At 40.0% G+C, this 144,179-nt stretch overlaps 1 protein-coding gene across 1 annotated transcript; it reads left to right on the top strand.

The window, feature by feature from the left end:
• Positions 1-71,452: 71,452 nt before the first annotated feature.
• On the top strand, positions 71,453-136,163 carry LOC142097692 (BOS complex subunit NOMO3-like). The gene is made up of 31 exons (XM_075179752.1): positions 71,453-71,729; positions 72,746-72,835; positions 75,539-75,584; positions 77,163-77,263; positions 79,503-79,609; positions 82,396-82,468; positions 84,692-84,844; positions 86,263-86,400; positions 92,761-92,850; positions 102,184-102,289; positions 102,876-103,026; positions 103,118-103,295; positions 106,102-106,243; positions 107,197-107,328; positions 108,223-108,359; positions 109,140-109,227; positions 109,357-109,420; positions 113,992-114,087; positions 114,952-115,161; positions 115,910-115,992; positions 116,395-116,554; positions 117,048-117,174; positions 117,383-117,496; positions 117,688-117,815; positions 121,395-121,536; positions 121,945-122,028; positions 126,035-126,145; positions 129,372-129,473; positions 131,718-131,837; positions 132,543-132,635; positions 135,658-136,163. Exons 1-31 carry the CDS (start codon positions 71,460-71,462, stop codon positions 135,787-135,789), a joined length of 3,768 nt encoding a protein of 1,255 aa, XP_075035853.1. The 5' UTR covers positions 71,453-71,459; the 3' UTR covers positions 135,790-136,163.
• The last annotated feature ends 8,016 nt before the right edge of the window (positions 136,164-144,179 follow it).

The following is a 144,179-nucleotide window of genomic DNA, read 5'->3' as shown; positions in this document are numbered from 1 at the left end:
GAGGTAATTCTTTGGGGTTGTGACTTTTTATATCTTCACATTTCAAAGATCTGTGGTCAAATCATGTGCAAGATTAGTCAAGGGTAGATTATCTAAGGTATGGTAATTCAAAATGGGAATATGAATAGACATGGCCTGGTGTGATAGTGAAATGTTTAATATGTGTAATAATAGGGGAAAAACCATGGCAACCTGTATTTTACCTTTACAATGTGTGTAGAAAGTATAGCTTCATGCCTCTAAGTTTAGCCTCAATATCTTTTGCTAAATGCACGTTAATGGGGTAGATTTAATCTACAGCCTAATGTGGCAACATAATTGACGTTAGGTTTTCTACAGTTTAAACAGTCCAGACTTTGCACACTTGATGCTTGTATTAGCTGAGGCACCAAAGGTGCTAATGGTCTAGTATGTATATGTCCCCTAGTGTCAAAATGGCGTGCCGGAATAGTTCTAGCGAAAATGTACCCTAACTCTGCTCATTTAGCCATGTGAGGTTTATAGTTTATTGATCAGCACATATAGTGTTGACAAGTGCTCATTTCTCACACTTTTTATTTGTTTTTCTTATATCTACAGCCTTTAGATTACACTTGGCCTGCAGTGCTGGCCTTTCTGCCATTGCACTTTCCTTTGGAGTTGGTGGATGTTGCCATGGTGAAGGGTGTTGACAAATGTAAGTAGTATAGTGTTATCAGCACTAAAATCTGACTGTCCAGTGAGTGTGCTCCATACAATAATGTCGTTACTAAGCCTGCAATGTGTGGTTGCGCAAACAAAACATATGGGCAGATGCTAGCTATGTTACATATGGGTTTGGTGTTTGTAATTATGTCAAATAGTGCATTCAGAATCCAAGATATAGTCCAAACACACAAGCCATTATTATACACTATTGTGTAGAATATTACCGGCTTTTTTACACATGCCAATACAGTGGTCAACCTCTTGATTAACAAGTCATCAACTAGATATCAAAATTCAAGTTATGTGTAAGCTAATATTGCCATATTAAATTGTTGATTCTCATTCAACAGGGTGCGTTGGCGTGGATTTTGGAGTTGTGCAATTCGTGTCTCACTACATGTTGAAGTATTTCTCCAGAGCTCCAAGCCTGCATATATCTCTCTTCAGTCTGGCCAGATTGTCATCTCTTCATCCAAGGAACTTTGACAGACACAGACCATTAACTTTTTTGCTTTGTTTTTGTTAGCATGTTTGGATACATATATGTAATAAATCTAGCCTATGCTGCAAATGTCTCAGCAATCAGTTGTCATGCCATTTTGTACCATTACTATAGTGCAGTGATTCATCTTTTAATACACATAAATCCATGTGTAGTGCTTTCCAAACTATTGTGGAACAGGTGTATTTTGAAAATATATTAAATCTATGTGTGGTTCTTTTGTCCTTAGCCACAAATACACCATAGCCTACAAACACGCTCAACGGGGTTAATGTTCAGTTTTTGAAAATGTGCGGTGTGTGGAGGTTTGTATGTGTGTTTGGTTGCTTAGTAGTAAATTTATTGGACACTTTCAGCTTTTAGAGGGAACATGGGATGTGCCTAGCAATATAGGCATTCCATTACAGGTAAACGTATAGAAATAATGCAAAAATGTTAGCAGTGTCAGGTCAAACACTACCAACTTTTGGCCCTTGCCCAAACAGGATAACAATCTTCTTCTCTTGTGCTAGTGGAACTTTGTTTCAAAGTGGTCCAACACCCACATGGCAGACACAAACCCCACACTAACAATCATGGGGAATGCGTTAGGGCACTAAGCTAGTGGAGTCTTGCTACAAGGCCATAATAACAATATGTGTTAGCCACTTTTGGTGTAGCAAATATTCCAGTCTCCACCCTTTTCTTGGTGTTTTTACAATGTTTAATTGCTGGGTTATGTAATACCTCACCTAGTTTGCTAATTGGTTGAGCCATCTATATTTGAACTTACAGCCAACACAGATACTCCACATGAGCACTAGTTACATTAGTCTGATTACACACATTGTTAGGCAGCAGTCACTTGACATGTTTGCTGAACCTGACAATGTAGGTCTCCAATGTTATTGTGGTGTATAAATGTGTAATTGTTTGTCAATACCATTTTCAGGTTGATTTCCCTCTGAAAGTGGAAAGTAGTGACCAAAGTCACATTCCAGCTTGGTTTCTCTTTAAATCGTGTGTGTGTGTGTGTGTGTGTGTGTGAAAAGAGTAAATTGTGTTAGTTTGCGCCCTAATACCACCTATGTCTGTTTAAACATGCTAGTCAATGTTAACACTAAATTTCTGCTCTTGCATTTGCCCATGCCTTGGCCAAGGGAAGAACAAATCCTTAATGTACAGATATCCTGCCTTTAGGATGATGGGTCCATGTTCAAATTCCTTTAACAACACCATCTAATCCAAGAGTGTTGGCCCGAGCACACAAGTCATTTGAGGGTTTAATGTCTGGTAGATATTGTTGATGTTTAAATTGTTAGGTGAGGCATCCACTTTATTTGGCTTATAGATGGTGAATGTGTGCAATGGGTACCTGTGTCTGTATTGCCAAGAAATCACAACATACCAAGCTTCCAATTATAATATGTTGGCCAATATATAAAATAGCTTGGCCTTGCTTAAATGTTTTCCAAAACTGTAAGGGAGCAAAATCCGAGTGACGTGGCCACTCTAACAATGAATGAATCACAGTGTACATAACGTAAGAAACTCTAAGGTTAGTTTGTTTTAATAATGTATTCATTATTATTAATTCATATTAATCGCAAAAACATGTCTACACATATATATTTGCTGCTAACCATTTACTGACCTAAATGTTTTTGTGTGACAATTCTCACCATTAAGGGTGGTTTTTGAAATCAGGCATTCTAACTCTTGACCCGAGTGCTGTGACTTGCTGGTCTAACCTTAAAAACATTTTGGAGTGGCAGATGTGTGGTCATTATTGGGCCAAGATTTAAAAGGCAGGTTTCAAATACCAAACACCTTAGTGTTTGAACACATTTTTTTCAAGCTCCCATAAGATGCAAACAGATTACAGAGTGTACTAGATATAGCTAATCAATCATTATTTAACTGCCTATTTAGACTATTTTAGACTGTGAGGTAGTCCCAAACAAAGGGTGATTTCCAAAGTATACTCAACATTCAAAGATTTGGAGCTCCATCCACTAATTCTGTGGTCCTGTAAAGAGAGAACTAATTGACATCATTACCAGGGCCATGGGAGTTTGCAGACTTAAATTCACCGACATGAAAAAACATACTACGGGCAAATTTGTACAAAACAAAATTAGGCGGCCAGTAGTATGTTTGGGGAGTGTGGTAGACAACACATGCAAATATGGAGCAAGCCTCCAAACTCCACACATATGAAACAATAATCAGGGAGTTGAACTCCTGACCCCAGTGCTGTGAGAGCAAAGTGCTGACCACTAGGCCACTGCGATATTCCACATCTCTATGTAAAATGCCAAAAATTGTGCCAGGTCATCATCATCATTTAATTATATAGTGCCACTAATTCCACAGCACTGTACAGAGAACTCATTCACATCAGTCCCTGCCCCATTGGAGCTTACAGTCTAAATTGCCTAATATAGACACACACTCACATACAGACATAGACAGAGAGGGAGAGACTAGGGTCAATTTTGATAGCAGCCAATTAACGTACCAGTATGTTTTTGGAGTGTGGGAGGAAACCGGAGCACCCGGAGGAAACCCAAGCAAACACAGGGAGAACATACAAACTCCACACAGATAAGGCCATGGTCGGGAATCGAACTCATGACCCCAGTGCTGTGAGGCAGACGTGCTAACCACTAGGCCGGCCCGACAAGTCATGTGAAATGCTTTGTGTTCATCATGTTTAGCTTCTTGCATTGTTAGTAGCTACTATTTCTGGCTGCTGACAATGTAAAGTTTATTAAATTTGTATGATCACCTGATTGTCATAATACTATCAGTTTTTTCAAATGGCGATTGTGTTAACATGTCCTTTTGCTTATATTTCCTTTTTTCAAACAGGCTGGGAACGCCGCCGGGCAGTGGTGGAGGCGCAGGCAGCGGAGGAGGAGGAGGAGGAGCAGCAGCCAGTGGCGGTGGCACTGTCATCGGAGGAGGAGGAGCCAGTGGTGGTGGCAGTGGCACTGTCATCGGAGGAGGAGGTGGCCCAGCCGGTGCCAGTGGCAGCGGTGGAGGAGGTGGTGGGCCAGCCGGTGCCAGTGGCAGAGGTGGTGGGCCAGCCGGTGGGAGTGCAGGAGGAGGCTGACCCGGAGGACCAACATTTGGAGGAGGCAGCATCGGGCAGCCAAGAGGCAGTGGCCTTTGATGTTAGTAAGTATTTGCCAAAAGTGATGGACCTAATTTGATAAGATTGCGATGTCCATTATACTTGTACATAATCCCTGCTGTGACACATGATGTTGATTAAATGGTGACATAAATGCCACCGGTTTAACACATAATATCTGGCTATAATTTTGATATACATGAAACACTCAAACCACAGCCAGAGCCATCTTAACACATGGGCACGCAGGGCAGGGCCCTAAAAAATGTGTCCGCTAGCCTGGTCAACTTGCCAGTATATTAATGACTTGATTTTAAATTCAAACATCAACTAAATTCTTTTTAATTCCTGTGAGTGATTGTGTAGGTAGTGGGCCATGGTAGTGCTTTGCCCTGGGCCCTATAATGCTGGATAAGACATCCCTGTCCATGGCCCTCTCCCCGTGGCTCACCAGAATGTAGTACATTGATCCAAATGCATTATCAACGTCTAATGTGCGTCCAAATGGTTTGGTTGCCAGAAGCCTAACATTTTAAAGTAATGTAACACTACACATCTCTAATAAATTCTGTCTGTTTGATCAAATAGGTATACATGTTTGTAATGTTTATTTTCTGTTTTTTTGCAGCACACATGGAGGAAGCCGACCATTGGCCTACCCCCCCCCCCCCCCCCACCAACCTTGTCAGAGATGCGGGCCGAAATTGCTGCATCTTTTGGCAAAATCGAGCAGCTCCAAAAGGAGCAGGACAAAATAATACAGGAGCTGGAGCAGAAAATGGTCTATTGGGAGACCTTGTATGAATAGTTTTGTTTTTTTATCTTAAGTTTATATGTAAATAGTTTGACTCATTCCTGTAATTGTTATTTTTTTTGTTATTATATGCGAATTTATATACATTTTAGAAAAAACAACCTTGGTGTGTGTGTGTGTCTTTATTCATCTAATTCTCCTACATGTGGGTTTAAGGACAAAAGAAATTCTATATAAGAATACAAAAAGATTAACATTTAAATAAGATGGTTTGTTTTGAAGTCCATCATGATTTAGCTAGCAGAAAAGATAGTGATTTGCTCTTTGCATGTAATCGAAAATAAAAACATGTGCCCTCCACAAACAAGCCACCCCTATAAGAGGTATTGCATCTGTAGGCCCTGTGTGCAAGAAACATTCCAAAAAGGTCAAACGCCCTAGCTAGTTACCAATTCCCCCAAATACATATGTCATTGTAGTGATAGTCCAAGGTAACGTTCAAGTATCAGAGCAAAGCCAGTCACACATTGAAGAGAACCTTGAAAGTGTACCCAGAAGTGGCGTCAATGGTGTAAGGCAGAAGTGCAAGCGAGGCAAAGGACCATGGTACTGGAGTGTGGAGAGCGGCCTGTTTGGATAAAGCTGAGTACATGACATAACGTGTACGCCGTGGACCCAGATGAAAGTCTATTTGCTGACAATGTTGCATTTAACTCCAAGGAAGCTGTCCCCTACAACCCCCCCCCCCCCCCTCTTAGTCCATTCTGAATAATCAATGTCAGCATGCACCGAATAATGTGCATGTGAAGTGTAGGCCGTGAGGCTTCTCGGATTTTCCCTCCAAATAAAGATTTACTTTCAAAACAGGAAAAATCAGAGGGCATATTTTATTATGGTTGAGCGTGTATAACAAATCCAAAATAAAAAATTAAACCACTGTGACACATTCCTGTTTGCTCTTGTTAGGATAATGATTCCAGTCCACACATTAGTTATGGGTATGCTTGGTATTTGAACTCATGTCTGCTGTGTTGTGAGTCCAAAGTGCTAACCAGTGAGCTACCTGTGAGATTGATATTTTGTGAGTAATTTGTGTGAATAATGAGGAGTAGTATTAAGTGTGAGTTGCCTGTGTAGCACGCATGCTGTATTGTTAGTGCTGTCTGTGTATTTTCATGTCTCAGGTTGGGGTAGTGGGTAGCTGTCCCACTTTGCGTACAGTCATTCCCGAGTTCTAATCCAGACAGAAACCCTTCCTCTATGTGGAGGTTGTATACACTCTTGGGTGTATCCTTTATGGAAGAGTATGCTATGCATTTTGCTTAAAAGGCAAAAGATGTATTTACAGCACATACATTTTGATACATTCGTTATTCATGTGTTTTTAATGTAGCCATGTCCATGCATTTTTGCGTACTATACGGCGACTTGAAATCCTCTAAACACAGAAAGATTGTGAAGAATGTGTTTGTTAACTATGTATTACGCTAATTAGAAGCAAAGAAAAAACAACGTTGAGCGTGTTCCACATCATTGTTATTTGTCAGTGATTAATGAGTAAGAGCTATCTCGTAAAAATAAGCCCCAGGCATTTATGTTGTGTGTAAACAAACTGTTGGTCCCTCCCACAGTGGGCGTGAGGTTTGCATTGCTTGCCGTCAATCAGTTGATTGCCGTCGCTTGTGCTTGTAGCATGTTTAAAGATCCGCAGGTGGGTGTGTTTTCTAACGTTTGCGCTGCTTATTTCCGTCCTTTAAGTGTAGTGTACCACAAAAGGGTGTGTTTTTGCTGTTTGAGGTGCTTATTTCACTCGCGTACGTGTTTGCGTCACTCAAAGTATGGATAGCAGATGCGTATGCGTTTTGCGAACTTTGATGAATCGGGCCCAAGGTGTCTAGTTGTTTAAACCATGGCGTGATGAGTCAGAATTGTTAAATAATTTTTCAAATTATGAGGAAAGTTTTAATGCATCAATTGATACAATAAATTGCAGTGCATTTGAACAATACAAATATTTGTTAGAGAAAGAGTCTGCTATGTTGTGCCGTGTGGAAAATTAAGTTGCTCAGGATTCCAAGGAAATTGTTCTTTCAGCTGAAAATGATCCATTGTTAGGCCAAGTTAAAGAAGTTACTTCAGCTGATTTCAATACTGAAGACATTTGTAATATATTGAATATACAATTTGAAGAAAAAATTAAATTCTGAGGATCTTAGAAATAAATTGAACTCTGATCAACTTGTTGTGTATGATGAAGTTACTAAAGTAGTTCAACATAGTTTGGTCCATGACTATTAATTGTTCATGTGAAAATAAACAGTTATTAATGTTTGTTAATGGCTCTGCTGGTACTGGAAAGAGTTTAATTTTTAATGCAATACGTACATTTGTATTGGAGATAACTGGTGAACCTGGTTCATGTTGTGTTGCTGCTCCTACTGGTTTAGCAGCATATAACGTGGGTGGAGTTACTCTACATCGTCCTCTTCTTTTACCTGTAGAACATGGGAACCAATTAGAGTATCATGATCTTGGTGATCAAACTGTGGAGGGTTTGAGAAAGATCCTTAAACCTTTGGTTCTTCTAATTGTTGATGAAATTAGCATGGTATCTAATTTGATGATTTCCTTTATTCATTTAAGATTACAACAGATTATGAAAAGTTCTGACGATTGTTTATGTGGAGGCAAACACATTTTGTTATTTGGAGATTTGTTGCAGTTAACACCTGTCAAGGGTCGTCCTGTGTTTGAGAATTTGAGACATTCCGATGCTCGAAAAATCTATTGGTTGTATTGGACATGTTAATCTTTGGAGATTTTTTCAAAATATACTGAACTTCAAATTAATATGCGACAAGCTGATGATGAATGTTACGCTAGTTTGCTAAATCGTCTTCAGGTTGGTTCATTGTCAAATGAAGTCAAGAATCTTTTACACTGTAGACTATTGTCTATTGATGATGGAATATTTGAAAGTGCTTCAAAAGTATGTTTGATGGAAGAGGAATGCTTTCCAGCTCGTCTTATGCCTACTTTAAAGCCACATACACGCATCATTCGGGGTTCAAACTCATTACCTTGTTGTTGCAAGCTCATTTCTTTATTCACTGAGGTATACTTCACATTGAAACACCAACACCAAACTGCACATTAACTATTTTGCCCAGCTGAATGACTGTCTTAGCCCTGATAAATCGGTCAATTTGCAATTAATATGAACAGCATGACGGATAACGTGCTATTAAAATATTAACCCTAATCAAGGCTTTCTGGACCCGGGTATGGAGGTTTGCAACTACAGACTTAATTAACTATTTGCCATTCACTCCTGATTGGGCAATACTGGGTATTTTACCTTCTGATACGCGAACATCTACAGGAGGCAGAAAGTTGCATATGGCAATATCTGCTGCGGCTAGGAAATCGATTCTCCATATGTGGATCCAGAACTCCCCTCCAACACTTGAGCTATTTAAAGAAAAAATGTACTTTCTCCTGAGAATGGATTGGCTGGAAGCTTCTTTTCAGAAAAGTACCCTAACTCGCAAATCTTTTGAGACTTGGGAAAGCTATATTAATACCCTACCCTCCCAATTACGCAACCAACTATATGAATGCTTTCACCAGACACTGTGGTATGAAACAAGAGTATTCCTTCAAGACCCCCCAATTTTCGTAGGGGATGATGGGGCGGGCCTGTCATCTTCCTCTGGTCCCTTCGCACCCTGATGGTGGATAGGGGGAGGGGAAATTGTAATGTCATGTCTGCTCTTTTTATTGAGATATGATGGCGTATTTATTTTCACCACTAATGTTACCATTACTGCAATTTTGCTTTGTCTTATATTTCAAAGCGATAATATATTAATATCGGACACACATATTTTAGAATGTTTGTATTATGGTCATCAAACCTCCTCAAGTGTTATCCAAGGAAAAAATGTAATAATACCCATGTACATTTATATTGACTGTATTTACAATGGAATGTTTCTCTTCTTTTGTGAAATGAACAGCATTACATAATTGATGTCTGAATGTCTTCAATAAAAATGTTTTGGAAAAAAAAATAAAAAAAATATTAACCCTAGATAAACACACACATAAATTAAAAACACTGTTTTACTAAAGCAGCAGGAGCTGCAAAAACTTCACCAAAAAGCAAGGAATGAGCGCGTTTGCGAATATTACGCTAAATACAAGCCTTTGCATATTGATTTTTACTTTTAGGAGTATGCTTAATAATGTAGTCTACTAACTCACTTGGTGCTTAGGGTTGACCTGGGGCCTTGAACTTCTGCACTTAGTATTGGTGGGTGGAATACCTAGCCACTACACTATCGTGCCACATATAAATTTACCACATGCAAATGATTCGTACGCCATATAATTGTACTTAAAACTATTTTACCCATATTATTGCCACAACACTAACAGCTTAGCTCATTAATGACATCTGTAATAATCGTTAGAATCTCTACTTACCCTACAGAAAATAAAATTTGCTAACATGTCAGGTCACTTTTAGACAAAAACACACTTGGTTAATTAGAACGCACCTGGGTGCTCCTAATGACGTGTCCGGCATACTCTCCGGCCTACTCACCTGCATTTAATTCACTAATTACAGTGCTAGTTAAGAATACCTTGCTTGCACTTCTGTGTTGTTGGGAAACAGTTCTGGGTAAGTAAGCCTTAATGGTGAAATGTTTCATAATCTCTGCTGTTTATTGCTGTACCTTGCTCAACACTCATGTTTATTTATTGTCAAGGTATTGGTGAGCTAGAGATAGAAAATGATGCTGAAAGGTCTTAATGCTAGTGGATTTTATGTTGAAGGTTAGTGGGAAAGTCTTTCATTAGCTGCAGAGTTTGAATATTGAGGCAACTGTGTAGACTTGGGATGCGCCTCTGCATAGAGACCTCTCGAATTTAGTGACAGAAATAAATATTATCCATCTATATTTATTTATTTGTTACCTGTTTACCCTCCCCCCACAGATCTTGGTCCTGGATTGTGTTTTTTGGGTGTCTAGAGATTGCTTTTTGACATTCCACATTTGTCTGTGTGTGTGGCAAGTAGAAACCAGATATTGTTTATTACATAACCCTTGTTAAAACACTTTGCAGTAAGAATGTCCATGCTGTTCTATTTTTTTGGGTTGTTTTTTTTGTTGGTTCTAATCACTTTGTTTGAAGTGTTGTTTTTTGGACCCTACCTTAAAGACACATTAACACTCTGGGCCTGAGTCATTAAGGAGAGCAAAGCATCAAAAAGAAGTAAATGTTCTAGTGGACAAACCATGTTACAATGTAAGGGGTGCACATTTGTTACTTTTTTTTGCACACAAGATAAATACTGCCTGCTTCTTCATGTAGCACACACTTACTTGTTAGCTTTAGTTTTACCCTGACATTTAAAGATGATCTAGAGCATGTCCTACCCCAACTATAAATCTGTCCCCACATTTAACATTTACCTCCCCCTCCAATGCAACATGGTTTTGCCCAGGTGCAGAGTTACTCCTTCTTTATGCTTTGCTCTCGCTAATCACTCAGGCCGTCTGTATTTAGTGTTTAACTACCTTCACATTCTTATGCCACAACAATTGTAATACAAGTAATGTGAATTTTGAAAGGGTATATGGCGATGGTGAGTATCATGTTTGCAAGCACTTTGGTGGTGGTTCTATATGAATAGATGGTGTTTGGACAAAGAAGAGGTTTATTTTTCCTAGTTTTAGTTTTTAATATGTCTTTTTTTTTTCTCTTTATATCCCACCTTCCACATTACTTCCATCTACTTATGGACTGTCCTTTTACACCAAAAAGCGAGACGATGAATTACGACTACTTTGTAAGTATTGGTTGTGTCATTTGTGGCAAAGTCAGACAATGCCAAGTGTCCACGTTTCACCTAAGTGCTGGTTTGTAATCTTTTCCTTTTGAAACACATACAGGCACTCCTTCTGTTTCACGAGGGGCCTGCTCCTCGGCCCCATCCGAACCAGCAACTACAACAACGTCGCCGCCTGAGGGAGCGCATCTTCAGGCCACGTGTCAGCTTCTTTGGGATGCCAGATGCGGAGGTTGTCCGTCGCTATCTGCTTCCTCCACATCTGATCTTGGACACCCTGCAAATGTGGAGCTTGACCTTGAGCCAAGGCGCATCATCCCGACAGCAGTACCGCCTTTGACCAAACTTGTGGCGGTACTGCACTTCTGTGCCACTGGTTCATTCCAGTGCACAGTCGGGGTCGCGGCAGGTATGTCCCAGGCGACCTTCAGCTGTGTGCTGGAGGTTGTCCTGAGGGCGTTTATGTCGCGGCTCCGGCAATTTATCCATCTGCCACTCGATGAGGAGTCTCTTGTGCGGATCAAGCAGCAGTTTGCCACCATAGCTGGCTTTCCACATGTCATAGGGGCTGTAAATGGGACGCATGTGGCCCTGGTACCAGTGAGTGGAAATGCTTCGGTTTTGATGAACTGGAAGCATTTCCACTCAATAAATGTACAGGCCATATGTGACCAGTCTCTCCCGTTTCGAAACCTGGTTGCGAAATGGGGTGGGAGTACCCATGACTCCTACGCCTTTCGTAACTCAGAGTTGTGGCCTAGATTGCAACAGAGGCAAGGGGGTGTCAGGCCACACGGAGATGCGTGGCTTCTTGGTAATTATGTGCAAATAATGGTTCTGCCAACTCTAAGTTGTTAATAATATTGTATGAGAAACCTAGAGTTGTAAAATATAATATTGGACTTGAGATGTTACTGTTACCCAATGTGTTATATAGTGCATGTGCCTTGTATTTTTAGTTCCCGCTACTATAGAGTGATTGAATCAATGTTTACAATAGTGAGATATATAATGGTAATGTAGGCCTATTTTTGAAACACACCTAGTAGCAAAGGGTATGCGTCCTGTGATTAGTGGACGCCGCCTGGTGTGTAATTATTAGTTTGGTGTACATTGACAATCTCCAATGTGGATTGAGCTTTGTTTAGCAGCCATTAATAGACGTAGCTAGTTTGCATTGGATGCTAATTATACAGTATTATGACTTTGTAACCTTACTATTTAGGCTATAATGTAGTTTCAGCTCATATATTAGAATGTTTCAATTTCATTTCTTGCAGGTATAGTTGTACTCTTAAATGGTGTTAATCTTGCTTTGTCTTTCCTCTCTTCCTACATAGGAGGCAATGCGTATCCCTTCTGCCCTTGGCTCCTCACTCCTATATTGAACCCACACACAGAGCGGGAGGAGGCCTATAACTCGGCTCATAGGGCCACCAGATCAGTCATTGAAAGAGCCTTTGGCGTTTTGAGGGCTCGTTTTAGATGTCTTGACCGGTCTGGTGGCGCCCTCATGTATGAGCCGAGGAAGGTGTGTAAGATCATTGCTCTGTGTGTGGTGTTTCATAATATTGCCATCAGGAGTGGGGCACCAGGGGTCCTGGACGAGGTTGCTGGGGTGGACGAGGCGGAGGAAGATCTTGGAGACCCCCCTCGTGAAGCAGTGCGTGGCTCCAACTTCAGGAGCTATGTTGTGGAGACATATTTTTGAGGTAATTCTTTGGGGTTGTGACTTTTTATATCTTCACATTTCACAGATCTGTGGTCAAATCATGTGCAAGATTAGTCAAGGGTAGATTATCTAAGGTATGGTAATTCAAAATGGGAATATGAATAGACATTGCCTGGTGTGATAGTGAAATGTTTAATATGTGTAATAATAGGGGAAAAACCATGGCAACCTGTATTTTACTTTACCTTTACAATGTGTGTAGAAAGTATAGCTTCATGCCTCTAAGTTTAGCCTCAATATCTTTTGCTAAATGCACGTTAATGGGGTAGATTTAATCTACAGCCTAATGTGGCAACATAATTGACGTTAGGTTTTCTACAGTTTAAACAGTCCAGACTTTGCACACTTGATGCTTGTATTAGCTGAGGCACCAAAGGTGCTAATGGTCTAGTATGTATATGTCCCCTAGTGTCAAAATGGCGTGCCGAAATAGTTCTAGCGAAAATGTACCCTAACTCTGCTCATTTAGCCATGTGAGGTTTATAGTTTATTGATCAGCACATATAGTGTTGACAAGTGCTCATTTCTCACACTTTTTATTTGTTTTTCTTATATCTACAGCCTTTAGATTACACTTGGCCTGCAGTGCTGGCCTTTCTGCCATTGCACTTTCCTTTGGAGTTGGTGGATGTTGCCATGGTGAAGGGTGTTGACAAATGTAAGTAGTAAAGTGTTATCAGCACTAAAATGTGACTGTCCAGTGAGTGTGCTCCATACAATAATGTTGAAACTAAGCCTGCAATGTGTGGTTGCGCAAACAAAACATATGGGCAGATGCTAGCTATGTTACATATGGGTTTGGTGTTTGTAATTATGTCAAATAGTGCATTCAGAATCCAAGATATTGTCCAAACACACAGGCCATTATTATACACTATTGTGTAGAATATTACCGGCTTTTTACACATGCCAATACAGTGGTCAACTTCTTGATTAACAAGTCATCAACTAGATATCAAAATGCAAGTTATGTGTAAGCTAATATTGCCATATTAAATTGTTGATTCTCATTCAACAGGGTGCGTTGGCGTGGATTTTGGAGTTGTGCAATTCGTGTCTCACTACATGTTGAAGTATTTCTCCAGAGCTCCAAGCCTGCATATGTCTCTCTTCAGTCTGGCCAGATTGTCATCTCTTCATCCAAGGAACTTTGACACACACAGACCATTAACTTGTTTGCTTTGTTTTTGTTAGCACGTTTGGATACATATATGTAATAAATCTAGCCTATGCTGCAAATGTCTCAGCAATCAGTTGTCATGCCATTTTGTACCATTACTATAGTGCAGTGATTCATCTTTAATACACATAAATCCATGTGTAGTGCTTTCCAAACTATTGTGGAACAGGTGTATTTTGAAAATATATTAAATCTATGTGTGGTTCTTTTGTCCTTTGCCACAAATACACCATAGCCTACAAACACGCTCAATGGGGTTAATGTTCAGTTTTTGAAAATGTGCATAGTGTGGAGGTTTGTATGTTTGTTTGGTTGCTTAGTAGTAAATTTATTGGACACTTTCAGCTTTTAGAGGGAACAGGGGATGTGCCTAGCAATATAGGCATTCCATTACAGGTAAACGTATAGAAATAATGCAAAAATGTTAGCAGTGTCAGGTCAAACACTACCAACTTTTGGCCCTTGCCCAAACAGGATAACAATCTTCTTCTCTTGTGCTAGTGGCACTTTGTTTCAAAGTGGTCCAACACCCACATGGCAGACACAAACCCCACACTAACAATCATGGGGAATGCGTTAGGGCACTAAGCTAGTGGAGTCTTGCTACAAGGCCATAATAACAATATGTGTTAGCCACCTTTGGTGTAGCAAATATTCCAGTCTCCACCCTTTTCTTGGTGTTTTTACAATGTTTAATTGCTGGGTTATGTAATACCTCACCTAGTTTGCTAATTGGTCGAGCCACCTATATTTGAACTTACAGCCAACACAGATACTCCACATGAGCACTAGTTACATTAGTCTGATTACACACATTGCTAGGCAGCATTCACTTGACTTGTTTGCTGAACCTGACAATGTAGGTCTCCAATGTTATTGTGGTGTATAAATGTGTAATTGTTTGTCAATACCATTTTCAGGTTGATTGCCCTCTGAAAGTGGAAAGTAGTGACCAAAGTCACATTCCAGCTTGGTTTCTCTTTAAATCGTGTGTGTGTGTGTGTGTGTGTGTGTGTGTGTGTGTGTGTGTGTGTGTGTGTGTGTGTGTGTAAAGAGTAAATTGTGTTAGTTTGCGCCCTAATACCACCTATGTCTGTTTAAACATGCTAGTCAATGTTAACACTAAATTTCTGCTCTTGCATTTGCCCATGCCTTGGCCAAGGGAAGTACAAATCCTTAATGTACAGATATCCTGCCTTTAGGATGATGGGTCCCTGTTCAAATTCCTTTAACACCATCTAATCCAAGAGTGTTGGCCCGAGCACACAAGTCATTTGAGGGTTTAATGTCTGGTAGATATTGTTGATGTTTATCACAACATACCAAGCTTCCAATTATAATACATTGGCCGTTATATAAAATAGCTTGGCCTTGCTTAAAATGTTTTCCAAAACTGTAAGGGAGCAAAATCCGAGTGGCGTGGCCACTCTAACAATGAATGAATCACAGTGTACATAACGTAAGAAACTCTGGTCAGTTTGTTTTAATAATGTATTCATTATTATTAATTCATATTAATCGCAAAAACATGTCTACACATATATATTTGCTGCTAACCATTTACTGACCTAAATGTTTTTGTGTGACAATTCTCACCATTAAGGGTGGTTTTTGAAATCAGGCATTCTAACTCTTAACCCGAGTGCTGTAACTTGCTGGTCTAACCTTAAAAACATTTTAGAGTGGCAGATGTGTTGTCATTATTGGGCCAAGATTTAAAAAGGCTGGTTTCAAATACCAAACACCTTAGTGTTTAGACACATTTTTTTCAAGCTCCCATAAGATGCAAACAGATTACAGAGTGTACTAGATATAGCTAATCAATCATTATTTAACTGCCTATTTAGACTATTTTAGACTGTGAGGTAGTCCCAACAAAGGGTGATTTCTAAAGTATACTCAACATTCAAAGATTTGGAGCTCCATCCACTAATTCTGTGGTCCTGTAAAGAGAGAACTAATTGACATAACTAATTGACATCATTACCAGGGCTATGGGAGTTTGCAGACCGACCTGAAAAAAAAAAACAAACATACTACGGGCAAATTTGTACAAAACCAAATTAGACGGCCAGTAGTATGTTTGGGGAGTGTACACATGCAAATATGGCGCAAGCCTCCAAACTCCACACATATGAAACAATAATCAGGGAGTTGAACTCCTGACCCCAGTGCTGTGAGAGCAAAGTGCTGACCACTAGGCCACTGAGATATTCCACATCTCTATGTAAAATGCCAAAAATTGTGCCAGGTCATCATTATTTAATTATATAGCGCCACTAATTCTGCAGCACTGTACAGAGAACTCATTCACATCAGTCCCTGCCCCATTGGAGCTTACAGTCTAAATTGCCTAATATAGACACACACTCACATACAGACAGGGAGAGACTAGGGTCAATTTTGATAGCAGCCAATTAACGTACCAGTATGTTTTTGGAGTGTGAGAGGAAACTGGAGCACCCGGAGGAAACCCATACAAACTCCACACAGATAAAGCCATGGTTGGGAATCAAACTCATGACCCCAGTGCTGTGAGGCAGACGTGCTAACCACTAGGCCGGCCCGACAAGTCATGTGAAATGCTTTGTGTTCATCATGTTTAGCTCCTTGTATTGTTAGTAGCTAATATTTCTGGCTGCTGACAATGTAAAGTTTATTAAATATGTATGATCACCTGATTGTCATAATACGATCAGTTTTTTCAAATGGTGATTTTGTTAACATGTCCTTTTGTTTACATTTCCTTTTTTCAAACAGGCTGGGAACGCCGGCAACGCCGCCGGGCAGTGGTGGATGTGCAGGCAACGGAGGAGGAGGAGCAGCAGCCAGTGGCGGTGGCACTGTCATCGGAGGAGGAGCCAGTGGTGGTGGCAGTGGCACTGTCATCAGAGGAGGTGGCCCAGCCGGTGCCAGTGGCAGAGGTGGAGGAGGAGGAGGTGGCCCAGCCGGTGCCAGTGGCAGCGGTGGAGGAGGAGGTGGTGGGCCAGCCGTTGGGAGTGCAAGATGAGGCTGACCCGGAGGACCAACATTTGGAGGAGGCAGCATCGGGCAGCCAAGAGGCAGTGGCCTTTGATGATAGTAAGTATTTGCCAAAAGTGATGGACCTAATTGATAAGATTGCGATGTCCATTATACTTGTACATAATCCCTGCTGTGACACATGATGTTGATTAAATGGTGACATAAATGCCACCGGTTTAACACATAATATCTGGCTATAATTTTGATATACATGAAACACTCAAACCACAGCCAGAGCCATCTTAACACATGGGCACTCAGGGCAGGGCCCTAAAAAATGTGTCCGCTAGCCTGGTCAACTTGCCAGTATATTAATGACTTGATTTTAAATTCAAACATCAACCAAATTCTTTTTAATTCCTGTGAGTGATTGTATAGGTAGTGGGCCATGGTAGTGCTTTGCCCTGGGCCCTATAATGCTGGATAAGACAACCCTGTCCATGGCCCTCTCCCCGTGGCTCACCAGAATGTAGTACATTGATCCAAATGCATTATCAACGTCTAATGTGCGTCCAAATGGTTTGGTTGCCAGAAGCCTTACATTTTAAAGTAATGTAACACTACACATCTCTAATAAATTCTGTCTGTTTGATCAAATAGGTATACATGTTTGTAATGTTTATTTTCTGGTTTTTTGCAGCACACATGGAGGAAGCTGACCATTGGCCTACCCCCCCCCCCCCCCCACCAACCTCTACGATGCGGGCCGAAATTGCTGCATCTTTTGGCAAAATTGAGCAGCTCCAAAAGGAGCAGGACAAAATAATACAGGAGCTGGAGCAGAAAATGGTCTATTGGGAGACCTTGTATGAATAGTTTTGTTTTTTTATCTTAAGTTTATATGTAAGTAGTTTGACTCATTCCTGTAATTGTTATTTTTTTTGTTATTATAAGCGAATTTTTATACATTTTAGAAAAAAACAACCTTGGTGTGTGTGTGTGTCTTTATTCATCTAATTCTCCTACATGTGGGTTTAAGGACAAAAGAAATTCTATATAAGAATACAAAAAGATTAACATTTAAATAAGATGGTTTGTTTTGAAGTCCATCATGATTTAGCTAGCAGAAAAGATAGTGATTTGCTCTTTGCATGTAATCGAAAATAAAAACAACATGTGCCCTCCACAAACAAGCCACCCCTATAAGAGGTATTGCATCTGTAGGCCCTGTGTGCAAGAAACATTCCAAAAAGGTCAAACGCCCTAGCTAGTTACCAATTCCCCCAAATACATGTCATTGTAGTGATAGTCCAAGGTAACGTTCAAGTATCAGAGCAAAGCCAGTCACACATTGAAGAGAACCTCGAAAGTGTACCCAGAAGTGGCGTCAATGGTGTAAGGCAGAAGTGCAAGCGAGGCAAAGGACCATGGTACTGGAGTGTGGAGAGCGGCCTGTTTGGATAAAGCTGAGTACATGACATAACGTGTACGCCGTGGACCAGGATGAAAGTCTATTTGCTGACAATGTTGCATTTAACTCCAAGGAAGCTGTCCCCTACAACCCCCCCCCAACCCCCCTCTTAGTCCATTCTGAATAATCAATGTCAGCATGCACTGAATAATGTGCATGTGAAGTGTAGGCCGTGAGTCTTCTCGGATTTTCCCTCCAAATATTTACTTTCAAAACAGGAAAAATCAGAGGGCATATTTTACAATATGGTTGTGCGTGTATAACAAATCCAAAATAAAAAATTAAACCATTGTGACACATTCCTGTTTGCTCTTGTTAGGATAATGATTCCAGTCCAAACATTAGTTATGGGTATGCTTGGTATTTGAACTTATGTCTGCTGTGTTGTGAGTCCAAAGTGCTAACCAGTGAGCTACCTGTGAGATTGGTATTTTGTGAGTAATTTGTGTGAATAATGAAGAGTAGTATTAAGTGTGAGTTGCCTGTGTAGCACGCATGCTGTATTGTTAGTGCTGTCTGTGTATTTTCATGTCTCAGGTTGGGGTAGTGGGTAGCTGTCCCAATTTGCGTACAGTCATTCCCAAGTTCTAATCCAGACAGAAACCCTTCCTCTATGTGGAGGTTGTATACACTCTTGGGTGTATCCTTTATGGAAGAGTATGCTATGCATTTTGCTTAAAAGGCAAAAGATGTATTTACAGCACATACATTTTGATACATTCGTTATTCATGTGTTTTTAATGTAGCCATGTCCATGCATTTTTGCGTACTATACGGCGTCATGAAATCCTCTAAACACAGAAAGATTGTGAAGAATGTGTTTGTTAACTGTGTATTACGCTAATTAGAAGCAAAGGAAAAACAACGTTGAGAGTGTTCCACATCATTGTTATTTGTCAGTGATTAATGAGTAAGAGCTATCTCGTAAAAATAAGCCCCAGGCATTTATGTTGTGTGTAAACAAACTGTTGGTCCCTCCCACAGTGGGCGTGAGGTTTGCATTGCTTGCCGTCAATCAGTTGAGTGCCGTCGCTTGTGCTTGTAGCATGTTTAAAGATCCGCAGGTGGGTGTGTTTTCTAACGTTTGCGCTGCTTATTTCCGTCCCTTAAGTGTAGTGTACCACAAAAGGGTGTGTTTTTGCTGTTTGAGGTGCTTATTTCACTCGCGTACGTGTTTGCGTCACTCAAAGTATGGATAGCAGATGCGTATGCGTTTTGCGAACTTTGATGAGGTGTCTAGTTGTTTAAACCATGGCGTGATGAGTCAGAATTGTTAAATAATTTTTCAAATTATGAGGAAAGTTTTAATGCATCAATTGATACAATAAATTGCAGTGCATTTGAACAATACAAATATTTGTTAGAGAAAGAGTCTGCTATGTTGTGCCGTGTGGAAAATGAAGTTGCTCAGGATTCCAAGGAAATTGTTCTTTCAGCTGAAAATGATCCATTGTTAGGCCAAGTTAAAGAAGTTACTTCAGCTGATTTCAATACTGAAGACATTTGTAATATATTGAATATACAATTTGAAGAAAAAATTAAATTCTGAGGATCTTAGAAATAAATTGAACTCTGATCAACTTGTGTATGATGAAGTTACTAAAGTAGTTCAACATAGTTTGGTCCATGACTATTAATTGTTCATGTGAAAATAAACAGTTATTAATGTTTGTTAATGGCTCTGCTGGTACTGGAAAGAGTTTAATTATTAATGCAATACGTACATTTGTATTGGAGATAACTGGTGAACCTGGTTCATGTTGTGTTGCTGCTCCTACTGGTTTAGCAGCATATAACGTGGGTGGAGTTACTCTACATCGTCCTCTTCTTTTACCTGTAGAACATGGGAACCAATTAGAGTATCATGATCTTGGTGATCAAACTGTGGAGGGTTTGAGAAAGATCTTTAAACCTTTGGTTCTTCTAATTGTTGATGAAATTAGCATGGTATCTAATTTGATGATTTCCTTTATTCATTTAAGATTACAACAGATTATGAAAAGTTCTGACGATTGATTATTTGGAGGCAAACACATTTTGGTATTTGGAGATTTGTTGCAGTTAACACCTGTCAAGGGTCGTCCTGTGTTTGAGAATTTGAGACATTCCGATGCTCGAAAAATCTATTGGTTGTATTGGACATGTTAATCTTTGCAGATTTTTTCAAAATATACTGAACTTCAAATTAATATGCGACAAGCTGATGATGAATGTTACGCTAGTTTGCTAAATCGTCTTCAGGTTGGTTCATTGTCAAATGAAGACAAGAATCTTTTACACTGTAGACTATTGTCTAATGATGATGGAATATTTGAAAGTGCTTCAAAAGTATGTTTGATGGAAGAGGAATGCTTTCCAGTTCGTCTTATGCCTACTTTAAAGCCACATACACGCATCATTCAGGGTTCAAACTCATTACCTTGTTGTTGCAAGCTCATTTCTTTATTCACTGAGGTATACTTCACATTGAAACACCAACACCAAACTACACATTAACTATTTTGCCCAGCTGAATGACTGTCTTAGCCCTGATAAATCGGTCAATTTGCAATTAATATGAACAGCATGACGGATAACGTGCTATTAAAATATTAACCCTAATCAAGGCTTTCTGGACCCGGGTATGGAGGTTTGCAACTACAGACTTAATTAACTATTTGCCATTCACTCCTGATTGGGCAATACTGGGTATTTTACCTTCTGATACGCGAACATCTACAGGAGGCAGAAAGTTGCATATGGCAATATCTGCTGCGGCTAGGAAATCGATTCTCCATATGTGGATCCAGAACTCCCCTCCAACACTTGAGCTAGTTAAAGAAAAAAATGTACTTTCTCCTGAGAATGGATTGGCTGGAAGCTTCTCTTCAGAAAAGTACCCTAACTCGCAAATCTTTTGAGACTTGGGAAAGCTATATTAATACCCTACCCTCCCAATTACGCAACCAACTATATGAATGCTTTCACCAGACACTGTGGTATGAAACAAGAGTATTCCTTCAAGACCCCCCAATTTTCGTAGGGGATGATGGGGCGGGCCTGTCATCTTCCTCTGGTCCCTTCGCACCCTGATGGTGGATTAGGGGAGGGGAAATTGTAATGTCATGTCTGCTCCTTTTATTGAGATATGATGGCGTATTTATTTTCACCACTAATGTTACCATTACTGCAATTTTGCTTTGTCTTATATTTCAAAGCGATACGAATATTTGCAACAGGGACAATTTTAGGGTTAAGAAAGTCAACTAATAACACTTCGACGCTGTCTGTCTTTATAAACACTACACTTGGAAGTTGGAGGAGGTATTGTGGCCCCGGCACCAAATTTACTACCGGGGCCACTCCACTGTGCAGTCCATATTTAGGTGTATCAGATATTAAACAACGGTGACAGTTGATGCCCAATTTTTTAATTATATTGTGGCCTCGGTACCAAATTGTGTACCGGGGCCACCACACTACGCAGTCAAGATAGATAGATGCGTATCATAGATAAAGTACATTCAGTGGTGTGGGGCAAATTGAAAAATATTCAAAATGCACTGACATTATCAAAAACAAGAGGTTTTCACACGCTGAAACTCCAACATGTATATGATGGAAAGGATGGAGGAGCAGCCGTATGTGCAGTGTAATGCAGACCTGTTGAAGGTTTTTTATATATTTTATTGTGGTGCCCAGTGCCCACTACTCTACGCAGTCCAGATACTATTTTTGGGTGTAATTCTGACCTGTTGAAGGTTTTCTATATATTATATTGTGGTGGCCAGTGGCCAGTCCTCTATGCAGTCCAGATACTATTTTTGGGTGTAATTCTGACCTGTTGAAGGTTTTCTATATATTTTTTATTGTGGTGCCCAGTGCCCACTACTCTACGCAGTCCAGGTACATTTATTGGTGCGAATCATACAAGTTCAGGGTTTTTAATATATATTGTGGTGACCCACTCCTCTCTGACTCCAGGTACATTTATTGGTGCGAATCATACAAGTTGATGGTTTTCTTATTATATATATTGTGGTGACCCACTCCTCTACGCAGTCCAGGTACATTTATTGCTGCGAATCATACAAGTTGATGGTTTTCTTATTATATATATTGTGGTGACCCACTCATCTACGCAGTCCAGATACATTTATTGGTGCGAATCATACAAGTTCAGGGTTTTTAATATATATTGTGGTGACCCACTCCTCTACGCAGTCCAGGTACATTTATTGGTGCGAATCATACAAGTTCAGGGTTTTTAATATATATTGTGGTGACCCACTCCACTACGCAGTCCAGGTACATTTATTGGTGCGAATCATACAAGTTGATGGTTTTCTTATTATATATATTGTGGTGACCCACTCATCTACGCAGTCCAGATACATTTATTGGTGCGAATCATACAAGTTCAGGGTTTTTAATATATATTGTGGTGACCCACTCCTCTACGCAGTCCAGGTACATTTATTGGTGCGAATCATACAAGTTCAGGGTTTTTAATATATATTGTGGTGACCCACTCCTCTACGCAGTCCAGGTACATTTATTGGTGCGAATCATACAAGTTCAGGGTTTTTAATATATATTGTGGTGACCCACTCCTCTACGCACTCCAGGTACATTTATTGGTGCGAATCATACAAGTTGATGGTTTTCTTATTATATATATTGTGGTGACCCACTCCTCTACGCAGTCCAGGAAGATACCTCGTTGCAACGTTTTGGACTAATAACTATATTGTGAGGTGTTCAGAATACACTGTAAATTAGTGGAAATGCTTGTTTTTGAATGTTATTGAGGTTAATAATAGCGTAGGAGTGAAAATAAGCTTAAAAACTTGATTTTTAAAATTTTTATGTTTTTTTCAAAAAAAATCCGAATCCAAAACCTTAAATCCGAACCGAGACCTTTCGTCAAGTGTTTTGCGAGACAAATCCGAACCCCAAAAATAATGAAAATCCGGATCCAAAACACAAAACACGAGACCTCAAAAGTCGCCGGTGCACATCCCTATAAAATACTCCCCAGGGATTTGCAGGATCCAGAATCATCGATGGAACAAGCACAATGATGAAAAGTAATTAATTAATAACCTCAATGTGTTTCATTTCCCCACAGAAACCTTATCGGGGGGGAAAGAGATTAGCCCTGTGTAGAGGTAAAGAGTAAATAGTGTGCACCGCCATCCTGTGCATGCGCATTGGGAAACTCAGGATCTGCACGTGCGCAATGGGAAACTCAGGATCTGTTCATGTGCACATCTCTGTGCAGTGTCCTGGTTCTGATATGCGTACATCTAAATGTAGATCTATGAAGCTGGAATTGACTCACTTACTGAACGTACATCCCACATATTAGAATATGTAGATTTTCTTTAAGAAAATGTGAATAATTTATCATCTTACCTTAAGAATACGACTAATGTTTAACAAATATTTATAAACTTTAAATGGGAGCCAACATATATATGGGTCACAATTGATGTACAATCTTTGTACACATCCATCCAATAAGGAAAAGGGATTGAAGTATGTAAACAATATTTAGATCCTGACCTGACTCTTAGTGAACAACATAAAATTTTTATCTTTGATCTTATCCTTTATATTCTCACATATAACTATTTTAGATTTTTAGATGGGTTTTATCTTCAGATGTGCGAGAAACAGACGGGTACGATTTTTGCACAAATTTATTTTTAGGAAGTTGGGAGAATTGTTACACTTATGATCCCAGACCTTTTTCTGAGAATATAATAATATATAAGAGATAAAGAAAACGATATTATAATGTGTGGAAAGGTGGTGGTATTGATGCTCTTTACCAGTTCCTTATTTACATTGATGTTAATGATTATAACCTCAACATTTTTCACAAAGTCTGCTGCCTCAGTTTTTATGATGGCAATTTGCATATACTCCAGAGTGATCAGATGAATTGCAATGAACATATTTCTAACATTACTCCTGTTCCAACCCAAGATAAAAAACTATTCATGGAGACTTAATGAACTTCTTACAAAATCCCTATTGTAGGGCTGAAATTGAAAAGACTCTAGACGACTATATAGAATTCAACTTCACTTCGGAGATCTCGACAATGTCACTATGGAAAGCGCATAAGTGTGTGATTCGTGGTAAATTAATTCAACTAGGTTCTTATATGAAAAAGCAAAAAGAGACCCTTATAAACCAGCTCCTTCAAAAAAATCACAGATCTTGAATCTAAACATAAAACCACTCTGGCCTCCGAGGTATTAGCAGAACTTACAGAAACGAAATCAACCCTAAATAAACTAAACTAATGTACGACAGAATAAAATTAGATTACCGTAGATGCCGTAATCGATACTTTCAGTGGGGTAATAAACCCGACTCGATGCTTAGCATAGGCCCTACGGTCCCAAAGAGCCAAATCATTCATAGCAATGATTAAAAATGACAACGGGATAGACTGCCAGCTTACGTCGGACATAGCAGGGTCATTCCACTCTTACTATTCTATTCCCGTCTCTACAACATTTCAGGAAAAACTCCTTGGCCGACTCTAGAAAACTCTATTTACAAAAGGAAAAAGACCGCACCAGGTAATCCATAAATTTCCTTGCAAATGTATATGTCAATCTCGCTTTAATGGCATAAAGTATACATTCCAAGGACAGGTGCACCCAATCATTAAATTACCATAGAACAAAGTGAAGAAAAGAGAAAAGGAATGATCCTATGGGGCACTCATATGGATAAATAGATTTGAAGAATAATTGTATCCTATAAAATTAATCTTTATTGAATTACATCATTAAAATATTCTAGTAGCGAAATATAAAAAGGTGCATATTGAATTGAAACATGGGATGAAAATAAACTGATAAAGTAGACAATTATTAATTGTCTAACTGCGATATTGCTCAGATTAGCTTACTATACATATATTAGACAAATGTCATAATTGTTGGCTATAATTATGATAATTGATTTCCTTCTGGTTAATATCATTAGCCTTCGATCAGACCCATTGACTTCATAATGATAGGGTGAAACATGTATCACTGCACATTAGGAAAACAGAGCTAGTTATGAGCTGTAAATTTCCAAAGATAATCTATTGATATTGTCATCAACTTTCCAGTATGACTTAGAGCGTGTAATAGTTAGAATATTAAATATGCCCTCTAACAAATACGAAAATTAAAAAGGAGCTAAAACTCCTTTCATTCACTAGGGATTATTGTGGTAAAACCCTTAGGTGATGTGAGTATATTAATCTCACTATGCATGCCGGAGATCATGCTAATTTGACATATTTTATCCTGAATGCAAACGTAATTGTCCCCTCCTACCAACTCCCATGCATATGGTTTTAAATATAATGAGCTTAAATACTTCAAAGAGGACCTTGGTTTATAATGATTTCATTCCCCTTATAAGCATAAGTTGTAAATAGACTCCGTTAAGGTTGTAAATAGACTCCGTTAAGGTTGTTAACCCCATTTCAGCTCCCATAATATAATTTAACCACCTACGGGTCTTGTAAGAGGCGTCTGTGAGTGGAGCAGGGCTCACTGAAAACCGTCAAGAGCGTGCTCACTATCTACTATGGATTCTCTAGAGATAAAAAATAGAATTATCGGCAATAGTTTAAGTAAAATATCAAAAAGACCCCTCTAAAGAATACAATAATCATATAGGGCTATAATTCCTAATATTCACTAAGTATGATAGTTATTAGCTTCTAGGTGATGTAAGTATATTATTCTTGCTGTACATGACAAGGATCCTGCTGGTTAACAAACACTGTTCTTCATTGCAGCGTGATTGAACCCTCCTGTATCGCTCCAATCCACATAATTCTAAATGTATAGGGCTTGAGAACGTCAAAGCGAGCCTTATAACACAATTATATTTATTCCCCTTATGAGCGTGAGCTATTAATAGATTTTGTAGAGGGTTGTTAATCCTATTACAGCATTATTCAGCCTGTAAAGGATCTAATAAACAGAGTCTGTGAGCGAGTTTGATCACTTTGGCTATCTAATATAGTCCATTGTTTTGAGGCTATCTAAAGTATTAATTACCAGAGGAATTACTTCAAAAGAACTGAGCAATACACACGGCGTCCGCCGACGCATTTCGCTAATAGCTTTAACTAGGCAAGCCAACGATAAGATTAGATAGGCTATTTAAAAGTGGAAAGCCCTCTCTTAATCTGACGTCATCCTTAACGACGTTGTAACAATGGTTGCTCTAGCAACCTCCGGACATAGTGGGGAGAGTAAACAAATGACTCGAAGTGAATAATTTTACTTCTAATAACATGATTAAGTCTGCATGATCTGGAAACAGAAAATCACGCTATTCCTTATCTTGACAAAAGGGAAAATGTAATATATACATATACCATACCTCATTCTATACATGAAGATAATTCCTAATTGAGGCAAGTATAAAATAAAGAAATATAAACCATTCTTTGGACATATGGGTAAAGTATAATATTATCTAAATGTAAAGCTGACCCAATTATTAAGAAACTTCATTTTAAAGACTGTGGTATAAACTGTACACTGTTGTAAAAAAAAGTGTGCAGTATCAGGGCATATACAAATTCAATTTTAGTCATAATATAAGATATCCTGACTACTAAACAGATGACTCCAAGTAATTGATTTTTCTTGTAATAACTTGATTAAATCTGCATAATCTCAAAAAGGAGATAAATCATACTGTTGCTTTTCTTGATATAAACCATTCCTTTGGACACATGGGTAAGTATAGTATCATTCTCCAAATGGCAACTGTAATTAACCTTTTCACCTTTTGCTGCACGGTTTTTTGTCGGTCATTCACATTTGTCTCATATTATTTTCACTTCTTTTAATTTTGATCGGTCATTTTTGACCATCTTACATTGGATTTTCTCATCATTTTCACATTGGTATTTTACTTAATCACCTATTTGGTATTATTTCACAAACCAGTTTATTTATGTCACTTAAGTTAGTACCTGATTTCATGTACTACTCTTATATTTATTTTATCAATTATCACTAAGTTTACGAATTCTCAATCACTTTAATATAATATTTTCATTTATATATAAAAATGTCTCCATTTTATTTTAATATTGTTTTCATTATCAGCACAGTCATTTGGTCAATTAGTCAGGATATCCTATATTTTGAATAATATTGAATTTAAATATGGCTTGATATTGCACATTTTTTACAACAATGTACAGTTTATACAATAGGTCTTTAAAAATAAGTTTCTCAATAATTGGGAAATGCCTGGTTCTCAAGAATAGTTTGTCCAAATCTTTGGAAACTAAATCCCTATATACCTCAACCTGCGGACAAATGGAGAAGTCTGGAAAAAAGGTGGATTTAGGTTTAATGTTAGGTAATCCTTCCATTTTATACTTCTCTGGAAATATTGACTCCTCCCCTACTTCTGAATTTGGATGATATAATTCCTCCAATATTGCTAGGGCTTGTCTATCATCCTCCGTGTATCTAATGAAACATATTTCTCTTCTAAAATAGTTGAACCCTGTTGAGTGGGGATACTGTCTTCTCTTTGTTTAGTTAGAAAGAACTTCTTGAATAATAGTTTACTAGAGAACAGAACCAAGTCCTTCTCCCACTCAAATCTATTAAGGTACCGAGTGGGAGAAAAGGAGAGACCTTTACTAAGAATAGAAATCTGAGTAGGGGTAAGGGTTTTGTCAGTCAAATTTATGACCCTGAGGGAATCCTCTAAAATCTGGTCAGTCTGTAATTTCTCCTCATGTGAAATTAATTGCCCTGTTCCTCCATTTCTTTCCTTTTTCTGTCCCTTGAACTTTTTTCACCCCCTGCGTAGTTTGTAGAATTTTCCTGACCACCTCTTTCTTTGTTTTTGGTGCCCAACCCTAAAAAAATCTCTTGATTGGGTTGGATCAGAATTCCTATTGTTATACTGATCTGGGGTTTCATTTTCTGATGAATCTAATTTAAAAAAAAATTAATTTTTCATAAGATTTCTGAAACGCCTCAAGTCCCTCAAAATTCTTCAGCTTATCTCCCAATACTGAGATTTCTAGGGCATATATTTCTACAGTAGGGCGTTATCATGTCTGATCAGGATGTTCATTATTCATTTGAACATTTAGTAAGGGATATCTCACATTCTTTTTTCAAATCCTCATTAATGAGCTCAAAAGCAGGGTATAGTTTAGGTCTTCATCCTCTAGGGATCATGTTCTGCTTAACAGAATTACAAAACATCGTTTTATTCCAAAAAGGTTTTCACTTGCTTGAACATAATACTTTTCAGTTCAAACAAATCCTGTGTCCAATCTTGGATAAAGAGGAATGTCCAATAATAGAATCTGACAGAAAATCAGATTCCCCCTCTAACTGCCATTTCTCTTGTCTTTTGGAAAGCTCTCCACTTACGCTAAAAGTAGCCATGATATATACTTGAAAATGTCTCGTAAATAAATCTCACAATTTTATTTTTGTAATACTATGACCTGTGCTGATCTAGATAGGGTGGTCAGTGACCACCCATTGGAACAAATTCTATTTACAAAAGGAAAAAGACCGCACCAAGTAATCCATAAATTTTCTTGCATATGGTATGTCAATCTCTTTAATGGCATAAAGTATACATTCCAAGGACAGGTGCACCCAATCATTAAATTACCATAGAACAAAGTGAAGAAAAGAGAAAATGAATGATCCTATGGGGCACTCATATGGATAAAATAGATTTGAAGAATAATTGTATCCTATAAAATTAATCTTTATTGAATTACATCATTAAAATATTCTAGTAGCGAAATATAAAAAGGTGCATATTGAATTAAAACATGGGATGAAAATAAACTGATAAAGTAGACAATTATTAATTGTCTAACCGCGATATTGCTCAGATTAGCTTACTATACATATATTAGACAAATGTCATATAATTGTTGGCTATAATTATGATAATTGATTTCCTTCTGGTTAATATCATTAGCCTTCGATCAGACCCATTGAGTTCATAATGATAGGCACATTAGGAAAACAGAGCTAGTTATGAGCTGTAAATTTCCAAAGATAATCTATTGATATTGTCATCAACTTTCCAGTATGACTTAGAGCGTGTAATAGTTAGAATATTAAATATGCCCTCTAACAAATACGAAAATTAAAAAAGGAGCTAAAACTCCTTTCATTCACTAGGGATTATTGTGGTAAAATCCTTAGGTCATTCGAGTATATTAATCTCACTATGCATGCCGGAGATCATGCTAAATTTGACATATTTTACCCTGAATGCAAACATAATTGGCCCCTCCTACCAACTCCGATGCATATGGTTCTAAATATAATGAGCTTAAATAATTCAAAGAGGACCTTGGTTTATAATTATTTCATTCCCCTTATAAGCATAACTTGTACATAAACTCCGAGAAGCAGTGGATTGATATGGAGGATACATTTCTACCTTCTTTGTCCCAGTTTACACTAGCAAATTACCTTCCATCAAACATCCCATTATTGGCCCTACTATTTCAAGGTGGGCTAGACTTTGTTTACCCACTCACATATCCTCACCTATTTCTCCTTTGCTTCCTATTTTTCACAATCCATTGTTTCTGCCGAGCGAGCAAATTGGGTCATTCAAAACATGGGTTCGTGTTGGGATCACACGGGTCGGCCAGCTGATTAACTCCAAGGATGTGTCTCCTTTTGCAACCATTCAGGCCAAACTCTTGAGTTCTGGAGATTTCTCCAAATTAGGCATTTTCTAACCACTAGACCTCCCCGCAAAGACATAACAAGAGGAGATCTTACAGCCTTTGAATTGAGTTGTCAGGCCTCCAGTTGCCCTCCTCACCTCCCTTTCTATTTTATATAAACTTCTTATTGAAAATTTACCAAAAATTGGGAACAAGATCTCGATACACAAATTTAAGCAACAGATTGGCCAATCATTTTTGAATCCACTCATGCATGTTCTACAAGTATATCCATTAAAGAAACTCTCTATAAAAAGGTCTTATCTAGATCGTATAGATATCCGGCCCAATTAGCAAGAATTACCAAAAGGTATTTCAAAATGTTTGTTGGAGATGTCAGGAGGCTCCAGGCACACTTCTACATATATGGTGGAACTGTGCAATGCTTCAGCCTTTTTGGATTCAGGTCATAGCAATTTTAATTGATATTTTGAAAAGATGAAGTCCCTGGTAATCCTGCCTTTTGGTTATTAAATAAAACTAACTCTCCGGTTTCCAACTTTAAAAAAAATAAATTTTGAAATATCTCATATCAGCCGCCAAAGCTGTGATACCGATCCATTGGAAGTCCTCTACGCCACCATTCAAAGAATGGCTTCAAAGAACAGAATTGTATTCTATACAACTTTTTCCTTAACAGACAAATTTGCAGATTATAATGCCATGTGGTGTCTCTGTTTTGCATTTCAAGACGCAGGAAAACTATCACAACTAATGATTTCAACCCCAATCTCTTCAATTGATACTAACTCATGGTAATCACGATCACTCTTACAAATGAGGTTGTTCCTCCTTTCTCTCCTTCTCTACATTCTTTTCTTTTTCTTTTCTCTTTAGTAAAAATCTGTAAATCTGATATTTTTTTTGTTGTTAAAATATAACCACTCCAGTAGTTTATTCAATTTAAACTATGATGTTACAATCCATTGTTAACCATATTATTTCTTATATCTTAATAAAGAAATATTAAACAAAAAGCCATTAAAAGAGATAAAGAGACAAGGGGGGGGGGAGGAGATAATGATCCTGCACAACACCCTATCTCCCTTGACAATGGCTGTCAATGGAAGCGGCCTCATGTAGTGATGGGGTCAAAATCTCAGACATTATTCCCTCTGCTTATAAACAGCACTCAGTAACTTGTTCTTTGTTACCTTTTATTTATATGTATTACATTAAACTCCTGTCTATTGGGAACTTGGAAAATATTTTGAATGAGGTCGATTTGCCCGGACCAAGTGAAGCAATAGGTGGAGCCAACACAAAAGTAGGTCAGGGTAGCACACCATTAGCCTGAGCCACATGGTGGCAGGCAGGGCTAATACAATGGTAGGCATTGGCAGCAGAGCCTGTCATAGTGGGTAGTATCAGTCAGTATTAGCAACTGATTTGCGACCTTTCATTGGTCACATCACAATTAGAAGCAGGGAGTAAACCTGCGTATTCTGACCAGTCTTACTGCATAACAATTAAATCACACTATGGGGCTTATTTATCATGCAATGTGCACACATGCTGTATTATTATTTATATGGCGCCTGCAAAAGTTCTGCAGTGCTGTACAGTAGACAAATTATTAGTTTATAACGGATATCACACCCTATATGATTAAAAGCATACAATATAAAATCTATTATCAGACAACAGAAAACACAGATCAGGTAGAAAATGAAAACACTTAATATAACATACATTTATTACAGAAAGTTTATATTAGCTCACAGGGAAGACTTGTGGTTGCTAGGTTACTGTCAGGGGAAGGGTAAACTTCAGACAGACATCGGGGCAAAAAAACAAGTGGCCAAGGGTCATCTACTAACATGGCAGCAACTGAAACATGGGTATGTTTCAAACTGTGTGACTTTGTCTAGTGTGGATGTGGTTTTATATAGGCAAAAAAATATATGCAACATAATACAACTACCAGCACCATCTGACTGGTATTGAATATAGAGAGCATCCTAGTCAATGCAGATCTAGAACTCTCCCCTTGTCGGACATTGCGCCTGTATGCCCTTGCATTGCTGCTCCCTATATCATGTCCCTCCTAGATTGATTCTCCTCCTATTATATACCCCCTGTATTTAATCTCCCCCATATTATCGCCTTCAATATTAATTTTCCCCACGTCTTGCCGACCTGAATTATTTCTCCATTATATCATACCCCTGTTGGCAATTATGTATTGCACCTAATCACTGATTGCTACTTTTCTACCTAATATTTATGAAAGCCTGTATGTATTTTGTTTGTAACAAGTGTGCTTTGCTGAATGACACGAGTTTGTCCTGGGCAAGTGTCAACAGTATTTTGAAAGTAACCAGAGAAGACAGATAACATCTCTGAGGCTTTACAGAGTTTGTATAAACAGTCTGGCCAACCAGGCAAAGCGAAGAGGTGAGGAATCCTATCCTTTGAAATTCCAGGCGTATATATCTCAGGAAATACATAACTCATTTTGATAGTGCTGTGTCATTCTGAGAACCAGTCTGCCCTGACATTGTGAGACTTAATTTTGAAAGGTGTTGGTGGGAGCAGTGTGAGAATGTTAAAAATTAGCTACCTACCCAGTAAAGTTGTTCATCCTATGGGGAGGCGTGTCTAGGCTGGAATCTGCTATCTTCTCCAAAGTGTATTCCTATCACGCCAAGTCTTAAACTAGTTAGTGACTCTGGTTTTATTACCTATTTTATTTCTGAAACTTATTTGTGCAACTTAGTTTGTATGTCTTGTTATTAACTGTTCAGTACTTAAGCCTTGGAAACATTTTTTGGATTAAATACATTTAATCTAGCATATTCTCCGTGATTCTTTGTGAATTTACTAAGCCATGTGAGGCTCATGCTATATGTATATGTGATTTAAGTGTGAAACATTAATAAGTGGTTTTGGTGAACACAAAGACACGATAGTAAATCCTTAGTGGTGTCAGAAAAGGTGTATTCATTGGTAAGTGACTAAGGCGACTCCAGTCATGGACAGCTTTTTCAGATTGCTGAATGAGGCAGGCTGGGCGTTCTTGACAGCCCCCTATATTGGTTCTCACATCAAACCTCCACCCCCTCTTTATTGAACATCCCCATTTTACACATGTTGTACCTGTACTACTGTATTCTCACAAACAGCATGGCTTCCTACAGAGTGACCACTGAGCGGGCTTATCTTCCCATTAATCTTGCGAGATGAATATGTCCTCCTCTTACTCATGAAACTATCAGTACAGGGTGATTCAAAAGTCGCAGTACACCCTTTTATTTCAAAAACTCTACAGGAAATTGGGAAACCTGAATACTCCAGTAAGGTATGGGTGACATGGTCTATCTTTTACGGTATGTACCAAACATGGGCGCCATCTTGAAATCGGCCAATTGGCCCAATTCCTGTAGTTTTTGAAATAAAAGGGTGTACTGCGACTTTTGAATCACCCTGTATATCAAAATGCTGCTGCCTCATTCGGATTTGCTGGTAGTCTGTCAATGAATGGATACTGCCGGGGCTGTCCACTTTAGGCCAGAAACAGCCCTAATTATTCTGAGCTGCCCAGACCCTCTCCTGCCCCATAAAAAAATAAAAACAAACAACCACCCTCAGATGCATGACATCCAATATATAAAGTGCCACAGGCCAATTGACATCATGGGAAAAGGGGACTCAATTTGAAGAATCCAGGAAACGGCCAAGTCATCAGTCTTGGTAATGGATGCAACATTCATCTAAGACTACATAACTTGTGCCTGGGAATGATTATAGAAAGCAGCCATTAAGAATAAAATCCCTATACTAATTGATCATTATATAATGAAATATGTAAAGCCAGTATTGTAGTATTTTGGACAACATGTTGACAACAGAAATGTTTTTCCCAATGGAGAGAAAAATATAACTAAGATATTTAGGTAATTCATTTACAATTGCCCTGGTCAATTTTTCTTTTTAACAGATTGAAAATCATTGATTTATAGTGTATGTGAGGATATTATGTTTGGAATTCTCCTGGAAAATATGTGATATGAAGCAGCTCAAAAAATTAGAATTTAATTTGATTGGCCTCCAAATTGTAATCTGTTATGGGGTTCAACATGGATTGGCGCCATAAAAATGCCTGGTTTATTGATGGTTCACAAGAAACTTATTTAAAATGGCATCGTCATAGAATATTTAAAAATTATGTTCACTCTTAGGATGTCTGAAAAAGAATATGCAGAATGAAAGTGACAGACAGTGAAAAATTCTACACACATCTGCACATTCTACACTCTAGACTACTGATAAGTGAATTTTGTCTCTTATGTAAATTCACATCACTTAAATATGAATCATCCCACCTTGAGACATCTTGTAATCTCCAAGCTGAAACCTGTATTTATGAAAATTAATGTCTCCATATTTCTCCTTAAGATCTAAACAGCTTGGGAGGTATTCAATTAGGTTTCCGGTCCGTTGTAACGTGCCGGAATGGGCTGAGAAGGCAATCCACAGTACCGCAATAACATGGATTTTTGTGCGCACCCTATAGGGTTGCAAAGGAATATCTGCGTTATTACGGTACCGTATTACCGTCAATACTGCGCACTTTTCACAGTAAAGCACGTTACCAAGGACCACAACCTAATTGAATACCCCCCCCCCTTGAGTTTTAACTACAACATTGTGCAGTTTATGAGAAAACCAGCAAGCAAGAATGGCATATAGCATCCATCTTGCCCTATTTCTGTGAACACTGATAACTGTGGCTAAATACCGAATTGAGCTATACTATGTCTACATTAGGTGCATGGCTTCCTAACTCAAATGTGTTGCATGCTCCACCAGAATGTTTCAGAGATTTGTGAATTTCTAGGGATTCACCCACGTGAGAGCAGGGAACCTCCCACATCCGGCCCAATTCTGTAGTGAAGTGGGTGAGGGTTGGGCTTTATGACACGATTCAGTAAAGTGTCATTCTAGGCCCACCCCCACTGTGTTATACAGCAATGACACGATTTGCACGGTCACACACCCAGACGCGGTAGCATCTCCCGGATGAAATATCAAAAAGGTTGGCAAGTATGACTAAAACTAGTATAATTAGTAACCATGTTTATTTATTTAAGTGTTTGAATATGTATTGTCACTAGCAATTATAAAACATATGTATCCTGTCTCTGCATCATTTCCTACATTTACAAGTGTTGCTCTGTATGTAATTCACTGTATTGGTTTGGTTTTGTTCAGTATGTATGAACACCTAAACAAATGTAATTGTAACAAGCCTGTCGGTCTGAACTAACATCTGAGTGGTATCTATCAGATGTGTATGTTGATAGCATAGTAAATGTGGTTGTATGATGACCAAATCTGATAGTGTATGTGCTCAGAATCCGACAATTCTAAAAGGGGTCTTCTGGGATCCAAATGTACATGTATGGTCTCTGGGACGAATAAGAAGATTGGTAGATGTAGGTCTAGCTTTACTCAACCTAAAATACAACAACCTTAAAGCAGAAAGGTGGATGCCAATTTCATAACATGATATGTAATAAAATTTTATTACAGTCTGATTGCCATCATCATTTAAGAGCCCGAGTCACAATCAAATACTTTCTATTTGACATGAGTGGTGTTTTGTGCATATGGATATTGTATTTAGGCTAAATAAAACATTTTAGATATGAATAGATCACCTTTCAATGATCATATTGGTGGGGACTAAGATTTTTGCACGATGAATGAGGACACCATGACCTGCATATGTCTAGGGCAGCAAACTAAACAGAACCATGAGCAGTTATTTGCCACTATTCCTATCTTGCCAATATTTGTACATACTAATCCTAGAAATATTCAACATTTTCAACATTTAAGGGTAACTTTCATACATCTTTATACTGACTGCAGTTCTTGTCATGTGTTTTTATTGTCATAAGTTAATTTATAAATCTCATAAGTTCATTTATATCATGGATGAGTGCAGATTATAGCCATGATCAATTAGCGTGTCATGCTGGGGCTTGTTGTGCACCAAGCTCCAGAAAGACAACATGGCACATGACACTGTAAACTGCATCTGCCCTGAAAATTTTGAACGGCTGTCAACTGAATATATTTATAAATCAATAGGATTAACAAATTATTTTCAATGTTAAATATAGTTCCTTAACTTTTTTTATCCCCCAAAGATGTTTCCCATACACCATAAGTTTCTTATTTGAAAATTTATATAAATTAGGCTAAGCCCTTATTTTCCCAAACCATGCCCTATCCACACTGTCTTTCACTGTAGACCATGCTCAATGTGGAAGGCAAAGATCTGTTAGGTATATTAAATGTCTACATGCTGATTAGAAATCAGTGTCACATGAGCTCATGTAAAAAATAATTAAAATAAATGCCATCAAGCCAAATACACCCTTCTCTTGAAATTAAACTACAAAATTATCAAGTCACACAGAAAAATAAATGTGCTGTGGGCTCAATAAATTAACATTTGGGCCCAACAGTGTCCTAATGAAACCCTAAATACAAGGCAGTTTGCTGTTAACTTTCAAAACAATCCATGTACTTCTTCTGCAGAATTCTGTGACAAGTTTCCTAATAACAAGGATTTTATGCAGATATATCTATTTATATGGAAGAGAGAAAGATCAACTCAATGACATGTGAGCTATAACATTCCTAATGCAAAATTTTCCACCATCACACAAACAAACAGACAGCTCAGCTCAATTTCCACAGTGAAACTAAACGTGCACAGCACAGAGATTTATTAGGTAGGACTGTACCACAGAACCAGCCACTCCTTTATCAACTTAAACTTTCTAAGATTTATTTTACTTGAAATAAAAGAACCAAATAGGTATAGCAAAACTTTTATTTATAGAATTATCATAATCAAAACTCCACTTTTGAGTATGTTGATGGTTTAAACATAGGATATGCATAATGACCACCCCTTCTGTTTTACACACTATGGTTTGCTCCAAATCTTTCCAGAAGAATGAGAGCTGAATTAACTCTTCATATGCCAGAAATATATTGACTTACATTTTCTGAGAATTGAAATGTCAGAAATATATAAACTTACATTTTCTGAGAATCAGTTTAAAAGTAGAACATAATAAACATTTTACACTATATAGCTAACTATACAAGATATATTGTAAAAAGGGTGTTCACAACTAAACCTTCCCAAAATTATTTGTATGACATTTATATGTGACACAGGTGTTAAAAAAAAACAGCTGTTTGAAGAGAAGGTAATTTGACTACCTTTCAAAATAGCTTTTAGACATGTTTATTAATGTGTGTCAAAGCTGCGCAGCAGCATAGTGTAATATGGGTTCTAATTATTATACTCCCTGTTATCACGGCAAAGACTTTAATATTGCCACCATTGTTATCATCATAATTTACCTTTATTTTATCATTGTGGCAGCTGAACAATATTCAGCTGCCATGGCAAAAAAAATTCCATAGCGCATACTCCCAACATTTGATGTGTCTTAGTGCTAGGAACTTTCAGTTTCCAAACGCATAACTGCCAACTGTCCCTAATTTAGTAGAATGTCCCGATTTGTGGCCCACAAAGGGGATGGGGTCTTATTTGGAAAGTTTTGGAAAGTTGTTGTGTTTTTGACTAAATATGTCCATTTGTAGGACAAATTTGAGCAGAACTAGGTGGTGTTTGAGCAGGTTGGGGGCAGGATTATTTTGTCCCGCTTTCAGGATTCTGAATGTTGGGAGCTATGCAAACGAACCAGAGGTGCAACTGCTCACCATGGTATCATACCTGCCAACTTCCTGTGAGTTGGGACAAATGTGCCAACAGTGGGTCAGCAAGATAGTCCCCTCAAATCACGCTGGTCTTAACAAATCGAGACAGTTGGGAGGTATGGTACCTGTCTGGACGAACCCACTCAGTTCTACTGAACATGTACATGGTTCCGTCACATGTGAGGAGCAGGATGCTCGGCGTGAGCTCCAAGGTCCATTGTTTAAACAAAAAATGAAAGCAAAACTTTTAGATATGTAAAAATAGCAGATATCATACAAAAGTTATATTTACTTTTTACCCTCCCCCCCCCAGATTATATATTTATTGGGGAGAAAAACAAGCTATAGATATATTCATTTTAAAATCTTACAGCCTAAAAAATAATACAGCAATGCAATAAATAATTCATTGCAGCAATAATTTTTTTTCCCAGTTTTTCTGTTTTCACCGTCCTGAGATGGTCTTAATGGAACAAGTATAGCAGTAGTACTTGATAAATAGGCTTTCCCATGTCTGTGATAGAGATGTTATCACCGTTGGTAACCCTTTACATGTATAGTTTGAAGTGAAATGGTATTTTGCCCATTTATCAATGGAGACCTATGTATCCAACATAGTGCATTCACAAGCTTTCCCATGGAACTCAATTATATTTTGAAAGAGAGTAAGCGTTTGTGAGCCCTGCAGGCAATATCAAAATTTACCAAAAGCAAACGTTTGTCAGAAATTGTGTGTACAGACCCATTTGATTACCCTAGTTTATGTAGTCCCTGCATTAGACAGCGTTACTAGGCTATGTTGGCACACCTTAAATATGCTTTTAGAGCTTCATTTTAAAAACCATGGGCCTGATTCATTAAGGATCTTAACTTGAGAAACTTCTTATTTCAGTCTCCTGGACAAAACCATGTTACAATGCAAGGGGGGCAAATTAGCATTCTGTTTTGCACATAAGTTAAATACTGACTGTTTTTTTCATGTAGCACACAAATATCAACTTTACATTTCAGTGTACAAATAAGCTATCAAGTATTTGTGTGCTTCATGAAAAAAACAGTCAGTATTTAACTTATGTGCAAAACAGAATGCTAATTTGCACCCCTTGCATTGTAACATGGTTTTGTCCAGGAGACTGAAATAAGAAGTTTCTCAAGTTAAGATCCTTAATGAATCAGGCCCCATGTGTGCAAGTCCTTATTATAGTGTCAGGGAAATGTTGATTTTCGCTATTAATTTTTCCTTTCTAATGGGTGGAAATTGTGCTTGTTTTTGACTGTTAGTAAATTCACCCACTGTTATCAACCATGCATTGTGTGACAGGGTAATATCTTGTGTGCAGTGTCTGAATGCTGTGTTATAAAGCTGTTCATAACAATTGATTCTCAGTAAGTGTCACATACACCTGGTGCAAATTACACATGGTTAAACTGTCTGGTGAAATCTTAATCTGTTTGCAGAAAAGGGCACTTGCTCTGGGTAGTGGTGGATTAAAGACCTAATGGGGTTGAACCCAGGAGTGGATTGGGCATAGGCCTTGGCCTAACGAAGCCGCCCGAAAGTTACCTCCTGTATCAGTTTTTTTTTTAAACAATTGTAATTATTATTTATTATTTTTCCCCCCTATTTTTATTCACACCCGGTGGGAGGCAGCGGACAGCAATAGGCAGCCAATCGTGAGCTGTCTGTTGCTGAATGGGGTCCCACAATACTGTCAGACAGGAAGTGTTTACTTCACTTCCTGTCTGTCTGAGCAGTGAAGAGCGATGCAGCAGTACAGTGCTGGCCTCTGCAACTAAAGGTAAGTGAGGTGGCTGCTCAGAGAAAATTATAGGGAGAGGGGACTTCACAGAGAAAACTATAGGGAGGGGGCTGCCCAGAGAAAATTATTGGGAAGGCGGTGTGCCCAGAGAAAACTATAGAAGGTATATGTGTGTGTGGTGGAACACTAGATGGCAGTAAAGAGCTATAGCACAACAGATAACTGTACTGAAATACATTTGTTGTATCTAGATGTTACTATCTATATATATATATAACAGGCTAATGCTACTACTCACCTTTATAAATACACACACAAAATACACAAACAAATTTGGTAAAATGTTTGCAAATGACTCTTATGTACTTGACTGTTCCTACTGACTAGATTTTCCACATTTCTTCGGCTTATTTTGTTTGGTTTATTTCAGTTTTTTGTGGGGGAGGTCAGTTACCTTTTATAACGTTATTTCAAATTGAATCGATTTTCGAGCCATTCATTTTATTTGCACTTAGTGTTAAATTAATAGAAATATACTAATTAATTTAAGCAACAAAGTGAAACTGCAATGCCACCTAAAAGGCAAATGTCTGCAGTTGGAGTAACTGCACAGCAAGAAACAGCAACAAGACAAAGGGCGGACCAGGATAAAGCCCCATGTCAAACTATGGCTGATGACCGAAGGGAACTCGAACGTGATTGTTATCGCCATGCAAATCTGACTCCTCAGCAAATTGCCCGTCAGAGAGAAAACAATCAAAGATCGAACAGGACAGGCCTTAGGAGCACCTTAAGATCTCCTATTGGGATTATGATTGCCACTTGTCTGATGAAGTGAGCAGCAACTCGTGAAATGCGTGGCTGAATTTCAAAGAGAACACTTGGAGGAACCAAATGGGAACATCATCCATTGACTATTTTAGATACTGCAAATCAGGATATGATTCCATCATTGTGAGCCTGTTATCCCTATTCATCATGTGAGTGTGCCCCAGGTTTCTGAACATATTTTAAATGTTACAGTATTGCATTACTTTGAGCACTTATCTGTAGTTTAAATAAACTTTGTTACGTGGATTAAATACTAAATGAGATATCATTACTTGCCTAATACAAGGTGAACATTAAGGTGATCACTTACTTATTCTATTATTGGTATTACTATTTGATTCCATATTTTTTATTTATGGCAAGATTTCAACTGAACCATTATTGTGAAGTACCCACAATCAGAGCCAGCCCCACGTCCAGCGGCTGCCTGTGTGACAATTTTTGGTGCAACCCACCCCTCCTTCCCCACTAAGTTTAGAAATTATAATTTTATTATTATCTGGGGAGAAAAATAACTAAAATAAGATTAAAGAGAAACAAAGAAACACCAGGGACTCTCAAGCATGTAATTCAAATAATACGTAATTTATTATAATATGATGTAATTTATTATAATATGAATAGGATGGACAAATAAAATATATAAAACTGATTCATGTTTTGGTAAAAGAAGAAACAATAGGTAATGGTATCTACCTATAAAATACTTAGGGGCATATTCAATTCCGATCCCGATCCGCGGGATCGCGCCGGAACGGGCGCTAACCTAATCCGCGGTACCGCAATAACGTGAATTTTCATTCACAGCCCATAGGGCTGCGTACGAAAATCTGCGTTATTGCGGTACCGTATTACCGGCAGTACTGCGCATTTTCCGCGGTAACGCGCGTTACCACAGATCGGATCGGAATTGAATATGCCCCTTAAATTCTCAAAAACTAGGATGGCAGAAGTAACTGTCTACTAAATTTTGAACATTGACTGAAAAATAGAACAAATTATTTAGTATTAATGAAAACTTTATTTTCTCGCTTTTTTACTAGCCAAATTTTTTTTTTTTGCGGCAATATTTTTATTCAGATTTTACAAAAGTATATGGGGTACAGAAAAAAAAAGGGGGGAGAAGAAAATACATACAAAGGGACACACAAAGGGGTTCCCCACGCAGGGGGAAAGGAATCACTCAAATAAACCAAGGCACACTATATCAACAATATGTATTTACAAATATAAAAAACAGTAAGACATATTAACTTTGAGTTTCACTGTGATTGTCTGAAAATGCCTCTACTAAGGGGACAATACCCGGGGATGGGAGCTGGTCAGTGGACTGGGGGGCTTTTATAAGGGCCGCTGGTGAATGAGTCGATGGGTAACCAGAGATATCCTGGGGAGCCCCTGGGCCATCTGTAGTGTATTCGTGCCATCTAAACCATCTCATAATAGGGGCTGATGCAGATGAGGAATAGGGCGTATCTGTTGTTTCCATCTCAAAGCTATATTGTATCTTAGAATTGATTCGAGTAATAGTAGGAGGAACGTGGGACTTCCAGTTTTGCGCTATTGCCGCTCTAGCAGCTATCAATATATGGCTTACTAGGTACCGATCATGCTTAGGAATGGATGTCGGGTAAACATGGAGTAGAGCTAAAGCCGAATCTGGGGCAACAGGGGTCTTTAAGACAGTAGAGATTAAGGCAAATACTTCACTCCACAGCGGCTGAAGCACCGAACATGTCCAGAAGACATGGAAGATGTACGCTATTTGGTCACATTGGCACCAGCAAAATTTTGATTGGCCTGGCCAGTACCTATGCAACCGCTCTGGAGTAAGGTACAGTCGGTTAATAAGTTTAACCTGCATCTCTGTATGGTTAATGCACTTAGACATACGGTGGGAGGTTACGTATTTTTTTTCCCATTGTTGTTCGGTGAGAGTTAGATTCAAATCCGTTTCCCATTGAGTTTGTGCAGGAGTTTTGTTTGTGGTAATCAGGGAGTAAAAATAGTGGTACCAAAATGTTATTTCGCCTCTACTGCCGCTCTTTATCAGTCTATCCAAGACCGGCGATGGGAGCGACATGAGGGAATGGGGGGTCTTAGAGACCGTTCCAACCCAATGTCTAATTTGTAAGTACCTGTATGTCTCAGAGGGTGGCAGACTGTAACGATTTTGTAGGTGAGAGAAGGAAAGAAAGAGGTCTTGAGCAAACAAGTCTGATAGGGATGAGATTCCTCTCTCCTTCCAAACCACCAGATTTAGGTCTGAGATGAGTTGACATACTGCCTGAAGAGATAGATTGCGAGATGGGAGTGCAAAATAGGTATGCAGCCCAATGATCCTATCCCACACCTGCATGGCATCCGAGATGGACCGTAGCCTGCACACAGCAGATGGGCGAGCGGACCTTGGTGTCCAGAGAAGGTCTGACAGTGGATAACTAGGACACAGAGCTCTTTCCAAATCCACCCATGGCTTTGAAGTATGCGGGAGCGCCCAATCACCCAGATGACTCAGTATGCAGGCCTCTTGGTAATACGGTAAGTTAGGAAGCATCAACCCCCCACGTTGTTTAGATAAGGCCATGCGTTTATGGGAAAGAAGGGGGCGTTTCTGGCACCACACATATGACATCATTAGGGTATGGAAGCGGGCCATCATTCGTTTAGGTACGATATATGGAATAGTGTGGAAAATATACATTAGTTTAGGTAATAACATCATTTTGAAGGCAGCTACACGACCCAGCCAGGAGACCTCGAAGTCAAGCCAATTCTTAGTTAAACAGGCGAGATGCGAAAAAATTGGAGTGAAGTTGATTTCGAATACTGTAGATAAGGTAGGGGGGATATGTATACCCGCGAAAGTTTTTATTAATTCCCAAAAAATTGATGTTTTGCATCATTTTCAATCGAATGGCTTCCTAATCTACTCAACATTTCTTGGGACATAGATGATCACATATAAGTTTTTATTAATTTAAATTTAGAGTACATTTTCTTGCCAGAAGCCACAGGAATTAGTGTGGTTAATAAGAAAGAAACCCATGTGTTCATATTTAGATCTTCCAGTTGTGGTTTTTTTTTATATAAAACTCAAAAATTTAAGCAGAGTTGGATTATCCATGTTCTGTACAACCATCTGGATACTTATCAGCTTGTCACATAGAAGACCACCTTTAATATCAGCAGAGCCAGCTGGAGATCAGAGGTGTGCTTTTCAAGCTCCTCTTTACTTGGCACTTCATTTATCTTGTACAGAAATCCCCATTTGTCAATGTGCTGATTGAATTGCTCAGATCTTTCTTGAACTAAAAATTTGATTTTGAATTGTTTCTTGGGTTTTACAATAGGTTTATCATCTCTACTTTTCATAATTCAAATGTTGTTTCACTTACCTTATTTTCATTTTTTAAAATTCAGGTTCAACTTCAAGAAGGTTAGCAAGTTCATTGTCACTTGAAATGGCTCTCTCCAAACTGTTCACTTTATATTCTTCCAAAAAGATGATACAAACCCTTGTTATTACCATGGTTTTGCACACATACCTCCTCTTAGTCTGCATAGAGTTACTGATGACATTATTTTGGAAGAGTATATCGTAGCAAATAGCCAATGAAACCATATAACTGAACTCTTCCAGATGACGAGATAAAGTAATAGCTTCATGTGCAATCTCAGGATCATGTTTGTTCTTGAGTGCATCATGGATCTCACCAATCTGATACCGAACAGCTTTCACACTGGAAATTTACGCCTACCAATATGTGTCGCTAGGTCATTTAATGGTGAATACGTTTATATGATCATTTAAAATTTGACAAGGATTAAATGAGGCTGCAAACAGAGAGTATAATCTTCCTAAATTTCCAAATAAAGACCCAGTTTTGACAGAAGATTTTGCAGCATCGAAAATCACAGGGTTCAGGTTATGGCATCCACAGGGCATAAAAATGGATAATGATCCAAGATAATCTTTTGAATACCACTATTTTTGTTTTTCATGTTGGCTCCATTGTCATAACTCAGACCTAAACAGTGTTTAAATTTCCTTTACCACCCAATAATTTTATTATAATTTAATTTACCAGTGGAGTCAACTATTGGAATAAATCCACATATTTAAGCATTATTATTTGTTAAATCAACAAATCTTATTATCAAATTGTTCCACGTGGCTGATATCTGGTGTACAGTTAACGACTATTACAGAAAAATATTTAGCATTTTGTATGTTTGCAATTATTCTGGTATTAACTTCTTCAGCCATTAATTGAATAAGTTCAATTGAAATATTCTTCCCACAGCAATGAACCAATAATTCTTATATCAAAATACGACCAACGTGTTTTTGCATAACGGGATCAAACTTTGCCAAATAGTCCTAGACCTAGGTATTTATTGTTTTTTTGTTTTTTTTGTATACAGCTTATCAGGCAAACCCCAAAATGTCATGTGATTTTCTGTAAGATATAGTACTATGTTCATCAATCTAATCAAATTGGTTTCCAATCGCTCTGATTATCTCTGAATCAACAGTTGTTCTGCTCTATCAAATGTGTGTGTGTGTTAGGGAATTTAGGCTGTAAGCTCCAATGGGGTATGGACTGATGTGAATGAGTTCTCTGTACAGCGCTGTGGAATCAGTGGCGCTATATAAATAAATGGTGATGATGATGATGATGTTCCTCCTGATTTAAGTCTTGCTTCAGTTTCTATTCAGGACTGATAACATTTCATGTGATTTGTAGCACTTTTGTGCGATTTGAGGACAACAGGTAAATGACTCCAATCAGTGCAGCCAACAGTTGCTAAATTCGATTTCGAACCTCAAATCAAAACATAGACAGCGGAAACAAAATATGCGGTCTTTAGTTTCAGAATACATTAACCATCTACATGATATTATTTCAGTATTTACAAGTACGAAAACAATGATAATTTGAGAAATAACCGTTTGCATTGTGAAGGTATTGTGCAAGCTGTTTTTGGTTTGGACCTTGAAGAACCTACTGATCTATTATTTTTATTATTAAGAATTTTAGGTCATATAGCTGCGTTTGATCAGTTTCATGAGTTTTATTATTTTTATTATTATTATTATTATTATTATTATTATTATTATTTTACTAATTTAACCAAAAACATACCTAATGAAATTATAATCATTATATGTAAAAGATCTGTGCTTTGTGTTTCCTGTTTCCTGGTCAAATTGAGAACCGATTATTGAGGTTATTGGAGATCATCCATATTAAAGTATATTTCTGTATTAGTGTAAGCGGTACACTGGAAATGCTACAGCATAAGAGTTATCTCTCCTGCTTTTTGTATATTTGCTATCTGAATGGCTCTCACGAGTCTTCTTCTGTCTATCAAACCTATTAAATGTATAGCAAAATGAGACGCTGATTTCACTATACATTTCATCATCATCATCATCACCATTTATTTATATAGCGACACCAATTCCGCAGTGCTGTACAGAGAACTCACTCACATCAGTCCCTGCCCCATTGGAGCTTACAATCTAAATTCCCTAACATACACACACAGGCAGAGAGAGACTAGGGTCAATTTTTGATAGCAGCCAATTAATCTATCAGTATATTTTTGGAGTGTGGGAGGAAACCGGAGCACCCGGAGGAAACCCACGCAAACACAGGGAGAACATACAAACTCCACACAGATAAGGCCATGGTTGGGATTTGAACTCATGACCCCAGCGCTGTGAGGCAGAAGTGCTAATAGGTTTGACAAACAGATGAAGACCCATGAGTGCCATGTAGTTGTGCAATGTACATTTCAGTCATGGACATTTTTGTAATAAAGGGCAGTGTCTTAATTTCTTATTGTTTTTTTATATATCACATTATATATACAAACTGTATATACACACCGATCGGCCACAACATTAAAACCACCTGCCTAATATGGTGTAGCCCCCCGCCCCCCCATGCCATGAAAACAGCTTTGAGCCATTGAGGCATGGACTCCACAAGAGCTTAGCAGCAGATCATTTTAATCTTGCAAGTTGTGAAGTGGAGCCTCCATGGGTCTGACTTGTTTTTTCCAGCACATCCCACAGATGTCAACATTTTGGATAATTTGTTATGTTTCTCAAACCATTCCTGAACAATTTTTGCAGTGTGACAGGGTGTATTATCCTGCCACTGCCATCAGTGAATTGCATTGCGATGAAGTAGTGTACTTGGTGTGCAAAAATGTTTAGGTAGGCGATACATGTCAAAGGAACATCCACATTAATGCCAGGGCCCAAGGTTTCCTAGTAGAATATTGCCCAGAGCATCACACTGCCTTGACCGGCTTGCCTTCTTCCTATAGTGGATCCTGGTGCCATTTCTTCCCCAGGTAATAAATGAAACGTGATTTATCACACCACGCCACTTTTTTCCTTTGTTCCATGGTCCAGCTCTGGTGCTCACTTGCCCATTGTAGGCACTTTTGTCGGTGAACAGGGGTCAGCATTGGCACTCTGACCGGTCTGCAGCTACGCAGCCCCATATGCAGCAAGCTGCGATGCAGTGTGTGTTCTGAAACCTTTCTATCATAGCCAGCATTACCTTTTTCAGGAGTTTGTTCTACTATAGCTCCTCTGTGGGATTAGACCAGACATGCTAGCCTTCGCTTCCCACACACATCAATGAGCCTTGGGCACCCATGACTCTGTCACCGGTTCATCGGTCGTCCTTCCTTGGACCACTTTTGTTATTTACTAAACACTGTATACCGGAAACATCCCACTGTTACGCTCAGGGGTACACTCAGTCTAGATTTACACAGGCCTAGCAAGGCGCGGAGTCTAACAGCCCTCTGGTCTTCACCAAGAACCACCGCAAGGTGGGATGGGTTTGGCTGCAAAGGGACTGCAGGTCGCAGCCCTTGGGTTGGCCCCTAGACGTGAGAGGGATAGGTGAAAATTGGCAACACAATATATAAATCAGATGGTACCTTGGGGGGTGCTGTGCAGAGATACTGGATACGACTGGCGCCCCGCAGAGGATAGGTCATACAGGAGGAATCAGGATACAAACCGGGTTCGCTACACAGGTCAAATGGCAGACAGCACACAGGAATGAGCAGTAGAGTAGTCAGGTCATAAGCCAAGTTCGGTACACAGGTCAGATGGCAGACAGCACACAGGAGAATCCAAGGATACAACAAGCAAGAACGCCGGGTCTGGTACACAGGAGAAGCAGCAGGTTCACAGGAACAAACTAACACTGAATCAGAAGGAGGCTAACCTGTTGATCTGACGCAGGTTAAGTTCAGATCCTCCTTTTTATTAAAATTCCCCGCCGCAAGATGACGTGACGATCTCCGACGAGGAGTCACGTGACATTCCTCACCGCGAACCCGGAAGTGCGGCTGACAGCGCTGGATCGTGGACAGGTAAGAATCCTTACACCCACAAGACCTGCAGTTTTGTAGATGCTCTGCCCCAATTATCTAGCCATCACAATTTGGTTCTTGTCAAAGTCGCTCAGATCCTAATGCTTGCCCATTTTTCATGCTTCCAACACATCAACTTCAAGAGCTGACTTTTCACTCACTGCCTAATATATCCCACCGGGTGCCGGAGTGTACGACACCTGAGGATGCGGGAGGGGGGGGGGCACTGTCTGACTGCTGGGTCTGACTTAACCTCGAGTTGCCCCTGCTTGCCGTCCTCTGCCCTATGCACTGGTTGTCTGTGTATCGTGAGGGGTGCACCCAGGTCACATCGCCCCGCACTGCTTCACTTGCCGATCGTGCCCTGAGCCAGCACAGCTCACAATGATTAGTCCAATCCAATAAGAGATAAATCACATACACTCTTGATTTCCACCTAATAAGTTCAATTTCACTTATCCAACAGTCTAGAACGTGTTACACTATAATCGTTCCTCCCTTTTTTACAGCATTGTGCGGAGGGATCTCTGTTATTAATTCTGTGATTTGAAAGATATTTGGGGCCTTCATAGTCCCTCTTGGCTGCACAAAAGACAGGACTATAAAAATACTTCACATCAACTATTGGTCACCTGATTTGGGTCGACGCTTTTTACTAAGTTTACATGTCAACTATGAGATGATAATAAATCAGATTGTGAAACTTCTTTTTCATGGTGTTTTATTAGATAGATCATTTCATCAATTATTCAGAAATATTATGGTTGAAGTTCCTGGTTGAGATGGCAGTTACGCCATTAATTTCTTTGGCAAGTTATTTGGCATCTATTCACAACAATACACATACCACCAAGCAAAAAGCAATAATGTTATTTTAGCCATGCAATGAAGAGGCTCCAGCATTGTTTGTGCTATTAAAACTATTATATGTTTTATTATATGTAAGGTTATTTATTATGCATGGTTGAGAGTCAAGAAACTATTCTTTAAATATATATTCTGTACTTCTTCCGTGATGCAGCATGTGAACTGTATGTAAAGAACAGAGGAGCAGCATAAGAACTGTTTATAAAGCAAAACAAATAAAGGTTTATAACATACTGTTTGAACTCATCTTAATAGTAACTGTTGACAGGGGTATTTGTAATGTCTATTCATGATTCATCATGTTTATTGAACTATTTCCATTTTGTATAGAGCCTTGCAAACAAGGATTTGAGTTAATCTCCTTTTCATTTAAGGGGCATTAACAATAAGCTGGGTACACATTATAGAAAATTTCTCCCAATGTGTTATCTATAACAATTTTACCAACAACTAATATAAAAAAAATGTCCTGGGGCATGGCTTGACTGCCATAGAGAGAGGCCGTGTCTCTGTACATCTCCAGGGCACAAATGTCTAAGTGTTCTTAAATTATCCTCATCAAACCCCATTTTACCTCAGGGGGGATTCCGGAAGGCACAACACAGCTTTGGGGGCCTGCTGCGCTAGCGAATCAGCAGCAATCCCCATGTTTGACCCACCTTTAAACCCTGGGCCTGCCACGTGGTGCCGCCATTACTGTCTTTCATCCTCTCAGTGGTACCTCCCTAACGACTCCTCTGAACCCTGCTGCCCCACCGGACACTGCATCTGTACCCGTGACTTTTCCGTCGGCTCACCTTACACAAGCACGGTCTCCGGTTCTTCGTCTGCTTCACCCTCAAGCCTGCTGTCGGATGCGGCTGCCTCACGACTCCAGCTCGTCGCCGCAGCTCCAGCCCTTCTGGCTGTGAGATTGTCCCAGACCACCCAATGGACCCCATCTGGTGTGATCTCTGGACGGCATCCTGAAGGCTAGATTTGCTGCCGGTTGTCACCTGGATGCATTTGTACACGGAAGTGCCTGTCACACTGGAATAAAGAGCAGAGAAGCCAACTGTTGTGTGGAGACTCCTGTGTACGCGGCCGCACTATACGGACAGAGACGACCGGCCTGCCGCCCGCAGCTGCTCACCCTCACCAACATCTAAGCGGCCATTTGGCACTACTACCCGGCTCCCCCGCAGCCACTGCAGTTACCTGCTGCCCCTTGTACTTGTGGGCTCCCCCCTGCTGCCACCGACGGTTGGAGACCACCTCCGGGGACGGGCTTACTTTCGGTTTCAGCGCCAGACCCCGAGTGCCTGTGAAGCTACAGGTCACTCGCTTCCGGGCGTGGCCAACGGAGCGAGGCCCGCTGAGTGGCACTGATTTGAGGCACTGTTCCTTAGATAGACTGGGCACTGGCCACCTGTTCTGTTGGGATCTACTGTGAGTGCACAAGGGCTTACTCTACACCCACTGAGATATCAACTCTGCATCCTAGCATCCTGGAACAGGCTTCCTGATACAGGACACACACAAGCACACAGCTCCTTATTGCAAACCAATGTCTACAGCTGCAGGCCATCAAGTACTCTGGCCCCTCAGTTCTGACAACGTACAGAACATCCAAAGTATATGTGCCACACAGGCCAAGGCTTGTTACGGCTCCCGCCACCCATTTCACCACAATCATTTACATCTGATCTTTCTTTTAAGTAGCATGTACTAACCACGCTAAGCAGGGGCATCAACCTATTAATCTTGCGGCATTGACTTACTATAAGAACACAGCTGACCTGTAATGACTACTAGAACAAAACGAACCTCCACAAAGGACCCCTCAAAAAGCACACTAAACCACTAGTAGTGTCCACGTCTCAACAGCAATCAGACTGTTCACTGGGCTCGGACACGGTGGGAAGGGAGAAATTCCCCCCCCACTATGAAACATTTAATCAGCTTGCTGGTTCAGGATATCAAGACAACGTTCCATAATGAGCTACGACAAGCAATCTCAGAGTTCCGCAAAGATATCAGCGATCTTGGCGACCGCACTGACGCTTTAGAGTCCAAGACGGACGAGATCTGCAAATCTATAGCGGATAACACACAAGAGCTCTCATCGTTGTGCTCTGAGTTCGTGTCTCTGATGGAGAAATGTGAAGATATTGAAAAGATATCGAAAATAGAGCCCATAGGAATAACATTTGCCTCAAAAACATCCCTGAAACATTGGACGCATTAGCCTTCCCCGGCTTTCTGCTTGGCTTCTTTAAGACCTTATTAACGGACGCTAAGCTTATTTTTGATAGAGCACACTGATCGTTGCGCCCTAGGTCCGCTCCAGGTTAGCAACCTAGAGATGTCATCCTTTATATGCACTTCTACCACATAAAGGAGAGAATCATGCAGGCAGCAAGGAATCATGACTCCATCCCGTATCTTAGCAATGATATTCAACTGTTTGCGGACCTGGCTCCTCTCACCATTCAAAAATGTTGTGGGCTGAAATATATCACAAAAGCTTTGCGCCACCATGGATATCGCTACCAATGGTGCTTTCTTTTTCGGTTCCAAATTTTTACGGAAACTAGGCCTCTCTTTGAAAAGACACCAGCAGAAGGCGCTCTAATTTTGGAAAAATTGGGGCTGACCTTCTACAGATGTAACAACGGCAAAACGTACCCCTCAGGCCTCACCGCAGGCAAAATGGAGCACGTCTTGAACATGTCAGAGACCGAAATCTCTAATTAAGGATCTTTCCATGTTACTACAGAACTGAGAATTTCTGGAGAACATTGGGCATAGCGCTGACCCTCTTTGGCACATCCCTCGTTGACCTTGAATGCTTGCTTTACGTTGCTCTCTTGTCTTTTCTGCCCCCCCTTTTTTTTCTCTTCCCTAACAGGTACGTATACAGCATAACCATGATCTTTCCATAAACTGACTAGACCGGGGGTGTCCAACCTTTTAGCTTCCCTGGGCCACATTTGAAGACGACGAGCCGGTTTGGGCCGCACATAAGATACACTAACAATAACGATAGCTGATCATCCAAAAAACCATAGAAAACATAGTTAACATATATATATGAGAAAAAAAGTGATTATATATATATATATATATATATATATATATATATATATATATATATCACTTTTTTTTCAAATCCCCCTCTACTTACCTTTCAATCGCCCTGTTCAAAAAATCCTCTCTAGTTATTATACTATAATCACTTTTTGTATTGTTTCGATGCAATATCAATAAAGTGCATTTAAGCCAGGCATTGTATATCAGGGTGCCCTGACCAGGCCTGCGGTACCTGACATATGCACCACTGTGACCCCACATTGTCACCTGTTTTGATAATTACACCACTATGTTAGCTAAGGGATAACAACTTATAATGGGCCAAAGAGAATAATATATAATGCCCCATTAGTATTACAAGTAGAAGTATGTAGCAGGGAGATAAGGTCCATGATGCTCCAGGACCAGGTGACTTTTATTCACTGGTCAGCGTCCCTTGAAATAATAAAAAAAATCCCCCTTAACTTACCTTTTAATCGGCTTGTTCTCCTGTCCTCTTCTCTTCTTTTCTCCAATTCTGTGCTGCTGATTGTTCTTCTCGTGCCGGTGACTCCTCTGTGCTGCGCTCCGCAATGGATGTTGGGCGTGATAACATCACGCCCAACATTCACTGCGAGCACCGCACGGAGGAGGAGACAAGGGAGGGAGCCGGAGTACCAACTGACGTGACCGTGTGACCGCAAGGTAAGTACTTTCTTTTCTTTTATTTCAGGATTTTTTTTTTCTATTAACAGTGCTGCCCCCTTGCCACAACCAAAACTCCTTCTGGGCCACATTTACAGGCGTGCTGGGCCGCATGCGGCCCGTGGGTTGGACAACCCTGGACTAGACGTACTCTGTTATGCAGCCTGGAGAACTTTCTTCTACTCATCTTTTACCCACATCTCTAATGCCACAGACCCCACCTATCTGTTTTTTAAAAGAATATTTTTACATGTTAATGTTGTATTTACGTATTCTAACTACATAGGTTGATGTCCCCACTTCCTTGCCTTCGTTACCCGGACTTAACTTACACTAGTCCACCCCCACTTTATCTTCACCCCTTGAAAAAAGTTCCTGAACAAGTGAGGGAGAGTAAGTGGTGTTTTGGAATGATAGGGGGAATTTGCTTTATATGCTAATTAACCACAAACCTAGCTATATGAAGGTATGTTAAATAATGAGCAATACAAAATGCATCTTTGAACACTTAATAAACCATTAATAGGGTATATTGTGGGAAATTGTATGCATGGATATTGTTGTATGGCAATTTAAATGTTAAATAAATAGGACAATGAGTATTTTGAGGTCTGCCAAAATGTTATGCTTCAATGAATAATATTGGTATAATGTTATGCTTATGAGTAATATTTTTCTGAGAATTTCTTCCTGGTCATTCACTATAAATACAGGCAAATTCTTTGTCACATTAAGCAAATGAAATCTTAGAGTATAGTAGGTATCACTGAGATTTAATTTCTCACCATGAATCTCCACTTTTTGATCTTCTTCATCTGGTATGATTGGACATTTTCTGCTACCAGGGCAAGTTTGAGTAAGTAACAGCAAAATACCTAGACATTTGTATGTGCAACCCGCTACAAAGCTTAATTTACTAATCATGTGAACTGTTCTTCTTGTAGTTAATCTATTTATTTTTACTGTAAACTAGGGATGTGCACCGGCGACTTTTGGTGTCTCGTGTTTTGTGTTTTGGATTCGGATTTTCGTGATGTTTTGGGTTCGGATTTGTTTCGCAAAACACCTGCCGAAAGGTTTTGGTTCGGATTTAAGGTTTTGGATTCGGATTTTTTTTGAAAAAAAGCATAAAAAGTTCAAAAATCAAGTTTTTGGGCTTATTTTCACTCCTACGCTATTATTAACCTAAATAACATTCAATAACAAGCATTTCCACTAATTTACAGTGTATTCTGAACACCTCACAATATAGTTATTAGTCCAAAACGTTGCAACGAGGTATCTTTCTGGACTGCGTAGTGGAGTGGTCCCCACAATATAATAAGAAAACCATCAACTGGTCTTAATCGCACCAAAAAATGTACCTGGACTGCGTAGAGGAGTGGTCACCACAATATAATTTAAAAACCCTGAACTTGTATGATTCGCACCAATAAATGTATCTGGACTGCGTAGAGGAGTGGTCACCACAATATAATTTAAAAACCCTGAACTTGTATGATTCGCACCAATAAATGTATCTGGACTGCGTAGAGGAGTGGTCACCACAATATAATTTAAAAACCCTGAACTTGTATGATTCGCACCAATAAATGTACCTGGACTGCGTAGAGGAGTGGTCACCACAATATAATAAGAAAACCATCAACTGGTCTGAATCGCACCAAAAAATGTACCTGGACTGCGTAGAGGAGTGGGTCACCACAATATAAATTAAAAACCCTGAACTTGTATGATTCGCACCAATAAATGTATCTGGACTGCGTAGAGGAGTGGTCACCACAATATATATAATAAGAAAACCATCAACTGGTATGAATCGCACTGAATAATGTACCTGGACTGCGTAGAGGAGTGGGTCACCACAATATAATAAGAAAACCATCAACTGGTCTGAATCGCACCAATAAATGTATCTGGACTGCGTAGAGGAGTGGTCACCACAATATAATTTAAAAACTCTGAACTTGTATGATTCGCACCAATAAATGTATCTGGACTGCGTAGAGGAGTGGTCACCACAATATAATTTAAAAACCCTGAACTTGTATGATTCGCACCAATAAATGTATCTGGACTGCGTAGAGGAGTGGTCACCACAATATAATAAGAAAACCATCAACTGGTCTGAATCGCACCAAAAAATGTACCTGGACTGCGTAGAGGAGTGGGTCACCACAATATAATTTAAAAACCCTGAACTTGTAGGATTCGCACCAATAAATGTATCTGGACTGCGTAGAGGAGTGGTCACCACAATATATATAATAAGAAAACCATCAACTGGTATGAATCGCACCGAATAATGTACCTGGACTGCGTAGAGGAGTGGGTCACCACAATATAATAAGAAAACCATCAACTGGTCTTAATCGCACCAAAAAATGTACCTGGACTGCGTAGAGGAGTGGGTCACCACAATATAAATTAAAAACCCTGAACTTGTATGAATCGCACCAATAAATGTATCTGGACTGCGTAGAGGAGTGGTCACCACAATATAATTTAAAAACCCTGAACTTGTATGATTCGCACCAATAAATGTATCTGGACTGCGTAGAGGAGTGGTCACCACAATATAATAAGAAAACCATCAACTGGTCTGAATCGCACCAAAAAATGTACCTGGACTGCGTAGAGGAGTGGGTCACCACAATATAATTTAAAAACCCTGAACTTGTAGGATTCGCACCAATAAATGTATCTGGACTGCGTAGAGGAGTGGTCACCACAATATATATATAATAAGAAAACCATCAACTGGTATGAATCGCACCGAATAATGTACCTGGACTGCGTAGAGGAGTGGGTCACCACAATATAATAAGAAAACCATCAACTGGTCTAAATCGCACCAAAAAATGTACCTGGACTGCGTAGAGGAGTGGGTCACCACAATATAAATTAAAAACCCTGAACTTGTATGAATCGCACCAATAAATGTATCTGGACTGCGTAGAGGAGTGGTCACCACAATATATATAATAAGAAAACGATCAACTGGTCTGAATCGCACCAAAAAATGTACCTGGACTGCGTAGAGGAGTGGGTCACCACAATATAATAAGAAAACCATCTACTGGTCTTAATCGCACCACAAAATGTACCTGGACTGCGTAGAGGAGTGGGTCACCACAATATAAATTAAAAACCCTGAACTTGTATGAATCGCACCAATAAATGTATCTGGACTGCGTAGAGGAGTGGTCATCACAATATATATAATAAGAAAACCATCAACTGGTCTGAATCGCACCAAAAAATGTACCTGGACTGCGTAGAGGAGTGGGTCACCACAATATAAATTAAAAACCCTGAACTTGTATGAATCGCACCAATAAATGTATCTGGACTGCGTAGAGGAGTGGTCACCACAATATATATAATAAGAAAACGATCAACTGGTCTGAATCGCACCAAAAAATGTACCTGGACTGCGTAGAGGAGTGGGTCACCACAATATGTATAATAAGAAAACCATCAACTGGTCTGAATCGCACCAAAAAATTTACCTGGACTGCGTAGAGGAGTGGGTCACCACAATATAAATTAAAAACCCTGAACTTGTATGAATCGCACCAATAAATGTATCTGGACTGCGTAGAGGAGTGGTCACCACAATATATATAATAAGAAAACGATCAACTGGTCTGAATCGCACCAAAAAATGTACCTGGACTGCGTAGAGGAGTGGGTCACCACAATATAATAAGAAAACCATCAACTGGTCTGAATCGCACCAAAAAATTTACCTGGACTGGCTAGAGGAGTGGTCACCACAATATAATTAATAAAAACCTCCACGGGTCTGAATTCCAAAAAAAAAGTTTATGGACTGCGTAGTGTAGTGTTCCCCACAATATTATTTAAAAATTTTGCAGCAACAGTCAACGTTGTTTAATATCTGATACACCTCTATCTGGACTGCATAGTGGAGTGGCCCCGGTACTAAATTTGGTACCGGGGCCACAATACCTCCTCCAACCATGGTACAGAGCATTCATCATTGAGATCCCATCAAGTATGTTAAAGACAGACAGGGTCGAAGTGTTATTGGTTGACTTTGTAAACCAAAAAACTGTCCCTGTTGCACATAGTCGTGCAATGAAGAGTGACTTTTTCATTTAAAGGCTCCATCTTTCAAGTGTAGTGTTTGTAAGTCATATTATACTTTTGGTAAAATTTGTTTAATTTGTTCCTCTTTATGGTAACTACTAATAGAATTAAAGTATTAAATAGAAGCGGCAGTTCCTCTTTATGGGAATTAGTAATAGAATTAAAGTATTAAATAGAATTAAAGTATTAAATAGAAGCGGCAGTTCCTCTTTATGGGAATTAGTAATAGAATTAAAGTATTAAATAGAATTAAAGTATTAAATAGAGTGGTATAGAGTGGTAGTGTGGTATAGAGTGGTCCCCACAATATAATAATAAAACCCTCAACTGGTCAGAATTCCACCAAACAAGTATCTGGACTGCGTAGTGGGGTGGCCCCGGTACACAATTTGATACCGGGGCCACAATAAAATAAATACACCCTCAACTGGTCAGAATTCCACCAAACAAGTATCTGGACTGCGTAGTGGGGTGGCCCCGGTACATAATTTGATACCGGGGCCACAATAAAATAAATACACCCTCAACTGGTCAGAATTCCACCAAACAAGTATCTGGACTGCGTAGTGGGGTGGCCCCGGTACACAATTTGATACCGGGGCCACAATAAAATAAATACACCCTCAACTGGTCAGAATTCCACCAAACAAATATCTGGACTGCGTAGTGGGGTGGCCCCGGTACACAATTTGATACCGGGGCCACAATACCTCCTCCAAGTTCCAAGTGTAGTGTTTATAACATCTTAACACTACACTAATTCTAGCACGTCAAAACCTCTTGTTTTAAATAATGACAGGGCATTTAACTTTTGATTTAATTTATTGAATTTGTTGGCATTTTCTTTTACTTTTTGAACATGGCAAACGACTGTTGAATGGTCACATAATGCCCAAAAAATAGTTGCAAGATGGAATTGTCCTTGGGCCCTCCCACCCACCCTTATGTTGTTGAAATAGGACATGCACACTTTAACAAACCAATCATTTAAGCGACAGGGCCTACCAAACAACTGTGGCTGAAATGATTGGTTTGTTTGGGCCCCCACACCAAAAAAACCAATTCATCTCTCCCTGTACAAACTAAACAGGCTCTACTGAGGAAAGATGTCGTCCTCATCCTCAACCTCTGATTCCTCTCCCCCTACAGTGTGTACTTCCTCCTCACACATTATCAATTCGTCCCCGCTGGACTCCACAACCACAGGTCCCTCTGTACTATCTGGAGGGCAGTGCTGTACTTCATTGAGGAATTGATTATTCATTTTTATAAACATCATTTTTTCAATGTTGTGAGGAAGCAACCTCCTTCGCCGCTCACTGACCAGGTTCCCCGCTGCACTAAAAACTCTTTCCGAGTACACACTGGAGGGGGGACAACTCAGGTAAAATAGAGCCAGTTTGTACAGGGGCTTCCAAACTGCCTTTTGGAGTTCTACCACGTCACTACCTCTAGTTAATTTAGATTGCAAGGCTTGTAAATACTTTGAAGATAAAAAAAGCAGGCTGCACAGACTGTGGAGCTAGAAAGTGAAATTAAATGGACCACGTTACTTTGGTGGCTATCTATGCCCCCCCCCTCCCCCCTCCGCCCTACACTTGTAGTTGAATATAAAAAAAGCAGCCTGCATAGACTGTAGAACTAGAAATTCAAATATACAAAAAAATGGACAAAGGCAGTTTGGTATCTGTCTGCATCAGATCCCCTCTCCACTAGGAGTAAAATAGAAAACTATTCAGCCGTTATATAATCTAGAATATAAATAGAAATTGAGAAAGGCAATTTGGTATATGTCTGCATCATAATCATCAACATCCTCCTCAGCGCCAGCTACATCAATATCCTCCTCCCGGTGTACAACATTCACACCTTCATTAGCCAAATCTGTAACTGGACTGTGGGTGATCCTTCCAGCATATGCAGAGGGCGTGCTGCAAATGCTGGATGGAGTCACCTCTTCCCGTACAGTGATGGGAAGGTCAGGGTTCACAACCAACAACACCCTTGGACTCGCCTTGGGGATTTGTGATGTCATCTGTTTAGAAGGCAGAGTTCTTTGCTGTTTTGTTGTTGTTGCTGACAGCATAACTCTCTTAAATTTTTTGTAGGGGGGGGGAGGAGGAGGGCTTAGATCCTTGGGTGAAGCTGGACCACTAGTCATGAACACGGGCCAGGGCCTAAGCCGTTCCTTGCCACTACGTTGCGTAAATGGCATATTGCCAACTTTACGTTTCTCCTCAGATGATTTTAAGTTTCTCTTTTTGCTATTTTTTGAGAACTTGGGCTTTTTGGATTTTACATGCCATGTACTAGGAGATTGGGCATCGGGCTTGCCAGACGACGTTGATGGCATTTCATCGTCTATGTCATGACTAGTGGCAGCAGCTTCAGCATTAGGAGGAAGTGGGTCTTGATCTTTCCCTACTTTATACTCCAAATTTTTGTTTTCCATTATATGTAGCACAAGAGAGCGTACCCCTAAGCCACACACACTCGGCAAAGCCTTTAAAAATTATATGCGGCACAGGAGAGTACCACTGGACTTATACTGCTGAATCAGTGAACTTTGTAATAGCAGTACCACTGGACTTATACTGCTGAATCAGTGAACTTTGTAATATAGCAGTACCACTTGACTTATACTGCTGAATCAGTGAACTTTGTAATAGCAGTACCACTGGACTTATACTGCTGAATCAGTGAACTTTGTAATATATCAGTACCACTGGACTTATACTGCTGAATCAGTGAACTTTGTAATATAGCAGTACCACTTGACTTATACTGCTGAATCAGTGAACTTTGTAATATAGCAGTACCACTGGACTTATACTGCTGAATCAGTGAACTTTGTAATATATCAGTACCACTGGACTTATACTGCTGAATCAGTGAACTTTGTAATATTATAGCAGTACCACTGGACTTATACTGCTGAATCAGTGAACTTTGTAATATATCAGTACCACTGGACTTATACTGCTGAATCAGTGAACTTTGTAATAGCAGTACCACTGGACTTATACTGCTGAATCAGTGAACTTTGTAATAGCAGTACCACTGGACTTATACTGCTGAATCAGTGAACTTTGTAATATAGCAGTACCACTGGACTTATACTGCTGAATCAGTGAACTTTTTAATATATCAGTACCACTTGACTTATACTGCTGAATCAGTGAACTTTGTAATATATCAGTACCACTGGACTTATACTGCTGAATCAGTGAACTTTGTAATATAGCAGTACCATTTGACTTATACTGCTGAATCAGTGAACTTTGTAATAGCAGTACCACTGGACTTATACTGCTGAATCAGTGAACTTTGTAATAGCAGTACCACTGGACTTATACTGCTGAATCAGTGAACTTTGTAATATAGCAGTACCACTGGACTTATACTGCTGAATCAGTGAACACATATCTTGTGCCAAGTGTACTTACTGACCATTGCTGCCATTGATCTCTCTCAATTGAAAAACAACCTTCATAGTGGAATGGTGATTTCTCCAACTGCTTGTTGGGCCCCACAGCCATCATAGGCCTGTCTTGGGGTGACAGCAATGCTTCCTGCCCTGTACTTAATTATGATAAATCAGCGTTCAGTATAGGGCATGAACCGAACAGTCAGTGATATGCATATAGCTGGTTGGAACTTAGATCAGGTAACAAGGCTGGGAGTCACGTGTGGAATTTGTATCATGTGCTGCTAATAACCTGTTTTTGCCACCCGTCCCTGGAAATGATTGCCTGGAGAATCATGACAGTAATGGTTGAATTTAACACATGACCCAACTGCAAATGATGGGCACAAGCCCTTGCATTAAAGTAAAGTTGGTTTATGTGCCTCAATTTATAAATTAATACTATGTATACAACAGAATTAATGACATTATTTAACCATTCAATGTTATACTATTTACAGAATACTTATTGTGACAAATACCCCTACCACTAACTGTGTCTTCTGTCGCTATTTTTTTTTTCTATTTCAGGGATACATTCATACTGGACTCTGATGATATTTATTTTGCTGTGTATCAAAATCTAGTTTCTTCATTATCTCCGTGTCTGCATGTTTATTACTCATTGTCCTTTTTGTTATAAAATGTTTCTTAAATCTATGACTTCAGGGGGTAAATGTATGTAAGTCCGATTTCTGCAAGTTGCCGAAAATCGGCGACTTTGCAGTGAAAATTTAAAGGGGCGATGGCTTGTAAAGGCAAACTTGCCTTTACAAGCCATCGCCGCTTTAAATTTTACCTGCAAAGTCGCTGATTTCCGGCGACTTGCAGAAATCGGACTTTCATACATTTACCCCCAAATGTATAAAATGGTAATAAAACAACATACAAACTTTTAAACTAGTGAGCAAATGAAACATTAAACATTGACATTTTCACCAAATGTTCTGAGGTCCAGAGTGTAAATATTTCTTTCACCCACCATATATAAAATTAAAATAAATAAACATAACTTTTTTACACCAGACAGCAAGTAACAATTATTTCATGATGTACTTTATTATTCGCTTCATATTGAAATTCATAGTTTATACTAATATACTGAGTATGTCTGGATCACATGCACAAGATCTCACTATCAAAGTGAGGTTTTTCAAATACTGAGTTTCTAATTTGGGTGTAAGATCCCTTCAGTAATGAAACCAGTGGTTACTGAAGTTCAACTAATATCTGTAGTCATTGGGATTTCATTTAAAATCATGTACAAAGGTAATTAGCATACACCTGTCAACAATGAAAGTGATTGTGATTAACCCCAAATAAATATCAGCTGGTCCTTTTGGGTTTTCTTGGTGACATGTATATTATCTCATTGTTGAAAAGTATCAATCAGGAGAGGGGTATAAAAGAATTTCAAAGGCACTGTGAAGACTATCATCAATAAGTGGATAAAATGTGGACATTGCCAGGATCAGGAAGTCTCTTTAAATTTGATGAAATAACAAAGAGGAAACTGATCAGGGAAGCTACCCAGAGGCCTATGGCAACATTGCATGAGCTGCAGAAATTGAAACTGGTCACTCCCTGCATGTGACACCAACCTCCCGTATTCTGCACATGTCTGGGATATGGGGTAGGGTGGCAAAAAAATTACACAATACATTCAGTCACCCCAAAGCATGTTGGTAAATGTCTTATTGTCTGAGACCAACGTTCAATTTTTTGGCCTTAATTCTAAAAGAATTGCTTAGCGCAGAGATACAGCTCATCACCCACAAAATACCATACCTAGCATGGTGGTGGCAGCATCATGCTTTGGGGCTGCTTCTCTTCCACTGGGACAGGGGCTTTAGTCAGGATAGAGGGCAAATTGAATAGCTCCATATTATTCTGGCACAAACTGGTTGGCCTCCATCAGAAAGCTGAAGGTGACAAGGAATTTCACCTTCCAACATGATAATTGTAATGATCCAAAACACACATCCAAGTCAACTAAGGAATGGCGTCAGAAAATGAAAGTCAAAGTCTTGGCATGGTCCAGTCAGAGCCCAGACCTCAATCCCATTGAAAACCCATGGAGTTAAAGAGGTCTGTGCACAGGAGATCCACTTGCAATTTGATGGACCTTGGACTTTTTTGCAAGGAAGAGTGGCATACAATTGCAAAGTCCAGGGGCCTGATTCATCAAGGCCCATATTCAGAGCGTAACCCGCATTCAGTATCATACACACATATTTAGGCTTTGCGTACTCCCGAATTCATCAAGGCATGGATTTCAAGATACGTGCGCTGTCAAATTCACATGTAGGTCTGCTGTGCTCTACTATACAAGACACTGCAGGATATGTCCAATACCTATGTAAATTATAAATTTACAAAAGAACGCACAGGACAATACAAAACAAATATTGAATTAACGTCACCTGTCAATAATAAAGGCATTAATGATAATACAGTTAAAAAATATATTTTCTTTTTCCTTATTTTTCTTTCTCCATGAAATTATTAGAATGTTGTCATAGTCCGTAGTAAGTGTCCTCTGTGTACAAACACTCAGCAGACAGGGCTGCATTCACGGACATATCTCCCGTTTCTGGGCATGCGCAGAATGATTTTGTGGACGATACGCTCAAAATCGGCAGATACGTGCCTTGATGAATCAGGCCCCAGGTGTGCAAAGTTGATAGAGACTTATTAAAAAAATAAAACACACTGCTATAACAAAAGCAAAAGTGCTTCCACACAGTATTAGCTATGGAGTATGCACACTTATGCAACCAGGGTATTATAGGTCTTTTATTTACACTTCTTTTTTCTAAAAATGATCTATTTATTTGTCACTTGAATTTTGATGGCTTAAATTTCACATTAGATGGAAAATGATCTGACATGATTTATCTGATTTAAGGCTTTACATCACAAACACCTGCAATTTTAATAAGGGTGTGTAGACTTTTTATATCCTCTGTAAATCAATTGATGTAAAAGGAAAAAACGGTGATAGTGATCTCTCTAATTGGTGCTAATTAGTGAAGCAGGTAAACCAAATGCTGCCAACAGCAGGCTACATTTCTAGTATTTGCTGGTTGCAGCATAGGTTTTATCTACATACTGACAAATCAGGCAACATAGAAATAACAAAGAATGCAGCATATGGTCTGATATAATAATCCAATTTTCTTAAATTAAACATAAGACCAAAAACAATAGTAATATAATACTAAATTAAACATATGGCTAAAACAACACAAGTAAATATATATAGCCTATGTAATATATATATATATATATATATATATATATATATATATATATATATATATTAACTCATTTGCTAATACATTTAGTATAAAGTATTTTTTTTTAAATAATAAACACCTCTAAATAATATGAAACTACTATTACACTTACTATTTTTACTTACTGTATTATAGGATAAAAAAAAACTTTTTTAATCCTATAATACAATATTTATATATAATCAGACAGCTCTGCATACCCTGCAGGCTCACCAGAAATGGAGTCTTTTGTCTATTAATAAAAACACTACATAACATTGCTGTTGGCCAGTATCTGAGGCTATTTTACTATTAAATATTATAAATAGCTTTTACAAGCCCTACCGTGCTCCAGGGAAGCGCGCCATTGAAGTAATGGCAGGAGATATACACAAGGGAGGAGCTGCTGCGACCGCGCGTGCGCAGCAGCTCCATTTCGCCGACGGGGAAATGTACAGCAGCCGCGGCGCTGTCAAAGAAGCGTCAGCGGCTGCTGTACAGAAAAAATATTTGGTATGTTTAAAACAGGCAGTTTGACTGAATCGCCTGGCGTGTCAGTCAAACTGCCTCCGCGTGTCACGAGTGACACGCGTGTCATAGGTTAGCCATCACGGGTCTAGGAGCAGCATTTAGGATGAATTAAAGTGTGGATATATGGGTGTCAGGAATGCCAGATAGCAGGAGTTTGCAATAGTCAATACGGGAGATGATGAGAGAATGGATAAGAGTTTTGGTAGGATGTTGAGTAAGAAAAGGGTGTGATCTGGCAATGTTTTTAAGGTGGAATCGACAGGACTGGGAGAAAGTCTGAATGTGAGGAATAAAGCAGGGGGCGGAGTCAAGTGTGACACCAAGGCAGCAGGCTTGGGAGACTGAGGAAATTCTGCTGTTATTGACAGTGAGGGAGATTTGAGGGGAGGTGGTGATTCTGGCAGGATGGAAGATAATAAGCTCTGTTTTGAATATGATGAGCTTTCGGTAGCATTGAGACATCCATGTGGAGAAAGATGAAGGACAGTTGGTTACATAATGATAGTACAGAAGGGGAGAGGTCAGGTGAAGAGATATAGATTTGGGTGTCATCAGCTTAGAGATAGTACTAGAGGTCGAATGAGTGAATTAGTGCCCCAGAAGAAGAGGTGTACAGTGAAAAAAGTAAAGAGTCAAGAACAGAGCCTTGTGGGAACCCAACAGATAGTGGGAGTGGAGGGGAAGATATACCAGAGGTAGAAACACTGAAAGAGTGGTTAGATAGGTCAGAAGTGAAACAGGAAAGAACTATGTCACGAAGGCCAATGGAGTGAAGGGTGTGTAGGAGAAGAGGGTTATCAGCAGTGTCAAAAGTATCAGAGAGGTCCAGGAGAATGAGTATGGAGTAATGACCCTTAGACTTTGCAATAAGTAGATCATCAATCACCTTTGTGAGAGCAGTTTCAGTGGAATATTGGGGATGGAAGCCTAATTGCAGAGAGTCGAGAATAGAGCGAGAGGAGAGAACGTGAGACAGATGTTTGTACAGAAATCGCTCCAGTAGTTTGGAGGCAAAGGGGAGGAGAGAAATAGGGTGGTAGTGGGAGAGAGAGGCTGGATTGAGAAATGGTTTCTTTAGAATTGGTGAGATGACCGCATGTTTAAAGGAGGATGGAAATGTGTCAGTGGAAAAAGACAGGTTGAAGAGGTGAGCTACAGGTGGGCATGCAGTGGAAGAGTGGGAGCGGAGAAGTTGTGAAGGAATAGGGTCGAGGGGACAGGTTGTAGGTTGAGATGATGAGATAAGTGTAGACACTACGTTTTCAGCTACTGGAGAGAATTAATTAAGGATGGATTGGAGAGTGTAGGTCAAGGTGCGTAGAGTGAGTGAAGTGTGTTGAATTTGGCATGAGAAAATATCTTGTTGAATGGTGTCTATTTTGTCTTTGAAGTAGGTGGCAAAATCATGGGCTGTGAGGGAGAAAGTGGGAGGAGGTGCAGATGGGCAGAGAAGTGAGTTGAAGGTGGCAAAGAGGTGACGTGAGTTAGAATACTGGGTGGACATTAGATATTTGAAGAATGTTTGGCAATTGATAGGGCAGTTCTCTAAGATGAAAGGATGAATTTATAATGGAGAAAATTGGGATAGGAATGAGATTGTCTCTAGTTGCACTGTGCAGTGCGGGAGCACTTTTGCAGGTAGCGGGCTAGTTTGTTGCTGCCATGGTTGGGGTTTGGATCGCCGGAGACTGTATGTGGTAGCTGGAGCTGCATTGTCTAGGGCTGAAATTAGTATTTTGTTGTAGAAAGAGGCAGCCTGATTAAGGCAGAATAATGCAGACATAGGAGAAAATTGTTGTTTTAGTGAAGATAAGAAGTGGATTGAGTTAAAACTACTTAGGTGTTGTGTACATGTGGATTTAGGTGCAGGACATGAGGTAAGGTGAGACTGAAGAAAAAGAGGTTGTGGTCAGAGAGTGGGAATGCTAAGTGGGATTATCAATGTGAATGCAGAAATCGCCTAATATGAGAGTAGGCAGGTCAAAGGATAGGAAATAAGTGAGCCAGGTCGTAAAGTTGTCAAAAATTTGGGAAACTGGACCTGGGGGCCGATAAATGACAGCAACATGAAGGTGGAGAGGATAACATAGACGGATAGTGTGGACTTCAAAGGAAGCGAATGAGAGTGAGGTGTCTTGAATTTTGGTCTTAGCCCTGTTTACGCTACTCAGTGGCATCATATCATCATGAATCCCCCTCCTGTCATAATGCAGCATTCCAAATCCTGAGACAAACGTGACTTCTGTCTGCTGCACTACAGGCTGCCATCTTGGTTGAGACATTTTGCTACATCCTGCCTATACTGAGCACCTGACTTTGTCTACCAATTAGCTCCCTCTGCAGACTATAAAAGTTCAACTAATTGCCAGTGCAACACTTCCCTTTTTCCAGCTTACCACAGTTGTTTATCTGCTGCTGTACAGGCTTCAGCCATTAACTCTTCGTATGGATTCAGCTTCCTTCTCTTACTTCAGTGTTACCATCTGCTGCTGTACAGACTCCAGCCATTTACTCTTAGGGGCATATTCAATTCCGATCCCGATTCGCGGGATCGCGCCGGAACGGCCGCGAACGTAATCCGCGGTTCGCAATAACGTGGATTAGGGCTGCGTACAAAAATCCGCGTTATTGCGATACCGTATTACCGGCAGTAGTGCGCATTTTCCGCGGTAACGCGATCGGATCGGAATTGAATATGCCCCTTAGTGTGAATTCAGCTTCCTTCTGTTACTTCAGTGTACCCATCTGTTGCTGTTCAAAGTCCAGCTAATTACCTCTCGTGATGATCTAGCTTTCTGCTACCTATCCCTCTGACTCACCTCCCAGTCTTTCGGGGTAGTAGGTTACTCTTCTGAGTATTCCAGCTTCTGGAAGACTCAGAGCGTATGACTTGGAAGGTGCAACTTGGAGAAGGTAGAATGCCTACTTCCCGACCTTGTCTGTTTCCGGTTCTGGAGATATTGCTGAGGGAGAGTCCACCATAGGAGAGAGCTGCAGGGGATGTAGTGTCAGATGAGGTGAGCCAAGTTTCCGTAATGGCAAGGAGGTGGAGGGATTTAGAAATGAATAGATCATGAATGGATGCAAGTTTGTTACAAACAGATCTGGTGTTCCATAGTGCACAGGAGAAGGGAAGAGAGGGTAATGGAGATATGTGAATAAGGTTGTCGGGATTGCAAGTACAGGGTGGATGGAAAGGTTTGGAATGGAGCAAGGAGCATGAGCAGAGAATGGGGATTGTACAGGGTCCAGAGTTAGGTGAGATGTCGCCAGCAGCCATGAGAAGGCTCAGGGTGAGGAATAGGACATGTGAAGGGGATTTGTGGCTGGTGAGTGTGGTAGGTACAGGAGACAAAACAGTGCATGTGTGCAGACTAGTTAGGAGGGAAGTAGTGAATGGGAAATCATAATAGGGGTGGAAGAAATACGAACATGGAAAAAGAAGAGGAGTGATATGGTGATAGTGAATAGAAGATAGTGTAAATTGAGTAGGTGTATGATGGAAGAATGCCAATGAATGTGTATTAGCTGGGATAGCTAATCAGAGAGTGGAAAGGAACAATTGATACATATGGTGCAGAGTGATGGAAGAGGTGAAGGATACTTTACTGCTCCCACCAGGGATTAATGGAGTAGGCAGTTTCTGTAGCTCTGACACGACGAGGTCCGGGATACTGACAGTCGGGTACAGAAGGTCCAGCAGCCAAACAGAGGTGGCAACAGCAATCACAATTAAACTCAGTGGGCAGATGAACAGATGTTGAAACAATGATATAATATTTAAATATTTTAAAATATTACATTGAGAAAAACCTGTAATTTTTTTGTGTGATTATAGGCAGTGGTTGAAGTTGAAATGTATAAATGGTGTATGTAGAAGTAGTGCTATGGAAAATGTAAGTGAATGGAATGTAATAGTTTTACAATAATTGCAGTAGGAGAAGTGGTGGTATGGCATACCACCATATACTGTCCCACTTCAACCACTGATTATAGGAACATACATATATTATAGGGTTTTATAATTATCATGAGTATTTAAATAGGGATTTACTTTTGGCAAATGTGCATGTTCATTAATCTTGATATGAGTGGTAATTTTATTAAATGTATTTAAAGCAGCAATCCCATTGAAAAATTGAGGTGTGTTTTTAACATAAATCACTGTGGCAGGTTATAAGAAGAATCTTGGTATTTACCACTTTCCTTCATTTGTTTCTTCAGGCTGCTATTAATGATTTAGAATTCAAATCTAAATATAAATTATGTTAAAAATATACTTCATTGCAAAATGTATTGGGTGAATTGTATATATGTGTCTATTTACTAGTGTTGATTTTAGTTTTATGTTTAATTTATTAGTATTATTTTATTAGTATTGGTTTAAGTCTTAAATTTAATAGACTATGTTTGTGATGCTTTATTTTTATTCCAATATTGTTTTTTCAAACTGTAAGTAAGTGCAGGGTACCCCTGATTACAGCTGCTGGATCTGCTTTTATTCCACTAATTTATTTTTTTATGCTTTTCTTTATATCAGTGCCAAGAGTGTTCTTTTCTGCTTTGCTTTTGTCTTACAAGGTGAAACCAGGCACTCATGCACAACATTAACTCTAGCATCTGTTCTCTAGTTCTTTCCAGGCTTCATTTATTGAACAGTAAGTTTTGTCAGAATCATAGCTTGGTGTTAGAGGAGTTTGCCAAATTTTACTCTTTACTAGATGGCCTTTATCTTGCCTGTTTATAGGTCAACACAGTTAAAGTTTACAACCACATCGAACTGACCGATTTGTCTCAAGATTATGGATATGCCTATTGGATTATAAATGGTGCTGAAGGAAATAAAGGAGACTACACTTTGAACGATATACCATGCCTGGGTCTAATGATTTCTCAGGTTTGTTTTATTAAAATTTTCTCTCAAACTATTTCTGCTTTTTAACACTTTTTATTTAGGTGGCTCCCCAAACAGTTATTCTATTGGCTCAAATCAAAATATTTCCAAATTTGATAGGGACACATCAACTGCATAAATTACTGCCACATTTCTCTGAGTTACAAGGATCCAAAAATGTTAACAAAGTCTAAAAACTTTTGGACCAATATAGCTATATAGCCATAAAGCTAAAATTGGTTTTATGCCACATTACCAGGCCTCTGATCATAACAGAAACATAACACATTTAATTTAACTCATTCTGTCTAATTTGGATGGGAGAGACCACACCATACTATGCTGTTTGCCTCTTGATATAAACAAAGTTTATTATATAATATCTTAATTTTTTATTTTATATACTTGAGCGGTGTAAGTTCAGGAAGGTGTTTCACGCTCTGCTGAAATAACTTTACAGTTCTTCTACAGCTTCGCTCTTCAAGGTTTTTGTCAGGGCCTATACTCATTAAAAGAGGGATATGCCATAAGTCTCCCCTCTCCCCTACACTGTTTATAAATTGTTATGTTTGTATATATCGTCGCCAATAAATACAGGCCAATGTGATTCCAAAGCACAAAGAGATTTAATAGCAATAAGCAGCAAAATACAATAAGAATGTTACAAAGTACAACTGATACATACGTTGCGCTCCCTGGATTCAGGAACAGTCGTCAAACGTGATGTCTGTTGGCAAACAGACTGTTCCTGTAACAGAGGCCAGTTTATATACTGTTTGGCTTAAAAAAAACAATGATGATGTCACAAATATACACAGATAATACTAAATAAGTTCTTCATTGGTCCAGGTTTACGATGTTCCAGTAGACTGCTGGCCAGTTTTTTTGATCATTTGATCCTCTTTCCAAAGGTGGGGGCAACTCACTCCAACTGTTGCATATGTGTCTTCCTGCCGAAAAAACAGTTTAAACTGACCCATAAACTGGGTGCTTTTGAGTATTAATCTCATACTATTCATAACTAGCGATCAGTATGTGCGATTGCTACTCTGTTGACACCAGATTTCTGCTGATAATACATAGATTAATCATACTTACCAACATTTGGTAAATGAATTCCAGGAGATCCCAGGCAGGGGGGCAGGGTGCTGTAATTCGCGTCATTTTGGCTCCGCCCCCCACAAGAAAATGCCGTTTTTGTTTTGCGGGGTGGGACCAAAATGACGCCATTCATCGCGAATGGCGTCATTTTGAGGAGCAAGACGCCATATGCGGGATATTTGGCTGCTCTCCCGGGAGTCCGGGAGACCTACCCGAATTTCGGGAGTCTCCCGGACAGTCCAGGAGAGTTGGCAAGTATGAGATTAATTTGAGACCAAACTCCATACATTTGTGAGGACCTGAACCATAATTACCTTTACTGTAATATCATCTATGTATAAATGATCTCTAATTAATTTATAAATAAAAGAATGTAGATTGAAAATTTCATAAATGTGTACTATTTACAAATATAAGTGTGAATGTAAGTGTGTGTGTTGTTTACCTGTGCGATTGCGTTATTAGACGTAGCGTACTAATCAAAATCTCATGGTAAACCAATATTAATCAATTTAGCTGACTTCATCCAATAATTCGACTTTGACAAACACCATATATTTACGGGACTGGGAGTATGGTCAAAAATACACTTTATTTGCCAATGATATTTTAATGATTTTGATCTTTCCCTTTACTTCTCTACCGGTTTACATATTGGATACACAAATCTGAGGCCCTCAATTTATCACTATATGAATCAGTGGTCCATATAAATTTCCAATTTAGGTGGTGCTGCACGGCATTTAAATACGATGGCTTCCACTTAATTTCCAAAATACAAAATACAATATATGCCGATCTTTAGGCATCTCATTTACAAGAGAAGGAAGTGGAGTTTCCTTAATTTATAATAATTTATACATGTTGAGGAGCAAATGCAATTATTTTTGAATGCAGGAAAAATTCTGCCTGTTATTTCATGTACTACAAAAATTTAGAGCTAAAACAAAACGCAGTTACTGCACATGTAATATGTGGCAGAACGACGTTCAGTCAAGTTCCTAATCCACTGTAATCCACTCTTAGGGGCATATTCAATTAGGATTCCGGTCCGCAGTAACGTGCGTTACCGCGGAAAGTGTGCACTATTGCCGGTATTATGGTACCGCAATAACGCAGATTTTCATACGCAACCCTATGGGCTGCGAACGAAAATCCACGTTATTGCGGTACCGTGGATTAAGTTTGCGGCCCGTTCCGGCGCGATCCCGCGAACCATAATCATAATTGAATATGCCCATTAATGTTCACCTTATGCAAGGTGCGACATCACAGGACCCTGATTCACTAATCCACATCATGTTCACTATACATACTTAAAATCTCATATTTTTGCATTTTAAATGATTTTTAAATGATCTTTAATAATATAATACTAATTTACAAAGTCCAGAGAATAAGAGATATGGAGAACTGCACTTTATATACATAATATAATATTGGACAGCTGTTCTGTTCTGAAAACTAGAGACATTTCCAGAAACAAATCATTAACATCTGTGACAGTACCTGGAAATCAGGGATAGTTTGTAAATAGACTAGTCCTCAGATAGTCCTCCTGACAGTAGGTGGCAGCACAAGTACTAAAAACGATTATCTATATCTCCGTGGCCATGACAACAGTGTGAAGCTATCACTGCCTTACTAAGCCAAAGAGCTTGACGCATGCGCACAATTGTCCTGTCTGCTCCTAGTAGACACCCCCTGTCTGTGTCAGCTAAAAACAGGAAGATCAGCGCAGACCGGCAGCGTGCTCTCCGGTCCGTGAGAGGGGAACCAGCTGCCTTCGGTACATCCGGGAATATGAGAGCCCGGGCGCTATGGATGGTGCTCTGCACCCTGTGCCTGGACTGGGTGTGGGCAGCGGATGATATCGTGGTGGGATGCGGGGGGTTTGTCAAATCTGACGTGGATATTAACTATTCTCTGATTGAGGTAGGTCTGCTGAGTGCACACTGACCTAAGGGAATCTCCTGCCCTGCACCCCTGGGGTCTCATACTAATAACTCCATGGGTCCCGGACAATTATAGCACCTCCTTGTATGGGACAGGCCTCAGCCTCCCATTCATTCCGCTCCTTCACCTTCATAGCCCTGACCCCTGAACTCTTGTGACAGAGGCATCTTTGTGCTTCCATGGGTCATATGGACACGTTATTCAATTATATTGGTTATTGGTAATCAATGAAACACTATATGATACACATTTTAGATGGAACCAGTATCTTGCAATTCATGACATATAATGACATTATCCAAATGAGTTTGATTGAGGGCTGGATTCTTATTAATATATGGTGAAACTTTAATAGGGATTGTCACAGTAGCTAGGGATTAGGGACCACAATGCCATATGCATCTATTTCTCCGGCCATAAGATTAACAGCCCTGTTCTCTTAATATTGTATGGTAAAATCCGTAAACATTACTTTCTGTGATTTATACTGTAAATACAGTGCTCAGTCTTTTCAAACACCTCACTTGCCACCTGGTATATTGCAATATATTCTAATATTATAATCTGAGAATCTCTCTGCCAGAGGATTTGACAGTTTTTTGCCTGTTTTCTTTATATGTATATATATATATATTTTTATATATAAATCAGTCTTGTAAGAGATTTTAGTCAATTTACTGATTCCTTTACAAAGGATATTCCTGAATCCAAAGCCTAAAAGCAATTGAAATGTATAAACTTGCTTATATATTTAATATGTATTTGTTTAATATATTTATGTATTGTATAATACCTGCATATTAGCAAAGCTCCTGTTTTCATATAGCGTAAACATAAGTTTATTATTAATAGTAATATTTATAAACAAATGTACTTGATAAGGTTTAAAATCTGTTTGTTCTGTTTCATTTCAACTAGTTTTATATTTTATTAATGAACTAAATAATAACAATGTAAACTCCTTGATTATTGCTTTTTTTTTTTTTTTTTTTTAGATTAAATTATATACGAAGCAAGGCACATTGAAATACCAGACAGACTGTGCTCCTAATAATGGATACTTCATGATTCCTCTTTATGACAAGGTGAGTGACCATTGGCTTATATTACTATAGGCTAAGTCACTATAATCAAATGGTTTCTAATTCAGTACTACAGATACAAGGGGGCAGATTCAGTTGACCACGTTACTTTCGAGAGTAACGCGGTCTGCGCATTATTACCTTTAATTCATTTTAACCTGGATTTCTGCTCGCAGCTCACTTCTCCCTGAGCAAAAATCCTCATTGAAATGGAGCCGCAAGCAAAAATCAGCTATGGAATTACCATACTAATGGTAATAATGTGTGGAATTGCCATACTAACGGTGATAATGCGCACTATTACCGTACTAACGTGGCCAACTTTATTTTTTGTCTTTATATACCCACTGTTGATTCACTACTGTGCCTGTCTGATGGTGTGTACACACAGATACTTGTTATGCAATCTTCAGAACTTTTCCAGTTGAGCAACGTTAACAGAAGATTGAATATCTGCTAACCTAGAAATTATTGTTCCCGATACAAATGGAGCTTATTCTAAATGGCTGTTCTGTTTAGGTCTGTCTAATATTTGGAAAAGTGTCAGTGTGTACTGACAGTACATTATTATAAGGGTCAATTATCCCTATTTTAATAGCCATTTAAGCCTCTGAGTGCAGCTCAGACAGAAAGTACAATGGGCATTTAGCAAGTATCTGTGATCATGTACCCAGGAACAATATTTTTTTGTTTAGTAAAGAATGGATTGTACTTGTAAGGATTTTGACACAGAAACTAGAAATTTAGTTGCAAGCTTCCTGTAACTTGTTATTGCTTAATTCTCTGTGCAGTCACAATTAGTGTTTCATTCATTCACACACCCACATCTGATATTTAAGCCTTTTGTGATTTGATTTATTGTATGTTTCCATCTTATTTGTTATAGCTGCGTGCTTAAAAGTGCTTTAATCCATGGCTTCACTTTTAAAGTATACTGTACAGGCTAAAGAACTATATAAAGAATAGGCGAGTTCTAAAAAGTATGGCTGGTAGCTGTGTGTCACAGCAATAGGATGAACTAAACAGCTTAATTATTAACCTTATTATATTACTACAGATAGTGCAAGTGTTTTACAGTACAGTGCAAAAAAAAAAATCAGATATTTGCTTTGAATAGTATTTGCAGTGTAGACTAATGAAAGCAAATGTCTGACTACTATGGTTATATCCTTTATATTTAGTAACTATTTGTATGCGTAAATGTTTGTGCAGTATAAAATAAAAAAAAATATTACTTATAGGTCCAATCCCACATATGTTTTTCAACAGCATGTTTATTGCTTTTTGCAATATGAATCTGATTCAGTAATTCTATAGAGCCCTCTGTATATTATTGGTACTGCAAAAAAGTGTCTCAGGCGGAAACATTTTGGCTTATGCTTATTACTGAGTAGTATAATCCGTTCTCTGAGTGTGAGCCAGTCAGTCAGTCAGTCACAAAGCTCCTTGGTGGTCATGTAATGGGAGGGGTGAATGGTTAGGTTGGGGGTAATGCTAAGAATGTCCATGCTAATGAGCGGGGTGTTCCAAAACATCTGTGCTCAGTACATCTTATGTCATGTGATGACTGACTGCCTTGGTAACTGCATGCCACTTTATATTGTAATTCATTAATAGTCGATTAAAGAAAAACAATCAGTTAAATCACTGATTACCCATAAGATATGGTAAAGAAACAAAAAACACACTTTTTCATGGGATTGCAGCTTTAATGAAAAGCAATAAACAGATTCTGTTCTCTGACAAGTAATGATTTAAAGTTTATACCACCTGTTGTAGAATACATTTCTTATCAGTGATAGGTTAAAAGTATGATATTGACCAATGGTTATTCACATGCAATTAAGGGTCAATATTGCATGTAATTAGTCTGAAATATGTGCAGCCAGTCACATTTTTTACCAGTTTCCTGCAGTTGTTACAGGCAACGTTAACATGCTCGCAAGAGTGCAGGTGAGTGATTGCAGGTAGAAATTGGCCTTTCAGAGCATCCCTTATGTGAATTTAAGCATTATACCAGGGGCAAACACAGGATTTGTAGAGGGGGGTTTCCACACCACGCCAACAGTGGGCGTGACCAGCATGCATGGGGGTATGGTTATAATATAAGCCAGTGCTTGGCTGCTCTCCAACTCTTCCTATCCCTATAATATACATGGGCAATGCTGCATGCACTACTGTTATGTGCACGTAGCTCTCCATTTTCAAGCAGAGTGGTGTGAAACGGGACAGAGTCCAGCCACCTCAATTATACAGTGCCCCAGGCTTGGAGGGTGGGGGTGGGGGCGGTTCCCGGCACTAGGAATCCCCCCCCCCCCTCGGTTTGCCTATGTATACCTGTTATTGCATAACCAATGAAAGTATTTTTGTTATACCACTACACTGTAAAACTATCAGTCTCTAATAGTGGTCAAATCACAACCACCCATGTTGTTTTGTTATTTATCCTTGTAGAAATTAGAAAATAAATTAATTATGTTCTGCTTTATGACTTGCATAAGTACCTTTGTCTCAGCAACACCAAACATCATGAATAACTAACTGTGTGTACACTCCTTATAGGCTGTCACATGCATGCACATTGCATCTGTCAATACCAAACTAATGCCAGCATCTGTTAGCAATATGCGCTTGTTACCCGTTGCTTTAAGCATTTACAACACTCCTAATGCTAATTGCAATTTATTTGATCTTTTATTCTTGCAGGGGGATTTTGTTCTTAAGATTGAGCCTCCCCTAGGGTGGAGTTTTGGTAAGTTGCTGTTTCATTGCTATAATAGCAGCATTCATGTCCCTGTGGCATTGTGTGTTTATGTTTTACATTCCCTGGTTTCACCTATTTGCATTAGTTAGATGTAATCACCAAATCCCACAGCACTCCAGATGCTTCACATAATCCTTCTGCAATCTCTCTATGCGCTATTAAATGTAAATATAATATTGGTGAATGACCATACTTTCAGAATTGGTTTCTTTGTGCTCATTTAATTTCCTCATTATGTGCAACTTTCTGTATAGGGACAAAATACATGTGTCCTGTTCTCAAGCAATTTAAGTTCCATTAAAATCTTTGGGATCTGGATTAGCTCAGTAGAACAATGCTTTTAATGATTATCATAATTTAGCAATCTGCAAGTAAGAGAGACTTAATCTAGATGTATACTTGGACCTGCTGTCTTTTTCTTTAAACGTATAATCTTCTAATGATTATTAGCAATATTACTGAAATAACATTTAATGAGGAGAAAAAGTTATCTTGGAGATGGTAGACCTTGCTTAAATATAACAAATTGTACTGTCTTTCCCAACAAATTCAAGTCTAGCAATGATCTGTCACTTTTTTTTTTTTTTTAGGCGTTATAAATTCTATTGGTTTAAATGCAAATAAAGTCCCTATTGACTGCTAAAATATATTAAAGCCCATATATTATTTAGCTAAATAGTATGGCTCATAATATAACTTTTTTTTTGTTTTATCTCCTTAATGGAGGTAAAATCTGCTTAGGGTGATGGGAGTCTGAGGCTGGTGGAAGCGGCCAAGTCTGAGAGATTGGCTTGCAGTCTCCCATGTGACAGAAATGCTCTGTACACGTCTGCATTTAAACACAGGGTCATGTCCAGTGATATCACAGAAGGTTTTAAGGCAAAGGACTGCCATGCTGTGCTTTTTGTTTTGTGAGAACTGAGGCAGAAAATATTGCGTTAAATAGCTACAGTTGGAAGGATCTGTAGTCCTAACTTATGTTCACAGGCGTTTTATTTTTGGCTCGATTTAGAATGCAAATTGGGGCAGCCTATTTTTTTTTTTTTTTTTTTTTTTACTTTTTTTTTATTGATCTCACTTGGGACAATACACATGTAAATACATACAACAGTGCATGAAAATATATACGTCTTCAATACAATCAATGATATATTGACAGCATCATGGTATACAGCCATGTCAAATACAAAAGCAATCATATATACGATCCTAAACCACACGGGACATACTTTGGCCCACCGCTCTTATCTCACATCATAACCCAAAAAAGTACAGATTTCTTGCAATACCACATAATAATTTATATAATAATAGGAGGATCTCTTGCCACATTTTGGAGTTCATACCAAGTTGTGTTTTGGAGACGTTCTCGTATTTTAAGTTTGGTAGCACCAGGAAGTGTATTAATATGGGCAGCCTATTTGTAAACTTTACACTGTGCTTCATATGCTTTTCATTGCAACGTGAGGTGTTGAAATCGAGCAGTGTCCACTACCTTATGCTAAAAAGATGCTGTTCAGTTAAGAAGAAATAAACTATAGACTTCTGTTCTTTTGTTATATGCAGAGCCAGCCAGTGTTCCCCTTCATGTGGATGGAGTAAATGACATTTGTACAAAAGGAGAAGATGTAAACTTTGTTTTTACCGGATTTTCGGTCAATGGAAAGGTACTGACATGTAATATACTGTTTGGTATAAGAAAGAGCCGTACAAGATATTATATTGACCTTGTACAAATTGTTATACATTGAGCTGTGTTATCCAATATTTATGTGTGATAATTATATCCTATGATACACTGGAGTCTGGAATTTCCTAGGACAGCTGGAAAAACTCTCCAAAAAGTCTTTAATTCACTATTCCAAGAGATGACACATGCTGATTCTGCATTCCTCCTTCATTTTTCTCAGACATTTTTTTATTATAGCTGTGTTTAATAAGAATAGAGAACATCTAATGGGCATTTACATAATGATAAACCTGTAATGTGTTGCTGCTGTGTTTTCCCATATATGTCTTTGCTTATGTTATGTTTGCTTGCTTATACATTGACAATGCTTGTGGTAGTCAAACTGTCTGACTAGCACATAGGCTTCTCAAAATGCTGGTAAAAATGTATGTTAAAACGCCATCTGCTGTAACTGGCGTCATTTGAAAGTGGTGAATGGGTAAAACATATTTGAATATGTTAAGTCCGTTCTACAAATCTTTGTAGAATAGAAGCTGCCATGGTGATGTTCTTCAAAATAAGCAGTATAGTGTTCTGGATAAAGAATGCACAAAGAGGGACCTGCCAAGGGGTTTTGATATTTGGGGCATGCCTGGCCCTACTCCACCAACTGGAAGCTGACTAGTTAGCTGCTCGGCGGTCCGGAGCAATGGACTGAACTGAAGCTTGTGGGTGGGAGAACAAGGGAGCCGGCGGAGCACTTGTGACAGACAGTGTGGGATATCTATCCGGGTGCTGACTGTACTTGGACTTCCTTCTGAGTAGATATTGAAATGGTGACCTGCTCCATTGTGACACATGAATTCTGGAGCAGTCTGTTTTCTTACCATTTATAATGTCCGCTAGTGCAACGCCAGGGAATTCATTTAGTATTCCAGAGTAAAGCCGCACCCACATAAATATAAAGCATGCCTGAATTTGCATAAACCACACCCACACAGGCTGCTGCAACCGCCTGGAAGCCTGTACTCGCTCTGTAAATGACAGCAGGGGTGTTCAGAGGTGAGGGCAGGAACCATACTGATTTATTTCCTGGCCCTGTAATCATTACATCAGATATTCCAAGTAAATGCTGAGGTGCTCTGTACTTCTGTATTTGTGACATTCCAGTAATTTCCATGCAGAGGTATACAGGCCCGATAAATGTATGGGGTGCATGAATCAGACCTCCCATGCAAAGTAATACTAATGAATCCATGCAAAATGGATGTAATAGGAATTATTGTGCTAGTTACTATTAAAAACCCTTGTGGCTTGGATCTCTTCATTCTGAAAATAGGTGAGAACTAGAGGACTCTCAGGTGACTCTACAGAGTCTCATAGTTTAACAAAAAATAAAAAAGTCTAAAACGGAAGAAATAAAGAAATGCAAATTCTGTATGACCGTCTCAAAATTTTTGAAAAATAAAGTTATTTGGCATGCCCATTATTGGAGAACTAACACGTTGGGGTAATGTTTTCGGTTTGTGATAAATGAGCAAAAGTAACTATAGGGAAACCTCATGAAAGTAATTTATTTTTCTCAGGCACCCTATTTTGGAAACACTGTTCACCATGGGGCATAGAGGGTGCTGTGCTGGAAGTAAGGCACTACTAAAACGAAAAACATGTCTGGCCTGCTCTTTCCCCCTCTATGCCCCCGTCACGGAAATCATTTAGTTTTTTTTTATGTGTCCAAATAACTGCACTTTTCATTTAGGTTTCTTTTACTTTTATTTTACATTTATTTCATTTTTGCAATAGTAGTATTCTCTAGGAGAATACCGCAGTATGAGAGCTGGGTGATGAAGGGGTTAATAAAGAAAATAAAACTTTGAATTTTGATGTAAATAAAGAGTACTTAAACACAATGACCTCGTAACAAAAACATTTGATAGTAATTAGGCTGCACTCACTTTTAATAAGTATATTTCCACACACGTTCTCATTTGTCATGTGCTAAATAGATTTGTTATAGATAAATAGATGTATTCCTTATTAAAAGAACACTTGTTAATATATGTAAAAGCATAACAACCCATCTGTGCATTATAGTAGTATTCCTAACGAAGAAGACATGGGTTTTATGGTAAAATGTTACCGTGACTGGACTTCTTCTTTAACAGGTTTATTTTTTGAGTACGATGGCCAATGAAGTTTTATATAATCAACATTAAAATAAAACCAATAACTTGCAGGTTCTCAGCCGGAACCAGAATTTGGGTCCAGTTGGAGTTCAGGTTGCAATGAAAAGAGCGGGGAGTGGAGTGAACCTACAGACAACAATTACTCAGACAGGAGGAAGGTAAGTTTGAAAATAATGTATAGTTTGAACAATTTTTAGATTTTTATTAATGGGTGACATTGTTGTCTGTTGTCTTCTAAGTGTGGGAGATATATATGTCTATCCCCCTCCTTTCTCGCACAGTGGTGGTGGGGGTGGTGTTGTGCATTTCAAAATTTCTGCAACAAGCTGTGACGTTCATCTCCACGGCCCATTTCCGGTCCTGCTCTTTGTTAATCTCCTGACCTGGCATCTATACACTCTGGGCGTGATTCATTGAGGAAAGTTAAGCAAAAAATTGAGTAAGTTTCCTTACTCAAGTATTCTGGACAAAACCATGTTGCAATGCCAGGGGAGTGCAAATTAGTTTATTATTTTGCACATAAGAAAAATACTGTCTGTTTTTTCACGTAGCACACAAATACTTGATGGATTATTTGTACACTGAATTTTAAAGTTGATCTAGGACATGCCCTACCCCAAATATAAATCTACCATCACATTTTAAATTTACCTCTCCCTCCAATGCAACATGGTTTTGCACTACTTACTTTTGCTGAACGTTCCTTAATGAATCAGACCTTCCATTACTAAGCTACCCTCCCAACACCCCACTCAAATAATGGCCTACCTAGGCCCATAGTCCCATCATTCTGAGGCCTCCTTTGGCTCTGCACGTTCCACAATCTGTCTCATGTGACCCAGCACAGTCACCTCTTTGACCTAACTGACCCCTTCACCTGCTGAAAGTCCTGATGGGGATCAGAACCATAATGACAGTGATCTGTAGCAAGCTCTGTACCTGGGTACTTCCGTCATGACCAACCGCCTTCTGCTTCTCGTGCAATCGTCTGGACCCCAAAGTTGCGTCCCACCCATAGAACAAAAGCATATTGTAGCCTTATTTACGGCCACTGCTACCATTTCATCAATGCCTGTGGCCTAGTATTTGGGACAGCTCGTGACCTACTATTTGTGCTACTGCCATCTGGTATGTTGTCACATCACTTCCCACTGGTTCATATCCCAAACGTATGTGTCCCATTTAATTCTTCTGTCTCTATACCGCCTCTACTTTACGCTCACATGGGCATGGTCCTCTGCCTGTCTGTCATTTGGCTATCTACCTCGTGTGTCCCTTGTAATGTCTGGTGCTGAATCTTTTTGTATGTAATGTAATTTGTTCTATGAATTGCATCAATGCATATATGATCCTGCTCAATTGTACCCTTATATATGTTATTATGTTTCTTGTTGTACCCATGTACCTGTTATCATACTTACTGGTTTATTGTATTTTACATGTATCGGGCACTAAGCAATTTGAGGCACCATAAATAAATGATGTTGATGTACATACTGTGAAATATTACAGATATTATAAGCTACTGAGGAGTTATGTGACCATATAAAAGGCTGAGTACGTTTATACAGGTCATGGAATTCCTTCTAATTGTGTGTAATTGTTATTTCCTAATAAGTAACAGAACTCATCATTGATGCAGTATTTATTTATTGTCTTTTATTTATAAGGTGTCACAAAAGTTATGCAGCACCGTGCATGACATTTACAGTAGTATACAATTCATGGACAGCACGAACCATAGTAAATTACATAATACAGTATTAGACTAAACATAAGAATACAAAGACTAGACAACTACTAGTTAACAGATAAATTTGTAATACAGATCAAGTTATTTACAGGACAGGGAGTAAGAGTAAAGGTAATATCCAACATGAAGTAGGCCTGAGCTCTAGAAACCACGGCTTGGGAAAAGCAGTCCTAGAGCTACAGATGGTGACAGGGGCGGATCTAGAGAATTCTTCTACCCGGGGCGATTTAGGGGGGGGGGGGGGGCGATTTAGGCCACTCCCCCTTTTTACATCTGAGGCTGCCGGCGGCTGCACACTATGTGCAGGTCCGTTCAGCAGTGACAGGTAGTGACAGTGTGCTGCCTGGATGCTCTGATTGTGCATCACCCTCCTGGATCCGCCACTGGAGGGTGATGCAATAGAAGGAGAACATGAGAAAAGAGAGGACCCTGCTCTTGAGAGCTTGCATCCTAAAGGGAAGGAAACAACCTAAATAGAGAGGTACCGAGTGGAGGTGGTTGCATAGGCGTTAGGAGGACTGCTGATAGGCTTAAATAAAGATATAAGTTTTAAGAGCATGATTAACGCATTGGAGAGAAGAGGTTAATCTGATAGGGTATGGGAGATCGTTCCACTGGTGAGGAGCAGCCCGGGCAAAGTCCTGGGGCCTGATTCATTAAGGATCTTAACTTGAGAAACTTCTTATTTCAGTCTCCTGGACAAAACCATGTTACAATGCAAAGGGTGCAAATTAGTTTTCTGTTTTGCACATAAGTTAAATACTGACTGTTTTTTCATGTAGCACACAAATACTTGATGGCTTATTTGTACACTGAAATTTAAAGTTGATATTTGTGTGATACATGAAAAAACAGTCAGTATTTAACTTATGTGCAAAACAGAAAACTAATTTGCACCCTTTGCATTGTAACATGGTTTTGTCCAGGAGACTTAAATAAGAAGTTTCTCAAGTTAAGATCCTTAATGAATCAGGCCCCTGGAGGTGATAATGGGAAGAGGTAATCTGTGTGGTAGTGAGGTGGTGGTCATCGGCCGAGTGGAGGGGGTGGAGATGAGTGTTGATCGAGATGAGGTTGTAGATGTAAGGGGCGATTGGGGGTTACAGGAGTTTACATATAGTTGAATTTTTGTGTTATAGTGTTACAATACATCCTACACACTGACCTCATTTAATTGTTCTTATGTTAAAGGTTTTCGTTTAATAAAGTGCTCCCAGGAGAATATGAAATTGTCGCGTCTCACCCCACTTGGACTTTAAAAGAGGTATTTCTTTTTTTTTCTGGGTATCAAAAATGATAGCATTATTCATTTTACCATATGTATCGGAATCTTTTATTAGCACAACCATAAAATAGCAGCTTCATAATTGCTTCTAATTTGCTAAACTGACACACATATTATTTTTCACAAAGTCTGCAGCCTCAGTTTTTATGATGGTAATTTGCATATACTCCAGAATATCATGGAGTGATCATATGAATTGCAATTCATTGCAAAGTCCCACTTTGCCATGACGGTGAACTTTATCCCAAAAACATTTCCACTGCATTTTAGCTCTGCCACAAAAGGACCAGCTGACATCAGGTCAGTGATTCTCTGGTTTACACAGGTAAGAGTGTTGACGACGACAAGGCTGCAGATCAATGTGTCATGCTGATTGAGTTAGAATAGCAGACTGGAAGCTTTGAAAGGAGGGTGGTGCTTGAAATGATTGTTCTTCCTCTGTTAACCATGGTTCTCTGCAAGGAAACACATGCAGTCTTCAAAAAGGGCTTCGCAGGAAATGATATTGCTGCTAGTAAGATTGGACCTAAATCAGCCATTTATATGATCATCAAGAACTTCAAGGAGAGAGGTTCAATAGTTGTGAAGAAGGCTTTAGGGTGCCCAAGAACGTCCAGCAAGCACCAGGACGTCTCCTAAAGTTGTTTCAGCTGTGGGATCGGAGCATCACCAGCGCAGAGCTTGCTCAGGAATGGCAGCAGGTAGGTGTGAGTGCATCTGCACACACAGTGAGGCGAAGACTTTTGGAGGATGGCCTGGCATCAAGAAGGCCAGCAGAGGCCACTTCTCTCCAGAAAATATATCGGGGACAGACTGATATTCTGCAAAAAGTACAGGGATTGGACTGCTGAGGACTGGGGTAAAGTCATTTTCTCTGAAGAATCCCCTTTTAGATTGTTTGGGGCATCTGGAAAAACTCTTGTCCGGAGACTGAATGGTGAGCACTACCATCGGTCCTGTGTAATGCCAACAGTAAAGCATCCTGAGACCATTCATGTGTGGGGTTGTTTCTCGGCCAAGGAAGTGGATTCACTCACAATTTTGCCTAAGAACACAGCCATGAATAAAGAATGGTACCAAAACATCCTCCAAGAGCAACTTCTCCCAACCATCCAAGAACAGTTTGGTGACGAACAATGTATTTTCCAGCATGATGGGGCACCTTGCTGTAAGGCAAAAGTGATAACTAAGTTGCTCAGGGAGAAAAACATCAAAAGTTTGGATCCATGGGCAGGAAACACCCCTGACCTTAATCCCATTGAGAACTTGTGGTCAATCCTCAAGAGGTGGGTGTACAAACAAAAACCCAGAAATTCTGACAAACTCCAAGCATTGAATAGGCAAGAATGGGCGGCCATCAGTCAGTATGTGGCCCAGAAGTTGATTGACAGCATGCCAGGGCGAATTGCAGAGGTCTTCAAAAAGAAGGGTCAACACTGCAAATATTGATTCTTTGCATAAATTCAATGTAATTGTCAATAAAAGCTTTTGACACTTATGAAGTGCTTGTAATTTTACTTCAGTATACCATAGCAACATCTGACTAAAAGGTCTAAAAACACTGAAGCAGCAAACTTTGTGAAAACCAATACTTGTGTCATTCATAAAACTTTAGGTCCTGACTGTATATATTTAGTACATCCACCCAATTAAAGGACAAATATTGCAAATTCAAAAGAGAAAAAAAAACACTATTATTTTCATCGTCTCAGTATAACATATACGTGTTGCCCCATCATAATTATATATAATGGGACAACACTTATTGGTGCTAAATGTGTGCAATATACATGTTGCCCCTATCATGAAATAATAGCACAATAATATTGCCTCCTTTTATGTATTTAGGTGTTTTGAAACCGCCACACATTATCGGAGGTTTTACATTGAAGCCTCAAACTGCCCTATAGTAAATACTGTGGTGGGTGCAAACCACAGCCAAGCACGATTTTTAGTAAATCTAGCCCCAAATAGTTCGGTTTTTGCAATGTATGATGAGATCATATATTTATATAGAACTTTATATGTGTAGAAAACTTCAGAACATAATTTGAACTAATGTGTGGCAATTTATGCATAAAATAGTGCATTGACCTGTCCACCTACAATGTTACCTACTTCATTTATATTGTTGTCAAGGATTGCAAAATATGTTTCTAACTGTGGGCTGTATTGTTTCCATATTTCTTGTCTCTGTTTCAGGCAACAACAGTAGTACAGGTGACTCATTCCAATGCCCATGCAGCAAACCCTCTTATAGTTGCTGGCTATGATGTCTCTGGCTCTGTTCGGAGCGATGGGGAGCCAATGAAAGGCGTAATGTTTCTGTTATTCTCTTCATCCATTACAAGAGAGGTACAGCAGCAAAGTTTTTATTGTTTTTGGTGTAATAAAGGCATGGTGTCTGGCCTTGTCAGCATAAGAACGCTACGGAATCTGATGGTCAAGGGCAAATTTACATGTTATACCCACCCTCTAGCGGGTAGTCATGCACTAACAGTATTGAGCCATAGCCCATAAAAAGCTGTATTTTTTTTCTGCAGTTGTGTTTTTTTTTTTTTTTTGTTAACTCATTTAAGCACAATGCTGCCTACAATTGACAACAGTATCTTCACTTTGCAATCTCATTTTTTTCATCATTTTCTATCTGGCTAAAGCGACTTATTTAAGCAGTCTAGCATTTTGTTTGGAAGGTTGCCTTTTGTGCAGCCATATTTTATTTTTGGCATAATTTAAATAATTTGAATGTTGATTATTTGGCATGTGTGGAAGCTAATTGCATCTTTCATGCATTAAATATTACTACTTGGTTTTTTCCCCCCAAGAAACTATAGAAAAGCAGCTGCATGTATTGGGAACCAGGACTTTGACATCAAAACTTACATTCTTCTCTCACTACATGTAGATTCATGCTTATGCACTGGTGCACTTGTATCAATGATCTGAATACTTGTATGTAAGTGGAATTAGGAGGCACTTGCCAATACAGCTCAACAAACATTTATTCAAATTTCAAAAACTTTAAAATGTCCATAAACAAAATACATAAAAAAAAATCAAAAAAAAAATCCGCAGTATACATATTTATTTTCAGATAACTAATGACTAGACTCTATGTGGCATATTCAATTGTCGTCGGAAACGCCAAAAATCTCGCGCTCTGCGCACTATTACCGTTATTACGGCAATAGTGCGCAGAAAAAACGTTATTATGGTAATTTTCTTGCTGGATTTCAGCTTGCAGCTCCCTGAGCCGCAAACTGAAATCCAGCTAACTACTACCGTAATAACCCTATGGGGTATATTCAATTGTCCGCGTTACTCGCAAAAGTAACGTGGTTTGCGCAGTATTACCGTTATTACGGTACCTTTTAATGCCGGCTTTTAGCTCACAGCTGAGGGAGCTGCGAGCTGAAAAATGGCTTAAAATTACCGTAATACCGGTAATGCCCTTAACGCCGCTTTACTTTTGCAAGTAACACAGACAATTGAATATGCCCCAATGGGAACCGTATGTCAGGCATCAGATATGCAGTGTATACAATTACATTTTGTTATGCCTATGTTTTGATGTTGTTTTATGAACATTTTTGAGAATCAAATACAGGATGATATTGCTATACTGGACAGAATGCTTATTTTTTTTTTTTTTTAAAAAAAAATCTTTTTCCGGAATGTTACAGCACCAGGAGAAGTGACATATTAGCAAATCATCTTTTTGGCTTTTATTGTATGTTCTTGCATGTTGTGATGTATGATTTTCAATATTGTAGGATATTTTGGGCTGCAACTTGTCACCAGTTGAGGGGTTTCAATGGAAAGATGAATCTGTTTCATACCTGTGTCATGCTGTATCTAAAGAGGATGGATCCTTTACATTCCAGTCACTACCAAGTGGGGATTACAGTGTGGTAAGTGAGGAGGGTTTATTTAAACTGCTTTTCTCCTGTCTAATGAACATCTGCTTTTTAGCTCAGACTTGACTGCTAATCTCTTTTTAGCTGCAATTTACCATGGGAAGCTTTATTGGCTAAGCCCATCAACAAGGGCTCTTACTGATTACAATAATCTATTCACAGTTTTCCTGCAACATGCAGTTTAATTAGACATTCATACAATCTTTTGACTTTGGCTGTGTTTTGTAGCACACATTCAAATCAAGCCTCTAGTGTTCCAAATATATATATCTACACCAGAACAGGTGGTAAATCTTCCTGTAATAAGTGAGGGTAATGATATGGAAAGTCAGGTATCTACTATAATTAGTTCTGGTAAACATTAAAGTTGTAATATTTTGAGGTTTGCTCCCCTCTTTCCATCTTTTTAAACATGGTACCATGGTTGCAGATGTTTTGTGGCTCCAAAATTGTTTGGAATCACAGTTATTAACAGATATTTTAACAGATTAATTCAATTGGGAGGCTTTTTTCCTTTTTGGTGATGGTGAGATTCATTTATTATTTGAGTACTATGTTCTTTTAGAATAAGCTAGGACACAAATTGTGACTATCCTTAGACTGTTTGTTTTTCACCTGATACAAAATGCTCTGCTCCAGATTCTTCCTCTTTTGCCTAGGGCAGAAAACTTGACTGAAAGAGAAGGGTGTTGATATTATTCAATTAAATCAAAGTCCAGGTTGCTGCCATAGAAAAATAATTAGGGAAAATCCAGCTTTGATTGGGTCTCTAATATTAGTGCATTGTACATAGAGTACTTGTCAGTACTTGTGAAAACAGACATTTTTGTTAATCTGTAACATGATGTTCAAGGTTATCTGTTTTTGCAGTAGGGCTACACATTCTGGGTACAGCTGGCTATTACTATTACTCCTGCATCCATTGAGGGACACAGAGAACATTGGGGTAAGGTAATAGATGTGTGGACACCTTAAGAAGGTACTTGACCCTATTTCCTCCCCCTCTATACCCCCTCCTGTTAGGCCTCAGTTTAGTTTAGTGCCCCAGACATGTAGGATGTACTGGGGCTAGTGGGCAGCCTTTTTTTAAAATTTATTTATATTTAACTTATTTATTTACATGTAGGCTTGCCCCCTGGGCTTTAACAGAGTCGTGTCTGCGGCTGTCAGCGGCGGCCATCAAACTCTACAGCACGGATGGCTGAGCGCTCCTTGGAACGGGGGACGAGAGATGCCGTGGAGGTGCCTCTGCTGCTGCTCCCACTGTTGGAAACCTCCACCGGCCATAGTCGCAACAGGCTGTGCCCAGTGTTCCTAGGCAGCGGCTGAGGGTGAGTTTAGGAAGCCGAGGTGTTCCCCAGCGCCGACAGTCTCTCTAGTGGAGGCAGCCATCAGGATTCAGTAGAGGTGGGGGCTGTCCTTCTGGACGACTGCCAATCCAGTGCTGGGCTACTTCCCTGTCCCTGCACTCTCACTGCTCATGTACAGACACCAGAACAGCAGCCTTCTAGAGCTCCAGCTGTCTCCTCTGTCCTTCCTTCTGTAAGGTACCAGGTGTGACAAAGTTTACTTGTGCAGGATGGAACACTAACATGCCTTCTGGCTAGTCTGTGGATCAAATGTCGTGTGCGCCTGGGGACTCTGGTTCTTACTCATCAAAGCCTGCCTTGGCTAGATCACTAACTGACTGTGTGGCTGAGATTGCCTGTTTGGTCCGTTCTAACTGGTGAGCGATTCTTCGTAGGTTTCCCCTGTTTTTGTCGGGAATCTGGTGGCTCCCCTTCCTATTTTGCTGAGCCTGGGTCCCGCAGGGCCTGTAGCTGCGGTCTTGGATGACCCGGCTTTGGTCTGTGGTATATCACCTTCAGTACAGAATTTGGTTTCGGTTTCCTCCTCCTTAGCGATGATGTTGAAATCCAATACACCAACTTACTCATGTAAGAGCAGGCGGGTGGTGGCGCTCCAACCGGGAAATGAGTCAGATTCAGACTGTTCTTCCCAAGAGGAGGACGAAATGGTTGATGAGTCGGACATGAAGAACTCTTCTTTTGGAGAATAGGTTCCCTCTGACTGTCAGGGGGTGGAGAATTTGATATGGGCTTTGCGTCATGTGCTGGACATTCCAGAGACAGCAGTCCCTGAGATTGTGGACCCTTCTCTGTTTGCACGGCGGTCGAAAAGTTCCTTTTCTTTTCTATTTTCCCCAATTGGAGGATTTGTTGGGTGTGGTCGCTGGATCTGAAGTTCCAGGTGTCTAAAGTCCTGTTATTTGGTTCCCCTTGAGGTTCTTGCTAATATGGGAAGCGCTTCCAAGGGTGGACACTTCTGTTGCCTGGTTGGCTAAGGTCACTACTATCCCAACGTGGTCACTCCTAAGGACGCCCTCAATCTTTCGGTCCGCCCTGTCCTTAAGTCTATTTTCGTGGCAATGGTGCCACTTTAAGGACAGCCTTGATGTTGGCGTGTGTGAACAAGGCTGTGAAACGAGGTCTAAACAGCTTTCGAAGGGTTTGTTGACGGGAAAACTGGGTTTCGAATTGCTTTCTTTAGTGGAACAGATTCAGATGCCTACTGACTATTTGGGGGAGGCAGCCTTGGACGCGGGACTGACAGGGGCACGGATCTCTGCCTCTCTTGTCTCTGCCCATTGGTCTCTGCCTTAAGTTCTGGGAGGCTGATGTGGTGTCTAATAAACTGTGGAAGCACACCCTTTTTCTGGGAATGGTCTGTTTGGACCGAAACTTGACACTATTAGTAGTCAGGTGGCAGGAGATAAGGGTACTTTCTTTCCTGTTAATGCTCCTAAACCTAGGGTGTCCAGGCATCTCTCCTATCGTTCCTCCGGCGGATCACGGTGTCAGTACTCCTCCAGAGGTCAGTTGTCTGTGATGGGAGCTCGTCTTCTCCAGTGGTTTGTCTACCATGGGTGTGGGGAATCATGGACCGGGAATGCATGATAGATCTCGGGTACCCCCTCCCCCCACAGACTGTTCTTTTCCACGGGGCTCCCTGCGGGTCTGCTAAAGCGACTGGCTCTGAAAGTTTTCTTCCTGGGTGGGTATTCCGGTTACGGAAACTCTAAGAGCTTTAGGGTTTTATTACAATTTGTTTATCATTCCAAAGCCTGACTGTTCGTTCAGGCCGATCCTGAACCTCAAATCTTTGAACACCCAACTGATGGTGCCCAGGTTCAAAATGGAGTCCTTGCAGTCTGTAATTCAGAACATGGAACAGGGGGAGTTCATAGGGTCTTTTGGACATCTATTTGCATATTCTGATCTGGGGGGGGGCATCGGTCCCTCCTCCGGTTTACTGTTCAGTCAGACCATTAACAGTTCCAGATTCTTCCTTGTGGTCTGGCCACGGCTCCACGTATCTTCAACAAAATCATGGCGGTCATGGCTATACAGTTGCGCTCAAAGAGGGTTATGATCATCCCGTACCTCGACTATCTTCTTCTGAAGGCAGAGTCCACTGCAGTACTCCTCTCCCATGTCCAGGTGACGGCACAGACTCTGGAGTCTCACAGTTGGATCCTCAATCTCAAGAAGTCGAAAATGACTCTGTCCAAACGGATGATCTTTTTGGGTCTTCTCTTTGACACCTGCAAACAGCAGTTGCTCTTGCCACCAGACAAGATTCGGGACATGCGGAAGATGTTAAGGTCTGTATTGACTTTCAGACAGACCTCTGTACACTTCTGCATAAGGGCTCTGGGCAAGATAGTATTGACTTTCAAAGTGGTCCAGTTTGCTCCATTTCATACACAGGAGATTCAGCTGGAGCACCTTTAGAAGTGGAACAGATCTCACCTGAACTTTTTCAGTCAGGTGTTTTCCGTCTTTCCACTTGGGTGCGCCAGTCCCTCCATTGGTGGCTCTAGAAGTCAATCTCTGCAGGCGTAGCCCGTTCTCTATCTGGGATTGGACTTTGGTGACAACGGATGCCTGTCTTCGGGATTGGGGTGCTATCTGTCTTCACCCCCCTTTTCAGGGTCTTTGGACTCTGGAGGAATCCAATCTATCAATGAATGTGTTGGAACTGCGAGCAGTGTTCCACACTCTGATCAGTGCGAAACATTTGCTACAAGGCAGTGAAGATACAGACGGACAATGGCAGCCGTGACATACCTGAATCACAAGGGCTCCGCTAGGAGTCCCTTATCCATGCGAGAGACACGCAAGATCTTTCAGTGGGCCAAAAATCACGTTTGGGCCGTTATGGCAGTCTTCATCCCAGGGATGGATAATTGGAAGGCGGACTTTCTGAGCAGACAAACTCTTCATTCCAGTGAATGGTCTTTCCATTTGGAGGTGTTTAGCAAGTTGGTGGACAGTTGGGGTCAACCGTATGTCGACATGATGGCGTCTCAGTTGAACCACAAGGTAGAGCTCTTCTGCTCCATTGCAAGAGACTCTCGGGCTGTCTTGGTCTACACCATGTCTGTTACCTGGCCATGCTTCTGAGGGTCTTGAAGAAGGTGAAAAGAGAAGGTCTTCTGGTGGTGCTGTTTTTATATCTGTTTAGAAACTGGTTTTAACGTTGTGGCTGTTGAAGCCATGATCCTTTGAGCTAAGGGTTTACCTGTGGCATGGTGCTGACCATGCTTTGGTGTCTTAAGCCGGGTTCAGACAAAAACGATTATCATGTCTGGAGGATGTATATTACCTGGTATAAAAAGGTGTACCTTACTACTTCTTTTCGAATGTCCAAGTTGCTTATGTTCTCACAGGATGGGCTGGACGCTGGTTTGCTCCTTAATGCGCTTAAGATTCACGCGTCAACTCTGTCTTCTTCCAAATAAGACTCTCTTTGATGCCTGATGTGCAGACGTTCCTGCAGGGGATGCTTAATGTGCAGTCTCCGTCTATTCCTCCGGTGGCACCTTGGGATTAAGCTTGGTGTTGAATGCTTTGCAGCATTCCCCTTTTGGACCCTTGGACACGATAGATTTGAAGTTGTTTACATGCAAGACCTGTCTTTGTTTTGGCCATTTTTTCGGCTAGTAGCGTTTCGGATCTCGCAGCCTTGTCCTGCAAGTCTCCTCTTGTTTTTCATGATTCTTCAGACAAACTCTCCTTCCTTCCTAACGTGGTGTCTGCGTTCCATGTAAATTAGGATTTTGTCATCCATGCCCTGATCAAATGTTGGTCATCGGAGAATGCGATATCTCTTTATTCTCTGGATGTGGACCGAGCTTTGCATACTTATGTCCGCAGGACTCCATATGTGCAAAAGACTTATGGTTCTCTATTATGCGCACAAGAGGGTCTGGCCAGCCTCTAAGGTGACTATTGCTCGGCGAATTTCAGATGTAATTCGTATATTCTTATAGTGGGGCTGGCCAGCCTGCTCCGGATAATCTTTGGGCTCACTCCACTAGGTCGGTCAGTGCTTCCTGGGTGGCACAGCATAGAGACTCGGCTGAGCAGCTGTGTCGGATCGGGCTGCCACCTGTTCCTCGGTACACACTTACCTGGTTCTACAGGTTGCATGTGTTTGCTTCCAGGGATGCCAGTTTTGAGAGAAATGTGCTTCACTCTGTTTCTTCTGAGCGTTCCCACCAGTGATGGCGATTTTGTGACCTCCACAATGATCCCAGTTTCCCTCAATGAATGCAGGAGAAAAATGGGATATTTATACTTGCGTAAAAACCCTTGAAACTCTGGTTTATCCTTTTGCGTGAAATATTGTGTTTTTTGTTGAAGAGGATGTTGCTGTTTTCCTTTTGCTCTGTAGTTTCTCGATCTCATCTCTCTTTCTTTCCTGTGGGGTTTGGTTAAACATAAACTGAGGCCTAACAGGAGGGGGTGGAGCTAGGGTCAAGTGTTAAACTTAGGAAACATAGGAAAGGCACTAACAGCATCAAAAAGTGTTAAACTTTTTTTTTTTTTTTTTTTTTTTTTAAAGTACCCACACGCCTATCCCCTTACACTATACCCCAGTGTCCCCGAATGAAGAGAAATTAATTTTACATAGGTAACCTGCTACTTTTGACCACTAACTGCTGCTACTTGGCCACAATTCCCTACAGTAAATTATATAGATATTAGAAATCACTATGTAGTTCTGTGACCATACTTTATGCCCAGTGCTTTATACAGGACAGTTGAGGCAACTTATAATATCGTAACAATTTGCCGTAGTGGGCAAGTTATTTTGTATGATACACACCTATTCCTAATGAACACTGAAGTCATGACACCAGAACTCAGTTTTATACAGATATTTACAGTAGTTAATACAAGTGTTCTTAATATATATGTAACTTTATATGTCTAAGTTATGTTTCTTCAGCAGACACGAAAAGCTGACTTTGACATATTACTATTTCAAACGTTTTGTATTCCACAGATCCCGTTTTACAGAGGGGAGAGAATAACATTTGATGTTGCTCCTTCCAGGCTGGATTTCGCGGTGGAACATGACAGCCTCAAATTAGAGGTAAAACAATGATTTGAATAAAACTTTTTTTTTTTAACTCAAAATTTTATTGCATAATAAAGTATGAATGACATAGACTTTGGACAACAAACATATTGATTGAAATAATCACAAAGCAGAGTAGATATCCAGCAATGTCACTCACAAAACAGTAAGATATATTGCAATATAACAAAGTGGTAATGGGTAAGGGGCGGGAGGGAAAGGGAATAGGCATTGAAGGAGGTGTAGGGTAGGTAAGGGGGGGGGAGATGGTCGACTCATAGGATAAACTTAAGAAAAGCATGTTCACCTTCAGAAGGGAGCGCTGTCAGATCTGCATGGGAGTATTTTAAAGAAGTAAGGGGGTGGATGTTATCTGGAGTTGTGTAGGGAGAGACTATTTGGAGGAAGAGAAAGCTGCGGGGGTTTTAGGCATAAAGCCAGGGGGCCCAAATTTGATGAAATTTGTCTTCTTTGTCTCGCAGCAGCGACGTGATTTTTTCCATGTTGGCAATGAACCATATATAAGATCTAAGAGAAGAGATACGGGGGGGGATTCGCTTGCTTCCAAGATTTAGCAATCAGACATCTGGCGGCTGCCAGGACATGCGAAGCAAGTTTTGCGGAGTGGGTCTCTAGGTCTTGTATAGGATAACAGAGTAGGAAGGACCATGGATTCTTCCTGATAGGGCATTGGAGGAGGGAGGAAAGAAGTCTCGAGATCCTGTCCCAGAAGGAGGAGATAACCGGGCATGACCACCAAATATGCACGAAGGTGCCTCGATGACCACAATTTCTCCAGCAATCGGGAGAGGCTGACTGGTACATCTTTGCGAGCATGTCAGGTGTGAAATACCACCTGTAGTAGACTTTGTATGCATTTTCCTTAATTAATGTGGAGATGGAACTAGAAGCCACATTCAGCCTGATGGTCTCCCAGCAGTCCTCCTCCGGGGGAGGGCCCAGGTCCCTCTCCCACTCCCTCTCATGTGCGTTCCCGGAGGGTATCAGTTTCCCTAGTAGAATACTATACAAGGACGAGATCATACCCCTTCGTAGAGGGGAAGAGAGGCAGAGAGATTCAAATTGGGAGGGGGAGTGAGGTGAATTGTCCGACAGGAGTGACAGGAGGAAGTGCCGAACCTGCAGGTATTGGTAAAACGACGGGTGGAAGTTAGGGACTCTGAAGCAGAGGGCGTCATAGGATATGGGCCTTCCTCGCTCAAGAAGGCTCCCCGCAAATCGGAATCCCGCCCTAGTCCATAGCCGAGAGAAAGATCGGGACATTCCCGGGGGGAAGGTGGGGTTATGCCACAGGGGTACAATGTGCAGAGGGTTAGGAAAGATAGAGAGATGGCCCTTGCAGGTCTCCCAGATCCGAGCCGCAAACTCCAGAGTTGGAAAACGTTTGGTTAGGGCCTTCCGAATATCAGAAGGGACTCCCCAGAGGCCTGACAGGCCGGGTATGGAGAGATAGGCAGCCTCCAAGTCTGCCCATGCATGAGATGCCGGAGGAGCAAATGAGGAAGCTATTGAGCTAAGCTGGGCTGCCCAGTAGTAGGCCTTGAGATTGGGGAAGCCCCTGCCTCCACAGCCCTTAGGTTTTTTGAGTAGTGCCAATCGAAGCCTGGGAGACCTGCCTCGCCAGACAAATTTGGAGAGGTGTTGCTGCATAGAGTAAATTTCAGTTAGGGGTGTTCTCACAGGTAGTGTCTGGAAAAGGTAGAGAAGTTGAGGGAGAACAGTCATTTTAACCGCAATGATCCTGCCCAGCCACGAAATGATTAGGGTTCGCCAGGAGAAGATGTCTGATTTGAGTTTGTGGAAGAGAGCTGGATAGTTCTCCTGATATAGGGTTTCATATGAGGTGGTTATATATACTCCCAGGTATTTTAATTTTTTCTTCTGCCACCTAAAGTGAAAATGGGAGGTGAGATCATAGCAGTCCCGTGAGGGTACATTAAGAAATAGGGCTTCGGATTTTGTTATATTGATTTTATACCCGGACAGGTCGCCATACCTCGAGAGGAGACAGAACAGGTTGGGCAAAGATATTCTTGGTTGCTGGAGCGTGAGGAGTATATCGTCAGCGAACAGCGAAAGCTTACTCTCCAGAGACCCTGTCTCCACTCCTCTGATATCTGGGGAGGCTCGGATAGTGGCTGCCAGAGGCTCAATGACCAGGGCGAAAATTAAGGGGGAGAGTGGGCATCCTTGGCGGGTTCCATTGCTTATTGGGACGGGATCAGAAGGAGAACCATTGACCATAACCTTAGCAGAGGGGTGAGAATACAAGGCCTGGACCCCCGACAAGAAATCCCCAAACAGACCGAAATGCTTGAGGGTATGAGTCATGAACTGCCAGGAGATCCTGTCGAAGGCCTTTTCGGCATCCAAGGATAAGATGATGGAGGGAGTTTTCCTAGTGTTAAGTATATGAATGAGGTCAATAGTTCTCCTTGTGTTATCCCTGGCCTGCCTACCAGGGACAAACCCCACCTGATCATAGTGAACTAGCCCGGGGAGTACAGTGTTTAGGCGATTGGCCAGAATCTTAGCGTATAGTTTCAAGTCGTTATTAAGGAGGGATATTGGGCGATAACTAGCACAATTGTGGACTTTTTTGCCCTCCTTGTGGATCAGGGTTATCCGAGCCTCCAGAGATTCTTTAGGCCAGGGTTTGCCCTTTAGAATAGAGTTAAAAAGAGTGGAGAGTTGAGGGGCCAGAAGAGCAGCAAATTTCTTATAGTAGGCTGCCGAAAACCCGTCAGGACCAGGTGCCTTTCCTGCTTTCTGAGCCTTAATAACCTGCACTACCTCCTCCAAGGAGATGGGTTCACTAAGACGATCTGCAGCCTGGGGAGTAAGCTTCGAAAGGCGAGCATCCTCCAGAAACTTATCTATACGCTCTGCCTGTTCCTGATGGGCCGAGGTGTTGGGGGGGTTGAGGGAGGTTGTACAATTTTAAATAGTAATTCTGGAATTCTGAGCAGATTAATTTTGGGTCATAAACCAGAGCTCCGGAGGGATCCCTAATAGCCATAAGAATACGGGCCGAGACTTTGGTCCGCAGCCGAGTGGCCAAGAGCTTGTCCGCCTTATCACCTTTTTCGTAAAAACGCTGATTCAGCCATTTCAGCTTGTTGGCCACTCTGTGGGAGAGAAGTAGGTTAAGTTCACCCCTTACAGAGGCCAATTGTTTGAATAAAGCAGGGTCAGGATTAGATTTATGTTGTTCCTCCAACTGGTGGAGGGCCGTGGAGAGACGCATGGTCTCGGCTGCCCTAGCCCTTTTGGCATTTGCTGCTGAAGCCATTAGATGTCCTCTAATGACCGCCTTATGAGCATTCCAGAGAGTAGAGGGTGAGATATCAGGAGATTCATTTGTTTCAAAGTATTCGGATATTAGGGATTTAATATGAGCTACTGTATTTTTGTCGTGGAGAAGGGACTCGTTGAGTCTCCAGGAGAAAGTGGAGGGACGGGAAACTAGGGAAGAGAGGTCCGCCGAAATTGGGGCATGGTCAGACCATGTAATTGAATGGATAATAGAATTAGTGAGTTTGAGGGTCAGGTCGTGGCTGAGCAGGATCATGTCGATTCGGGAATAGGTGTTATGGACTGAGGAGTAGAAAGAATAATCTCGGGCCAAGGGGTCAGAGATTCTCCAAGTATCGTACAGATTGTGCAGTTTCATGAAATCCTGCAAGGCCCTAGAGTTCCTCCTGTCCCTCCCGTCGGAAGGAGCAGTTGAGGGAGCAGATCTATCCAAATGGGGGGTAAGGACCGCATTAAAGTCTCCTCCTACTATCAATTCTCCCTTGCGAACCTGAGAGAGTGTAGCTCCCAGGCGTTTAAAGAATTTGTGCTGATCTAGGTTCGGGGCATAGATATTCACTAGCGTGCACGGGAGGTTGTTCAATTTACCGACTAGGATAAGGTATCTACCTTCTTTATCTCTGTGTGAGTCTGCGAGGTCAAAGACAAGATTACGTGAGAACAGGATTGCCACCCCGCATCTCTTCTTGGCAGAGTCACAAGCATGATAAGAGAGGGGGAATCTTTTGGATTTAAGTTCCGGGTGCAAGTGTTTGATAAAATGGGTCTCCTGTAGGAATACTAGGTCGCCCTTAAGGGCCTGTAAAGAAGCGTAGAGTTTGCCCCTTTTTTGGGGAGAATTAAGACCTTTAACATTGAAAGAAATCAGACGGAGTGTCATGAGAAAGTCAAAAGGGAAGAGTCAGGAGGTGAAAATATGTGTGGTGAGTTGTAATTTTGATTTGCTGAAGGGATAGATACCAAAGACGACCATGGTTGGGGGGGACATTGTAGGTGTGGTGGGAGGTTGGGGAAACATTGTAGGTGTGACGGGAAAGTGGGGGTTGGAGGACGGGCGTGGTGCAGGACGCCCGTCCAGGGTGCTAGTGGGACAGAAGGAGCGGTACCCGGGGACCAGCTGAGAGCAACCAAGCTCTATGGGGGAAGTGGCTAGGACTTACCAATCGAGAGGTCGAAAGGTGAATGGCTGACGGGGGGGGGGGGGGGGCGCGAGGTGGGCATCTGCTACCCAGTGGGTCCATGTGTGTGGGTGCGGGGAGGGGGAGGTGACAGACTAGAGTGAGTCAGTAAGATGGGGCCACATAATGCAGATACATTAACTATGTAACATTGTCAAACCAGAGGGTACAATGATAGCAGGCGGATGCTTACAAATGCCAATATGTACCAATGTGAACATGTAAAGAAATCCAACAGTTAAACGAAAAACAATTACATAGCAAGTCCAAATAGACCTTAAAATCAGACAAACAGGCCTGTCAGTGGTCATAGAGGAGGTACAGCCTTTCCTAGGGGGGTCCATAGCGGCTTTACGCTGTGGCTCCAAGACGGCCATGGGTATGGAGATCCACCTGTAAGCGGAGAGAGCAAAAACAAAGAAAAAAAAAAAAAGAGAAAAAAAAAAAAAAAGGGGGGGCCAAACAGAAACAGCAAACCTAGAGCATGTAAACGGTACAGTGAGAAACTAGGCAACATATGAACATTTCGGAGGGTTCGTCTCCGAGTAGGCATAGTTCCTCGGATAGTCTCCAGTAGGGGTGGCCACTATACGATCCGGAACGGTTCTCAATAACCTTGATCCAGATGGACCTTCCCTGGATGGGGAGTTTCTCATCCCTAAAAGACAGTCAGGGAGATATATTACGAGGTCTTGCGAGGAGTAGAAGATTTCTGTACTGTGGACCATTCGCCTCGCGGAACTCTTTGGGGCTGCGGATTTGTATCCTGGTTGCCCGAGGTAGATGTTTGAGAGGCACCCGGGGGGGGGGGGGCTCGGGAGCAAGGCCTATGCGTTGTAGAAGAGCCCGAGCCTCAGGGAGTGTGCGGGCGGAAATCTGTCGCTCCTGATGCCAAAGAAACAGGCGGAAGGGGAAGCCCCAGCGATAACGAACATTGTGGTCTCGTAGAACTTGCGTTACTGGAGCGAGCTCCCGACGTCTGGCCAGAGTGGTCGGAGACAAGTCCTGAAAGATCTGTATGTTGTGACCCTCGAATGTTAGGGTGTGCAATTTTCTGGCTCCGCGCAAGACCATCTCCTTGGTGGTAAAGAAGTGAAGCCGTAAAATGGCATCTCTAGGCTGGTTCTGGTCGGTCGATCTGGGCTTTAGGGCCCTATGGGCTCTGTCCAATAGTAAGTAGTCCTCCGGGACTTTAGGAGCCAATTGGGAGAAAAGCTTCTTCAGATACTGGTCCAGGTGGGCAGATTCGACCGTTTCCGGAATGCCCTTCAGGCGTAGATTATTCCGCCTAGCCCGATTATCCATATCTTCCTGATGTTCCTGGACAGATGTCAGGTCACTACGAAGGCGTACAATATCCTCCTCCATTCCTGTCTGGGAGGACACCACCGTTTCCAGTCTTTGTTCAACTTGGTCAGTGCGAGCACCAATTGAAGCCACCTCCGCACGTAGTGAGTGAAGAGCAGTTTGCACCTCTGAATGGACGGAAGACTTCAGCTCTTTCATTTCTTTGATTAGCGATAAAAAGTCCCGTCTGGTTATCGGGGATGTGTCATCTTCATCTGATTCAGATTCAGCAGAGGTGTGAGCGGATGAATAAAACTTTTGATACCATCTGACTTATTTGATCCTCTAGTTTTACTAGTAGGTTTACATTTTTCTCCAAGCTAAAAGGTTTGTAGTAAAGATAATATCCAGAAGCTGTTTGCAAACCACAACTAAATAACTGGCAATGTCTGATAATTGCATTATTACAGGTGAATTCAGTAAGGGATAATTCATTTTGATGGTAATGTTATATAGGGTCTAAGTAATTGTTTTTCTGCAACATGGGGGGACGGGGGTGGACAAGAAAGCTTATGTTACGGACCTCGCAAGTGGTAGTTTAACACCCTGGAGTGTGACAGGGTTCCAATTCATCTGTCCACCTGTTCATCAGGATCCATTAACACTGCCTCCAGCATGGTTTTTAACACATGATATATTGGCCGTTTTCCGCACTGATGATAACTGAATTCAGCTATGTGTCCTGCGGCACCCAGCCGGCTCTCAGGACTGTGAAATGCTTAGTAAATGCGTCATTCTATAAATTCTCTCTGCATCTTGGATAAAGGGACAAGAGGGTTGGCGTAACACTAAGCAAACCAGTTTCTTTAAGCAATAAAGAAGTGGAAGTTGCTCAATCAATTTATAGGCTCATAGCAGGTGCTTGAAAGGGTGGGGTTATCCTGAAAGGAACAAACGCAGAGAAAAATCCCGCAGCACACTGCTATGGCGAGCAAAGGAGCTGCCATTTCTACTTGTACATACAAATGCAAAAGTCTCCGTTGCACACATTTACAAATGTATGTGGAAGTGGAAGTTGCTCAATCAATTTATAGGCTCATAGCAGGTGCTTGAAAGGGTGGGGTTAAACAAACACAGAGAAAGCTGAGGGGGAGTGCTGACGCTGTATTGCCATTTGGAGGTTTCTGGAGTACCTCTTGGTAAGTTAGCTCTCAATTTAAAAACACATATGTATGGCCCAAATATATGGGAATCGCACTGTTTAGAGTTACGACCACCCTATTAGCAAAAGCGCCATGGAGTGGCGGGTGGCTTAAACATACATTTGTAAATGTGTGCAACTGAGACTTTTGCATTTTTATGTACAAGTAGAAATGGCAGCTCCTTTGCTGGCTATAGCAGTGTGCTGGGGGATTTGTCTCTCAGTTTCTTAAAGCAACATGATCTGGATGTTGTCAATCCGATGATCCCAGTAACCTGATGGATGTCTTCCTCATTTTTATTTCTTCTTGTGGTCAGCGTGCAACAGCAACATAATCTAGTCGTCTTCCTTCCTGTTGTACAGGGCTCTGGCCGTTCCTTGCTGGGATAGTTTGATTCTTTGGCTAATGGTGCCAAATCACGGCCACAAGACCTCTGTGTTCTTAGTGAAGCAAGCTGTTGATGGGCAATTTTGCACCTGTCTGTCAGGCCCATTCAGTCCCAGATGGTCAAGGGATATATATATATATCTATATCTGTCAAGTGTACCTCAGAAACCGTCCTGGGACAGATCATTAATATGAGGTCTGAAGAAGCTACAGGATATGAATCCTGCACAGATCATCTCATTTTTTTTATTTCTTTTTCCGCCTTCTTCCACACCTCCTTCTTAATAAGTTAATAATAATATGGAGCCCTGGACAAGCGGTTGCAACCTCCCACTTTATCCTTTTTAACACTTTTTTTTTTTCGACTAGGAGACAGAACTTTAGACATAGGCTCCAATGTTGGATACCTAATATCCTGCTTATTGAAAAAGACTGCCATCTCATTTCCAGATGAGGCATCTCCTGAAGGACCTCACAACACAAATGTCTAGAGGGTCTCTTGAAGCGTAACAGTAAAGTGAAGAGTAACAGTACAATTGGCTTTCACTTTCATATGGGTGGCTGATGGGTATTTTGCCTTCTCTGCTGTTGGAGAAACTCCAAAATGGTACTCCCAAGAAGGCTCTCATCCAGCTGACATACTTCTTATAGGAAGTGAAAATTCACCTGTGATTTGGCTTCTAAATGGTGGGAGCTTATGTTGAAGGCTTGTAATGTCCTTGAAAAGATACATCTCTTTGGGTAGCTCCCAGGGAAAGAATAACGACTACTGTTCAGGTAAGTGATCAAAGCTATGATAGCTGCAAGTCATCAAGACTTTCCCAGGTGTGTTCTCACTGGAGACCTGTTCTATGTACCCATAGCACATGGGAAGTCTTGGTTACAGATTTCTGGGTCATCAACTCCATAGAGAACATTGAATACCATTTGCTGCTCTCCGTCTTCACCATTTGTTCATGTTGACGGTCCCCAGGTATCCTGACAATCCAGACAATGCAGGCATAGCTGATCTACATGCAGGGCCGGATTAACCCTAGGGCTAACTGGGCTACAGCCCAGGGGCCTCGGGCATCCAGGGGGATGCTAAGCACTTTCACTGCGGTCCTTCCCCGGCGCGCTGTAGTCTACTTACTGAGGAGATCTTGCGAGTCTCACTCTCACGAGATCTCCTCAGTAAAGAGCGTAAAGTGCGCCGGGGAAGGACTGCAATGCCAGGAGAAGGAGGTAAGTGAATTGGGGGCGGCTCGGCTCACCGAAGGGGGGGGACCCTCACGGGGGAATGGAGGCCCCCTTAGCCCAGGGGCCTCCATTCCCTTAATCCGGACCTGTCTACATGATATCAGCAAACCAGAGGAGTTGGAATTTTTTTGTCCATCAAAGGATGGCCCTATTCATCAGTTCTTGACCTGTATACTCTCAATACCTTTCTACAAAAGGAATGATTTCAGGTGAAATGAATGAAGGCAGTAATTCAGTACTTGGGATTAGAGGAGTTTCTGGATATCCTTCGGTACGGTCTACCAGAAAGAGAATTTCTTACATAGCGTAAAGTTAACTCCCTATAGGTTGATGGGCTCTCCTTTTATTCAGTTCCCACGCCTGCATGATGGTGGGTTGGACTGTGTAGGGCAGGCTTGGCTAACCTGTGGCACTCCAGGTGTTGTGAAACTACAAGTCCCAGCATACCTTTCCAGCAATAAGCTGCTATATATTGGCAAAGCATGCTAGGGCTTGGTAGTTTCACAACATCTGGAGTGCCACAGGTTAGCCAAGCCTGGTGTAGGGTTTTGAGGGGAAACTGGACAAATTGGATGGGTTTGCAAAGCTGGTGCTTGGTCCTGCTTAATAAATTTTTTCCCTGTAGAATTTGGGTATGGAATGTATGGTCGTGTTGATTCTTAAATAACCCTTCTCTCCTTCCACAGTTCATTTATCAAAATATGTATTTTGTCTTCCAGCCTCTCTTTCATGTGATGGGTTTCTCTGTTACTGGACGGGTTTTGAATGGACCAGAAGGTGAAGGAGTTGCTGATGCTGTTGTCACACTCAACAACCAGATGAAAGGTAAGTAATGTTCAATGCACTGATTCAAAATAAAAAATCCAAAGCGCACTCTGTTCTACATTTACTTACAAATTTACTTTGGTGCCAGTTCACAAAAAAATCACTTCCATAGATTCAAATGCAGCAATCGCACAAAATGCCATCTTGTGGAAATACTTCATGCACTAAACAGTTTTGTTTCACAGCGTTCTTATGGGGACTCTTATCATAACTACTATTGTTACAAGTGCTTGGAGGTCATTTCTAAATACTAGTGTACAGGAAAACTGTGATGTTGCCCATATCAACCAATCAAATGTTTACTTTAAATTTTCTACAGTGCACGACAAAAAATGATAGTTAGAACCTGATTGGTTGCTGTGGGTAACACCAATGAATATAATTTTTTTTTATGTGTTTGATAGGTCAGCTCAACTTTTTTTTTTTTTTATAATCTGTCTTCATCTCCTGGCTGTCTGTAAGTTTTCCATCTTGAACTTGGTGGATATAGAGCAACTTGTAGATCATATGAATGAATATAGAATGAATAATCAAAGATATAAAATACTAAATGAAAGCTCTTTGTGATCCCCTTATCTGTATATAGTTACAACTAACATTGATGGATCCTTCCGTTTGGAAAACATGACAGCGGGTACATACAGCATTGATGCACAGAAGGACCATATATATTTTGATACACTCACCGTGAAGATCGCTCCAAACACTCCACAGCTAGCAGACATCATAGCAGCAAGGTGAGGTGACCTGGAAATTGCCGTTTTTTGTTCATATTTCCTATACAGTCCTAATTATTTGTGTGTGGCTAATAAAATATTGTCTTTGCAGATTTAGTGTATGTGGAGAAATTTCCATCACGCATTTTCCTGAAAGTATTAAAGCGATGAGTAAATATAAAGTTACTCTAACGCCACAAGATAAGGAAAAGGCGTCTATCCTCACAACAGAGTCGGATACTCAAGGAGTCTTCTGCTTCCAGGCTAGAAGAGGATCGTACAACATACAGGTGCTAAAACTATGCAGTTACCATGCTTATAAAGGGAACACACTCAATTGATGTACATTTAAGAGTGAGTAAAACATGCAAGTGAATTAGTATTCCCTTAACCGTTGTTAGTAGACCTTTCACTTCCACCAGAAACCACTAGTAAGTCATTATAACATTTAAAGTATCTGCCTCTGGCTGACCCTTTAGATTTTTGCATAAATAGCTTTACCAGTATTCTTTAACTTCGTCTAATGCAACAGTTAAAGGACGACTACATCACAAATTTTCATTTGTTTATCACCCTGACATTACACTGCAGCTGGTAAAGAGTAATACTTCCCCACTGCACTACAGATAGATGAAGCCTTTGTCCTAATGGGATCTGATACAGGTCAGAAAGCGGAGAATGCAATAATTTGAGCTACTTTGATATCACTTGCCCTGTCCCATGTCTGAATCCACAAATCACACAATGCATTTCTGCAAAGCAAGTCTTCCAAGCTGCCATTCACTCTGTGACTGCTGTGTTTGAGAACTATATCCCTCCTAACGTGGCAGCCTAGCCTAAAGTGCATGGTGTGTTTAGTTAAACATTCTTACATCTTATTCAGCTCGTTAATGTACATGAAATGCCACATGGCGGCTCTACATGGAGTTATGATGAATGCCTCATAGTTTTCTTACCATTCGTGTTTTCGAAAGTTATTTCTCTGACATTAGATGAATCACTGAACTTCTATTGTGTTTCACAATAGGTCCAGATAGGGCCTAACCCCCCCGCAACAACCTTGTTTTTACTATTGGCCATGCCAAAAATCCAACTAAAATGCCATTTAATATTTATTTTCAAACACAGCATGAAGTATACAGTATAAAGGTGCAATATTTATACACTACAGTCAGGGCCAAAGGTTTTCAGAATGACACAAGTATTGGGTTTCACAAAGTTTGTTGCTTCAGTGTTTTTAGACCTTTTTGTCAGATGTTGCTATGATATACTAAAGTAAAATCACAAGCATTTCATAAGTGTCAAAGGCTTTTATTGACAACTGCATTAAGTTAATGCAAAGAGTCTATATTTGCAGTGTTGACCCAGTTTGCCCTGGCATGCTGTCAATCAACTTCTGGGCCACATACTGACTGATGGCCGCCCATTCTTGCCTAATCAATGGTTGGAGTTTGTCAGAATTTGTGGATTTTTGTATGTCCACCCGCCTCTTGAGGATTGACCACAAGTTCTCAATGGGATTAAAGTCTGGAGGGTTTCCTGGCCATGGACCCAAAATGTCAATGTTTTTATCCCCAGGCCACTTAGTTATCACTTTTGCCATATGGCAAGGTGCTCCATCATGATGGAAAAGGCATTGTTCGTCAAAAAAATTGTTCTTGGATGGTTGGGAGAAGTTGCTCTTGGAGGATGTTTTGGTACCATTCTTTATTCATGGCTGTGTTCTTAGGTAAAATTGTGAGTGAATCCACTTCCTTGGCTGAGAAGCAACCCCACACATGAATGGTTTTAGGATGCTTTACTGTTGGCATGACACAGGACTGATGGTAACGCTCACCTTTCCTTCTCCGGACAAGCATTTTTCCAGTTGCCCCAAACAATCTGAAAGGGGATTCATCAGAGAAAATGACTGAAACCCAGTCCTCAGCAGTCCATTCCCTGTACCTTTTGGAGAATATCAGTTTGTCCCTGATGTTTTTCCTGGAGAGAAGTGGCTTCTTTGCTGGCCTTCTTGACACCAAGCCATCCTCCAGATGCACTCACACCTGCCTGCTGTCATTTCTGACCAAGCTCTGTACTGGTGGTGCCCTGATCCGCAGTTGAATCAACTTTAGGCGACGGTCCTGGCGCTTGCTGGACGTTCTTGGGCACCCTGAGGCCTTCTTTACAACTATTGAATCTCTCTCCTTGAACGTCTTGATGATGCAATCTTACTAGCAGCAATATCCTTGCCTGTGAAGCTTTTTTTGTGCAAAGCAATGATGACTGCACATGTTTACTTGCAGGTAACTATGGTTAACAGAGGATTGATTTCAAGCACCACCCTCCTTTTAAAGCTTCCAGTCTGTTATTCTAACTCAATCAGCAGGACAGAGTGATCTCCAGCCTTGTCTTCGTCAACACACTCACTTGTGTTAACGAGAGCGTCACTGACCTGATTTCAGCTGGTCCTTTTGTGGCAGGGCTGAAATGCAGTAAAAATGTTATGTAACCTATCTCCTAGGCACTTTAAAAAAACTGAGGTATCTACAGGAGAGGAGGGGTATAGTAGGGGAGGAGTGAGTGGATCAAACAAGTCTAAGGGCTAGATTTACTAAGCTGCGGGTTTGAAAAAGTGGGGATGTTGCCTATAGCAACCAATCAGATTCTAGCTTTCATTTATTTAGTACATTCTACAAAATTAAAGCTAGAATCTGATTGGTTGCTATAGGCAACATCCCCACTTTTTCAAACCCGCAGCTTAGTAAATCTAGCCCTAAGTGCCTAAACTTCTAGTCCCACCTACTATACCCCAATGTCTCGCAGTGTCCCCCAATGGAGTAAGAGAAATCGATTTTACAGTGAGTAAAAATCTTCTTTTTGGGCTAAAGTTCATTGTCATGGCAAAGAAGGACTTTGAAATTAATTGCAATTCATCTTATCACTCCATGACATTCTGGAGTATATGCAAATTGCCATCATTAAAACTGAGGCAGCAGACTGTGTCAAAACTTTTGGCCACTACTGTACATATTAAATATTTTCATGTGGTTCCACTAGTATCTCCTACATTGCTATAGAAGTGTATGCCTAACATCTCGTTATTCCTTTTTACAGGTTTCCATACCAGAAACTGAGGTGAAAGCTGGGCTTGCATTAAAACCAGCCGTGTACCCAGTGACTGTAACAGACTTACCCGTCATGGATATTTCCTTTTTACAGTTTACGGCATCTGTTTCTGGCAAAGTGTCGTGCCTTGGTATGTTTATTTTATGTGACAACAAGAAACTTTAACTGTTATTTCTATTGCTCTGTAATCAGTGGTACTCCTCTGTCTGAGAGAAGCTAACGCCAAGTGAGCATTCCAGCAGTTTAACGTAGTCTGTTGCAGATACATTTTCGGTTGCCGTATTTGGATCATCATCATCATCATCATCATCACCATTTATTTATATACCTTCACTGATTCCGCAGCGCTCTACTCATTCACTTCAGTCCCTGCCACATTGAAGTTTACAGTCTAAATTCCCTAACATATACACACACACACACAGACAGAGAGAGAGACTAGGGTCTGTTTTGATAACAGCCAATTAACCTACCAGTATGTTTTTGGAGTGTGGGAGGAAACCCGAGCACCCAGAGGAAACCCACGCTAACACGTGGAGAACATACAAACTCCACAAAGATAAGGCCATGGCCGGGAATAGAACTCATGACCCCAGCGCTGTGAGGCAGAAGTGCTAACCACTATGCTGTCCACATTTTCTTTTGACCACTGCAGAGCAATTAATTAATACAGCTCCCAATGATTTTAGTATTTACTCCAACTTACTGAGCAAAATTCCAAGCTACTCGTAGTCGATAAAACGCTGCCGAATAAATTGATGGGGATCTCTGGGGAGAGACCCCACTGAAGTCCTAGTATGGGTAATATCTTGATTTAAAAAAGAGGAGTTGCATACGCTCCTTTAGTTATCTATCATTATAGGCTGTGCCATCATTTAGTGTTGTGCCGTGCTCTCCAAAAAGAAATCATTCTGCTTCTAAGAATCTTTTAAAGCACAAAAGCAAAAAGTAGGTAGTATAAATCTGATGTGTAAAGTGGTAGCTGTATGCTGCTTTATCGGTAGTTATAATCATTAGATATATATTATTTTCAAAATGAAGTGTTCTGAGACTGTTGTACTATCCTTCTTTTTGGCGATTCAGATTTCTGTGGTGACCTGACTGTGACGTTACAGTCTATGAGCCGCCAGAGAGAGAAGCGCACTCTGCAGGTTTCTGGCAAGACAGAAGGTGTCACCTTCAACTATGAGGATATTTTACCTGGCAAATATAAAGGTAGGACACATTTCATGAACCCTAAAACACTTACTTAGAATAAACATGGTCTTATTGTAGATTCTACCAAGTAATTCATTAGTTATAGTCTGGAGTAGACCGTTTGTAGACTATTATTCTTTAGTTTACTTTTTTGTTTTATATCTGTTTTAGCCTGGGCTACGCAGTGTCAGACCCATTAGTTTCTCCTATATACAGTGTAAACGCTGCTGCATATGTTTCATCAGTCATTTAAACTATTTCTATTCCTGTTTTCCCTTGAGCTCTCCCATTACACACTCCTAGAAATCAGTCAAACAGTACGTGTAATGGAGAACTGTCAGTCACTTTAACCGTGTGTTTATGTGCTTGTGTGTGTTTTATATTTTGCCTTATCCGTTTATTTTGTTCGTATTGGTTTGCCTGTCCATCTAAGTGAAAGTGCCCAAACACTCTGACATCCAGTTAGCCAGCTTCGGAGCGAACGTGCCACAAATTGTGGCGTATGTACTCAAAGTGACCAGTGATTCAGATCATTACCTTGGGATCTATCAGATACTAAGTAGCAGAAAGTGTGCTTGGGCTGTGACTTTCACCTCACTGTGTGCAGTCATTGACCACACTAATTATGTCCCGCATGAATTGGCCATTTGACCCGGGAGCACATCGATCAGATCGAACACTGTTTGGGCATCTTTTGTTTTTGCATTGCTAGATAAAAGTTTTTTGAAGGAAACAATTGTGTCTATGTGATAACAGAAATGAAAGACTTTTTGCCGTATTATATATAATACAGTGTTGCATTGATTATTTGCCTGTACTGGTTGTAGCACAAAGGACAAACTATTTTCCATCTTTTTAGACCTTCTGCTGATGTACATTGTCTTACTTTGCGCTCTGTTCTTTATTCCCAAGCGAGCATCATTCAGGAAGACTGGTGCTGGAAAAATAAATCTCTGGAGTTTGAAGTGACGAATGAGGACATTGCTGGCATAGAGTTCAGACAGACCGGCTACATGTTGCGATGCTCTCTATCACATGGCATAACACTGGTGGGTGAGGACTCTAATGTGGACCAGTGGCGGATCTCGCCCCCCCCTAGCAGACACTTGCTGTCGACGGCTGCACAGTATGTGCAGGTCCGTCCAGCCGTGACAGGCAGGGACAGTCTGCTGCCCGGCTGCTCTGATTGTGTTAATCAGAGCAGCCGGACAGCACACTGTCCCTGCCTGTCACGGCTGGAAGGACCTGCACATACTGTGCAGCCGTCGGCAGCCTAAACTGTTAGAAAGGGGCAGGGCCTAAATCGCCCCCCCCCCTAAATCGCCCCGGGTACAGTAGTTTTCTAGATCCGCCCCTGATGTGGACACATAGTAGGGCATTCATAAACAGCATTTACAGTCCATTGTGTACCTTTTTTTTTTTTGTTTTTGTTTATTTTTTTTTTATAGATGTCCCACTCTCCTTGAATTGTTTATAACAAGTATGACCACCTTTTTATTACTCTTCATCTCATTTTCATCTATGTGTAGCCTGTTTTTTTTTATGGCCAGAGATCGAAAAACACTGACAAAGTATATGAGCTTTACACCACTATTGGGAAGGAATTGCAAAATGGGAACCCCCCCCTTCCCCTTTTAATTTTAGCTATGCCTGAAATAAATGATTACGGTCTCTGCTGAATAATATTATCTCCATTTATCAAGCATTTATTGAATAATTATATACTATACTAAATATCCATAAACTTTTTTTCTCTAAATTTATAAACCTCTCATTCTATGAAGTGTACATTTTTATGGCGTTTAATCCGCTTAATTTCTTTTACACAGGAGTTTTACCAGGATGGAAATGCTCCTGAACACGTCGGTGTGTATAACCTAACAAAGGGCATCAACAGGTTCTGCCTTTCAAAACCAGGTGATTTTATAATAGTATTTGTTTTAGCTGCTGTATTTGTGGCAGATGTATTTATTACATAGTACAGACTTTTAACTTTGATCCCTTTTTATTACTGTTGCTTATTTTTTGAACCGATTGTTTTTCCAGGTGTATATAAAGTCACCCCGCGATCTTGCCATCGGTTTGAACATGCTCATTACACTTATGATACGTAAGTAATTATTATTTCTGTATGTTTAATTGTCTCTTGTCACTTCTTTTTCCAATATCGTCCATTAATTACAACTTCTGTTCAATGTGTTTTTGGCTATTGCTGTAATGTACTGAGCGTTAGCATGTCATGTCCCGATTTTATTGCATCGTGCTGTTCATGTGTTACTTTATGGTAATGTGAGGCAAAATGGTTACTCCCCAAATGAATTAATACTTCTTAGACTGAGCCAGTCATGGTGTGAATTTTATGCATCTGTCGGCACGGGTCTGGAGCCTTTATTGGTGGAGATGGGGGATTGAGGGCAAAAAAGAGCTTCTGCCAAAGACTCCCGGTGCTCTTTAGCATTGCTGGAGCTCTTCCTGTCACCCCAGGCTGTGGGTGCAGGGGTAATATATAAGGCTTGCTCAAGGTAGATGAGAAGTGCTACCTACTTTGCAGCGATTAAGAACGTAGCTCGAATATAGATGCTGGAAAAGCTTCAGATGTATTGATATTGGTGTGTGAAATCTGCTGATTCTCCTATCTGGGATCACCAGGGCCCAGCATTCGCTGTCTGGAGTTTTGAGTAGTATGAAGAATGCTGGAAAGTGCAAAACCTCCAATAGATCAAGTGCAGAATTAAACAATAGGATAAATTAAAGTATAAATTGCACTGCAATTTGTGAAGTGATTAAGGCATGGTGTAACCACAATTGTCCATATGGGTAATAGTTGAAAAAGAATAAAATTGTACCAGTAATAATGTATCGGGGTTACTTAAACCCCTTCTCCATTATATTAACATATAGTAGGCAAATAGCATAAAGAGGTCTTCTTTCACAATGTAGTCTAATGGGAATCTTCCATAAGATAGTCCAGCGACAATAAAATAAATAAATGAATAAATAAAAAACCTAATATGTGACAATAACTGCTTGCTCAGAGCATCTGACTATGAATACCACCTCTGGGTCTCTCTCCCCCCCCCCCCCCCCCCCCTGTCCACCCGTCCACCCATTTCAGTCAGGGTCCCTCAGGGCTCTGTTTTGGGACCCTTACTCTTCTCTCTATACACCTCTTCACTGGGTGAACTCATCGGCTCCTACGGCCTCAACTATCATCTCTACGCTGGCGACACTCAACTTTACCTCTCCTCTCCCGACCTCTCTCCTTCCCTCCTCTCTAGGGTGTCCGCCTGCCTCTCTGCCATCTCCTCCTGGATGCCCTCTCGTTTCCTCAAACTTAACCTCGCTAAAACTGAACTTATAGTCTTTCCTCCCCCTCGCACCTCGCCCGTCTCTGACCTTTCTATCACCGTCGACAACACCTCTATCTCCCCTGTCCCCCAACTTCGCTGTCTCGGGGTCATCCTCGACTCCTCTCTCTCCTTTGGCCCCCACATTCTCTCTCTTTCTAAATCCTGCCGATTCCAGCTGCGTAACATCGCTCGCATCCGGCCCTTTCTTTCCCAAGATGCCACTAAATGTCTTATTCACTCCCTGATCATCTCCCGCTTGGACTACTGCAACCTCCTCCTTACTGGCCTCCCCCACTCTCACCTCGCTCCCCTTCCATCTGTACTTAACGCAGCCGCTAGGCTCATCTTCCTTTCTCGCTGCTCCTCTTCTGTCTCCCCCCTCCACCAATCCCTTCACTGGCTCCCCTTTCCCTTCAGAATCCTGTTCAAGCCCCTCACTCTTACATACAAGGCCCTCGCCAACTCCACAGCACACTACATCTCCTCCCTCCTCTCTACTCATGCTCCATCCCGCCCTCTCTGATCGGCCAATGACCGTCGCCTCTCTTTCCCCCTGATCACCTCCTCCCACGCGCGTATCCAAGACTTCGCCCACGCTGCCCCCCTCCACTGGAACAAGCTCCCTCCCTCCATCAGAACTTCCCCTAATCTGTCCAGTTTCAAACGGGCTTTAAAAACCCACCTTTTTCTTAAAGCTTTCCAGTCTCCCACTTAACTCCCTACCTTTTCTTCTGACTCTCCACCTTCATTCCCCTTCCCTTATCCTTATCCTCCGTTCCTCCTTCTCTCCCCCGTGTCTCTCTGTCAGTCTACCCCACCCCTTAGATTGTATGCTCCTTTGAGCAGGGTCTTCTCTCCTCCTGTCTTCACCACTTTTAACTCTGCTCGCCAGCTACCTAGCCTTCCTCCTCGAGGACCACCTTCCCCTCTCGCTCCCTCCTCTTTCCCCTGGGGGTCTCCCTCTCTTCCGTGCCCTCCTTCCTAGGTGCCGCTGTTGGAGGATCTACCCCTCTCCCCTCCACCACCTCTCTAGCTGTGCCCTGAGCTCACTGAGTTACTGTGATTATTGTTTACTGTTCTGTGCTGTCTCACCTTGTATTGTAATTTTGTTTGTCCCTGTAAGGCGCTGCGGACACCTAGTGGCGCCCTATAAATAAAAATTAATAATAATAATAATGAATAACATTGTCCTCAATTGACTGAGAGGTTCTACTGCTCTAGCTGCTTGTAATTGGCTGAGTGGTCGAAGGCTTGTTAAGTTTGCTGTCATTAGGTGACCGGTGCTCCTAGTGAGCAGTTTTTTGTGTTTTGTTTTTTATTTGGTTTTGTATTTTTTATTACTTCTGGATTCCCAAACAAGATTCCAATTATACAATGTTGTGGAAGGTTTAAATTTTAATAATGTCGTAAAGAATGGGTTTCAGAGAGTTTTTAAATAACAAAATAATTTACCACTAGTGTTTTATTTCCTAATGTAGTGTGTTAGTATGATCAGGAAGGGGTCTTGGTGAACTCCATCCCACTACACTGGGACCACAGCGTAAGTAAGGTTGTTGATACTACAGAGTCATGTTGGGTTTTTTGTTTGTTATCTTGTGGTTTTGTTTTTTTGTGTAAGCCCCACTCCAACTAGGCTGGGTCTGGTTCACATTACGACAGTGGACCCACACTACAGGTGTTCCCTGTGTCACAAGTTCAGCATGTGACTAGTTTCCACTTTAGTAAGAAGACCACACTTTCATTGTCCCCCTGTTTTAATGGACACTGTTTCAGACTGTCTAGTGCTGGGACTGGTTGTGGATTTTAAAAGGGGAGCGGCCCATTTATTTGTTTATTAATTAATAATGGCATTTTCCCATTCAATTAAATAGTTTTTAAGTGCAGTATGACATCTGGTGGTAGAAAAAGGGTACTGCATGTTAAACTTAAAATAATTTGAAAATAAACTTTGGACAATGCTATGTGTGTGTGTGTGTGTGATTGACAACAGTACACTCTACATGTCAATTAAGTGCTTGCTGCATCTGAAAAGTAATACTGATACTTATGTTAACTACTCGCTGATTATAAGCTTTGATTATTTATGAGACAACACATCCCCTGCTGTGAAATATCACAGAGAAGGGAAAAGAAAAGCTGTCAACTGTGTCATGTGATACGTTTTTTTTGTGATGGAATGATGTATGGAACAGATTCTGGTGCAGAACCAGCTGTTTTTCTTGGAATTTTATGCATAATGCAGTGTTTTGGTAGCATAAAGCTGTGTTAAATCTGAAGGTGAATAACGAGAATGAAGGAGAGAAGCTGTTACTTTTGTTCACAAAAGTGTATGTATCAATGTAAATTGTATATATTTTTTACTCTGACATGGATGAGGAATGAACGAGGGCCACAATAATTAAAATATGATAATATGTTTTGATCACTATTGATCTCAGAAATCCCTCACAGCAGGAGAAGGGTGGTCCTGATCTCCTCTCCTTGCACCCTCGCTGCTATATCCAACATGGATCCTAATGATGGGACTTTGTGTCGGCTGTGCACCACTCGCAGGGTTCGCCCCATGCTCAGTTTTTCTCAGTCATGTGAAAATCTTGACATCGGACCATATAGTCTACAGTGTGAAGTATTTTGTCCTGGAGTTCCTTTGCCTGTGGCAACTGAACTCTTATTTGCATTTTGAGAGACATAGACTCAGCACTTAGGAGTTGAGATCCACTAGTAAAGTAATTCTACCCACCCATGATTTGAGGTTAAAATGTTCTTGATTTGATATTCTGAGTATTTGATAAAATGCAAAACTGCCCCTTTTAGGTGGATCTATTCCTACCTCTAAATGAGACCCTCGGTGTAAAAAAAGTAATTGTCAGGGATTTTAAAAAAACTTTTGGATAAGAAATTTTTTGAAGCAAGATTGTTTCAATCTAAAAACGGGTTGCAGGTTCAAAACAAGTCAATTATAATAGTTATAATAATAGTTAGTTTGTTAATGACTTTCTATTTCTGCATCATTCACAATGTCACTCTCCTACAGTACAATGTCATTAACAATTCACGGCACTTATAAATAAGCAGAGATGTACAGTACACTGGCAGAGGTAGTTTGAAATTGAAAATGGACCATTTCTGAGGGACTGCCTGGGATACGAATGTGGGAGAGCGAGACAAACAGATGTAGAAATGTTAACACCTTACTTTGCCCTACTTTAAAGTATGGTGCAAACCAATGGAGGACAGTATCAACAGGTTCAAATAAGGTTTTGTTTTGTGTACATTCAAATCATTTGTTTCTAAAATAGATTGTAATTTGTGTGTGATCTCTAATTAACAGATCTTCACCCAGTATCCTTACTCTGACTGCAGTGCGGCATCATGTCCTTGGGGCTATAACAGCTGATAAACTAATGGATGTGACCGTTACTATTAAGTAAGTACAACAGCCAGTACATCATGCTTCTATATCGCCCTCTGATTATTTTAAAATTTCATTAAAGTACTCCTCCTTTCCTGGTTGAAATATTACTTTGAAGAATAACACAATCAACTAGGTTACTTCATGAAAGAATGAGTAAGTGATGTTCTTTCATGACAAGTAAAAGTTTACTTATAACCCTGTTGATGCTGATATATGAGGTTTGGCTTCTGAAGTGCATACAATCCAGTCAACAAAATACATGTTTGTAGATGTTACTTAATTGGCTGTCTGGTCTCCCAATGGCTCACTGAAAAGATATGTGATAAACCTCTGCAAATAATACATTTTCTATCAAAATTTAGACCAATTACATGTCTTAATACACTGCCATATTATTAATTGATTGTTACCTTTCAGTCTCCATACCTGGGTTACTGGTCCGTAGTGTGGTCCCCTCGTCCCAACCTATGGTTGTCTCTTGTTTTCTCCCCTTTGTTAGGAAGGTTTTCCGGGTGGCTCTGTGTTACTCCCTTTCCCGCTGAGGGTGGCTTTTGAACATGTCACCATCTGTGTCACCTTATTTCTGAAAGAGAAGGAGATTTTTGTACCTGATGTAATCCTTTCTTTGAGTGTTTAGGGGAGCACAGATCATCCCACTCAGAATTCTGTGTCTGTTTAATTATTCTCCCTTTCTCATTTCTTGCTAGGCTAACTAAACCGAGAAGGAGAACTAATTTGTGTCCCTCTACAACCTCTGGAAAAGTGATTTAATGTTAAAATTAAGAATCCCTTTTTCTATTCAAAATGTGTTTTTTGTGGGGGGTGGGTCCCCTTCATGTAATTGATTATTTTTGTTTGTTTCTTCCTTCCACCCAGATCTTCCATAGATAGTGAGCCAGCACTTGTGTTAGGGCCGTTAAAGTCTATTGAAGAGACACGCAGAGAACAACAGCTGGCAGAGATTGAGGTTCGCAGACTGGAGAGAGAGAAAGCAGGCACACAAGAGGCTGAGATACAGCCACCTACTCAGGAAGTTGTAGATGAGCTTCAGGGACCGTTTTCGTATGAATTTTCCTACTGGGCAAGGTGAGGTCTAGAACATTATTTGTTTTTATAATGTATATATTTTGACATGTAACGTAAAATGTGTTCCTCTATTTAATCTGACTGCGCACGCTGCAATATTAGGCAATTGCCTCAATTTTTCTGCATGTGGCCTCTAAATGAGGCTGATGATCAGTAATGGTTTGAGTCCGTAGATGACAACTGTTGGGATAGTGTGTGGTCAACTTCAGTGGGGCTGGAAGATACTTGGCTGCTCGACTCATGTGCATATGGCCAACTTTGACGCTCTAGACTTGGATCAACCTATTCATCCGCTTGCCAACGGCTGTTTGCTCTGTACATATTTAGTTTTAATTAAGTATCCTTTACATATGTACACAAATGATGTAAATTAATAGCTTTCTCCATCTATTATATATTTTCAGTACAGTATGCAAACAAAGTCTTTTGACCAACAAGTATTCGTTTTCACCAGATCAATGCTTTGATCTGTTTCATTTCAGCTATTGTGAAGCATGTGTCTGGTTGGCAAGTCATGCAATACTTGTAGTGTAGTTTAAACTGCTAGTCATCTTATTGCCACTAGTGGTGTTCAACAAGATTGTAGATATTCTGAAGCTCATTAGAGAGTTATCAGGGTTTCATTTACAATTCTTGAATGAATGCAGCATAATGGGCCAGAAACATTTTAGTAGTGATGTTGTTGTCGGCCAGAGATCTTCTATTATTATGACACATGCAGAGCTTCTTATTGTCGTTTCTTTTATAGATCTGGTGAGAAGCTCACAGTAACGCCTTCATCTAAAGAACTTCTCTTCTACCCACCCTCTGTGGAGGCAGTTGTCAGTGGAGGTAAAGTGTAGCCATCATTTCTTATGATTTATGGGAATTTGGTAAGTTATTTGCAGTCTTTGACACCAGTGTCAAGTTATTTGTTTGGTGCCAGAATATATATCTAATTTGTCAACAAAACATATTGAGGGTCTCTGGGCAGAGTTTATATGAGACCTAGGGGTATATTTACTAAACTGCGAGTTTGAAAAAGTGAAAATGTTGCCTATAGCAACCAATCAGATTCTAGCTGTCATTTTGTAGAATGTACTAAATAAATGATAACTAGAATCTGATTGGTTGCTATAGGCAACATCTCCACTTTTTAGTAAATATACCCTCTAGTCTCATAAAAGGTTGTTGTTTTTTTTTTTCCCAGTGATGACTTTTTTGTTGTTAACTTCATTAATCTTTTCATTGCAGAAAGCTGCCCTGGAAAGTTAATAGAAATCCATGGGAAAGCTGGCTTGTTTCTTGAAGGACAGATCCAGCCAGAATTAGAAGGTGTTGAAATCATTATCAGTGAGAAAGGAGCAGCTTCACCTCTCATTACAGTTTTTACTGATGATAAAGGGTCATACAGGTTTGTAGAATGTTGTGTTTATGTAGAATATATTGTATATCTAGTGTTTCCATTGCAAATACTGCATCTTGAAGGGCCACGAAGTAAATTGCATTAAGTATTTGTTCATGTTACAAATCAGTTCATGTAAATAAGTTTCAAGATTTTGTAAAACTGAAAATATATTTGAAATACGAATACAAGTGTTAGAGAAGAATCGTTTGCTAAACACTCTGGACTTGCTGTCCAAATCCTTTCAAAGACGCAAACGTTTGGAAGGGACATTTAAATGTCTAAAATGGATAGCCATGAACAATAGCTTGCAATGAGCTCATACGTTGAATTCTTTATCGGTAAAAAAAACTTTTTTACGTGTTTATTTGTTAATGTTGCAAGATGTCATTTTGAATTAACTTGGTTTTGGGTTCAGTTGCTCTTTGGCAATGAATATTTAATTAATTGGGATTGTAAATGTCAGTTCATGTAACTATCGACTGGCCTATTTTCTGCACAGTGTGGGACCTTTACACAGCGACCTGGAATACACCATTTTTGCTCAGAAAGAAGGCTTTGTTTTGACTGCTATCGATGGTACAATAGGAGACTTCAATGCTTTTGCTCTTGCAGGAGTTACATTTGAGGTATATCACTAGAGATTACAAATTGTCCAACAGTATGTTAATTAATAATTTGTAATAAAGTACAAATCAGTTGATTCTATAATCTGTTTTTTTTGTTTTGTTCCATAACATCAGAGAAACATAACGTAGGGTTTTCAGGAGCGTCATACTTGATGTAGCCATGTTCTGTTGATAGGAAAAGACTAATGTGTGTGTTGTTTCTGCACAGATCCGATCAGAAGATGACCAGCCTCTGGCTGGAGTTCTCCTGTCTCTCAGTGGTGGAATGTTTCGTTCAAACCTTCTTACCCAGGACAACGGGATGTTAACTTTCTCAAACCTGGTAATGCGAGCATTCTGTTTACACCGCTGCAATTGTAAAACAATTATCATATGTATTATCTTTATAAAACAAATATGTTTTTACAGAAAGGGAACTATATTGATCTGCCAACACTTGCTTTGTTAGTGCTAAAACAAAATTGAAATTGGAGTATGCCTGGATAAACTAGCTGAAATAATGTCATGTTTCAGAGTCCTGGACAGTATTATTTTAAGCCCATGATGAAGGAATTTCGTTTTGAGCCTTCCTCCCAGATGATAGAGGCACAAGAGGGACAGAATTTGAAGATTAAAATCACTGGCCACAGGACGGCTTACAGGTTAGTTTTGCGTTTAGACTTTAAACTTCAAATTTTGACAAACTACACCTTAGAGACCACATTTCATTATTTAATAAATAAAAACAATTATTTTTTTCTTGCACATATGCTTTGGTATAATTTATGCTGAAAAGCTGAATGAATCCAGCTGTTGTGTGTATGTGTGTGCATATATATGTGTATGTGTGTATGTGTGTGTATATGTGTGTGTGTGTATGTGTATATATATATATATATATATATATATATATATATATATATGTATGTATAGAGATGGAGAGGTAGATATAATATACTATAATACATGTCTTCTGATTTGCTATAAAGAATTACTCCACCCACAAGACACATTAGGATGGTAATTTAGATCATACCTGTCTACCTTTAGCTAATTTTGATTCTCCCTTGCACTGTTTAAAATATTCACCGTGCCCCACTGTGTAACGGCTCTGCGTGTCCCTATCTACAACCCACTCACCCAATTCAGATAGGGTGAGTAGGTTGTGGATAAGGATACGCAACTGCATAACTTTCCTCAAGTGTATGGCATCACTAATGAAATGCTGCTTCATGCACTTTTCCGATTCCTTTCTTGCCTGCCTGAAAACATCACTGTGTGAGTGTGATCATTATCCTTCCAGAGCAGCTGGTTATGTTTGGTATTATAGTCTTCAAACCAAGTGTTGCAAACAGGTTGCAATGCAAAATAAGAGCAAAAATAAGATACTTCAGTTAAATCAAAATAATGAACACTTTACGTTTGGGAATCTGTTATTATGTTTACTTTGACTGGCCTTTTTTAAACATCCTGTTAGCCCAAAAACCTCTTCTTCCAGCATGTGAAAATCAACATAGAGGCTGACAGATGATCAGCTCTTAAACCCCCCTGAACAGGCAGGCAGAATGACTGGGCTTTTCACCTACCCGGTTCACACTGGGGTGGGAGCCCGTCTTTTTTTTTTTGTTCTAGGACGAATGGAAAACCTCCTTCTCGGACCAGTGGGTCACCGGTACCCTAGAGAGCGTTTACATCTTGGATCTTCAGGGGTATCTACCAAATAGTTTTTTTTTTTTTTTTTTCCACCGGCCTTCCAAAGGACAAAGTAAAGCAGTAGGCTTTCAGGACGGCTATCGCCTCTCTTCTTTCTTCCAGATGTAGTCACTCAGATCAGTTATGCAAGGCATGGACGTCAACAAATTCCTGGCGTCCATATTCCAATCTGGGAAGGACACCCCTCTACTCAGATTCGAGTTACAGGACTCTCATTTTCAATTCAGAGCCCCTCCATTCAAACATACAACATGGTTTCATAAAGGTCTTGGCAGCCCTGTTGAAATCTCAGGGCATTACCATTGTGCCTTACCTGGATGTTCTTCTCATCAAGGCAGAGTCAGCCTACTTGTTGATGATTCACCTCTAGAGGACGACTCGGGTTTTGGAATTACATGGGTGGAACTTGAATTTAAATAATTTCAGTCTGGTTCCGAGACAGTATTTCTGGACCCGATCTTGAACACAAGGAGCAGAGGGTTTTGCTTAAAGAGAACAGGCATAAGTGAGGCGAGAGCTGACCCTCACTTGTCCATCAGTTCAGCTGTGCATAAAGTTGATGTGGAAAATGGTTTCCACCTTTGTGGCGGTACAGTACGTCAGGTTCCACTCTAACCATTTCCTCAAGACATACAGCTGAAAAATCAAAGTCATGGGCAGAAAAGTACCCATGTTCTGCGCCATAACCAGAGACCCATTGGCATCTCTAGTGAACGCCATGACTGTCCCTTGGAACTTCAGGTTGATTTATCTCTTCCCTCCAATTCCGATGCTCCCTCTCTTCCTGTAGGGAGGGAGTTCCTGTCATCCTTATGGCTCCAGATTGGCCACAAAGAGCCTGGTATGCCAACATCCTAAAGATGGTGGCAGGTCCAGGATGGCGACTTCCTCTTCCTCTTCAGAAATATCTTCTATCACAGGATCCATTCCACCACCAGCACCTTTGTCAGCTAGCTTTAACAGCATGGCTGTTGAATCCAGGATTGTAAGAGCAAAAGGATTGTCCGAGAGTGTTATTCAGACTATGCTCAGAGCCAGAAAGCCAGTGTCATTACGTAATTTTCATAGGGTTTGGAAGATTTAAGTGATTTGGTGCGAATCCAAGGGTTTCCACACTTCTTCCTTTAGGCTTTTGTGGCTTCTTTTTTTTTCCTCCAAGGTGGACTGGATGGTGGACTGAAATTTGGTTCCCTTAAAGTTCAGATTTCGGTATAGTATAGTTCCAGAGGAAGTTAGCTCAGATCCCGGAGGTTCGGACTTTCTTACTAGGGTTTTGGCATATCCAGCCTCCATATGTCATTTCTATGTCCCCATAGGATCTTCATTTGGTTTTCACCGCTCTTCAACTTTCACCATTTGAGCCTTTGGAGACTAAAACACTTGACTTGGAAGGTGGCTTTTATTTTAGCCGTCGCTTCTGCTAGATGGATTTACGAGTTAATGGCCCTGTCTTGCAGATCTCCTCTTTTGCTATTTCATGATGACAGGGGAGTCTTGCGCACAGCTCCATCTTTCCATCCTAAGGTCGTGTTGCATCACCTTAATCAAAAAATTGTCATTCCCTCCTTCTGGGGGTCTAAGTCTTCAGATGACAGGATCAACTGGTCTTACGAACTGCTGATATCCTATCCAAGTTAACTCTCAGAGCTCTTACCACGTCCAGTAAGTCTGACTCTATGCTGGTTTTCTATGATGTGCATTAGCAGGGATTGGTTAGCATCTAAGTAGTTTCACCATCTCTTGACCAGGCAGACCTACAGACTGTTTCCAGTGGTGCTTTTATCACTGGTGGTTGAGAGGCGACAAGCTCAACAGGTGTCACCTGTTTGTGGGTAATGGTGACTACGGTAGCCATTATTTGGAGATGAAGCACTTTTGTTCTTCAGCACAGGCTCCAGGGTCTTTGGACTCAAAGTGCTTAAACTCATTGTGGTTTTAAACACTCTAGCTGCAAGACAGCAGTTCTTGTGAGGAAGGGATTTACTGGTACAGTCAGACAATGCCATGGCAATGGCTTATTTAAATCACCTGAGAGGTATGAAGAGCACTTTTGGTGATGAGAGAGGCCATCAGAAATTTGCATTGGGCGGAAGAGTATATTCCAGCCATTACAGCAGTCTTCATCCCAGTGCTAGAGAACTGGGACTTCCTCAGCAGGCAGGCCTTTCCCCCTCCGGGGAATGGTCTCTTCACCTGGAGGTATTACAGCAGCTGGTGATCAGGTGAGGTCAACCTGACATCGACATGATGGCATCTCTGTTGAACTACAAAGTGGAGCTCTTCTGCTACAGGACAATGGAATAGTCCTACTATTTGTTTAAATACACCTTTACACCTACTTCAAAATTAAAAAGTATATTGCATATTGTGGTGAATACTCCTTTCCGTTATTTATAAAGCATCCATTGCGATACTGTATATGAAAAACCTCTGTATTAAATAGTTTTCATAATTTCAGTACCCATGAGTAGATCTCTCATCACAATAATTGGTAAGTTTTTAATGTTTACCCATCCACATCATTGCAGTTGTTATGGAACCGTGTCCTCTCTGAACGGTGAACCTGAGCAAGGAGTGTCAGTGGAAGCTGTGGGTCAGAATGATTGTTCGATCTATGGTGAAGACACAGTCACAGATGATGAAGGGAAATTCAGACTACGCGGGTTAAGGGTGAGTGTAAACCTGATAAATTCCGCTTAGTGATTGCACTATTTAGTAACGATTGGAAAATACTCACCGTGCAGTTACACACTCATTGTATGAACACTGGAAATTGATATTCCCTGGATATACATTATGAATTAGAAGGTTTTCCCTTTTTTTGCTGCATCCATTTTTCTTCTGTTTGAGGCATATACAGCGGGAGAAATAAGTATTGAACCCATCAACATTTTTCTCAGTAAATATATATTTAATGTGGCTATTGTAATGAAATTTACAACAAACGTCAGCAACAACCCTTTTTATCCACTCATGCAAAGAAATAAAACCATAGAAAGTGATATGATGCAAGGAAAACTGTTTTTCCACAAGTTTGGGCCTAGATATTTCTATGACATTCTGTCCATTTATTTGCAGCCTGGATGTCTCTACCATGTGCAGTTGAAATCTGAGGGAAATGATCATATTGAACGTGCGTTGCCATCACATCGGGCAATAGAGGTCAGTCAATAAAATTCTATGTATTATTCTATAGAGTGGAAAAATATATATATTCAATTAAGTATTAAATATGTTTTTTCCTGGTGTGTTTAACTCATCGGCAGTTTTTAAGGCTGCAGAGTGGCAGAGCTGCCTGATCACAAACTGATTATAGATATGTAATTTGAGAAAGCCAGACAAATGATGTGTGGACCTCAGTGGTCCATTCCTCAATAGTAGTCCACTGCTGCTTAACAACTCCCAACAGCAGTCAGGTTTGATGTAAATGTTCTTCACGCATGCGGTAGGACTGGGTCATATACTGTTTTTATCACAATAATATTTTGATAATAAAATTCCTTTTTACATAGAAGCAGATTTTGGTGCAGCTAAACAATTGTCTTCAATGTAAAAACATATTTCACTGTGCTTTGTCTCAAAGCTGTTTTTTGAGAGGCGGCAATTTTATTAATGCAGTTCTTTGCCTTTAAATTTTGTCCTAAATGTTTCACATATTTCCTGCTACTTTTACTAAAAAAATCTGTGCAAATGATGAGATGATTAATGATGTGAGAGGTAAAACGACATGAATTTGGTAGTATATACAGATGGTGCAAGCTTGTTTTAGGTAAACACATGCAGCATTTGTCGGCATGAAGTAAATGATCACATGTATGGTGCTAGTGGTGAGATTTGAAATAAAGGGCAGAAAATGGCCAGTCTGTATTTACATAAAAAAAATAAAAATCCAAAACTTTTAAATAAAGACATGTTACATGCATGTATTAAGTGTCCTCTATATGCAGCAAAGTTCATACACTGGATGAAGAGGAATGGAGTTCTTCAAAGTATATAAAAACGCATGTGTCCTTGCATTTTTCATGTGCCTCTTTTCATGAGCTGCATAAGGAATCCCTTTGTTTTAAATGTAGCTCTGTTAAATGCATGTAAAATGCAGATCACCAATACACTATATATAGATATAGATATATATATATAGAGATATATAGATATATATAGATATATATATATAGATATAGATATCTCTCTATCTATCTAATATATAAAAGCCTAGCGGCGTGTGTGTGTGGCGATGAAGATGACAAGAACCTTTTTAACACCTTAAGTAGCTTGATTTGACTAGAATGCATGAGTATCATGGACGGGTTAACACCTGTGTATGTGTGTGTGTGTGTATATATGTATGTATATATAATTATAAAAGCAGTTTTGAAAATTCCAAACTTACGGCTGGCAAGATCTGGAAATTTCCTGTAGCATCACAATAATTGCGAGCATTTGTGTATAAATTCAATACAACATGCACGCATGGTTGTATATATTTACACATACTAAATGTTTTTTTTACAGGATATATGTAATATTTAATAATATGGAATTTTCGGTCGATTAATATCAAATACTCCTTCATGTATACACTTATAATGTTCAAACTTTATTCTATTCTATTAGGACATGCACTTATTATATCACTTTTATTAATTCATATAATCTGCACCACTCAACATGGTTATTATTTTCAAACCAGTATAGGGGTCCTTAAACACATTTACTCACCTTTTTATTGATCAGTTTCTGATCCATATGTTTTTGTTTAATTGTTGTTTAATTCATTCATATATATATTTTTATTTTCACTCTTCACTTGCTACACTCTGATCCAATTAATAATACACCACACTGAATATTTATTATATCACTTTTATTGAAAATATAAACATCACAGATTATTATTTATATTTGTATACTTACCATCATATACTTACCCTAATAGTACATATATTTAATGATAACCACTTAAATCTGTTATATAATTCGCCAAAAATTAATTACTTAGATATATAAATAACAATTGATGGAAATAAATATCTTACAATAAATAAGGAAACTAAAATTAAACATGGAATAAAAAATAAAAAATCAACAACAAAAACATAAAATAATACAATATAAAAACTTATTTTTTTAAAAAATCAAAAATTTTTTAAAAAGTCAGAAGTAAGTATGAGCACAATAAACAAACAAATAAAATAGGTACTTCAAATATGATTATTTTTCTAAAAAGTAATCACACATGGTGCGTCTCAAACTTAATTCCCTCCATAAGAGATCTAAAGATCGTATCATACTTATCATATCATAACTCCCTCCATATGAGACTCTAAAGAATATATCATAATATAAAATATTATTAAGGTAAATAAGGTAGTAATTATTTAGCTTTGAATTAATAGATATTAGTATTATAATACATCGAACCTTATATCCATCAACGGTATAGGTTCTATATTAGTTTAACACTGTCATACTGTATAATCCATCTGTGAGATCCATAATGACCAATATGAACGCCACCATAACAAGAATTACACTGATTGGTTGAGAGTAGTATAAATCCGAGCCTCTTACAGCAGCCCAGTAATTCCCATAACTAAGCCGTCTGGCGAAAAACGTACGCCGGGTTGACGTCACGCTAAATGAGGTCACACCTGGAAGTAGGGAGACGGACAGCGGCGTTTGACCTAACTTGTCCTAAGCAGAAAACTTTTTGATTAACTGTGCAATACCATTACTTTAGTCAATACATTTAACTATGTGCGTTTGTCTCTATCTATTTAGACACTTTGCAACTTGCGGAGGCATTCCTTTTGTAATTAACGCTGTAATGATTGAGAACAGTATGTGCTCTGTTTTAGTATACGCATAATCCACTATGTTACAGGTGGAACTTGCCTATCTGTCTTAATATTGACTACAAGCACTGATTAATCTCAACTCCTGAAGAACAGTGACCCTATATATTAGCAGCTAGCTAAGCGAGATGAGGTGCCAACTATACACTGTCTATGTGATATATACTACCAATGAATAGCAAGCAGTGTGCAATGAATAGCAGTGTGCAAAATAATAGGCATTTGTCCTTTTTTATATACTAACCCCAAGTGATATAAGAGTGGGTGTCAATTACATACATCTTATGTGACATATATCATCCAGCAACAGTGATAAAAAAAATTTCTTTGGACAACTATTTTTCTCCTTATGCTAGATATTTTAAATATATCAGCTAATGCTGCCACCAAGGGGGGTATTCAATTGTTGCTCCGGACCGCAAAAAAACGAGCGCGTTAAAACTTTTACCGTTTATACGGTAAACTTGCGCGTAAAAAACGTTAATACGGTAGTTTAATCGCTGAATTTCAGCGACTAATTACTGTATCAACGGTAATAGTTTTAACGCGCTCGTTCTTTCCGGCGGCCGGAGCAACAATTGAATAACCCCCTAGAGTTTACTTGTGTTAATTATTAAATAATTGCAACATTGTCTCCTTGCATATAACAGCCAAGGACTGTCAAAGGAAACATCTTATTTTCTTGAGGACACTATTATAACCTAGGAACTTTTCAGAATAGCCCCTTCCTTTGCCTATTTAGGCAATTTTTGAAAAAGGTGCATAATATCTGTATATACAATCACATAGGGTATTTTCACTGTTCATACAGGTCTGCATGACACTACATAATTAGGTCAGCCCTACTACCGGAGTGGTTTGTTTTAGTTCTTTATTCAACACTTTTTATTTTTAATATTTCGCCCTCTTTTTCAATTTGGTTGCATACTCATAGACGTTTTTAAAATATACTAATAAAGTTTAATGTATTAATGTAACCCTGTATTCATGCCTGGAGTGCTCGTTTGGTCACCCCTCTTCTCCTTGGATCTATATAACTACTACTTGTGACCTTAGCACCACCTCATGACATATACCATTATAATTGGTTCGCATGTGAGGTTGGTTAACACCTTGTGCGGAGCCTTTTCCCCTCCCCATTTTCCCCTCCTTTTTCCCTACATATACACGTCACAATAATTACCTATTTTACAGCTCCTACATTCTATTCTACATATCTAGTTAATTTGCATGATCTACAGATACTGCAAGAAAAACAGGCATTCCACCCGCCATCCACGAACAGTTCACATGCATTCTTTCTTTATTTTTAGGTTGGCAGTAGTGATATAGATGATGTTAACATTCTTGCCTTCCGTCAAATCAACCAGTTTGACCTAAGTGGAAATGTAATGACATCACCTGAGCAACTGTCTACCTTACTGGTAAGTCTATATCCAGATATGATTTCTCACATGCAATCACAGAAAAATATATATTGGGACTTAAACTGTGAGTTTTGTAACAGTGAGGGTTTTAAACAACGAGTCTGTTTCTTGACCATTAAGCCAACACTTCACCAAGGATTTGTCCAGAGCAGGGGTAGTTGAGTATTGTATGTCCCTGGGTATTGTTACAGATTTGGCTTACTCTGCCACCCTTTTGGGAGGCCACCGGACACTCACCAACTGTAAATGTCAACAGCGCACCACCGTGGTAGCCTGAGTGGTAGGAGAATAGTTGCTGCCACCACCAGGCTCCTTCATCAGCACCTGGAACCACTTGCATTCTGGGAGATATGTGTAGCTGCTGTAGCACCTATATAATGGTGATTATGGCCAAAAGCCAACAGCTAGCGGCTTACTGAACAGGACTGCTGGGTAGTACGTAGATCGTTGACTGGGGGCACTGGGTTCAACATGGGACCACGGATTCAACACTGGACCACCTAGGGATGGATGAGTGTGTTGGCTTTCATTTGTAGGTCACAGAAATACCGCAGGCATAGGGGGCTTGCAGGAATAGAGCAAAATATTTACTAATCGCAATGCTTAGTGCACAATAGTTCTTAAGATTCAGTTTAAAGGTAGTGGATGTACATAGACGCTTACTTTACATTGCTTTGTTGCCCTGTTTACTAAGTTTTTACACACGTTCGCACCTTATGGGTTAGTTGTATAAATAAACTATGTGAAAATGTTTGTACATGTTTAAATCCGTTTATAAATAGAAATGTATTTAGAACAAAAGGTATTTAAAACTACAGTAGTTAATTGTGGAGTGGACACTGTGGTGCCAAGGGGTCGCCCATGACTGATGTTCTTGTGTGTAAAAGGTTGGTTTTTTTTCAAGTGGAGATTTATGTTTAGAGATTAGGTGACTTGCAAGTAGCCATGTAAATCACTAAAAAAAACAAAAGAAGTAGGAGATTTGATCAAAAGCTCCCATTTGTAGATCTATTTAAATTCCCCCTGAATTAGTGCAGCGTTAAATGTATTACCGTTATTATGGTAATTTTAACCCGGCTTTCTGCTTGCAGCTCAGGGAGCTGTGAGCAGAAATCCGGCATTGAAACTACTGTAATAACGGTAATTAAGCGCATAATTACTGTAGTAATGCGCAGGCCGCGTTACTTTTACCAGTAACGCGGCCAATTGAATTCACCCCTTTTAAAGTCAGTTTTCAATAGTTGCAAGCTATTACAACAAATAAACAATAATTTAAAATAATAAATATAAATATTAGATTATGTGCTGGAAACATTCCTTAGAGATTCCATGTTGACCTGATCGCATTATGCAGTTGCTGCTGATCTCCCATTTTACCACATCATAAATGTGCTCTATTGGATTGCGATCTAGTGACACTGGAGGCTATTGGAGTACACTGAATTCATTGCTATGTTGGTGAAACCAGCTTGAGATAGCGAGTGTTTTGTGACATGACGCGTTATCCTGCTAGAAGTAGCCGCTAAGGTTGGGGATCTGTGCAGGGCAGTCAAGTTCTTCCACACAACTGGCAAAACCATTTTTTGATGGACCTCTCTTTGTCCATGGGGGCATTACCATGCTGAAACAGGAAAGGGCCAAACCCAGATTTGGTTGTTGACTGCCAGATGGTGAAGTGCAATTTGTTACTCCAGAGCGCATGTATTCAATGGTGGCAGTGTTCTACCCAGCAGAGTCCTATTATAATAGAATAAACCATTGTTTCTCCTATTTGAACAGGCACTATGTGAGCACTACAGCCAGTAGTGTGTTAGACCACTGGCCACCAGTCTGACCAGTCATGTCAAAATTATCTGGGGAAAACACTGGGCAATGTGCTTTACACCGCTCCAGTCAGAATTTGGCATTCTGCATGGTAATCTTAGGCTTATGTGCGTCTGCCCAGCCATAGAAACCCAATGTATTAAGCTCCTGACAAACGGTTCTTGTGCTAATGTTGATTCCAGAGGCAGTTTGGAACTCTGTACTGAATGTTGCAACCGAGAACAGAGCTGTTTGATCGCATAGTGAAATAGACATGTGTGTCTTGAATAAGCAATTTGAAATTGTTATTGGTAGACGAAAAAATATATTACTGTTCACTATACAACATGGCAGTTAGTTGTGTCATTAAATTCAAAGCACCTCTGGTCAGAAGCTGGGTACAGATTATAGAAAATGACTTCAGATGTGATTTCTGTAACGATTTTACCAATGACTGAAAGTCATGCAGATTTATGTGTACACACTTACACAACTTACCTTCAGATCTGTGATCTTCATCTCTCATAACCATCTGCTGTAAAGATCGTGTCTGCACGCTCTATGCCAGTGTTGGCTAACCTGTGACACTCCAGGTGTTGTGAAACTACAAGTCCCAGCATACCGTTCCAGAAATAAGCTGCTATATATATTGGCAAAGCATGCTGGGACTTGTAGTTTCACAATACACTTGGAGTGTCACAGGTTAGCCAACACTGCTCTATACAGATCTGCCTACACTGCTGGAGTGCATACACATTCCACATTTTCCCGACATCTTTCCATCCTTGATCGCAATTTTTAGGAAGTTTATAAAACCAAATCAAACGATACCATGTGCTTTGGTACAATAAAAGATGATCATAAAAACATACACCCTAATGCAATATCTGACCAAACAGTTGTTTATCATGTGGTCTGCACGATAATTGCATCAGTGTGGGTAGCACAGTGGCCTAGTGGTTAGCACTTCTGCCTCACAGCACTGGGGTCATGAGTTTGATTCCCGACCATGGTCTTATCTGTATGGAATTTGTATGTTCTCCCCGTGTTTGCGTGGGTTTCCTCCCACACTCCAGAAACATACTACTAGGTTAATTGGCTGCTATCAAAATTGACCCTTGTCTCTCTCTCCCTGTCTGTCTGTCTGTGAGTGTGTGTCTATATTAGGGAATTTAGACTGTAAGCTCCAGTGGGGCAGGGACTGATGTGAATGGGTTCTCTGTACAGCGTTGCGGAATTAGTGGTGCTATATAAATAAATGATGACGATGATGTGTGTACCCAGCTAATAGCACAGTAACATGCTTCATTGTATAAAGGTTATTAACCGTTCAGAATGAATGTGTGACAAAAATCGACCTTCATGGTGTACAGATTTTATAGGAAGATTTGCTTATGTTCTTTTTTTTCTTTTTATGTAGGTGAAGCTCTATAAAAGTGACAATTTGGACAACCCTATACAGTCTGTGTCTCTGGGACAGTCCCTATTTTTCCATTTCCCCCCTCTGCTCCGAGATGGAGAGGTAAAGATTTACTGTATTTGTTTACATAGTTTTATATTTAGGCGTGAAATAGAAAGTTGAGGATGCCCAACACCAGGTGTATTATAACTGCAGTCATACATTGGTAGGTTCTACTAGAATCAAAGGCTTAATAGTTTCCAATACGGCCAACTCTAAAGTTCAAATAAATAAAACCTACTTTTATTAGCGCTGTCTAGTTCCTAGTCCATTGGCGAGCTGTATTCCCTAGTTTCACACACAGGTGTTGGATACACATTAATAATATGTTTAATGGTTTTAAATGCATAACCACATTGTAAAACACATAGACATGAATATCAATTCACCCGACCATTAAATATGCTTGCTTTTGTTCTCTTTTTTTTTTTTAAATCCTTTGCAAGGCATGAAAAATTGAATTTAAGTTACTGAAATATTTTTTATTTTACATATCATTAAGTACCACTGCCATTTTTTTCATAGATTTGCCATTTAACAGTGCAGGTTTGTGTAGTAATGAGGATCAAACTGTTTGATCTCATGACGTAACGGCAAATTAGCTTTAGAAGGTAACACATTTATACATCGGGTATTAAATAGTGTAGTAGAGTTTGGTGGGTTTTTTTTTTTCTCCTATTCCGTATGGAAGCCTCCAATACATTACCCAGTGTGATAAGTATGGCTTATACTGGAAAAAATAATATGTACTTCCACTAAATTTGAAATGGGGGTGCCAATTGCAGAGTGACATCTCCAACAAGTGGATGGGATACCTGGGGACATTTTCTTAAGGGGGCTAGGGCATTTGTACCATCTTGTCATAATCTTGAATTGTGTTTCTACAAGGCTAGAGGAACATATCTTTGCCATTATAAAAAATCTTTAGGCAATATCTCTGATTTGATAATGGTTAATACCCACCAAGTGAAAATGCATCCTAAATCCTTTAAATTCATAATAAGATTTACCAAACAATAAATATTCTACAGAAATATATATTTAAATTTGTAAGGATGCTTGTCGAAGTCGTATAATTGGATGAATGAAAAGTATATTGGTTAATATTGTTTTATCGTGTGATTGCACTCAGCATGCCACGCTACACGGGGCATGGCGCTATCACGCGGTAAAATACGCACACACTCGCACTACAGCATTTGGTTATTTATATATTTCGTATTTATTAAAGGTTTCAATCCACATTCATTTATTAGTAAAATGTATTAGATTGTATATTTATTTATATATAATACTGTAGTAAAGGTTTTTATGGTTCAGATGTTTTAAAAGATAAAGAGTTTGGTCTCATATTAAAGCTTATTTCACCAGCATTAACCCGTTGTGGATGGAATAGCGATCGCATCTAGCGATTGCAAGATACAAGCAATATGAGATTAATGCTCTTAAATACTTTTATGTGGGTCAGTTTGAACTGGTCATTCAGAGTCAAATCATGGGAACAATAGGGTGGGGGATGTTCCCCTCACCCTCTGTAAGGATCAAATGAACTGACCTATAACTTGCAAGGAACTCGATTGCCATTAACCCCCGGACTAAGTGTTAGCTGGACAAGTATATACAAGCATGCTGGCTTTTGTCCTCTCTCTTTCTTTTGGAAACTGGAAATGTGACCGCATGGCTACAGTCATTGAACCTGAATGAAACCTATAAGGAAGATGTAATATATTCGGTGTTTTCATACTTTCCTGTTTTAATGTAACATCTTTAATAGGTATCATGTATCGGCTATATTGTACTGTATTGTACTTATTTATTGAACTGCTAAACAAATTGCTTTTGCTAAATAAATTGCTTGTGCTTCGGAAACACAATACAATCGCTTGGGCAATGCTTATTTGAAACGATAGAATTACTTTAATAATGCTGCTGATTCGTTGATTAGAAATTGGTGACCTCACCGAGGAGCTTTGCTTATTGGTGACATCACCGAGGAGCTTTGCTTATTGGTGACATCACCCGAGGAGCTTTGCTTATTGGTGACATCACCCGAGGAGCTTTGCTTATTGGTGACATCTCCCAGGAACTTTGGTTATTGGTGAATTGATAGCCTGCATTCTTATGGATATTGCTTCAGACAACATAATGACTGGTCCCCTTGTTATGTGACACTAGGTAAAACAAATGTTTTTCCCTCTGATTCTGTCAAGTCCCGTAGAACATTTGTCTCTTTAAATATCCTTGATCGCTATGGTAACTAGATAAATAACATTGCTACTTTCTTTTTTACAACTCTCTTCAACCTAGACCTATGTTGTACAGCTGGATTCCACCTTACCGAAATCTCAGTATGACTACACCCTGCCTCAGATCTCCTTCAGCACACAGGGGTACCACAAACACATCTCTCTGACATTCAACCCTACGGTCAGTCTTGAATTATTTTTCCTGTTTCATCATCATTTATTTTCTGGAAAGAATTGCTGGTTCACATTTACTACTCTTGTGTGCCCATTAAATATTCCTAAATGAATGTTTTGAGAAGACAAAACTTTCTTGCTCCAGCTCAAATATACATTTTTTGGACCTACAGATTTGTGAGTTGGCGCGTACCTTGTGTGACTTTACTGCTGGCGGGAAGCACACATATATATATATATATATATATATATATATATATATATATATATATATATATATATATATATATATATATATATATATTATATGTGTGTGTATAGCAAAGATGGGAAAAAAAATGTAACGGCGCTGTTGTATATAATACCAATTTACCTGGTGGAACGTGAGGCTGTACTTTAGACTCATTTTTGGCAGATCTTTTTGTTGTTCAAAAGCAATGTTAGTATAGATTCTTGACCCTGAAGTCAAAATCTAATTACTATTGTATTCAAAATGTAATACTGCAGATCTGATTACCTTGCTTTGTGTATTTTGCCAGCTTAATTTTCCAGAACAGTACAGTATATACTCACAAGTATTATATTATCATTATAGACGTCTCGTAATCTATTTCATTATATCTATGTATTTAATAAATATTAATATTTATTTTAATATTTCATCCAATATTTATGTCTATATATTTATGACCTGCTTTTGTTTTACTTGCAGAGAAAGTTACCTGAGCAGGATGTTGTTCAGGGCTCATATCTTGCACTTCCTTTGACCTTGCTGCTGTTATTTGCTGGTTACAAGTATGACAAGGTAACTGCTCCCATTGACTCGCTTCTGCACAATACGTTAGAAGCTTAACAGACAGTATAGTAGATGGTTAACCAAAACTGTATACTGGCATCCAGTGTTTGCACAATGTATTACTTCTAGACAACAGAACTGGTCAATGTGACATCCTGGACAGATAGTTGCTGTCTTCCTGCACTGGTTGTTTGAGCCATAACATGACTGTGGCTTCTCTGCTTGTCAGTAAACTGTTACTTCTATTGCCCTCTGGAAAATGTTTTAACATCAATCATGTTGTACAGAATGGCAGCAAGAAACTCACTGAGCCTTAAAGAAGTACCAAAATCTAAATAGTACAGCCCTGCTAGCAGTAGGAGAACACTACAGTAAACCTTACTTATATAGTTGCACTTCATTTCTAGTTACAGAAACTGTTGATTCCCCCGTATGGGGTCTGTCTTCTGTACATGTTCTTGTTTGCCATTAACAACCTTAGACAATGCTTGGCAGGAGCCTCTTGTCTTTTACAGCATCATAGTGCTTATTGACAGTCTCTGCTGATAAATCTACGTAACACTGAGACTGTTGATCGTTACTCTGGCACCTAAGGAATAAGGATAGTCATTCAGTGGTTGCATAGCTGTTATAGGCAACCAGTACAAACATGAGAAACTTAGCCAGACCTTAGGAAGACTCATCACCTGCTCTAACTAAAGAATCTGTAACCTGAGGAAAAGTTGTACAGTACGGTTCTTACCTTCTGTCAGCAGCGCTCAGGTTTTTATAAGTCTGGACTCGTGCTTAAAAGCAGGCTAATGAAATAACACGTAGTTTGGCGCAGCAGTGGACAACATGCGGGCTGTCTGCTGAGCCTTCGCTTGTGACCCCCCCACCCCCCCAAGCAGGCTGATCCTGATCTGATTAGAACCGGGACTGCCGACTTCCACGTCATGTGACCTCCTCTGCACAGTGCATGGAGGTCACATGGCATACCTGGAGGAGGAGAGGGTGCACTTTGCTCAACCTCCTTCCTTATGTGGCCCCCTTGAAGTCTGGAGGGCCCTCAAAGGGAATTTAGCGTATGCCATCAGAGCAAACATATTAGGTCTTGTGTTTTTGGCCACACTGTAAAACGAAAGTAATAGATGACTGCACCTTTATGAAACCGTACTGTCTAGTTAAATAAACTGTAGCAGTAATTTCTCATTACTAGAGTGACCTTTTAGTGTATTGATGGTAATTGCTTAGCAGCCTGAATAATGACCGCTGTATTTCTATGGTCTCTCATTACATAACAAGTCTGATATACCAGTGAGACCTGCGGACCATCTGTCATGCTTTCTTTACTTGACATGTGTAAATAGTTTTTGGCTGAAGAATAGGTCAGACTGTGTCAGGAATTGCAAAGTGAGAAGAGATCCAACTCTGAGTTTCATGTGATTTTTTTTTTTTCTGTTACATTGTAGCTGTTTTTTCTGTTAAATTCTTTGAGACCACTTCACTTTTTAGTACTTATAGATCTATAAAACAAATTCAGCTAAATACAATAGGGCAATTCTAGGTGTAATGTTGCCCACACTTTAAAATGCCTGCTCCCAAGTAGGTTTCAACAACCCTAAGCTCATTTAGTATTGAAGTAGTTCCTGATTCAACCATTCCCCACACCGATCAGAATAGAAACCTAATTCATTAGGCTTCGTTGTAAGCTATCATTCTGGGCTGGCTGTAACTACATTAAGGGGCATATTCAATTCTTTTGAATCCCCGCGGCGTTAAACTATTACCGTTATTACGGTAATATTAAACTGGATTTCAGCTCGCGGCTCAGGGAGCTGCGAGCTGAAATCCAGCGAGAAAACTACCCTAATAACGGTAAAAGTGCGTGCGCAGCAAGATTTTTGGCATTTTCGCCAGCAATTGAATATGCCCCTTAGAGAGTTATCTTCCATGGAACCACTTGCTTCTGGGTGGTGTGTGTTCCTCTGGCTGGATTCTCTTGACCTCCCTACTTGGGATCAGGGATGCTGGGTAGTTGGCAGAATGTGGAATCAAGATGCTTGCCTCAACCCCTAACTCCCTGTCTTGTGTTATCTGTAGGTCACAGGAACACAGGAGGTACAGATAGAGCAGGATGTTTAGTAATAGTGATATTTATTGCTCAGTTACAGTTCTTAAGGGAGCGTTATCATGTAACACCTTGCCCTCTGTATACAGTTTTACAAAAATTTGTTGGCAAGGGGATAATCTAGCCCCCTGCCCCTTCAGTTAGTCCAGGCTGGTTTCCAAATCTCTCACAGGAATCACCCTGGACCATGCTCTTACTTTAACATTATCCTCTGTGGCAGTGATGTGTTCTCACAGCCTGTCCATGCACTGTCAGGAATCTTTATCTGGATCTCTCCTTAAAGGAGAACTTCTGACAGAAAATAATTATTAATCATAGACACCTCATATCTCCAACTAGTAGAATTGCGGTAGTCTTTGGCAGAACTGAGACTTGTCAAATCAGCATTTCTGAGCAGCACCATTTTGTATTATAGATCTTTCACCAGGTAAACTTCAGGCAAAAATAACCTTCTACCTGAAAGTCACCTGTAAGAGTATTACAAAGAAATTACAAAACATACCATATAAATAATTTATTTAAATTCCTATGTATGCAATTTCCTTGTCACTGCAATGTGTAACCATTGTCAGAACGCTCCATATTGGAATTGTGAGAATATATTGTCAGATTACAGAACGTACCATATTGGAATTGTGAGAATATATTGTCAGATGAGAATATTTTTGCGGGGGAGGTGTTGCACTAAAAAATTCCAGTTTTTGGATTGCAAAGGCTCAATCTTTGGATATTGCATTTTTTTTAGGTTCATGGTCTGAAGTTTTAAGACCAGTATATAGAACAGGGAAGTAATTACAGTGGAAAAGGACATGTGTTTTTTTTTTTTTGTGTTTTTTTTCTTTCTTTTTGTTTGTTTTGGGTTTTTTTTTTATAGTCACCTGCCTTATTAAGTCAATATTTTCTTGTTTCCCCTTTTGCCAGTTGGTTCCCCTGCTGTTGCAGCTGACAAGTCGTCTGCAAGGAGTTCGTGCACTCGGACAGACAGGAGTTGACACTAGCAACCCAGAGGATGCAAAAAGACTTCAAAAAAGACAAAAGACACGGCGGACGTAAAGAAAAAGGTATTACGGTGTGAAGTGACATTGAAGTCATGCTTGGACCCTTGGGACATGTTATGGAAATGCTTCTTGGTTTTGGAAGAAACTACAGACTACAAATACAGTTTTACTACAGTACATGATCCTTTTTTAAAAATAAAATTTGTTTTGTACATTTCGGTTGTATATAAACAGATTCTGAACCTTGATTTAACTCGGAAATTAAAAGAATGTGACCACTTTTTGTAATTTTTTCCACTGGAAATAATTTATTTTTTATCATCACTGAAATACTTGACTGTTGAGTCTTGCACAAATTAATTTATCTTCATAACTAATTTCCCAAGGAATCTCAAATAAAGAGTAGCATTGTTTGCCTTTTTACCTACAGTGATATTTTGAGTTTTATTTGCCGAAATCATGGGACAGCTTGCTCTTGGTCAGCTGCCGGAGTTCCCAGCATACAGGGCTGTTTCTGAGTGGTAAGAATAGTAATGGATTGCAATAAAACCGTCCACTATATGTGTATTCTTTATGTGAAAATGAAGGTGCTCAATATCACATATGCTGTACAGTTTAATCAAGCCTGTATCTGGATTGTGCCAAAACAGTGTGTGTGTAGTATGTGTACTTGTTAGTGCATTTAATCATGTGCTAGAATATTCCTTATTTTTAGATTTGTCACTTATCAACACGGGTATGGGATCTTTTATCTGCACTGCTTGGGACTCCCGGAAAAGTATTTTTTCTGGAACATGCTAAATTAGATTTTAAAAAAAGAAATAAAAAAAATACTTCCCCTGGTATGCTCCTCATTATTAAATTGTATAGCAGTGCTCTTCACAGTGATTATAGAAGAACTCTTGATTATCATGTCTGTGTATGATGATATTCCAAAAACCAGCAACATATTTTTTTTTTTTTTTTTTTTTATGTTTTCAGTTTTTACTCTCTTAATAACAAGTGTCTGCGCAAAATATCTCACACCTGTATATCGGATTTACAGAACCTTGGAGCAATGAACAAGTGTATCTGGCCGTATATACTTAATATAAAGGATAGCAGAATACAAACCAAAAAATAAAAAAAAAGTAAGTGAAGGCTTTAAAAATAAATAAATAAAAAATGAGGATATGAAGACTGTAGGTCTGGGCAAGCTAAGAAGTCTAACCTCTAGGACTGTGTAAACTACAAATAGGGAAAGTTCTGTATAAATGACTGTATCTATCTGTTTTTGAGAGGTAAAGTCTTGCATCCATTGTTGTGAAAGAGCTAGACAGATGAACACACCTGGGTCTGTCTTGGGTAGTATAGGTGCATTAATGCACAAGACTACATGTTGGGATGTTTAAATTAGTATATATTGTACATGCCTCCAGGCATTCTGCTGAACGTTTCATAAAAAAGTAATGGAATTTTCCAATTATTTCAGTTAAGTCCCTTGATCCATTAGGAACACACAATGCACAAGCTATGTACAGCTGGTTACATGGGAGGAGGGGGGGCACTTCTCTCTTAAGGCCATGTCCTTTTATATGTGGATACCTATAAAGAAAAATAAATGCTCAATTAGATGATCTACATTATTCAGGTTCTTTACTTCATTAATCAACCCACAAATAAATCTGATTAAAGACCTCTTGAAAAGTTTATCATAAGTGCATAAAGATTTTATCAGTGTTTAAAGATTTTACTGCATTTTCTGTGCATAAAAATAGGTACTGTAAATCATACACTTGAACATGCCCACAATTATTTTGATTTATATGAATACTGAGGCCAGCTCACTTGATAAGCCTTTAAAGACCTTAAACAGCTGGTGAGCAGTGGCAGCACTGCAGAGCCAGCTTTCTGCCCGCTCGAAGTAACCGAATCCCTGGAACAACAGGTAGGCAATGCTTCATATGACTAAAAGTACATTGTGAATCAAAGTGCCAAATCAAACTCTGATGGTGAGGAACATTGTATAGAAAACGTATAAATGTAAAAAAATTGCCAATAGTCTTCCCCACACACACCTTTTTTTTAAATATAGTTCATATTGTTAGTAAGTGCCAACAATGCATTCTGTGAACATTTCTACTGGCACTCGCCTGGTCTGCAGTATAGAAATATATAATGATTGTGTTACTGCTAGCGGCTATTGATATAATCTTGTAGAACTAGTGGTAGAAGTCTTCACCTATAGCAGCCACTTTCCCCTAGAACTTGTTGTGCTCACAGGTACTTGGATGCCCCCAGGTCTTAACTCTAGTGTAGTGTAAGCTTTTCTACAATACCGCAGCAGGGAGGTAGGAGGTGGTAGACAAAATAGTATCGGATAGTCAAAGACAGGCTGTGGGGTCAAGGGTCCGAAGCAGGAAGAGTAGTCAGGGACAGGCCATTGGGTCAGGGCTGGCAGCAAGCAGGGATCTCCGAGTAGCAAAGCCAAGGGTCAGGGCAATCAGAACACAAGCAGAATCCAGGAACAGACCAGGGGTCACAACAGAAGGTCAAACAGTAGTGAAGCAGAGTATCCACAAGTACACAGATACCAGAACAGGAGCAGGTCAGCAACAGACAAAATGTACGCTATAACTGGCAGGGAGGCTAAGCCCTCCCTGCCTTAAATATATATAAATTTGGCCAATCACAGTTTAGGGGCTGGAAGTATCATAATTGGCCCCCCAGGACGGCTTAATAAATTGTTACTTTGTGCACGCACCCAGCTGTCACAGATGCCAGGGCACTGAGTGTAATAGCGTCCTGGTGACTGCCAGGACGGAGCTCCCGAAAATGACGTCCCGGCTGTTGCCAGGGCAGTCGGGACTCGGGAGGAGAGAGCCAGGCACGAGCTGCGGCTCACAACAGTTTGGCTGATTGGTTGAATTTTAGGCAATGTTTGCAAGTTTAATTTGCAAATAAATGTGTTGATATTGGCCATTGGAGTACAGCATAAGGCACAACTGATTGTCCACTTTATTCATAGTAGCAAGTTGCTTTCTTATTTGCTTTTACAGCAGCCTGAGGGCATGAACACAGCAAGGTGTGGCACAGGTATGCTTGTCCCTCTTATTTCACTTTTTTTTTTTCATCTCATCCCTTCTCATTCCTAAAATGTGCACTTGGATTGCGAACTGGCAAAGGGGGGCTCCACTCACGGCTTTTAATCTGAATTTGCCAATGTGTTGTTGGAACCATTCCAGGATTTTTCTAGCTTAGTAGCATGGATTATTTTCCTGATGGAAAGGTCCATTCTCAGATGGGTACAATACTGGCATGGAGACATGCACCTGATCTGTAATATTACAGATATTCTGTGGCATTCAAACATTGCTCTACTTGCGCAAAAAGAGAAAGCTAATTAATAAAACTCCGTGGAAATGTGTGCTTAAATTTGTGTATATATAGCAAATACAGAATTCTAAGCTTATTTCTGTAACACAAGACTTTGTGCTTTAATTATAGGTAAAGCATGACTAAAATACAGTAAACATCTTCACCTACACCTCTGTGTGTATATATAGTTCACATTTTCAGACTGTGGTTCTAGACATAAATAATATTAAAAATTATATAATTCTGCATACAAACATTCTAGAATTGTGTGCTTCCAATTTTGTGGCAACAGTTGGAGGAAGGGCCTTTCCTGTTTCAGCATGACAATCAGAGTTTGGTGTGGAAGAACTTGTCTGTAGTAATAATAATTGTAAATGTGTGTATAGATCATATTTACCACTTGGTAATCAATTGTCACAAACAAATTTTTCTCCAAATCTGAAATCATGGGTTGGGTTCCAAACACCGATTTACTGAAAACCCGACAAGACAACAGCGATAATCTGCTTACCGACCGTCTCCATGTCGACTGCTTGGAAAACAGAGTTCAAGGAAATACGGCGATTCAACATCCCGTCAGGCCAAAATGACATCATTTTTGAGGGTGACGCACTGATTGGTGGTATTAAGGTGATCATTTAAGGAGGTGCTAGCTGTAGTCTGTGCAATGTGTTTTGTTTTTGTTTTTTTTTGGGGGGGGGGGGGGTTTATAAACCATTCTACACTGTACAGCTAGCGCCTCCTCAAATGAGTACCTTAATACCACCAATCACAGTGTTGCTCTCAAAAATTACGTCATTTTGGCCAGATGGGATGTTGAATTGCTGCATTTCCTTGAACTCTGTTTTCCAAATAGTCGACATGAAAAGACTGTCTGTCGGTAAGCAGAGTACCGCTGTTGTCATGTCGATGAAATTCTTGTCAGGTTTTCAGTAGTCGGTGAAGTGACTACCACCATGAAATCATAGTGTGTAACCTATTTTCATAGGCGTTAGCCATTTTTCTGGAGACCAAAATGCGCTGTCAGTAATGGAGCGATACTGTAAGATCAATATTAATTCACGTGAAACTGATGTTTTGGGGAAGGCTCTATTTAGGGACTTCTTAGCAGACTGAAGAAAGTTGGAGTCCTGTTTGTTTCTTCCACATGCCATACTCTTCATCTAATGATGCAGGTAGGTAAGTAATCATTTTACTACTGTAGTGATAGAGCCAGATCTCTGTTTTGTGTGTGTACACACGTGTACAATCGGCCTGGCCTACCAGAGAGAGCCCCATCCCCAGACTGTGCAATCCAGCTCATTATTGATAGGCGGCATAGCTCCCTGCTCCTTTAGGCATCGCAGGCGCCGACTAACTAGGTTGCGATGCTGCCGGTGTAGAGGGCCTGCCCAACTGCAATAAAACAAGCTATGTAGCTGAATAGGAGAAGCTTAGACTGGAAGTCAGTAGAAGTACTTCATGTGTTTAGAGTGAAGTGGGGGACGCAGTGGAGTAGGGAAAAAGTTGAGTTCCATCTGTAGAATGGAATGGACATTGTTTCGAGAGCACAAGGTCAAGCTCAATGTGTAGAATAATAGTTTCCATAAACCGTGCCATGCACTTTACACACATCACACCATCTGTGACTGCTAGAATAATGAAAGAACTGCTTCTGAAGAATACGAAATGACAACAAGCTCATACGGCATTAAAATAATGCCACTATACTTGTGCACAAAGTTAGATGAGAGGAAGTATAATATGTAATCAGCAATATCCAGGAATTACACCTTTCTTCAAAAATGTCCATAGAGACAAATGCATATTTATTATCAATCATGCCCAATCTACTCCTGCTTCTACTTTTCATTATAAGAAGTATTGCTGACTTGCATATAGAATGGTATCTAAATGAGGGACAGCTATTCTATGCTCCATAGTTACCGTAGTTCTATCTTGCCTTTGTCCTCACTCATAATATAAGGGTTATAAATGTATCCATTTTTATGATCTATTATACAGTAGTAGGTTCGTATAGTGATTTATGATATTCCTGGAATTCATTTTTAGGAGTATACATGTTTTAATGTTTATTTATGAAAGTCTGTATTTTTACTATTGATTAGCTTTATTGCAAGGTATACTTCTTGATATACTACACTATGATGCTAACCATGTCCTCTGTAGGCTGAACATGCTCCCTGTAATGGCTGGCCAAATCTCTCTGGAAGCTGGCCACACCACGTGGCTATGGCATCCATTATACAGCAGCCCAAACATACTTTCGTGGCACACTCCAACCATTGGTTGGAGAGGATTTTAAGGTGGAAAAATGTCAATTTTTTTCATTATTTTTGTTTTAAGTAGTGCACAACATGGGGATTGTTTTATGATAGATGAGTGTGCCTACAAATACACCTCTCTGCTGGAAGGGTCCGTGGTAGTAGAAGTACATTTCTAGACACACTCTAAGCAATGCAACACAAAGCTTCACATAAACAAAAGTGACACATAAAATAAACAGTGGCGATATACCCTGCAATATTTTTTATGTCTCGTAATACATCAAGGTGTGCTAGGTAGTCCATGGGCAGCACAGTGCCTAAGTGGTTAGCACTTCTGCCTTACAGCACTGGGGTCATGTGTTCAATTCCCGATCATGGGCTTATATGTTTATAGTTTGTATAGCTTATAGTTTGTATGTTATCCCCATGTTTGTGTGGGTTTTCTCCGGGTGCTCCGCTTTCCTCCCACACTCAAAAAACATACTGGTAGGTTAATTGGCTGATAACAAATTGACCCCAGTCTGTGTGTGTGTGTATGTTAGGGAATTTAGACTGTAAGCCCAAATGGGGCAGGGACTGATGTGAGTGAGTTCTCTGTACAGCGCTGCGGAATTAGTGGTGCTATATAAATAAATGGTAATAATAATTGAGTTGCATGGTTGCAAACCCACAGATTTTGCAATGAACGTGCAATTTGTAAATTACCTTCATTGTGTAACTTGGGGTATTCCACCTTTGCAAATTTGAGTCTACAATTATGAAAGATATACATTTTTTTTTTTTACATTTAATCATTCTAGTTTTTCATTTTTAGTAATTTATGGAAAGGTTTTGGAATAGTTATTTTGATTTGACATGATATTTAATATTTTCTGAATCAGTGCAAAAAAACCTAATTCAATCTAATGCAAATTCAGAATCTGAGAAAACAAAATGTGAGAATTATATTATGTGTTCAATACTTTATCAAGGCACTGTAATCATGTATGTGTGCATAGAGTAGTCTGTGATTTCTTCACAGTCATATTCTCATTTCCAATTAGAATGGACGGCGTAAACCAGGTCACGACAATGTTATTACAGACTTCAGTGAAGAGCCCATGCCTTGCAAGTCAATCTGCTAATAGGAATCAATGTGAGAAGAGGTTAAAATGAGCACTGGCACAGTTGTATTAATCATTTACTTCTTTCAGTCTGAATTTTAAAACCGTGAGGTTGGCCTTACAGTACATAGTTATACGGTCTCTGTTCCCTGCTGAGCAAATGTCGAGGGTCGAATAGTAAAGGAGCTGATCTAAATTCATGAAAGTATTTAATTTTGAACATTTCAGTTGCTAGCAAGAAGTCACCCATTAGCATTACCCATAGGCACAGATTATTTTATCCAGGTGGTGGAAGATATAAACAGACTTTACCAGTAGTATATACATTTGGAAGGGTTATATGATGTTTCAGGCAATCATGGGCTGCTTTTGACAGATGTAAGACCCTCAGGTTGATTAAAGTATGACTCAACATTTGGATGGCTTTTTATAGTCGTACAAATCTTCTGCAGAGGTCAGAGTAAGCAACTGGTCAGCAGTAACATTGACATTTCCTGTAGCTCCTTTTCCACAATTGGGGACTGGGGAGAATACTTAACACCTGTCTTTTTTTTAACCTCACCACTGAGGCTTTTCTCTCCTCTGTGCTGAGCTTATTTTGCCACATTTTGGGCTGGTCACTTCCCAACATAAATAGCAGTAATTTGTTTATGCAGTATTCATACAAATTGTACCTTGTTTTTTGACACAGCAACGAACATGGCAAGAGAGTGAACAAAAGCAAATATGTGTATTATTTTCTATAAATAACCACCAATAAATGCTTTGTGGTTCTTACTTTGGTATCAATCTCCATTTCCAAAACAGCAAAAATTAGGATTCTACACATAGGCTTTCATAATAAAATCTGTTCTTGAAAGTGACAATGCTTTTTTATTTTTTTGCTGGTTTGAATGAAATGCATACAATGAAAAATATGGATAGCCCATTTTTTAAAAAAAATAAAAAATAAAAATCAAATTACTGCATCAAATTTGGCTATTCCTGAGTTTATTGAAGCCAGGATGAAGGTAATCTGGGCATTATAACTATCCAACTAATTTCTGGACTTATTATTGCTCTCTGTAGTATAAGGTGTTATTGTCCAGTGATTACCAGATAATAACTACTGAGAGGGCACATCATTTGAAAGAGGAGACTATTTTTTTTTTCAAATGAGGTGTCCATATAGTTTCTTCAAGCCAGGATGGCCTAGATCTGGGCATTGCAAAACACCACCCTATCCTTGGCTCCTTAGTATTTTCTATAGTGTAGGGTGTTATTGTCTGTTGATCATATGTGATCACCAAACATTGCCTACTAAGGGGCCACATTATTTTAAGGAGCGCACTTTTAGTGCCCTCCCCATCCCTTATTGTCAGATTTATTTCTGCAGTGTATGGCTGAACGCCAGCGCACACCCAGTGATGTCATTGCACGCCGGCACAATTATGTCATCAACAGGCATCTTTTACTGGGGGATGAGTAAGCCTGAGTTTAACTACAATTGTCAGAAAATAGTTCACAATGACAGCTATAAACACCTTTCAATTCCTGTAAACAGCACTCTGCTAAGAATAGTAATCTAGCTGGTCTCCTAACCTGGACTATTGAACAACTTTCCTTACACTGCAATCAGCCCTTCAGTGAAAAGGTCAAGTCAATCATAACATTTATCTCATCTGTTTGTTGTCTTTATAAAGTCCCTCACTTCTACCAAACCTTTGCAGGAGCAAAGT

This window comes from Mixophyes fleayi, chromosome 7, assembly GCF_038048845.1.
Source record: "Mixophyes fleayi isolate aMixFle1 chromosome 7, aMixFle1.hap1, whole genome shotgun sequence".
Classification (NCBI taxonomy): domain Eukaryota; kingdom Metazoa; phylum Chordata; class Amphibia; order Anura; family Limnodynastidae; genus Mixophyes; species Mixophyes fleayi.
Note: the sequence above shows the minus strand (reverse complement) of the source record. Positions and strands in the feature narration are given on the sequence as shown.

Coding starts and splice junctions, on each gene's coding strand:
- LOC142097692 (XM_075179752.1), top strand. CDS start 71,460: ATGCGCACAATTGTCCTGTCTGCTCCTAGTAGACACCCCCTGTCTGTG. Junction 79,610..82,395: donor ATTACTCAGACAGGAGGAAG/GTAAGTTTGAAA, acceptor CTTATGTTAAAG/GTTTTCGTTTAATAAAGTGC. Junction 102,290..102,875: donor ACTCAACAACCAGATGAAAG/GTAAGTAATGTT, acceptor ATCTGTATATAG/TTACAACTAACATTGATGGA.